This window comes from Pongo abelii, chromosome 14, assembly GCF_028885655.2.
Source record: "Pongo abelii isolate AG06213 chromosome 14, NHGRI_mPonAbe1-v2.0_pri, whole genome shotgun sequence".
Taxonomy (NCBI): domain Eukaryota; kingdom Metazoa; phylum Chordata; class Mammalia; order Primates; family Hominidae; genus Pongo; species Pongo abelii.
This window is the reverse complement of record NC_071999.2, coordinates 55896557-56040735: the sequence shown is the minus strand read 5'-3', so window position 1 is coordinate 56040735 and position 144179 is coordinate 55896557. Positions and strand designations below refer to the sequence as shown.

The window sequence follows — 144179 nt, the reverse complement described above, 5'->3', positions numbered from 1 at the left end:
GTATGATGACATCATCACCATTAAGCTCATCCAAGAGGCCTGCAACATTCTGGGTAAGTATGAAAGAACTTGTTTTGCTTTCTTAGAGCTGCTGTAACAAAACCCAGTTGATTCTCATTATTTGCAGTGGTTATAGTCTATAAAGCTGCTGCAATACTGAATTAGTGAATACTGAACCATTGTTCCTAGGGGAAATACAGGGAATACTTTTCAGTTTCCTGAAAGTCTCTAGGCAGAAGATTTTTGCCAACCAATCAATGCATAACTTTGTTTCATGTGTGCTTCTGTGAAAAAAATACATATTTAATATACACAGTTGATTCATTCACATTGAACTGCTGGCCAACCGTACTGTAACTCATGCCTGAAGGAGGCTAATCTAACACTGCCTGTTCTCTGGAAGGATGTGACAGTCTTCTTGTGCTTAGGGACACTAGATGGCACTTCAGCCTACACTTGGGCATCATTCTAAACAGCAAAATCACCAACAGAAAAGCAGAAAAATGTGAAAAAGATGACACTAAATAGACTGCAAGAAGGACACTAGGTTATAGTTCGAACTAAAATAAGAACATAGAGCACAGCCTTGTTCTACCTTGGCTAGAAGCATTCATGTTAGCCGGTGGAAATTCTTTGTCTGTGAATGACCTTGACATCTCTGTGAGTATTGATTTCAGGGCTACAGATAAATAAGTAGCCAAATTTGTGAATATGAAATCCTCAAATAATGAGGACCGACTGTATCACAACCTGGGTGGCTTAAAACTACAGAAATTCGTTCTCTGTGGTTCGGGGGACCAGAAGTCCAAAATCAGGTTGCTGGCAGGGCCGTGCTCTCTCTGAAGGCTCTCAGGAAAAATCCTTTCCCTCTTCTGACTTCAGGTGGCCCCAGGCTTTCTTTGGCTAGTGGCGGCATAACTCCAGTCTCTGCTTCTGTCTTCACGTGGCTGTCTTCTCCCTGTATTTGTGTCTCTTTGTCTAAATTTCCATCTTCTCATTAGGACATCAAGCATATTGGATTTAGGGTCCATCCTAAATGACATCATTTTGACTTGATTACCCAATTTCCAAACAATGTCACATTCAGAAGTTCCTGGTAGACATGAATTTTGGAGGGCACCTAACCCAGTACAGGGCTCAGGTATGACCCTTTCCATTTGAGTGGCCTTAGGCTTCTTACAGACAAAAATGATGAGCAGCACCGTCTGCACCGCTGCCATCATGTTTGGCTTCGATGTTGGCTTTACAGGTGTTGCAATACCTTTAGAATGGTCTGCTATGATTACCTCTGGGTGTCAGGAGGAACAACATTGAGAATCCACCTATGCCACCTACACTCGTGCTTACCTGGAAATGGACGTGGGGTGCTCTGCAGCATGCTGAGGACCCTTCCCCCATCTGCTCTCCATCGCATATTTTCCCATCTGCCTGGACATGAAAATGCCATTGACAGGATCATAGGAGGACCATGTGTGGATGGTCTCACTGACGATGTGCATGTCCTCCCAGGATGGTTTTTCCTGTGGATGTATTAGCACTGGATTTTTTTATCTTGTTAATCTGCTCACTCCCCACGCCCAGAGGGGAAAGGGTACAGGACAAAAACAAAAACAAAAAAACAAGAAAAAAAAAAGAAATTAGCTCTGCCTCTTTCTAGTTTAATGACCAAGGACAAATGACCTACATAGTTATAGTTTTCTCATTGGTTGAACAAGACCTACTCTTCAGAGTTATTTGGAGGATTAAATGAGAAAATGTATGTGAAAATATCATGTGTGGTATCTGGCATATAATAGGCTTTCAAAAAACATTCCCTTCCTCCCTCCTTCCCTCACTCCCTCCCTCCCTCCCTCCCTTCCTTTCTTCTTTCTTCCCTCCCTCCCCTTTGTGTTTCCTGGGCTGCTGTAACAAAGTACCAACAACCAGGTGGCTTCAAACAACAAACATCAATTCTCTCCCAGTTCTGGAGGCCAGAAGTGTAAAGCCAAGATGTTGGCTGGGTTCATTCCCCTGGAAGCTCTAGGGATAACTTGTCTCTTGCTTCTCTCCCAGCTTCTGGCAGTTGCTGGCACCCCTTAGCCTGTAGACACATCTCCCCAATCTCTGTCCCCATCACCACAGGCCTTCTTCCCTGTGTGTTCACGTGGTCTTCTCATATGGACAGCAGCCATTGGATTTAGGGCCCACCCTAATCCCTTATGTCTTCACCTTATTTTAACTAGCTACATCTGCTCTCTTTTCAAATAAGGTCACAGTCTGAGGTTCTGGGTGGGCATGAATTTGGGGGCACACTATTCAACCCAGTACACCCTCCCTTTCTTTATCCTTCCTTCTCACCAGCACTGAGTACACAATGAGCCAGGGCAGGCCTGAGGGGAGGGAGGGGCAGGCAGCCTCCACCGTCCCAGGCTCCAGGGATCTATGCAGGAAGCCGAAGCCCCCCTCTATACTTCCAGGATCTTTGATGAGGTCCCTCTTTCCCTTCCCATTGAACTTCCTTCACCCATTCCTCATAGGCGGTGCTGCCTTGGGTCACTGTGAGAGTGTGAGATGGCATTTAAGGATGATCTCAGGCAGACGCTGCATCAGGCCTCATGCTTGGCACCTGGCACCGAGTATAGCCCTGTTGGAAGTGTCAGGCTAGGCCCAGTCCCCGGGAGTGTGCAAGCTGACTCTTACGCAGCCTGCAGAGGCTCTGGCAGCAGGGGCCATGGTTTTGAGTTGGTTTCATGGTGCCTCTGAGGACCTAGCAAATTGGCTTGCCATTCTCAGGAACAATTTGTGAAATGATGTAGGTTTAAGCCAGTGGCAGGTATCACAGTCATCAGCCCAGCAGGCGTGCCTGAGAACACACCAGGGCAGCTAGCTAATGCTAAGCCCGCAGGGACAAGCAGCTTCTCCAGAGCGCAGCAGTGATGTGTAAAGTGCCCGTGTCATGTGAGGTACTGAGCTTATTTCCTTTTCCTTTGGATTTCAGAAAAATTATCTGATGATTAAAAAGATAGTGCCAGCTTTACTCGCAGGCAACTGGATCTGACAGATGAGAGGGCTTTTCCCATGGCTTTCACATGGCGATGTGACTGATATCTACATCTCTTCTTATGTTCCTGGTCACCTCCTGGATGCAGAAGACCTTCCAGGGATCCATATCCAGGAGAGGCCCAAAGTCTCTGCCAAGCTGGGAGGGGGAAGTCACTGAGGCTGAGGAAGCTGGATGTGTGTGGTGCTCAGAGTCCTCTCCAGTAACAGGTGGTCACCTGCTTCCCCTGCCCACTCTGGGCCACCTGCTGTCTCATCTCACCATGTTGCTCTCTTGGAGTCACAGAGCCAAGCAGGGGCCAGAGTTGCCAAAGAGGCCTGGCAGGTGATGGTGATCATAGCTAGGAGGAATCTGGTGTCCCAACTGGTTGTTAAAACAACTTCCAACCAGATGTATGCTAGCCGCTGGTCACTTCCCACCTGCATCTTTTGATAGAACCAAGGTTGTGTCTGAGGCTGGAAATAAGGCACAAGGAGTGAAACAGTCATTTGCTCCTTCAGCTCCTGGAATTCAGGTGCCAAGAGCAGCAACACCTCCCGGATGCTTCCTAAAGCCAGTTCCCAGCCTGCCACCACGGCAGTACTTAGAGGGACGATGCAGGCAGCTGGCAGACAGGGCTCATGTGGCTTCCCAAGAATCATGGCTGGGCCTCTCCCCGAATCCACCAACCAACTCCGCTCTCCAAAGAAGCTTACAGAGAGAGATTCTAGGCCAAAGCTGGCCCAGGAACTGAGAAGTGTCAGTGATACCTGCAAACCTCACCCCTATCCTGTCCAGCCTGTTTTGGGACGAATCCCAGGCCCTTTTGTCTCTCCAGCAGCTAACACCAGGGGAGGTTTTTGTGGGACTGGGTTTTCAAAAAGCACACAGCATCGAGCTTTTTGCGCTCGAGTCTGAGCATGGGATGTGTCCTCTTTACAGCACTGTGCTGCTCCCAGGGGCTGCAGGTCTGGAGACCTGGGTTCTCGACTCAGCTCTGCTCCCCAGCTATGGCCTTTTTGTTCAACAGGTGGCAGCACCACAGCTACCCCAGAGGGTCACCTCTCAGCCGTCGTGCTTGACACACCTGCCAAAGAGATTACCTGTTTTGTTTTCTCAAGCATCACTTTAATTTTTTTTAAAAGTATGTGATTACAATGTTAAATATGCTTTTGCAAACCAGACAGACAGATCCCCTCTTGATCCTAATATGTCCACCCCACATAGGCAAAGCCCAGGTGCTGCCCTTGTGGCTGACAGTTCTGTACATCTGTGATCCTAGTGAGGGATGGAGGTCCACAAGCAAGTCCAGTGGTTTGCAATTACCTCCTTTCTTCTGGCTAAGTAAGAGGAGCATCTAGTAACCTTCCTTCCACAGGAAGAATACAAATCATTAGATGGAAATTCTGTAATGAGAGATGACTACATTTGAGCTGAAAATCTGGAGTTTTGACAGAGCTTAGGAAATACAAGGGCAAAAAAGCTTGGAATGGGTAGTGAAATTAAGCCCACCTTTAGTCTTTTCTTGATTTTATTCCAAAGGGTCCCAGCAGCAGAAGGACGTAGTGGCTGTATCGTGTAGTCTTGATTTGGTCTGAGCCCTCTGCGAAAGAACATCTCGTTGTTATTCCAGAATGAGAATGGAGGGTGGATTCTTTTCTGTCACACCAGCTGTGTGACCTTGGGCTAGAATTTCATTGAGAGTTGATCTCCTGCAAAAGGAATAATACCTTACAGGGTTGTGGGAAGGAATGAATTAAATCAAATAACAAATGTAAGGCACTTAGCAACATGCATGGCACATACTGGGTGTTCGGTAAATGTCAGCCGAATGTTGAATCTGAAGGAAGGACGGGGGTATTTCTATGTTTTGTACCTCTAGATACTGTCCCTTATAAGAAGACAGGCTTTGCTGTTCACTTCAAATGGCTGTGGTAAAAAATTATGTTCTACATGTACACAGGGAGGGGAAAAACACACACTGGGGCCTGTTGTGGGGGTCGGGGGAAGGAGAGCATTAGGAAAATTAGCTAACGCATGCTGGGCTTAATACCTAGGTGATGGGTTGATCCGTGCAGCAAAGCACCATGACACACATTTATGTATGTAACAAACCTGCACATCCTGCACATGTACCTTGGAACTTAAAAATAATAAAATAAAATAAATTATGGGCCAGGTGCGGTGGCTTACGCCTGTAATCCCGGTACTTTGGGAGACTGAGGTGGGTGGATCACTTGAGGTCAGGAGTTCAAAACCAGCCTGGGCAACATGGTAAAACCCCATCTCTACTAAAAATGCAAAAAAGAAAAAAAAAATTAGCTGGGCATGGTGGCGTGCCCCTGTAATCCCAGCTACTTAGGAGGCTTAGGCAGGAGAATCACTTGAACCTGGGAGGCAGAGGCTGCAATGAGCCAAGATCGTGCCACTGCACTCCAGCCTGGGCAACAGAGCAAGACTCTGTCTCAAAAAAAAAAAAATTATGTTCTGAGCTCTCTGATTAGTGCTCAGCAAACCATATACAGCTTATGGGCCAGATCTGGGCCCTTGCCTGTTTGTGTAAATCAAGTTTTATTGGAACACAACCGTGCCGCTTTGTTTACACATCGTCCATGGCTGCTTTTGTGTTACAGTGGCAGGGCTGAGTAGCTGCGCAGAGACCATATGATCTGCAAAGCCGAAAACATTTACTATTTACTATCTTCCCTTTACAGGAAAAGTTGGTCATTTCATGCTCTCAAGGGTGGATGCAGATCTTTTTCAAGATTCTAAAAATATCTTTTAACCTAAGAACTGCTCTGGACTGAATTGTGCCCCCATGCCCCAAATTCATATTTGGAAATGGGACCTTTGGGAAATAATTAGGTTGAGATGAACTCATGAGGGTGGGGCCCTCTTGATAGGATTGGAGCTCTTATAGGAGAGATACCAGAGCACTGGCTCTCTCACTCCTTGTCACATGGGAACATGGTGAGAGGGTGACCCTCTACAAGCCAAGTAATCATGTTATCACCTTGATCTCAGACTTCTGACCTCCAGAACTCTGAGAAAATAAATATCTGGTGTTTAAGCCACCCCATCTATGGCATTTTGTCATGGTGGTCCTAGTGGACTAATACAAGAACTTGAATCAGCTTATATATCTCTAGAAAGAAATACTCTGTATATATCATATCAACCCAGTCCATTTTTGTGGCTGTCTGTGCTCATGTACATCAAATGGTGTGGCAGGACCTTCAGCAGTGAGATGCCATCACATACCTGCCCCACTGCCGTCACATTCCCAACCCAACCAACATGTGTAGAGGCAGCAGCCAGTCTATAGACCAATGTGTGGGCTGGCCCACATCACCTTTCCACCGAAAGCCAACGTACATCACTGTGGTTTCTCTCTGCCTAGCTTTGAATGTCAGAAATCTTTTCTTCTTGTCGTTTATTTCCATAACATCTATTGGCCTATATCTATCTGAAAGAGTAAATGAGTATGGTGAATGCATTTTTCAAACAAGAAGTTGGGATGCAAACTCGAGTGAACACATGTATGAGATGTGGAATCAGGACAGCCCCAGGAAGCCCATGGTGATTCTGTACGTCTACAACTCCCATGAGTCTGAGAAAGCAAGACCCAGCCAAAGGAAAGGCTACAGGAAGGACATTTTACTCTCTAACAAAATATACTGGTCAGTTGAAAATCTTCCCTTTGACAAAGGAAAAAGTGTGCTTAGTCACCACTAGCGAGGGCTTTGCTTTCCATGTGGGCTTCAGAATGTAATTTCCCTACCTTGAAGCAATTGCTGGGACTTTTCCAGACCGCTCTGCCTCTGCATAGCTCTGTGCTTTCCAATTAGCATAATTCAGGAGGGGACCAGATGGCAGGTTGAGCACTGCATAAGGAATTGTTCTGTATATGAATAAGTGCCTACTTAGTGTGTAAGTGGGTTATTAGTGATCTGAAGTGACAAAATTCAAAACAACACACAACAGCCATTTGGCACAGCTGTGTCCGTCTAGACTTTGCTTGCGAAGACACCCATAGTAAAATGTGTTTCAACAGTTAGCTATCAGCAAATGCCAGCAAGCCTCTCTGCACTCACATCTTTAAAAATAAGAACAACACAAAATTGACAACGTCTTGAAATCAGGCATTATAACGTTTGCTCTTCACTATTCTCCTCTGAGGATGGGACAACTAACCCAGGCTGTGCAACCAGCCACGAATGGAGACTTGAATTCAGGTCTGCTGATTCCAAGGTTGATGCTTAATCCCACAGACTGGAGGGGAAGGCGACAATGTCTAGAGCAAGGGCTTTGGAATCAGACAGACCTGGGTGAGCCCCCTGGCTACACTGGCTCCTGATAATGTAACCTGGGGTAAATGTTCCCCTGGTAATGCAGCAATGATACCTGTGACGTTTTGCTCACCTTATTTGATTTCTTCTGTAGGGCAACAACCCAGGGGGTTTCATCTGTCCTACAGAAGAAATCAAATAAGGTGAGCAAAATGCCTGACACCGAGTGGGTACACAACAAGGTACCCTGCCCTGTCCCTCACCCCTACTCACCACCAGATAGACCCCTGGCCCTCTGCTGTGGCCCTGGTAGGGCTGATTACTCTGTTCCAAGGTTTGATGGGAACCAGGAGCCTTCTTCTCTACCAGGCTTCAGCGGAATTGCTTCATCCCTGCAGAGCACCACCTTCCTGAGCTGCCTTAATCGACTTCCAGTTTATTTTTTCTCTATGCCTGTATAAACTTACGACTACTTCTGAAACCCAACCCTCCCAATTTAGAGTCTTCTTCCTCCTTGCAAACTACAGCATGGACACGGGCAGATGTTTCTTTCCTTTTCTTAAACTCCTCTTTCTCCTACTCCAAAATATTTCCCCATAAACTAACTCATGCCTGACATTAGTGATATCATTAGAGAAAAAGAGTATGTGAGATTATGGCTCTTTTCAGGTATCTGAAGAGTAATCCTTTGGATACCAGCGCTTTGGGGGAAAAATTACCCATTTTCAATGGAAAACTTTGTCAAATGTAGAGCATGTACTTCTCTTTCCTGTTGAAGAGCATATGTTTTTCTGGGTGACTCAGGAAGAGTGCCATGAGGAATAGCTCTTGTTGCCTGTGACTTGGGTGATGGGAGGTGGGCAGGGTTCTTGCAAGTATGGCCCTGAGTGGGCTGTTTGTCCAGGAGGCTCTGCTTTGGTGGCTATGGTGTCCCTGCCAGCCTCACTGGGGCTTCAACAGGTGCCCTCTGTCCCCCAGCCCTGGACAGCCCAACTCTATCTACTCTTTCCAGTACCTTGAGCTGAAACCCAGCAAGAAGCAAATGTTTCCCAGTGACAAAGAAGACCCATGCTTGTTAAGTCAGAAAGTTTGAGTTCATGCAACACTCCAATGTAAAAGCTTGTTAGAGGTCTCCACATCTGGGGAACCAAGCATAGAAGCTTTGTGACCATCATTTTCCTTCTGGAAAAAAAGTCTTGGCTGGGTGCTGTAATCCCAGCACTTTGGGAGGTCAAGGCGGGTGGATCACTTGAGCCCAGGAGTTTAAGACCAGCCTGGACAACATGGCGAAACCCCCATCTCTACAAAAAATACAAAAATTAACCAGGCGTGATGGCACACACCTGTAGTCCCAGCTACTTAGGAGGCTGAGGCAGGAGGATCACCTGAGCCTGGGGAGGTTGAAGCTGCCTGAGCCGTGATAGCACCACTGCACTCCAGCCTGGGCAACAGAGGGAGACCCTGTCTCAAAAACAAACAGACAAAACTAACCAAAAAAAAACTCAACTCTTTTTATTTATTTTAAAAAACATGTTTTAATACATACACAAAAGTAGAGAGAATTGTGTACAGACGCCCACATACCCTCCACCCAGCTTCACTAATTAACAATATTTTGCCAATCTTATTTCATCTATCTGATTCCTCCACTCTTTTTCTGGTTTTATTTTTTCTGGAGTATTTTAAAGCAATTACCAGGTTTCTCACAATTTCATCCATAAATATTTCAGTATGAGTCTCTAACAAGATAAAGACGTTAAAAATATACTGATAATGCCCTGATTATAACTAACCAAATTCATAACATTACAGAGGCCTGGGCTGCAGCTCTATTTTAGCTGGCCATGGATAAATGTGGTCTTTATGGTCTTATTATGTAAGATTCCCTGTGGTCTTTTCAGAGCAATCAACAGAATCTTTTTTACCTTGACATAATTTCAAACTTGCAAAAGGCTTACAAGAATAGTACAAAGAATTCCCATGTAGTCTTTATCCATATTCCCCAAATGTTGACATTTTACCATATAGTGTCTATCCTTCTCTTTATATCTAGATTTATACTTTTTTTCTTGAAATTGTTATTATATTGCAAATGTGATGCCTTTTTGTCCTTAAAAATTCTCTTAAATAACTACAGTACAACAATCAAACTCAGGAAATGAACATAGATATAGTGCTATTACCTAATCTACAGACCTTATTGAGAGTTTTCCAGTTGACCCAATGATGTCCTTTAGAACAAAAGAAAATCCTGGATAATGTCACTTATCATGTCTCTTCAGTATTCTTTGGCTTGGAACAGTTTCTGAGTCTCTTTATGTTTTATAAAATTGGTATCTTTGGAAAGTTCTGGTCAGACATTTTGCAAAATGTCCCTCAATTCAGGATTATCTGATATTCCTCATGATATAATTCAGGTTATGCTTTCTTGGCAGGAAGATCACAGACGTGATCTTTTTCCTTCCCAGTTTATCATATCAGGAGGCATATTCCATTGATCTGTCTTATTATTAGTGAGGCTAACTTTGATCACTTGGTTTACATAGAATTTGCCAGCTTTCTCCACTGTAAAGTTACCTTTTCCCTTTGTAATTAGTATCTTGTGAGGAGATACTTTCAGATTATGCAAATACCTTGTTGTTTCTCAAACTCCCTCTTTCATAGTTTTAGTATTTATTTGTGATTCTTGTCTGAATTGATACTTATGATGGAAGTCAAATGGTGATTTTCTAAGAATATTATTCCTTTTGTATTTATTCATTGAGTTTCTGTAAGGAAGAATTTCCCCCTCTCCCCCCGTATTTATTTACTTATATAAATGTAGATTTGCAATTCTTATTTTTTAAAAACAGGCTGTAATCGTATCCTTTTATTATTTATTTTGATGCTCAAATTCTGCAGGAGTTAGCCAGTGAGAGCCCCCCTAAACTGGCCCCTGTGTCCTTTTGACATGTCCCCATCATTCTTTGATCACTTCTTTACTTTCTTGCATAACAAGATGTTATAGGCTGATCTCATCCTTTCCCTGCCCCAGGCCTGGAATCTGCCATTTCTCCGAGGCCCTGATTCCTTTGACAGGAGAAGAGCATTTAAAAACTAAGGTCTAGACATTAGGTGACCCCACTGCTACTGGGATGTCACTGTTTTTAGACCCTTTTAGTGGACAGTGCTGGAAAATAGATGTCATATACACACACAACCACACACACATATATACACACACATACACACATCCATCTCTCTCTCTCTCTCTATATATATATACTATCTCTCTCTCTATATATTTACATATATATTTATATATATTTATATATATTTACATATATATTTATATATATTTACATATATATTTACATATATGTTTATATATATTTATATATTATTTATATATATGTTTCTATTTATATATATATTCATATATTTATATGTATATTTATATATATTTATATATATTCATATATTTATATGTATATTTATATATATTTATATATATTCATATGTATATTTATATATATTTATATATATTCATATGTATATTTATATATATTTATATATTCATATGTATATTTATATATTTATATATATTTATATGTATATTTATATATATTTATATATTTTATATGTATATTTATATATATTTATATATTTTATATGTATATTTATATATTTATATGTACATTTATATATATTTATATATATACATTTATGTACATTTTTATATATTTATATATTTATATAGTTATGCAGATATTTATATATATTTATATATTTATATATTTATGTAGATATTTATATATATTTATATATATTTATGTAGATATTTATATATATTTATACATATTTACATATATATTTATATATTTTTATATATTTATGTAGATATTTATATATATTTATATGTATATTTATATATGTATATATTTATATATATTTGTATATATTTATATATTTATATATTTTATATATATTTATATATTTATATTTATATATATTTACATATATTTATATATATTTGTATGTTTATATATTTATATATTTGTATGTTTATATATTTATATATGTTTATGTATATTTATATATATTTATATACATTTATATATTTATATACATATTTATATAGATTTATATATATTTATATACATTTATATACCTTTATATATTCATATATTTATATACATTTATATATATTTATATATTTATGTATATTTATATATTTGTATATATTTATATATTTAGATATATTTGTATATATTTATATATTTAGATATACTTATACATTTGTATATATTTGTATATTAAATATATTTATATATTTGTATATATTTATATATTTAGATATATTGATATATTTGTATATATTTATATATTTAGATATATTTATATATTTGTATATATTTATATATTTAGATATATTTATATATTTGTATATATTTTTATATTTAGATATATGTATATATATTTATATATATTTATATATTTATGTATTTGTATATTTGTATATATTTATATATTCATATATATTTATATATTATATATTTATATATTCATATATATATTTATATATTCATATATTTATATATATTTATATATTTATATATATTTTTATATTTATATATATTTATATATATTTATACATATTTATACATATTTATATATTTATATATTGATATATATTGATATATTGATATATTTATATATATTGCTATATGTTTATATATTGATATATTTATATATAGATATATGTTTATATATTTATATATTTATATATTGATATATATTTATATATTGATATATATTTTATATATATTTATATGTATTTATATATTTATATATTTATATATTTATATATATTTATATACATTTATATATATTATATACATTTATATACATTTATATATTTTATATATATTCATATATTTATATATATTCATATACATTTATGTATTTATATATATATTTATATATATTCATATATAGATAAATATATTTATATATTTATATATTTATATATTTATATATATTTATATATATTTTTATATATTTATAGATATTTATAGATATTTATAGATATTTATAGATATATTTATAGATATATTTATATATTTATATATATTTATATATTTATATATTTATATATATTTATAGATATATATATATTTATAGATATATTTATATATTTGCATATATTTATATATTTATAGATTCATATATTTATATATATTGATATATATTGATATATATTTTATATATTGATATATATTTATATATATTTGTATATATTGATATATATTGATATATATTTGTATATATTTATTTGTATTTATATATTTATATATATTTTTATATATTTATATTCATATATTTATATATTTATATGTATATATTTATATATATTTCTATATATATTTATATATTTATATATTTATAGATATATTTATATATATTTATATATTTTATATATATATTTATATATTTATATATATTTTTATATACATTTATATATATTTTATATATATTTTTATATATATATAAAACCTTGATAGATTTCATTGTCTTATTATGTTAGATTTCCTAATCCAGAGGCACAGGGTTAATTCTATTCCTCCCCTTTCCATAATTGTAACTTCATTCTCAGATAGTGAAAAACCTGGCTCCCACTATCCACAATATATTTACTTGTTCAGAACATAGTTTCAGAATTGTTAACCCACACTGCTGTGAAAAGGAAGCCTACTAACTACAGTAAAATATTTGTTTAAAGTTATTTTTGTTTTTGGCCTGAGGACACAGTAGTGTAAATACTATGTTCAAATATTACTGGGTTAATTTTTTTCCTGGGTAATTATGTTATTCAAAACTGTTCTGTTGAAATGCTGTTCTGTGAATTTGTTTCTGTTTGTATTCCATCTTAGGGGTTTTCTCTATCCTTGTTGATCTTATATTTTATTTATTTTAAGCATATGAAACATTAACATGACTCCCCAAACCAGAACTGTTCAAAAAGTTATGCTCAGAAAAATGTCATTTTCCCCAATCCCACAATTTTTCTAATCTTTCCACCCCATTCCCTACCAATGTCCTGTAGGTAACCAATCTCAATAGATCCAGGTTTATCCTTCTGGTGTTTAATTTTGCGCAAGGAGGCAGATAGATGATTATTTCCTTGTTTTTCCTTCTTTCTTACATGAAAGAATACTAAGCATAGCATAAATTCTCCCCTGTACTATCAAAAAACATTTTAAGACATCTAAGTTAGTTTAGTTCTTTCTTGCAGTTTCTAACCATTTCCTGTATATCTTGGATCCCCTGTGACTTACCGGGTTTTTGGAATCTTAAATACACTGAGGTGAAACTGTATAAAAGACTAAGACAGGTGTTGATTTTTTTTTTAAAGTGGCCTTTATTCTCCGCTGGACATGCATTTTCAACTAAGAATTCTAGAAGCTCCAAACCCATTACAGGTGGAAAACACCACACTCAAACTCAAGATCCTTGTTTGGGAAACAGTTCGTCTCTCAGCCAGATGTCCTTTCCTTTTAACAGAGCTGGGCATCCACAAACAAAATAACCAGAGCCTGGAACAAACAGCTTCATGGATTTTTGTAAGTTTAAAGATTTAAAAGTCAAACATGCAGTCTTTTACCCAAAGCTGCCACTCTCACTTGCATATAACTTTGCTTGGCTTACACGAAGCCCAGTCCTCCTGGCAGAGGTTCTCAGGAGAAGGGGGGCCACTGGGACCCCTGCTTTTCCTGGCAGGTAACAGGATGCACCTGCTCAGAGCTCCAGCCTCCAGGATGCACAGCACAGCTGTTTTTTCTTAGTCTGAATAAGCTAGATTTAGAGGTAACAGAGGGATGGAAGCAGGAGAGCAGAAGGACAATTTCCCATCTGTCTGTTTACCTTTTAGCATTCCCCCTCCCAGAGACTCAAGCACTGGAAAGGAACTTGGTAGAATTTGTCTCAGATCCCCTAGGGGTTAGCAGGTGGCCCCTGAATACTGGTATAGACAAGCCTGCCTGCAGCCAGCCAGGATGCACCCACAAGCAAAGAATCCAACGGAGGCAATTAACATAGGCCATTACCACTGGCTTCTCTACCATCCCAAGCTTCGTCTAGATTCAGATCGGACTAATCAATTTTTGGAAAATATGTATAACTCATCTTGGAAAATATGTACAACTCATCTCTGACAAAACTAGACCAATTCAGTGGGGACTCTATCCTGCTCAGATTACAGAACAATTATCTGCCCCATGGTCTGGCTGTGGACTATGAGCTGTAGGGAAACTGCTCTTCAGACCATCCCAGGAAGCAAGCAGGGGCTGGAGAGTGCCCAGACCTCCTTGGTCTGTCCTCTGTAGGATTTAGCCCTGGATAGCTCACGAGACCTGGAATGTCCCTTGCTGTGAATTCCAAATCCAGCCAGAGCATCACAGAGTTTTTCAAGGATGGAACCACAGATACTGGTGATGGTGAGCTCTTCAGGCCTCCCATAAACCTGGGCATTACAGACATTTGCCCCAGCCCCCAGGACTTACATGTGTCACAGCCCCATTGTAAATAAGAGGGCGTTTCTCACAGGAGCTCCAGACCAGCAGCATGGATGGATGCCCTGTCTCCTGTGTCAATGAAGCCAACGCATAAGCAGCCCTTGCCTTGGGGAGACTCCTTGCTTCTCTCATTGCTGCTTCAGAGGCTGGGGGATGTGGTACAAAAAGTGCTAAACTTAGAGTTGGAGCCTCTTCAACAAATCTGGCCTCTGCAACTCTATGTGACTGGAGTCAGTTCACAAAGATGACTCAGCCCCAACAGGCTCAGCTGTAAAAAGGACATGATAATAAGGTTAGCTACCTTATAAGAGCTGGGCAAACATTGAGTAACAGAACCATAATTAATGTATGTTGTCAGAACTATAAAATATTCTTTTAAAATGTTTGCTGTCTCTCCCATAAAGCGGACACTTGCTCACTGTCTATTCCAACGGTGCAGACTGGGGAGTGGGGAGGTGGGCAGCAGCCCCAACTAAGGCTGCAAATCTACCTCCAGGTGTTCATCGGACACCTACGCTGTGTTTAGCACAGAAAACGTGTAGGACCAGGTTGCTTCTCTCCAGAATTACTATGAATTAGGAAGAAAAAAAATGCAACACTTAGGAAGAGAGAATTCAGAGAAATCTTCATGGAGAATGGAACATGGATGCTGGGCCTCACGGGGAGGCCAAGATCTGATGAGGTCAGGAGAGAAAGAGAAAGACACTGCAAGTATTTGGTATCATCTTTTTGGTAAATCAGGATCCTGTAGCCTTGAAGGCATAGTTTTTTCATTGTGTATTAGTTATTTCTCAGAGGCATCCTTGTATTCTTGTTAGAGACTGACTGTTACATTTAAAGATGTGGGAGGTATTGGGAGTGATCATGGAGGGTCGTGCCCTCCCCACCCAGAGTGAAGCTTGTTCTGGGTACTGGCTTCAGCAGCGAAGCGGGTACAGCATCTCTGCATCCCCTTCCCGACTTTGAGGAAATATTTGTCATGGAGACTTATGTTTCACAAGCACCTACCCAGTGCCAGGCTGCACGGGGCTCCTCACAAAAGCCCCATGACATCAATGTGGTTATTGGCATTTTACCGAGGAGGCAAGTGACGGCTTAGAGAGTAGCTCGATACTGTCACACAGCCAGGATGTGAACCCTTTGGAAATAAATGAAGACCACACAAAGGACAACACACACCTCCAGGGGATTTTATTTAGGGGGTGTGCTTTGGTTTCTACAGGTGTCTCCATGGAAGCCATCCTGAAACTCTTTGGAGAATACTTCTTTCAATTCTGTAAGATGTCTGGCTATGACAGGATGCTACGGACACTGGGAGGAAATCTCATGGAGTTTATTGAAAACCTAGAAGCCCTCCACAGTTACCTGGCACTCTCTTATCAGGTAAGGCCACTTGAGTCTGGTCTTGGCTGCCCAAGAGGAAGCAAATGCTGTGGCAGTCTTGGGCCAGCTCCCCGCCTCCCCCAAGAGAGGCACGGTTGCAGGAGAACCCTCCCATCTGCAGAATCCTTGGTACCTGGTGTTGGTGGGCTCAGGAGTTCTTTTTGGAAGAGAATGAAAAAGAAACACCTGCTGGCCACTTTTATAAACTGGCTCACAAAAACCGAAGGGATGGCCTTTTCAGATAGGGTGTGGTGTTGATTTGGAATTAAATCCTGGAGACTCATTACAATTGGAACAAAGGCTGGAAAACAGTCAGGTTTCAGTGCATTTGCAAAAGCTCTCCTAAGGTTTCCTGGCCAGGATGGAGCTGATAAATTGCATATGCAGCCAGATTCATGTTATTCATGTATCAGAAGGGAAGACTTGATAGGGCTAAGAGCCAGAATCGGAAACCATCCAACTCTGATTAACCCATGGGTGACTGACTGAGGTGTTAGGAAACTAATTTCCCTACTGGGATGTATCCTTCTGGAGTTCCTTTGTTGGGTTTCTTGTTTGTAGAGATCACTGGAAATTCAAATGCCTAGATTCTCTTTTATTTTTTAGACAAGAAAAGGTGAAAGAGCATTTATATATATCATAATAATAGTTTATTATTTTATAGAACATAGTTTAATTTTAGGGCCTTTTATACTTCACCGAGATCTTCCTTCACCATTTCTATATTGGTGTTCGTATCCACCCTTTCAGGGTTGTCATGGGGACAAAATGGGATTGTGGATGTTAAAAAGCCTCAGCAACCCTTACACTCCCCCCCATAGACGATAAATGGGAAAAGCATTATTTTCTCCATTTTTCATATAAGGAATCAGAGGCTTGGAAGCCTTAATTGACTTCAATTATGAGTCATGAATAGCTGGGCATGAATAGCTGGGCCTGTCCTGTTGTTATCATGTGAACTACTCAAGGGTAGAGGGAGTGGAAACAGCCCTGCTTATGGGGTCAGATGGGCCCATGAGACTGTCCCACCGGCTCTACCACTTAACAGCTGTGCGATCCTGGGCAAGTTAGTTCCTGTCTCTGAATTCAATTTATTTTATTTAATAATATTTGTTGGATGACTAATATTTATTGAGTGATACTATGTATCAAGTACTTTTTAAGGTATTAGACACAAACAGAGACAAAAAGGAATAAATAGGGAAAAAATAACCTACCTCATAGCAATATGTGGATTACAAGAGATAAGATGTAAAAGTCTCTAGCATTGTAATCAGCCCAGAAAAATCAGCTTTCCATAAATAAATAACTCTATTCCTTCCCCTTTCTTTCTTCTCTGTTCAATATGGCCAGTTTAAGAATTACGATAATTTGCATGACAACTTCCTTTCAATTTCTTAGCTAAAGCACAACAATTAGGATATAAAGAAATACAGTTAGGCCCTTTTAATATTTTTTGTAATATGTATATTTTTTATTCTATGATCTTTTTTCTTTGCTTTTTTATAATTTCAATTTTTAAAAAAAGATTCAGAGGGTACATATGCAGGGTTTTTACATGGGTCTATTGCATGATGCTGAGGTTTGGGGTATGATTGACGCTGACACCCAGGTAGTGAGCATAGTACCCAACAGTTTTTCAACCCTCGACCCCCATCCCTTCCTCCCTCCTGTAGTAGTTCCCGGTGTCTGTTGTTGCCATCTTTATGTCTATGTGTATTCAATGTCTAGCTCTCACTTATAAGTGATGCTAGAGAAGCAATAGAATAGAACTTCTCTGGTGGTGTTTGAGGACATTTTGCATATAATGAGATAAATAAAATATTTAAATATTATAATATACAAGTTGGAAGAAAATACATGCAATGATACCTAACAGCAATATAGTGCTTTATTCTGGGCAAAGTATTATAGATTGTCTCTTTAGGCAAAAATAACAAAGTAAGATAATATTCACTTTTTTTGTGTCTACCTAGTAATTTGGCAGTGCCTTTAAGGCATATATTTCTGGTTATAACCGAGTCTTTAATCTTGTTGTGCTTTAGCTAACCTTTATTGAGGCTAATTATGAGGCAGGTGTTGGGCTAAGTAATGTGTCAACATTGACTTACCTTCTTGATGCCATAAGAGTAGGCAGTCTTATTTTTCCTGTTATACAGATGAGAAAACTGAGGTCCAGAAAGGTCAAGTAACTGTCCCCAAATCACCCAGGCATGGTGGCTGAGCTGGACCCAAACCCACACCTGTCTCCAAAGATCCTGCCCTGTGCTGTTCTCATTATTCTTTGGAATAATGAGGACTTTGTCAAAGATCACATGGCTTTAGGTGTACAGCCTTATTTCTGGGCTTTCTATTCTGTTCTGTAATGATACCTAACAGCTATATAGTGCTTTATTCTGGGCAAAGTATTATAGATTGTCTCTTTAGGCAAAAATATTTTTTTATTCTGTTATTCTTTGCCCTAATTCTCCACTTTTAAAAAGCCATATTTGAAGTAAGAAATAAAAGTATAACTATATTATTTAGAGACTTAGTGACATTGACCAGAAGAACTAAAAGCACAAACTTTTGGAAGTGTCTCTGGGCAGGGGGTAAGGAGGGAGGAGCATGAAGCAGGATCACGTGGACTTTCTTTCAGACCTCTGTATTCTGTTACTTTATTTTCACTATGTAGGATTTGGATATAATTTTTAAATTAACTGTTAATTTCCTATTTTATTTATGCCTTTTAAATGTGCTGCCTCAACTACTCTTTACATTTTGTCAAGATGTAAACCCACATACATACAAATAAATATATGTACTTTCTCTAGGCACATACTTTTGGAATTAGAAAAAAAATAGTATTTGAGGGCTGGGTGTGGTGGCTCATGCCTGTAATCTTAGCACTTTTGGAAGCCGAGGTGGACAAGATCATTTATGCCCAGGAGTTTGAGACCAGCCTGGGCAACACAGCAAAGCCACATTTCCACAAACAATACAAAAAAAAAAAAAAAAAGTAGCTGGGCATGGAGGTGGCGTGACTGTAATCCCAGCTACTCAGAAGCCTGAGGTGGGAAGATCGTTTGAGCCTAGGAGGCAGAGGCTGCAGTGAGCCGTGACCGTGCCATTGCATTCCAGCCTGGGCAACAGAGCATGACCCTATCTCAAAAAAAAAAAAAAAAAAAAAAAAGATAAAAAAGTATTTGGGGAAAAAAAAGAAACCCATTTTAACTAACAACATTTCACCATGGAAGACGACAAAGATCTTGGAAGGAACCCATCTCCTTTGCCTATTCCCTCACTTGGACCAAAAGCTGTGTGTCCAGGGTGCTGAGTTGCCCTCTAACTAGCTAGAGACTCCCCTAGGCAAAGTCTCTATCCTTCTTTCCTAGTATACATCTCATTTACTGTAAAATGATACGTACTTAAATGTCAACATTTCTGGAGAAAGGGGAGGATCTCTTCTGATGTATCCTTGAAGGTTCTACTTTTTTTTTTTTTTTTTTTTTGAGATCGCTCTGTCTGTCGCCCAGTCTGGAGTGCAGTGGCGCCATCTCGGCTCATGGCAACATCCGCCTCCTGGGTTCAAGCGATTCTCCTGCCTCAGCCTCCCGAGTAGCTGGGACTACAGGCATGTGCCTCTATGCCCGGCTAATTTTTTCGTATTTTTAGTAGAGACAGGGTTTCACCGTGTTAGCCAGGATGGTCTCTATCTTTTGACCTTGTGATCCGCCCTCCTCAGCCTCCCAGAGTGCTGGGATTACAGGCACGAGCCACCGCGCCCGGTGGAAGGTTCTACTTTCTAAATGTTCAAATTGACATCACAGATGACATTATCCTTTCAGAACAAGACATTGATTAATTCTACTTGCAAATTCTCTGATTCCCTGGTGTGTTGGAAAGTGAAGATGCCCATGGTCACTTGGTCACAGGCCAAGCGCAGCAGAAACTCACTAAGGCTTCCTGTTACCAGCAGACAGCTGCTTTTGGAATATGGGTAGAAACAGCATGGCACGGTGCAAAGGCTCATTTGGGAATCAAATGTTGTTCTACCGTTAACCTAGGTTTACCTTCCCTGAGCCTCAGTTTCTTCTTCTTAAAATGGAACTAGTACTTGCCATATAGAGTTGTTTAAAGTATAGTAGGTATAGTATAAAATTCCTGACATACAGCAGCAGAAACAGTGGGAGTTTTTATGTGATTGGAGAGAGGGTTGGGATATAGTTCTGTATGATAAATACTATTGTTTCACAAAGCCTCAAAAGCATAATTTACACAATTTGTGTCCACTGGGAAAAATGTGTGTCTTTTAATTAGGAGATGAATGCACCATCGTTTCGTGTGGAGAGAGGAGCAGATGGGAAAATGTTTCTCCATTACTACTCGGGTAGAGGTGGTCTGTGCCACATTGTACAGGTATGGAAATGGCTTAGCTGGCCGCAGAGCTGTGGGGCTTCTGAAGTGAGGAAGGTTTCCCCATGGATTCTCCAGGATGGCTAATAACTGGCTACGGGTAAGAAGTTAAAACTCTCTTAGAATGTGTGACTTCATATCATCTTGACCACTGCTCCCGATGTCCTTGAGCTTTTAAAATAAGTTTCCAAAGTTCCACAAAAACAAGTAATTTGTATTTTTCTTTCAACATTTTAAATTATACAGGTTTTTACATAGTTGTGATAATTCTGCCTATATTATTTTGTATCAGCTCTGTATTTGCATTTAGCATTGTAGAAAAAGCATGTTTCCACATAATCTTTAAAACCACATATTAAATGGCCGAATGATATTCCATATTGTAATTATCTTAACTAATCTCCTATTATTAAATTTTCCATTGATACTAATCTTTTGCTTTTGTAAACAATGCTATCATGAACATCTTCATACGTGCTTTCCATATATATATATATTTTTTTTTCTTTTTTTTTTGAGATGGAGTCTCGCTCTGTTGCCCAGGCTGCAGTTCATTGGCGCGATCTTGGCTCACTGCAAGCTCCGCCTCCCGGGTTCACACCATTCTTCTGCCTCAGCCTCCCAAGTAGCTGGGACTACAGGTGCCCGCCACCACACCTGGCTAATTTTTTGTATTTTTAGTAGTGACAGGGTTTCACTGTGTTAGCCAGGATGGTCTCGATCTCCTGACCTTGTGATCTGCCCGCCTCAGCCTCCCAAAGTGCTGGGATTACAGGCATGAACCACCACGCCCAGTGCTTTCCCTATATTTTGTATATAACCCTGGGATAGATTCCCAGGGGAACACTTTTTTGAACTTGATCCTTAATGCTTTTACAACTGAATTTTGCTTACATTATCTCTAGGTTTATTTGTTTGTTTAATGAGTTAAATGCCTACCTGAAATAACAAACAAATGAATAGATGCCAAACTAGAAATTAAAGTGGCATGGATATATTTGGTATCCAAACATGTATAACTTCAGTCTCTGCATATTTTTATTTAATTGGCTATCACTGATGTCTGATTTGAAGCAGGGCCTGGGCTTGGTGAACTTCAGAATATTCATCAGAAGTTTTACAATTTGATTATTTTATGATTTTTGCTGATAAAGTTGCCTTTGGCCATCCCTCGACAATAGGTGTCCTTCTGCTGCAGGTATCATTGAGGCTGTGGCCAAAGACTTCTTTGACATTAATGTAACCATGGACATTCTTGACATGAATGAAGAAGTGGAGAGGACAGGGAAGAAGGAGCATGTTGTGTTTCTGATTGTACAGAAGGCTCGCAGGAAGATGAGAAAGACAAAGCCAAAAAGGTTACAAGACAGTCAGGGCATCGAGAGAGACCAAGAGGTACTGGGTTTGCTGTGCCTTTAGAAAGAACAGTTGTACTTAAGTAGAGCTACCAGTCTTGGAAAAATCTATACAAACAACAGAATCAACTGGACCTTTTGTTTTTTTGTTTTTGTTTTTTACAGTTTCCTTTAAGTTCTGGGTTACATGTTTTGAACGTGCAGGTGTGTTACATGGGTATACATGTGCCATGGTGGTTTGCTGCACCTATCAACCCATCATCTAGGTTTTAAGCCCTGCATGCATTAGGTATTTGTCCTAATGCTCTCCCTCTCCTTGCCCCCTGACAGGCCCCGGCATGTGATTCTCCTCTCCCTGTGTCCATGTGTTCTCACTGTTCAACTCCCACTTACGAGTGTCTACAGCTATACCACCCTGAACGTGACTGATCTCGGAAGTTAAGCAGGGTTGGTCCTGGTTAGTGCTTGGATGGGAGACCAACTGGATCTTCTAATAGTGGAATTAAGGCAGAGTTTCTCAATTTTGGCACTACTGACATTTTGAACCAGATAATTCTTTGGTGTTGATGGGGTATCTTTCACATTATAATGTGCTTAACAGCATCCCTGGTCTTTTCCTACTAGTAGAACCTCATCCCCTCATTTGTGGCAAAAAAAAAAAGAAAAAAGAAAGAAAGAAAGAAAAAGAAATGTCTCTTGGCATTGCCAAGTGTCTGCATAGTGGGGGTAATGGATAAAATCATTCCCAGTTGACAATTGCTGGGTTAAGTGGATATATACTGGGAAGCATTCTGGGATGTACCTGAGCCTGGACAATTTTTCACATATAACAATAACCATATGAAGGGTTTGAAATTTGAACTTGATGGCTTTTTTTTTTAATCCTCCTCAAATAAATTGATCTTTCCAGTCTTCAGTGCCCACTTCTGCAGCTGGAACCAGTCATAGGTCCTGAGTCAACTCAAGACTCTGTACTTGGCCACCTCAGTTGCAACTGATAGGGTTATCATTACCTGCTTAGGTTACCACGTATGTTAGGTGAAGAGCTCTCCATGCACATAGCTTGTGAAAATGCCCAGATTAGGATTAGTCTGTGATTCCTTAGAGTATTTTCAAAGTCCATCTCAGAGTCTGTTCATTGCAGAATCTTCAGCCACAGGAAGAAATGTTCGTGCATGATTTTCTTGCCAGATATCATCCTAGTTCCCTCTTGAGATTTTCTGAAAAGTTATTGCTTTCTTTGATAGAGAAACAGCATGAGGACTAATTTGATTAAAAAATACCGGGAATGCTAAAGTCTTGGTAGAATTGATCTTGTAAGCCCTTATGCTATTCCTCTGGCCATGGATACAGTTCCTTATTTAAAGGTGGACCCCATCACAGCAAATGGGGTTTGTGCTTCTCCAGTCATGTGACCAGGTGCCTGTCTCCCTGCCATCTGTAGGCCCTCCTGGCAGCTTTCCTCAGGATGAAGGAGAAATATTTGAATGTCTCTTCTTATCCTGTGAAAAAATTCCACTGGGATGTTGTGAGAAGCATAGTCATGTTTGGAAAAGGTAAATGAGTGATTCTCCCAAGCTCAGCTCTGAGATCAGAAAGATTGCTTGATTCTCAGGAGTAGCGGCCAGTGTACACTGACGGGGCCAAGCCCTCTGCGATTATGTTGGCACTAGTTTCTGCAAAGCTTGGATTTGGTGACCATAGTTTTTAACTTTAAAATGTCAGGCTCTAATTGTCCTTCCATTGCCTGTCGTTATTTGTGCCAGGTGACATGGAGACATCGTCTCCCCTGTCCTAAGAAAAAGTTTTTGGAGACACAATTGGAATCACTCCCAACAGGTGATGGATGGAGAGAAGGAAGATGAGCACTGATGTGCCATCAGGAACAATGAATTTTCCACAGCTCCTCTTCTGCAGTCCGGCCTTCTCCATTTGGACACATTTCTGGACTGGAGATCTGTGGATAACAACCCTAGTCGCCCAGCAAAGGACACTAGATCAAGAGCCAAGAAAGCAAGTTTCTGGCTCTGTGCCTAAGGAGCTGTGTGACCCTGGACAAGAGTCTCCATCTTCTCATTTGCAAAATGCAGGCATTAGGCTTCCTAAGGTACCCCTGTGGGCACTGAGCCCATCTAATGATTAGCACCTAACGCCTGAGTCTGAATAAGGGCACTGATCCACTGGGAGAAGGGAGTTAGGGTGCTCTGCGGCACGGCTCAATGGGCCAGGTGACACGCATCTGGGAGAAGGTCTGCGGGGCTCAAAGGGCTGCATTTTGCGTCCTTCAAGCCATGGCAAGTGAGTCAAACATGCAATTGACATCCTTTGTCTAGGAGATTTTCATATCAAAAAGGCTCCATTTCGAATCTCTACCCCCTGCCAAATAGGACTGTTGGTTAAATTTTCATGTGCCACCCAAAACTGTCAGTCTAAAAAGCTCCATGGCAAATGTCCCTGATGCTGGGCCCGGAGCACACGCTCTGCTCTGCTAGCTCATTGTCTGGCTGTCACCATTTCAATGCCGACTCTGTGTTCATGGCGAGACATACTCAATTGGCCCAGAAACTCTTCAGCGGCAGGCAGAAACTTGGCAGGGGGCAGGAGGGCTTCTCAACCTGGTAGCAAGTTTTCTGTTTGTTTTAATTTGGAAGAAGAATTGCTGTGGCCATCTGGAGATGCTGAGGGAGCCCATGCAAAAGAAGTGAGATTGCACTTTGCTTGTGAAACACTTAAGATACTATCCCTATCCCGAGCTCTGCTCTGTGCAAGGGTGGAGGCGGGAGCTGCTTCTCATCAGCACTTTCTTTTTCTATGTCCAGGGCATCTCATGAACACCTTTGAGCCAATTTATCCTGAGAGACTCTGGATTGAAGAGAAGACATTCTGCTATGCTTTTCCTTTCCACATTGTATTTGATGAATCAGTAAGAGACTCTTCCCTCTGTAGCTAAGAACTGGGGCTAAACCAGGGAAGTGAGCATGATTTACAGTCCTTCATGAACAGTGGAGATTTTCAAGTCCCTGAGAAATTCCCAGGGCTTGGGAGACTAGGCTTTACCCTGGCAGGACCATTGATTTCCTTTTCATATTGTGGTATCCTCCAGAATCCAGAATGCAGGATCTTCTTGATAGGGTAGAAAGGGAGGTTTGAACTAGTAAGTGTATGGGAAAGTTTACCATTAGAAAAAAGGGGAAAAGGAAGTGACGCTAAAATTCACTACATAAAGAGACAACAGAACACAGTCAGTAGCAACAATAGGGTGGAATTCTACCCATGAACACTTCCCATCCTTGTGACCACCATGTATGTCTCCATCCCACCCAGCTTCACATTCTGCATCTTGAACGTGGGGAAGGGGTCATGCTAAGTCAAGCCACTGCTCTGTGAGAGTTGTGAGCATAACTATTTAAGTTTGATTGTTAATCCATTTCCATGGATAAAATATATGTCAACTGAATTGATTAGGAACTCATTTAAAGGACACCTATTTTACTTCTTCCTTCTGTGTCTTCACTGGAGATAGCAGTGAAAGGTATCCTCCCACCCCCTTGATGGATTTCTTCACCCAGGCCTGGATGATATATCCAATGCTATAGAATTTGCTAGTTTCTTCATTAGTAAATGATAGAGAGTGAGAGAGTTGTCTCAGAGAGCGAGGGAAGAACTATTAGCCCAATAGAGAGCTGTAACCTCATTTCTCTTTAGTCAGAAATAAGCCTCTCAGCACTCTTGTACTATTCTTTTCTCTTTCAGACATTAGCACAGATTTGATTGTTTCAAAAAAATTTATTACTTCCATGATGTTGATTCCATTACTGACCCCCTTTCCCGATAGTGAGCCACAGAACACGGCTAGAATGTTATTTCCAAGGGGAAGTTTATGGGGAGGGGGGTTGCTTTCTATTCCTTGGTCTTATATCTGTCCTCTGTGGATAGCTACGGGTGAAGCAAGCCGGAGTGAACAGTCAGAAGTACGTACCAGGACTCCAAACCCAGAAGATTCAACTGGATGAGTATTTCTCCATCATTCATCCTCAAGTTACCTTCAACATTTTCAGCATCCGCAAATTTATCAACAGTCAATTTGTCCTGAAGACACGAAGAGAAATGATACCTGTAGCATGGCAAAGTCAGACCACACTCAAACTTCGAGGTAATCACTCACTCCTTTCCTGTTGCTCCCCGCCTGTTTGAGAGATTGATCAGAAAGGGAAGAGGTAAAGTTTTCCAATTTCCTAAAAAGTGGGGTAGGGGCGACGTTGAGAACACGTTTTCTTTTTTCTGACGTTTCCACTTGACTTGATCTGTAAAGAATATATTTTATTTCCTCAACCATCTCTGGTTTAGACATAAACAATATATGTAATATAGTTACATACATAATTATTAAAGTACATACAATATGTAATTTAAAAATTCTGATATGTTACTAAAATTTTCAGAATGCATGAGGTACTATTGGTATTAAATTAATGTCTGTATTTTATGTAGCAACATGATCATCTAACTCACTATTAGTAGGGCCCACATTTTGTTTTTAATTGTAGTAAAATTTACATAAGAAAATTTACCATTTTAATAATTTTTAAATGTACAGTTCATTGGTATTAAGCACATTCACACATTGTACGTTGTACCTTCACTATCATCCATTTCCAGAACTTTTTTATATTGTGCAAAACTGAAACTCTGCCTATTAAACAATAACTTGTTTGTCCTTCCTCAATTCCCTGGTAACCAGCATTCTACCTTCTGTTCCTATGAATTTGACAAATCTAGATACCTCATATAAATGGAATAATACAGTACCTGTCCTTTTGTGACTGGCCTATTTCGATTAGCATAATGTCTTTAAAGTTCATCCATATTGTAGCATGTGTCAGAATTTCCTGCCTTTTTAAGGCTGAATAATATTCCATTGTATGAATATACAACATTTTCTTTATCCATTTACCCATCAATGGACACTTGGATTTCTTCCACCACTTTGCTATTGCGAATAATACTACTACAAATGTGGGTGTGCAAATGTCTCTTTGAGTCCCTGCCATCATTTATTTGGAATATATATCCAGAAGTGGCATTGCTGGATTATATGGTAATTCTATTTTTAATTTATTAAAATTAGGAACTTCCATACTGATTTTCATAGTGGCTGCTCTATGTTACATTCCCATCATGGACATCAATGGACAAGTGTTCCAATTTCTCCACATCCTCATGAACACTTATTATCTGCTTTTTAAAAAATAGTAGCCATCTTAATGGGTGTGAAGTGGGATCTCATTGTGGTTTTGATTTGTATTTCTCTAATGATTAATGATATTGAGCATCTTTTCATGTGCTTAACGGCCATTTCTATTTATTCTTCAGAAAAATGTCTATTCAAGTCTTCTGTCCATTTTTAATTGGGTTGTTTGCTTTTGCAGTTGAGTTGTAGGAATTTCTTGTACATTCTGAATATTAACCTCTTATCAGATATATAATCTGCAAATATATTCTGTGTGTTACCTTTTCACTGTTGGTTGTGTCCTCTGATGCACAAAAGATTTTAATTTTGATGAAATCCAATTTATCTATTTTCTCTTTTGTTGCCAGTGATTTTGGTGCCATATCCAAGAAATTGTTGCCAAATCTGATGTTGTGAAACTTTTCTTCTATGTTTTCTTTTAAGAGTTTATGTTTTAGCTCTTACATTTAGGTCTTTGATTCATTTTGAGCAAATTTTTGTATATGCCATGAAAGGGCACACATTCTGAGCTGTCTTTCGATTAGAGGGATGTTTAGTTATTCCAGGGATAAGCACAGGCAGAACTCGGGGGATGTCCGAGGGGAGAATGACATGTTCTGGGAATCCGAGTGAGGTGTAGAGTGGAGTGATAGGAGAGGAGGCTGGCAAGATGAGGACTTGAACTCTATCGTGCAGCTGGAAACATGTTGAAGTGTCTGCCATGATCAGATTTGATGTTTAGAATGATCACTCTGGAGGTGTGTGAAGGATGGGTCAGAGTGTAGAGAAAATGGATCCTGGGAGGCCAGACAGAGGCTACTTCTGGAGTACAGGAAAGAAACTCTAAGGTGCTAAACTCCGGCAGTGGCACTGGGGTGGCAATTGGAGGATAGACTCACAAGATAATTAAGGCAGGACTTGGTGACTGGATGTAGGGGGTGGAAGAGAATCGTTAGGATAATTATTAGCTTCCTTGATTGGGTAACTGGGTGATGAAGGTGCAATTAACTGAAAAAAAGACATAATGTAATGTCCTTGAGGCAGGGATTTTTGTCAGTTTGAGTCTCTGCTATATCCTCAATGCTTAAAACGGTGTGCCTAGCTCATCGTAGGGACTAACTACATATGTAATGAAGGAACTAAAAGAAAGAGAAGATTTGTGGAGGGGATTGAAGATGAGTTCAGTGCAGATAGCCATGAACAGATACCTAATAGGGAGAACAGAAGAAAAAAAAAAACACAGTTCATGGAGGTATTAATTGTCACAATCATCCTAGAGTGTATTTTGGCAATATGTATCAAAAGCCTTAAAAATGAGCATATTCTTTGTCTAAGTAACCCGTGTCTAAGAATATATCTTTTAACAAACTAACTAGCCATGATTATACACAAAGACTGCCTCAAGCTTATTCATCACAATATTGTTTATACAATGATAAGCTAGATATAATATAATCAATACTAGCTTATTATTTAATAAAATACAGTATGAGCAAGGTCGCCAGCAAAAATTAAGATGCATATCTATATTTAATACTATGAAAGAATATGTTATATATGTTAAGTGAAAAATTCAGATTATGAAAAGAAGATGCCATATAATCCCTCTTTTTTGTAAAACAAAGATATACTACAAAATATTAATAGTAATTATCCATGTGGTATGATTATGGGTGATTTTTACTATTTTCTTTCACTTTTTTGGTTTTCTGCAATGAATGTGTACTGCTTTTACAATAACATAACAAACATATCTATTTTCAAAGAAATACACATATTGAGTTCAGGAAGCAAGGTTTCTCTGGAAATTCAGATTCAGTCAGCATGGTGTAGGATGCAGTTGTGTGATGCTAAATGAGAATACCAAGACAGAACCCTCAGGAAAACTAACGTTTAAGGAATGAGATTAAAATAATGTAAATAAAAATTCAAAGAATTAGGGGACATCTCAGAGAGAAAGCAGTGTCAGAGAAGTCCTAGGAAGTGAGATTTCAGGAAGAAGGGACCGGTTAACATCATCAAACAGCAGAAAGGCTGAGTAAAGAAAAGGCCAAGAAACTTGTGTTGGCATCAGTAGCATGGAGGCCATTGATAGATGGGAGCCACTTCAATGTAGGCAATGGACAGAGCTGCTAGGGAAAGAGGGGAGATGAGTAAAGTCTCATAGACCTTGGGTAAAAGAGAAAGAGTGTGACTGTGCAGTGGCTAGAAGCACACAGTGTGGGAGATGATTGGTTGTCCAGTGAGCTCTTCTCAGCCCCTACTGGTGACATACTCTACTGTTGCATTTCTCTCCATGATGGCAAGTCCAGATGATCTGGATGGAGTCCATGCGGTGCATGGTGTACCTGTGCTCTCCAAAGTTCCGCAGCCTGCAAGAGCTGGAAGAACTCAATATGCATCTTTCTGACATCGCCCCCCACGACACCACCAGGGATCTCATCCTCCTGAACCAGCAGCGGCTGGCTGAGATAGAGCTGTCCAACCAGCTGGAAAGGAAGAAGGAGGAGCTACGGGTCCTCTCCAAGCACTTGGCCATTGAAAAGAAGAAAACAGAGACCTTACTTTGTGCCATGCTGCCCAAACATGTGGCCAACCAGCTGAGGGAGGGCAAAAAGGTGGCTGCAGGTGAGGCACCCTCTCCTGCACAGGGTCCTCTGAGCAGAGTGTGGTATGTCTTAGAAGTCAGGGCCACAAGCTTTGAAGCCAGACAGAAGTGGTTTTGAATTCTGGCTCTGTCACTTGTAGGTGACATGATCTTGGGGTTATTACTCCACCTGCACATTCTCAGCTTTGTTCTCTCTACATTGATAATAATAATAATAAAAATAATACAGGAGTGAAATATGAATTATATAAAAATGGTTGTCAACTACACACATATTAAATTCTCTAAGAATTTAAGGCTGTGTCCTGAGACTGGCCTCGTTACTCAGTGACAGTGAGTAGGGTTCTTAACTATAACTAGAAATAATACACTCGCACACTGGTTAAATCATAAGAGTCCTCTGAGGACCATTCTGGGACAGTATACTATTTATGGAGGCAGGGATGCCGTGTTTACCCTGAACTCACTTTCCATTTGTCATGGGATTCTGTTCATTCACCAGACACGCCTGGTGAACTTACTCTGTGCCAGGGTGCTGTTCCAGATCTGGGGACACAGAGGAGTTTACAGCCTTGTGAGTTTGATATGCAGTATAAATTAATGGGGGTGGAAATGACCAAAGGAAAAGAAACTAATTTGCACTAAGGAGCAATTATTGTGCCAGGATCCGTGTTAGACATTTTACATGTGCTGTTTCTTTAAATTTTCTCAACATTTCTATGAGGGAGGTGTTATCCATACCATATTGCTGAGCAAATTGACATTCAGCACAGCTGGTAAATGAAACAGCTGGAAACTAACTGCTTTAAGGCCATCTAACTCCAAAATCCATACTCTTTCCATCACATAAGGTGCTATGGCAATATGGGGACAGGGAAATTAATAATAAATAGATGTCAGGAGATAAAGAGATAGGGGGTGGGTTGGAGTTGTAGAGGCACCTCTCAAAAGTGTGTGACACTTGAGTTGGGCCTTGAGGCTGAATTTCAGCAAGCAAAGAGGAAAAAGGCATTTCCGGAGAATGGGCTAGTAAGAGCAAAGTTAAGGCAATGTGCAAATAAATACCATGGGGCATGTTCCCAGAGCATGGGGTATGTGGAAAAGTGGGGTCTGGTGACGCTGAGTGGGTAGGGTGGGGTTCAGGTGATGCAGTGATGAATCTGGACTATTAAGGAAAAGTCTTTTATTTTGTAGGCAGTGAGAATTCATTGAAGTTTCTTCTCTTATTATGGAAGTGACATGATGAGTTTCATAAATCCGATTTTGGCTGCAATGTAGTGAATGCGTGAGGCGGGGCTGAAAGCCCATAAGGGCGCAGCTCATTGATGGTAGAGGCCTGAACTAGGGCAGCCTGAGGAAGAATCAGCAGGATTTCCTCACTGACCAGATGGGGAAGGTAAGACAGAGGAGGCAGGCATGGATCTGAGGCTTCTTGCATGGAAAAATGGGATGCTTTATCCTAAGACAGGGCCAGAAAGAAGAGCAGGGTTGGGGGAGAATGATAAGGTCCATTTTAGAACCATTGTGCTGGAGATGTCTGTGGGATACTCCACATAGCATGATCAGTGGTAGGAATCTTAGTGAGAGCTCATAGGAACATTGTGGTGTGGAGCTATACATCTGGGAGTTATTGCAATGTGGGCAGGGTTAATCATGGGCTCTGTGAATGGTGGATAAGATCACCTAGAGGACAGGAAGTGAGAACAGAGTGGAGTATTACTCTTTAGGGAATATCTAGTACTTAAGAAGGTTGAGAAGCCAAGGAAAGATATAAAACAAGGAGATCAGAAAGGTAGGAGGAATATGAAGAGAGGATGATAGGCCAGAAGCCAAGGAGAAGGGAAAGTTCCACAAAGGGGAAATTACCATCAGAGGCTTAACTAACAAAGAAGGCACCCGGCTGCGTTCAAGGAGTCATCGATTCACTCACTCAGTATTTATTGAGCATTTACTATGTGCCAGGCCCTGCTTTAGGTGCGTGGGATATGGCAGAGATCTAAACTGACAGTCTCCCATCTCATGGAGCTTTGTATTTTAATGGGGAGGTAGACAATAACCAAATAAACCATTCCATACAGAATATCAGGCCGGGCGCGGTGGCTCACACCTGTAATCCCAGCACTTTGGGAGGCTGGGCAGGCGGATTGCCTCAGCTCAGGAGTTCGAGACCAGCCTGGACAACACGGTGAAACCCTGTCTCTACTGAAAATAACAAAAAATTAGCCGGGCATGGCAGCATGTGCCTGTTGTCTCAGCTACTCGGGAGGCTGAGGCAGGAGAAATGCTTGAACCCAAGAGGCAGAGGTTGCAATGAGCTGAGATCGTGCCACTGCACTGCACTCTAGCCTGGGTGACAGAGTGAGACTCTGTCTCAAAAAAAAAAAATATATATATATATGTGTGTATATATATACACACATATATATACACACACACATATATATACACACACATATATATATACACATGTATATATATATACACACGTATATATATATATACACATGTATATATATATACACACGTATATATATATATATACACACACATATATATATATATATATATACACACGTATATATATATAATGTCACATGTGTATGGAGTGGATGGAAGGCAATCAAGCTAAGAGGATAGCCAGTCTAGGGGCTATTTTATACAGGGTGGTCAGGAGACTTCTCACTGAGTTGGTTACATTTGAAATGTGAGTAACAGGCCCCGTAGATATTTGAGAAAAGTGTCAGGCAGAGGAAACGCCTCTTTTTTTAGGTGTAGAAGCCCAAAGGCAGGAGGCATTTGGCATGCTGGAGAAACCCCATGAGGCCAGTGTGGCCAGAGTGGAGGGAGCCAGAGGGACATGGGGACAGAGAGGTGGCAGGGACAGAGGTAGGGGGGTCCCCTCTGTAGGCCATGGTCAGGACTTTGGGTTGCATTCTAAGTGTGATGGAAGTCATGACAGATTTGAGATTGAAGAGTGGGAGATCTGACTTAAACAGGGCATCTGGCTGCTATGTGGAAGTCAGCATGAATGCGGGCAAAGGTGGAATCAGGGGCGTGATTTAGGAGCAAGTGTTCAGGACAAAGTAGCTTTCCTGCCATACAAAGACAGGGACCCACCACTTCACAGTGACCAGTCTCTGTCAGCCCTGTCCCCAGGTCTCCTGTAGCTCAGGCTCTGCTTGGCCCACTTGCTAGGGGTCCTTTCTGTCCTCCCACAGCACTGGTCGCATCTTACTAGAAGCATTTGTTCACTTTTATGTCTCCTTCAATAGACTGGGGGCTCCTTGGGGGCGAGGGCCTGGTCTGCTTGCCCCCTGTGATATGATTCTCCTGGTATGACTAGCTTGCAGCGGGCACTCACTAAACGTGTGCTGGGTGATGCTGAATGGGGAATGGCATCCAGCTCCTTTTCCCACAAGGCACAGGCAGGTTTGATTCTCACAGGGCCTCTTAATCCAGAATTCATGGACTTATTAGTCGAGCTCCTTGTTTCTCACTAATACCTGGTTTCTGTTGTAGGAGAATGTAAAAGCTGCACGATTCTTTTCAGTGATGTAGTGACATTTACTAACATCTGTACTGCCTGTGAACCTATACAAATAGTGAACATGCTGAACTCCATGTACTCCAAGTTTGACAGATTAACCAGTGTGCACGCGGTCTATAGTAAGTGTCTGTAAAGTGTGGGGTGTTTCACGGTGTGCTCATGCAGGGCAAGTGCTTGATTCTAAGTCTCCCTATGCCTCTGTCTGCACTGGTCTGGGGTTTGGTGTGGATGAGTGTGGGGTCAGAATAAAAGCTGAAAAGGAATTGGAAGTATTTTAGGAATTCTAGTTTTTAGGAATTCTTTTTACAATGCTCAATGCTAAGATGGCACTCTGGTGCCCTTGAGGGGCACTTAGATGTCAGATGTTTTCGTAGAGCGTAGTTCTCCTACTCCTAAATTCAGCAGAAAATTGAATCCAAACAATGTGTTATCTCGTATATAGCATCATATGACTACCCCAGGAGCTTCCTCTTTTCTGGGATTTGTTTCCACCAAAAGCAGAAAGGCCTTTTGGCTCTCTCATGGTTGTTTCCTGAGTCCTTTTCCTTCTCACCTCCTCTCTCATGCTCCTCATACCCTTAGCAAAGAATCAATCACCAGCTTTAGTATAGTCCCTTTGTCTATATATGGAAAATGAAAAAAAGTCTAGTGACATGTTTAGTGCATGAAGGAATCCATCTGAATACCTATTTTTTTTCCCTGACAGGTAGAAACAATAGGAGATGCTTATATGGTGGTAGGAGGTGTACCAGTGCCTTTTGGAAGCCATGCTCAAAGAGTGGCTAATTTTGCCTTGGGGATGAGAATTTCTGCAAAGGAAGTGATAGATCCTGTTACTGGAGAACACATCCAGGTAGAGAGCAATTGAGTACTTGGCTTAATGCCAAACATCTCACACACAAAAGTAGAATTCTGCTTATGTGCTTAGGTGATTACTGGGTAAGTTGCCGTCATTAAAATGGGTAATGTATCCTAGCCCTTTTCTTCTCTTGCGTATGTCCCTAATAGAGATATTCCTAAGGCTACTGTAGTCTCAACTTTTCTCAAATTTCAGAGGAGGCTGCGGTGCTCAAGGTTTTCCTACGATTGACTGCAAGCTTCCTTTGTCGGTAATTTAGGACCATGCTGAGCAGTTCTTCCTATTTACCTAGCAGGGCTCAATCCATCTTAAAAACCAGCTCATTTATAATTCCTGCTTTTTTGTTCAAGCATTTCAACAAGTGGTTCAGGTTTAGTGAGCAGCCAACTTTTCCTGCTTAGGAAATTGTGTCTCCAACATGCCATCTGACAGGTTCAGAACTCAGGCTGAGGTGTGAAGCTGCCTGCAGTCAGCAGGACAGGCACCGTGATGCTGTAAGATATTCAGAATGGCTTTCCTTCCACCACGTGGCCACTAGCGAGACATCTGCCCGCCTTTCTCACAGAAAAGTACATTTCCAAGTCTGGAAGTTTGTTCGCACTCTAAAAGTTGAGCAGTTTTGGAGATGAAAAATGAATGTCCTCCTCTGCTGGCTCAGCAGATCCTAATGCTCCTGGGATGGCTGACAGCGGCGTCTCTCTGCCTTTGATTTCTAGATGTTTCCCCTGCTAATATCAGTCATAAATTCAAAATAAACTAAATAGTCCATTCAAAATAAACAAAGCCAATTATAAGATGGAATATGATTTTTCCACATTATAACCTTTTTACAGGAGATTCTGAAAACTTGCTGCACTCACTCTGACCATGGTGAGTTAGAAGCTGAGAAACAGTGCAGATCATGACTACAGCATCCACTGCAGTCTTCTAAGTAAAAGCTGGCCTTAGACAGTCACAAGAACAAGACAGCTGCCATAATGACTCATTGTATACACAGTGTGCATCAGTGGAATAAAAATCCAATGTAATAAATAAAAAATCAGGATGAGAGGTAATGAGGGAAGAGATATAAGAAGGTTAGATAAGAGATAAATGTTTCAGTTAAAGGACGCTTGTGTAAGTCACTGGTGAAAAAATAAAAATGGAAAGCGTAGTGTGCATGTGTGTGTGTGTGTGTGCATGTGTGTGTGCGTGTGTGTGTGCATGTGTGTATGAAAGGGGCATAGCGCCAGAGATGAAAATAATGCTACACCAATAAGAATGAAATTAGACAATGAATTCTGGGAAACTCTCAAGGTGGATTTACCAAGAAAAAAATAGGAAAGGATGTTAGCAATTCCAAGGTAAGACTATGGACATAATTAGGAGCATCATTAAATGTCCACCAGAAACAGCATATCATATGGGTTTATTCAAGGATGTAGGGGAAAGAACTGGAAACACTTTCTCTCTTAACAGAATTGTGCAATTATTTTGCACTGAGATATTCTTTTATTCATATAGCTTTAATATACGTTTACTGAGATCCATCCATGTATGAGATAGTATTACTAGGTGCTTTGAAGGGTTCAGAGAATCCTCTTTTCCTAGAGAAAGTTATAATTTTATTTCAAGGAGAAGAAAATCTAGCAAGTAAAAACAACAAGCAATCTGATTAGGATGTAGAAAGCTGTAAGAGACTGTTGTTCCCATGCTAGCAGTTTTTTTTCTTCCCCACCAGAAAGCAAAAGAATCAAAATAAACTAAATTCCAGGAAGTGACAAACCCTTTCAAAGAGAATACACCCATAATTGCATTCAATCCTGGCAGGGCAGCAGAAGAAGTAATCCACCAGAGGTGAGGGTAGGGATAAGCCTGTCTAAATTTTAGTGGATTTTTAATGGTCACAGTGCTGAAACAACAGGTTAGAATGACAAAGAGTCCCAGCCACAGAATCTGTACCCATCTACCAACTCTTCCTCATAGGCCAAGTGCAGGGGATTAGTCAGCCAAAAACTAGGACAGGAGAGGAGAGCTGAGAGAACTCCCAAGTCCCTGAGGTGTTTGGGGCCTTTCCCAAATGCAAAGCAGTGGCCCATTAAAGGCTAATGTTAGAGTAAGAGAGTTAGTGAGAGAAATTCAACTGAAGTACTCTTCGTCTTCACCAAGTACACTATGATGACCTTTTGAAGTATGAGGGCAAGGAGGAATGGCAGAGAAAATTTTCCCAAGGTGCAGAGAGCCAGGGTGGGACTGAGGAGCAAAGAGACTTCTGAAAATCTCACTGTTGGGATGTAATGCAGAAGGAGATCTCCTAGAACTCCAAAAGCTGTGGATTGGCTGTACAGCATTCAAGGTCCTCAGAGCCTTGCTGGTGCTCAGATTCTAAGCTCTCCTGTACTGAAAGTTCTGATTCAGCCTTCATAATATTTGAAACCAGTGGTACATGGAATCTACCAATATTTCTGGAAAAGCCCTGACCCAACTCAAATAAGGATTAGATTTACTTACTGCCCATTTCAGCAGCCTAATTCTGTAGGGATGTAACATTTTCTGGGGGATAAATATTATCTACTTCAGTCTCTACTGTATTTTCAAGCACAATATAGGTCATTCAATTAAATAATGAAAAATATGAGATGCGAGAAGAAACAAGAAAGTGGTAACATAGTGGATAGCCAATAGAGAAAATAGTCAATAGAAGCAGGTCCAGAAATAGCCTAGATGTTGGAATTATCAGATAGAATCTTTAAAATAAGTCTGATAAATATTTTAAAGGGTCTATAAGAAAAGGGGCAAAACAAGTGTGAAGATATGGGAAATACATACATGCTGTCTATATTTACATCTATATCTATACCTAACAGAAAACTATAATATCAGAAATCAGAAATAAAGAATTAATTTTATGGGCTTAACAAAGACTAGACACAATAGAGAAGAAAATCAGGGAATTTGAAGACAGAGAAATAGAAATCATCCAAACTGAAATGCAAAGAAGAAAACAGGATAAAAAAGGGGCACAAGACACTCTATATCTATAGGACAATATCAAATGGACTCCCATATATGTAACTGAAATGCTAGAATGAGAACAGAGTGAGAATGGGTAAGAAGAAATATTTGAAGAGATAATAGTTGAGAATTTTTCAACATGAAGGATATCAATGCACACATCCAGAGCTCAGCAAACCCAAGCAGAATAAATACAAAGACAACCACTTCTAGTTAAAGCATACCAAAAACCCTACCCAGTGAACTAAGGCAAGAAAAAGAAATATAAGACATTAAGTTTAGAAATGAATGAAGAAATAAAATTATCATTATTCACAGAACAAATAATGGTGCACCTAGAAACTCTTATACAAACTACAGGAAACTACAAGATCTAATAAATGAGTTTAGCAAGGTCATAGCATAAATACAGGAAAATTAATTAAATTTTTATATGTTAAGGACAAAAAATTGAAAATGAAATAAAAAGAAAATAAAATTAAATTTCTAGGAATAAACCTAACAAAAGATATACATGACCTCTATGCTTAAAACAATAAGATATTGCTTAGGGAAATTAAAGAAGACCTAATTAAATGGAGAGATATACCGTGTTCATTGGAAAACTCAACATATTTAAGCTGTCCATTTTCTCCAAATTGATGTATAGATTCAGTAGAATACCAATCAAAATCCCTGCAGGCTTCTTAGAAAATATTCACAAGCTGATTTTAAAATTTATATGGAAATGTAAAGAATCTAGACTAACCTGAACACTCTTAGAAAATAACAAAATTTGAGGATGTACACAACTAATTTTAAGACTTATTCTAAAGCAACAGTAAAAAAAAATACAGAGTGAGATTGGGAAAAGAATAGACAAAGAGACCACTGGAGCAGCACAGAGTGTCCAGACATAGACTCCACGTTTAGTCCATTGATTTTTGACGAAGGCACCAAACAGTTGAGTGGGGAAGGCAACCTCTTTTAAAAAAATGATTCTGTTATCATTGAATATCATATGGAAAGAAAAAACGTACCTCAGTTCTACTGTACCCCATATACAAAAAAATCATTTGATATATATCACAAATCTAAACATAAAATCTAGAATCATAAAGCTTCTTGATGGAAATAAAGAATAGCATCATGACTTTGGGGCAAACAATGATTTTTTTTTTTTTTTAGATAGGACACAAAAAGCACTGACCATGAAGGGAAAAAAATGATAAACTTCATCGTTACAGGCTGAATTGTGTCCTGTCCAAAATTCTTATTTTGAAACTCTAGTACTCAGTACCTCAGAACATGACTGTCTTTGGAGCTAGAGCCTTTACTGAGTAAAATGAGGCCTTAAGAGTGAGCCCTCATCCAATGTGCCTGATGTCCTTATAAGAAGATGAAATTTGGACATAAAGAGACACTAAGAATGCATGTGCACAGAGGAAGGACCATGTGAGGACACAGCAAAAAGGTGGACATCTACAAGCCAAGCAGAGAGGCCTCAGGAGAAACCAACCCTGCCCACAGCTTGATCTTGGCCTTCCAGGCTCCAGAATTGTGAGAAATAATTTCCATTGTTTAAGCTACACAGCCTGTGGTATTTTGCTATGGCAGCCCACGCAAATGAATACATTCATCAAAATTAAAACATTCTGCTTATTAAAGAAAATAAATACACAAACCCACAGACTGATAAAAATATTTGTAATACATACATATTGCATATCCAAATATGTGTACAACTCATACACATTAACAATAAAAGACAAACAGCTCAATTTTTAAAACAGGCAAAAAATTGAACAGACTTTTTACAAAAGAAAATATATGAATGGCCAATGTGTGTGTGACAATGTGCTTAACATCATTAGTCACCAATTTAACGCAAATTAAAACCCCAGTGAGATATCATTTCACACCCATGAGAAGACCAAATGATGGTGAAAATGGGAGCAACTGAAAGTGTCACATTGCTGATAGAAATGTAAAACAGTAAAACAACTTTGGAGAATTGCTGGGTAGTTTTTTTTGCTTGTTTTGTTAAAAAATAAAATTAAATATGTATCTACCTTGGGACTCAGAAATTCCACTTCTAGGTATTTACTTAAGAGAAAGGAAAACATGTCTACAAAAATATCTGTACAGAAATGTTTATAGCAGCCTTAATTTTAATAGATTCAAACTGAAAAATAATCTAAATGTTCATGAAAAGGAGACTGGATAATGAATGTGGTGTATTCTTACAATAGAATACTATTCAGTGATAAAAATAATGAACCACTGATATGTAAGACAATATAGATGAATCTCAAAAACATTATGTTGAGTAAATGAAACCAGATATAAAAAAGTATATACTATAAGATTGTACATATGTGATGTTCTAGAACAGGCAAATCATTCTTTGGTAAAATAAATAAAAAAGGCCGGGCACAGTGGCTCATGCCTATTATCCCAGCACTTTGGGAGGCTGAGGCAGGTGGATCACCTGAGTTCCGGAGTTTGAGACCAGCTTGGCCAGCTGGCCAACATGGTGAAACCCTGTCTCTAATACAAATACAAAAATTAGTCAGGCATGGTGGGGGGCGGTGCGCCTGTAATCTCAGCTACTCTGGAGGCTGAGGCAGGAGAATCGCTTGAACCCAGGAGGCGGAGGTTGCAGTGAGCTGAGATCACACTGCACTCCAGCCTGGGCAACAAGAGTGAAACTCCATCTCAAAAATAAAAGAAGAAATGAGAATGTAGTTATCTCTGCTGAAGAAGATGGGGAGAGAGCTTAACTAGAAGGGGCACAAAATAATTTTTCAAGGTAATGGAACTAGTGTACATTTTATTTTGGGTGGTGGTTACAGGGATATAAGCACTTGTCAAAACTCATGGAGCTAAACAGTTTAATATCTTTTTTTTTATTTTATGTAAATTGTATCTCAACTTACAAATAAAATCAAGAGTATTAGATGGTCTCTTTTCAGTGACGCTGTCTCTGTACAGATCAGAGTGGGGATCCATACTGGACCAGTCTTAGCAGGTGTTGTAGGAGACAAGATGCCATGGTACTGCTTGTTTGGTGACACTGTGAACACAGCTTCTAGGATGGAAAGTCTTGGGCTTCCCAACAAAGTGCACCTCAGTCCCACAGCCTACAGGTAGCCTTCCATTTATTCATGCCTTCCTTTGTCCCTCCCTCTTTCTAGAGCTTACAGAGTGCCTAGCAGCCATGGGTTGGGGTAGTGCAGGAAACTCATGTTTTTTCTTCCATGTCTCAATGGCTTACAGAAGATATTGTGGCAGATAATAAATTTAGTTGCGCTTCTAACTGTAACATAGTTTTTACTCTCAAGGAGCATATAGTTTAGTTCAGGGAACAGCAAATTATAACCCCACAGACCAAATCTAGTCGCTGCTCATTTTTGTAAATAAAGTTTTATTGGAACACAGCCATGCACTTTCATTTACATATTGTTTATGGCTGATGTCATGCTACAAAGGCAGAGTTGAATCGCTGCAACAAAGACCATATGATACACAAAGTCTAAAATATTTACTATCTGGTGTTTATTTATATAAAAAGTGTGCTGACCTTTCGTCTAGCAGAAGAAAAAAGAAAAGTTGTGGTTGATTATTTTTAAAGTGAGATAAGTACAATGATAAATATGTGCAGAAAACAATACTTACAGTTTCTTGAGCACTTAAAATCGGCCACATTCTATTCTAAATTCTTTTATATGTTAATTCATTTACAGTTGCAACAGCTCTGTGAAGATACATTATTATTATTATTTACATGAAAGAAAAGGCAAAAAAAGGTTAATCATTTGCCTCAGGACCAGGTAGGCTAGGGAGGAGAATAGCCCAGATGCAGCCCACGGAGTCAGAGTTCAGTGTCCCCCTTTAACTGCTGCACTCTTGTCCTCAAGGTAGTCACCAGGGGTGCCATGAGGGCCCAGGGCAAGGGTGCTTGACCCAGTAGAAAAGGGCTTCATGGAGGAGATTCCTGAGCTGAATCTTGAACAAGGAGTTCCAGAGTAAAATTTAGCCAAAATTGGGGTATTGGGAGTAAAAAGTGGGTAGAGGCTCACATGTAGAATAGGTGCAGAGAATTATAAACACCCGAGCTCTTCTGTATTGGAAAATATGAGGCAGGAGCGATGAGAGCTGCACATGCCTTATTGAAGGGCAAGGGCCCTATGCCGTAGGTGAGGAAAAGCCCCCAAGGAATGTGAGGTTGAAGACAGTGACAGGGTCAGGGTCCTATTTGACACTGACCACTCTAGAGACCCTGAAAGGACATATTTGAGAACCAGAAAATGAGATAGATGAGACCTGTTAGGAGTTTGGTCTGAATCAGAACATTAGTGGTGGGAATATGGGGGAAAATAAAACCAGCTAAAGTAGTTAGAAATGGGGGAGGAGAAGGGAGGAGCCCAGGTCTCCATTCTGGGTGACTAGGGATTGAATGGTGGCCTCGCCATCTGCAATGGGACAAATGAGAAGTATCCCACATCATAGGGGCAGACAATGAGTTTAGGTTGGACACATTGGGTTCAAAGGAACTGTGGAACATTCAGCTAGAAGTGCCACAAAATGGATGGAGTTGAGTTATTGAAGATCCAGACTTGGAGTAAGCAACACATAGGTGGTCATTACAGTCATGAGAGTTGATGAGATCAACCCAGGGAAGGATGCAGTGTGCAAAGAACAGTGGGAAAAGACTGGAATCCTGTGCAGAACCAACATTTAAGTGGCACAGAAGGAAGAGGAGCCCAGGGAAGAGACAGGAGAAGAAATACTCAGAAAGGACCAGGAGAGTTGAGGGTGAGAAGCACTCTTGTGGATGACTTTAGGAAGGAGGAATTGAAAAAAATGTCAAATGTAGTAAAGGACTGAAAAATACTCACTAGAGGTTTTGGGGACATTCTCAAAAGTGATTGTAGTAGAATGGTGGGATAGACATTGGGCTGAAGAATAAAAAGAAGAGAAAATTTGTATGAGATTAAAGCAGGTGAGAGGCTGTTTTGTTTGCTTCTATTTAGGATGGAAGAGACATAAGCACACTGAAAAGCAGAAGGAGAAAGGCAAATGGAATGGGAGCCGAAGATAAGCATGGGGTGGCCAATGGAGCGAGGCCCAGAGGTGGTGGGAAGGGGGCATGGGTGAGGAGCCCCTGGACAAGAAAGATACCTCATCCTTGGAGACTGGGGGACAGGATGGTGTGGTCATGGGGTGAGAAGTCACAGGCTGTCACCTGTAATCAATGTAATTTTGTAGATGAATCAGGGCATAAAGTAGGAGGCACAGCCACCAGCATATGAGTGAGGGGAGCAGATGCCAAATGGAGGCACATGAGGAGTGTGGTGAAGGTCTGAACTCTCTACCAACCTGGCCAAGGACAAGGGAAGTCTCGATGGAGTGCTGAGGCAGGTGGTCATGAATTTGAATCCTCACTGGTCTGAGTGGTTCTTTGGCTTTTCTCCAACATCACTTGGTGGCCAGTAAATAAATAAACAGGGAAACATTTGTAATTACCCCGTAGCTCTGTCTCTTTTCATGGTCCCTACCCTATAGTCCTCCTCTTCAGTTCCTTGGCAGACAGAAATTATGGTGGAGAAAGCTTGTGTAGTTAGGATGAGCATAGTAGCAAGCATGGGGTATATGGTGCACTTGGGGAAGATGGAAAGAAGAGTGTTGATACCCAAGAGTCTTACGTGGCAGAACCATGAAAGGTGGTGTTCACATGGGCACTGACAGCATGGTGTGTAGAAACGTGACAGATGCCCATACGAAGGTTGAGCTGGAGGGAGGAAAATTGGTGGCAGGGTTGGGAGGGTTTTGGTGAGTCCCTGTGTTCTCTTTTGGCCTTTGGCGTCCTGTTCAGAATATCTCATCCTCGCTTTCCCTAAGGCCTCTGTCCTGCTTCAGCAGGTGGATGTCTGGGATCTTCCCTCCCCTGCTGTTGTGTGTCCTGTGTCCTGGACTTTTCCTCTTGAGTAGCCCTTTGCATTGTAGCCAACTCTTGAGTTACAGACCCACAATCTTTGATATCTGATGCATTGTTTTTCTCTGTGCAGAGCCTTGAAAAATCAAGGGTTTGAAATCATTGAGAGGGGTGAAATCGAAGTGAAAGGTAAAGGGAAAATGACCACATACTTTTTGATCCAGAACTTGAATGCCACAGAGGATGAGATCATGGGGAGATCTAAAACCCCACTTGATCACAAGGGTAAGCAAAAAAAAGAAGCTTTGTCATTAGTGTTGAGTAGTTTTTCCACTAACCACTTCAGATATATTTAGTATCTGCACGGTCAACACAGATAGCGTCCCTGCCCACCACCAAGCTCCAGGGCTCAGTTCAACCATCTTGCCCTGAACACTCTTCTCTTGCATCCTGGTTATTATGATGTTCTTTGAGCTGGGCTGATAGATCCAGCTGAAGAGTTCTACATACATTAGTCTTCAAGGTTCTTCTCTGGGCGTTTCCCATGCAGCTCTCTGGTAGCTGGGGAATGATTTGTGAGTGTTTCCTCTGCTCCACAGCCTCAGAGGCTCAGGCTCTAGCACAGGCTTCCCTTGCATGCTGGAAACTTTTGCCTTCCACATTTTGTTCTAGCTTCCAAAACTGGGATGAGGGACAAAATTTGTGACTCACCCAGCTCCAGGAATGACAAGAGGGTGGGAGTTTAGGGTAAAACAACCCAGTACTAAGCTGGACTAGAGATTACTGTTTGGCTTATGGTACCCCCAAAAAGAAGCTGGAATCCAATGGCGAGGTCTCCATCAGCTGCAAGGCTGATCAATCCCACTCATTCAGGGTCCCTTAGCTACAGCCTGGCTAAGACGGAAGTGCTGACCTGAAGGGGAAACCCGGTAGCAGGAGGCATGCCTTTCTGAACCTCCAAGAAGGGAATGAATTCCTTCTGACAGGAGCTAATCTTTAGCCACTCCAGCGGCCCACAAGGGGAATCTCAAAGTCCAGAGGTTCCTTATTTACACAGCTATTATATGCAGTATGTCTCTTTGGGACATGTGGATTATGATGACTATTTTTAAAAGTGGGGCTATCCCAAAGAAAAGACAGATTATTTGAAGAATTTTTAATATTGTTGTCATAATGCTTTCATTCTAATATCAGCTCACCATAGTATCCCTGTGAGCTATAGTTGGTTTAGACCACATTTTACTGTTGTAGACACTGAGATACAAAGATCTAAATAAAAAACAAGAAATAACTTTGGTAATAAGGACCAGGAGCAGTCCTCATTAGAGCTTTTAGCCCCAGAATTTCCAGGCTCTGGGCCCCTCATCCACTGCTATCTCCCACTCCCTCCCACCCACCATCATGCCAGCCCCACAGTACAGAGGGTTTCTAGAGAGAAGGCAAACAAACTTTCCCCCCTTTTTTCTTCTTTGTTGCCAAGAAATGGACAAAGTAAAGTGGGGAGAGGGAGAGGGGAGGGCAGGGCTGGAGGCTTTGGCATAGGACAGGGCAGATGGGTCTCAGCTGTGCCTGGCTGTAACCCCACTCTGCTCTCTCCCACTCGTCCACTGAGGGTTCCCACACTTCTTAGAGAAACAGTATTCTGGAGCAAGGTCTGAGTCAGCAGAATCAAACCCACTTTCAGTTCTGAGCTAGGGAAAAGCAACCCTGAGTAGAAAGTGAGGAAGGGTGCCTCAACTGGGAGCCCTCAGAATGGAGCCTGAGAAAGAGGAGGGAGGGTGGGTGTGAAAGGAGGGCAGGGGCTAGCAGCCCCCATCCCCCAAGACCCCAATCAGTGTCTCTATGCAAATTAAGAACAAGGACCCCTTTGTGGGCTATGGGGTCGACAACCCCCAGACATGGCTTATCATAGAGGAAAATGGCAATCCTCTGTGTGGGCTGAGGTCAGTCTTCACCCTGAACCCCTTGGCCAGGTGCCTCCCTGTAGAGAAAACTGCACAAACATGTATGTGGTCCCAGGAAGGAAGGATCCCAACACTTTTCTTTTCATGGTTCTGTGCGTTTCCCAGTTCCCTCTCCCTTTCCCCGGCAGCCTTGGATTTCCTGCTGTGAGCCTCAGCCACAAGGCTTTGGGGGAGGGTAAGTTTGTCTCTCCCTGCCTGCCTTCATCTGCCCTGAGTGCAGCACGGGGGCTCCAGCAGGAAGGCCAGGAACTCTCAGGGGAGACCTCATGCGGATACTGCTTCCTAAGGAACCCCATGAACTTCCGGGGGCCAGGGTGTTTTCTCCCAGTGACCACTGACATCTCCATGAGGCAAGATAGAGCTTCTCAAAGAAAGTGATGGGGTTCACTGATATTCTTTTCACATGGGTCTATTCCCTCAGATTATCTCCCATGGGACACACACTGTTTTTGTGGGGGTTACTTAGGGAGGAGCAGGAGCGAGGGCACTTCAGTGACTCTAATGTGCAGTCAGCGTTAAGAACTATGTCTAAGACCAAAGCAATGCAGAAGAAAGGGCCCTACAGGGTCTTTCTTGTGCTCCACTCCGCCCTAGCACAAAAAGACCCAGAAGGTGACAGAACAGGAAAGGATAGTGTCCAGGAGAGCTCTTTTTCAAATGAGCCTCCTCTCCTCCACTTTGTTCTCAAGACAGTGCATTTCCTCGTTCTAGGTAATGAGTACATGAAACACGTTAAATGTCCTTCAGCCTCCCTAGCACGACATCCAACAGCTGGAACTTCCATCCAGTCCTTCACATGATGGGCACCTGTGGGAAACCTGCCAGGGGCAGCCGATGTTCAGAGGCATCCAAAAAAAGTCTCCCACTTTGGCCTCCATGAAGCCCACTCATGCAACCGTCCTCACTTTTCCTTCCTCTCACGGTTTTTTGCAGAAGCAAGTGCTCAGGGAAATCAAGACAGGAGAACTGTTGCCATCATGAGCTATGCCGACAGTCAGCAGCTGATCCCCGACAGAGACGCAGCAGACGCAGACGGTGAGTACAACAGGCCTGGTCTAAATTACTTCCAGCCTTGCATTGCTCATAAAGACAATCAGACACTTCAGAGGTCACTTCATGGGCAGTAAGAAAGAGCCGGGAAGGGATAGCATAGGTGGAGTTTGGGGTCCTGGGGCAGGACACTACTGACTTGCTTGCTGTATCTTGAATAAACTGTTGCTTTGAGCACCCCCATCCCAGGTGTCCCAAGGGCTCTCATTCTGGCAGGGCCTTCTATACTCGCTTCCAAAAGAATCTCTAACACCAGAAAAACGTATTACTTTCTGTGCATCCACAAAACGATGTTTCTCTGGACAGCGTGGCCCTCAGTAGCTTGCCTTGTCTTGCTAAGGAGAGCTGAGACTTCCTCTTCCTGCACTATCTGGTGCTTTACAGAGACCTCAGGGCATTGACACTTCCGCAGAGTAGCCCAGTTACTCTCTTCTCCACTTTGTCCTGAGGGTCGTAGGGACAGGAGGGTTTGCTTAATTCAGGCTTATTCTGGACGGCCTTGGCAGTCATTCAGCTCCCTCGGAGCCAGAGCCATTCTCAGGACTGACAAGGCTTGCTTTTGAGTATGGAGTCACAAAGGAATAATGAAGAACCAGGGATGGGTGGACAACACGAACCCTTGTATCAGCAGCTCCCACATCCTTTTCTAGAACCCCCATGCTAGGTGATCCATGTGGAGTTAAATGTGGCACGGCCACAGTATATGTTTGTTAGAGGGGATCACATCTCATGAATTTTCTAAAAACCATCTGTGGTCACTGAGACAATTTCTTAAGACAAATTAAATCATCCATGTGATGAGTTAGAACAGCTTAATAATCCATATAAAAAGTCTAGCTCTCTTTATCTTTATTAGACAATATCTCTAAAGTTGAGTGTTGCTTGAACACTTGGCTGCCCTGATGCCCTGATGCCCTGATGCCCGAAGGCATCCCTCTAGCTTGACCCTAGAACCTGAGGTTGAGGGAATGAATAGCAGCCTCCTGTTCATTTCAGGTGAGAGGAGACAGAGCAAAACTTCTCTCACTCTGATCCTGGGGTCAGATGGACATTTGCATTCTGGGACATGAGAAGCTCAAAGCAAAGTTTTTGCCATTGCCTGGAGGCCTTCCCCTCCCGTCCCCACTCCTCTCCTTCCTGGAGTTGCATGTTTCTGGCAGTGCCCAAAACCCTGAGTAGTTGTCCAACCTATTACAGAATTATAATATAGAATTATAACACAGATCCATTTGATAGTGTTCCTTGGAAAACTGTTGCTGCTGCAGGAATGGACAAAGTGTCTAGTCACTGACCTGGGATCTGCTATGCTCACTGAACTAAACACATGAGATCCCTGCCTTTGGGCAGCTTGTGGTTTAGTAGAGGGAAACAGACAATTAACATGTAACTAAACAAATAAGATCATTCTGGTAGTGATGAATGTTAAGAAAAAAATAAAACTGAGTAGAGGGCCAGTGAAGTCTTCTGAGAGGGAGCAGCATTTCGGCTGAGACTTGGATGAAGGAAGAACCCCCATGTGGCTACCTCGGTAGGGGCTTCCGGGCAGCATTGTGCCCAAGGCAGAAACAGCCTTGGCAAGTTCACAGGAGACAAGAAGACCAGTGTGCCTGGAAAGGGCTGCAAGAGGAAGGGAGACATAGGGAAGAAATCAGACAGGTGCGTGGGGGCCTGGGACAGTCTTGGCCTTGAGACTGCTTATTGACGTGCAAAAAAGCATAAGCATGAAATAAGGGGTAGGTGAGGAGGTGCTGGGGCTCCCGGGGACCTTCAGAGGGAGAACAGCTCTGCCATTTGAATTCCTAAATGGCGGTTCCATAAATAGCTCAGAAGGGAGGGTCTAAAAACTCTTTATGCTCCAGGAAGATGAGTAAATTAATTTTTCAAACTTCTGCTATGTGGGAGATAGGGACGTCCTGCCACAGGGACCAGCAGGGCTGGATGTCTTGCTTAGAGGTGAGAGACAGAAATTTCACAGCACCTCTTCTAACTGTGGCTTTCCTGGACAAAAAGCAACACTGAACTAGAGAAGGAAAAATTGAGGCCACCTCAGTTTTGGGGGGAAACTTGAGGGGTGAACTGGCATTTTTTTGGCAACTACTTTGTGCCAGGCATTTTACCCACATTATCTTATTTACACAACAGTTATATAAGGTCCCACAACTAGTAAGTGGAAGAAATAGCATTTGATCTTCATTTCAGACTTGTTTGTCTTGGGCAGATCACATCCCTGTGAGTTCGTTTTGAGCATCAGACCAAGACAATTCCATAGTTTCTCTAAGTGGTGGCCACTGCACTTGAACTGCTTGGGTTGACAATGGCCCAGCCATTTGTCTCTCAGATCCTCCGGGCCCCATCTAACAGATCTCTGATTGTTTGGTGTGATTAGCAGGTGTATTAATGAGGAAGCACTCCCACACTGTGGGTGCATGACAGACTGGTGTGCACCAGGAGTGCCACTGGACCCAAAGCTACCCACACCCAGACATACTGAACCAGAAACTGCCCTTTCACAATGTGCCCCAGTAATTTGAGTTTGGGTTTACCACCGACATGGGCTTCTTCCTCATCTCCGACAGTTGGAAGCAGACATAGAATTTAGCAGTGGAGGACTCATGCCACCTGTTTATGGGACCTGCCTCTTCACTGTGGTTCGGGTCCCCGTTCTCATGGGTTTTCAGGTCCAGCTAGGTCTCCTGTAACATGCTTAGCTCTGAAGTCAGTGAAGGCTGCCAGAGGGTCACTGTGGGAGCCCCCACCCTCGCCACTACCCCTGGGCCATCCTGCCCGGCCCCTATGTGGGCATCGCGATGGGGAAGTGTCTCCATCAGTAGCCATGACCTGTCAGGACTCCTCAGAGACCAACATGCTTCCCAGGCTCCAGGCAGCTGGGCAGACATTCAAGACTTGCTTCATTCCTCATCTCTGCCACCAACCTCACCAGGTGGTCACCTGGCTGCCAAACATGATGGCTCTTCAGTTGCACACCATTCCATCTGACTTGGCTGTCTTGGGTGGGAAACAGGCACTCCTGGCTCCCTCTCCCCGGAGAGGACCATGGATCCTGACAAAGTATCTCAGAGTCTTGGTAGCCTGTGCAGCTGCAGCGCACCTAGATTTCTCTCTGCTGGCCAGCTGAGGCCTGGGGCTCACGCGTCTCTTGACCCTCTTTAAAAAGGGGGCCACATGGAGTCCCTGCAAGGCCCAGCCACCTTCTGCCAGGGCAGTAGGGAGCGCTCAGCGGGACCCAGGCCTGCAGGCTGCACGGAGGACCTCATTTGCACTTCAATAACGTGCTTTTCTTCCACTTAACTATGTATCTTGGTGTTAGATGTGTCAGTGGAGAGACTCCCCAGTGCAATTAAACGGGAGTATTGAGCCGGAGAGAAATCAGTGTGTGTTGACTCAGATATTTAAGCAACCACCTTTCAGTATTGACTCAGAAATTGGCCTTCCAGCTGTCCCTGCTGGCAGACTCTTCTGGCATCTCGTCAGGCCCCTGTTAATGTGTTTTGCAAATTTCAACTTGCTTCAACTTGTCTCCTAACTGATCCTCCTGATGATGATAATAATGGTTTCCAGGCTGACCTGCACACAGCACTTAGGCAAGTAGCCCAGGCCCCTCTCTGGAGGCCACCCCTTCCTTATAAATCACAGTCAGAGGGTGTCTGCTTGCTGGGTTCATGGCAGGTTAAGTCAGCTTGGGGGACTTCTCAAGCAACTCCTAATTGTTCCTCTGGAGAACTTGAGTGGTGAGGGTCTCTCTCCTGATGGGGTTAGACTTTAGTGGTCTGCTGCTGGAGGGGGGCGGGTTGCTGATTCCCTCCAAATTTCACTCACTCTTCCAAACAGGAAGAACTTTCCCACCATTTGCAGTCCCCCTGATGAGTAATTATTGGATGGGTTTGTGGATGGGTTTGTGGGCCCTTGCCCCTTGCTTTACAGAGTCGTGACTATACGAGCACCTTTCCCAGACGTGGCCAATTGGGGGGGGCCCAGCTGGTTTGGAGCCAGGCTTCTAAGGAAGGCTGGGTCCCTGTTCTCAGCTCCGAGGTCTTTCTGCAGCCTCTCTCAGTCCTTCCTAAGTGCGGCTGTCAAACTTTGCTGACCTTTCCCCCTTGGGGCTAATGAGTGTCACAGCTATTTTTAACCTTGGGTTTTCTAGAAGTTGAGCCGTTAACCTAGCTCCTACAGAAAGAGGATCCTGGGAGGTGTAAATGAACTCTTCACACACAAGGAGGTGACTAATGAAGGAACATAGGATTTTCAGTGTCAGGGCTAGCCTTGAAGTTTTGTGTTGACACCCCTGATAGCATCGACCAGATGTCAAATCAGAGCTGGTCAGCACAGGCGGCATGGGTGGGAGGGCAGCCAGATCATCTGTGGAACAACCTGTTGACAGTATAGACGGCTGAGCCTCACCTGAGAGGGATTTGGCAAGTCTGCAGTAGGGCTGTGACTGGTTCGTTAACCAACTTTATAGGGGATTCTGATGAGCCAACTGGCTTGGGGATCACCGTCATGATGGAAAGGGCAATAGACTGAAATCAGAATTCCAGGTCCTGGCAGTCAGTGACCTGTGTGTTACTTCAGGCAAGTCCTCTTCAAGCCATTTTTCTCATCCTGAAGGCAGGGGTAATGGAGGGCCTTCTTCACAGGGTTGCTTTGAGAAATAGATGAGATAGTATGCAGCATCTGAAAACAGCAGAGTGTCAGGTGTGTGGACTGCTGAGTCAGTTGGGCATTCATTCGCTTAACAAATATATGGGACTTAACACAAAACTGTAAGAGGTACTGCAGAGGTGTTTTTTTTTGTTTGTTTGTTTTTTTAAGTACGATCTGTTGCGTGCAAAGAGCTTCAGACGAATGGGACAGAGGAATCCACACGGGAAGTCAGGATCCCAGCCTTGTGCAGGGCGCTCCAGTGTGACAGTGTGCACAAGTGATGCTGAAACACACACTGGGATTTGGAAAACCTCTTAGACAAGGTGCACGCAACAGCAGAAATGAGAATAGGCAAGGATCTGCTCTCGTATCTGGAAAATGTGGGGACTTCTGGAAGCTGGGAATTTATTTCCTGCACGGCATGGCCTCTTTTGCCCATGGATGGAAAGAGGCAACCAGGCAGCGTGATCCTAGAACAGCCACCCCTTCCCTCATCCTGGAAATGCCACTGTACTCTTTGTATCACTAGGGTAGAAGTCTACACTCACTGGTAGAATTTCCCCTAAAATTTCATTTTTGGAATTTGTGTCTCTTTTCTCTGTTCACACGTCCCCTGCTCTTCCTCTAGGATGAGGGTGAACACTGGGAAAACTGAGATGGAAGCAAGTGGGAGGAGTACAGGGCTCTGCACAAGTGGAGACCACACAGAGCAAAGGCCAGTCCAGGGTTGGGAGAGAGGTGGGACGGTGGCACAGGCCCTGTGCTGTCAAGGACCAGGATGTGGTGAAGCTGTGGGTGGGGTGAAGCCATGCTGGTGCAGGGTCCTGGAGACGACTGAGTGCCTGGTTTCAGGCTCAGGCCAAACCCTCCACCCCAGTTGTGGAGAATCAGTGTTGAAACCAAGATATGGTCTTCCATATCTTATTCTGTTTAGAAGGTTAGAAACAGATGCAGAAATGCTATGAAGTGATTATCTTAATGGCAAATGTAAGAATCCTTCTTGTAACCCCATATCATATCGTGTATGACTCATAGAGCCTGCCTGTGATAACAGGTGATGATCCACATCCCACCTCTATTCCCCAAGGCAACAGCATTTCCTCACATTCCATGCTGCTATCACTGCAGCCACTACCACCCCCAACTCCCCAGCCTCCAAGTTTGTGTTTGACAATCTCACGTGATAGGTGTTTTCCAAATGGGAAGATTTCTTCTGCAACCATTCTTTTCATTTAATCTGTTCTTGATCTATATTGAGATAGATTTCTGTGCTGATTTTAATACTGAGCTATGTGATTTTTCCAATTAAAGACTATATTTGTTTATTTGTATTATAGAAGAAATATTTAATTTTTAATAAGTACGGATAAACCAAAAGAAGAAAACCAAAGCACCTATAATTACATCATTCAGAGAGACTACTATTAAAATATGGGTCATATCTTCCCTGACTTGTATATGGGAGGCTGTGTGTATGTGTATACAGACATGCTTTTTCTTACAAAAATGGAATTGTCATGTATATACTGTTTTGTAATCTGGCAGGTCATGAATTTCTTTCCTTTGAACACTTAAACACTTAATAATACTGAGGAGGAAAATTTAAAAAAGATATAATGTGCTTCACATGGTACCCTTATTTCCCATGTGACTTGTGCTATTACATACCCCCAAACCACTTTTACATTGTACCAAATGAAAATCCCAATTATCTTATACTACCCACATCTACAACACACTTTGGTACCCTTGATGTTCCATGAGTCCTGAAGTTTCCTCTAAATTTTCCAAGAAAGACTAAACTTGTTCAAGTTAGCTTTGGTGTTTAGAGTATCCCAGGTGTCTAGATGTCAGCAACACATGGAAGATGTACCTTGTAATTTCTATTAATTGGAAAATGTAATTAACCAGAAGGCTACATTTCCCAACTGTGCACAACAATGGGCATTAACTGTAACAAAATGATGGTACCCATGGGCAGTCCTTGGGGGTTGTGAGCAATGGTCTTGTGGGAGCGAAAGATGATGGATGAGAATTCATCTCAAGTAAACAAAATTCTTCCAGCATCTGGATTGTGGAACTGAATTGGAGTAGAATGTCAAACATATATGTGTGAAAATTCCAAGACAGCCTTGCAGTTCTGCGCTGACCAAGTCTTGTTTGAATTGTCAGAGGCATCAACCCAAATTGATGGAGTCAGGTTTGGCTTGTCCAACTTTCACTGTGCTGTGTCAGTTCATTTTCTCGCACAATCCTAGCTGATTGTCCTTTCTGTCTGTTGTCTGTTCACTCTTTAGGGAGAGAAAAGGGAAAGAAGAAAATGAATTTAAAGGAAATAGGAGTAGAAATGGAGGAGATGGAAGATCCAGTTAAGACACAAGTGAGAAAAATGAAAAATGGTCAGGCTAGAAGAGAGAAAAATGTGCTATGAGTCAGGAGAAATGAATCAATGCTGAAAAGCTACATTTCTGAGAAGAGAAATTGCAAGAGGAAAAAAAATTAAAGAGTTTTGAATAAAGAGGAGATAAAGAGATCTGTAAAATATTATTTCCTAGTGTTGAGCTTACTTCCAAAATACCTTGTGAGAGGTTAGGCCAGAAAATAGATTATTCCTCTTGGTTACAAAGAAATCATGGTGCTCTCAGGAAGCAAGAGCAGATCATGAACACAGCCTGACAGCTGCTGGGTACAGGGAATGGTTTCCTTTACCGTATTTCCGCTCATTTTAGCAATTCCAGCCCTTTCCAGCTCAGTTTTCATTTTCACTAGAGTGACCTCCACTTTTCATACAGTTACAAAGATACAAAACAAATAAGTTCTGGGATCACAACACTTTTGTGGATATTTTTTTCTCTCAAAGATTCTTATAACATTTCTTTGAGTTGAGGGGGAGACAGATGTGTTGTGTGGTGTTGTTTTACATCTAGAGAAACTGGGGCACAGAAGAGTATTGGGGGAGAGTTCAGCTGCCTTTTGTAGTACTGTTGGATGGTGATGGATGTGGAGGCACATGACCAGGTCTTCTCAACAGAAAAAAATTACACTTCCATCTGTAATCAACTCATTTTTTCTCTATTTGCCATGATGACAAAACAAAATGGAACCCAAATTTCACAAATACACTATTCTTATCATTTAATCTGCATGTTTCCATTTTTGAAAAATTTAGTTCTAATTATAATAGTTTTTACATCTCAAAAAATACAATACTGCAATAAACTCCATAATTCAAAATGAAAGAGATGAGGGTATTGGGAATAATAAAATTAGTAGAGAATCAGCAAAAAGCAAAAACAAAACACCCTGTATCTGAATAAGTAACAATTTCCAAAGAGCATAAAATACTGCTGAATATAATTCAGTCGTGTGTGTGTGTGTGTGTGTGTATGTGTGTGTCAGAGAGAGACAGAGAATATGTAATAGCAATCAAATGAACCTATAGCTAATGATATCTGTACTTAGCTAACTCTGGTTGTGCCATACCCTCTAAAATGTCACAGTTGAGAGTCTCATGAACCTTGATTCCTTTTCAGATTGGTCCCAATATATGCATGAGCTAAACGCTTCTTGTAAATCATTGCTGGAAGTTGCCTCAGTGACATGGCCCTACATGTCCCAGGAACCCCCTTTTCTCTGCTCCAGGGCCCTCTCTCCAATTTTCACCTCATTCTGGGCCTGAGACTGAGATGAGACTGGGGAGAGGTCTGGTAGCCCCAAATTTTCCACATGCATGTCATCACTGACATTCCTCAATGAGCAGTGCATTAGTGAATGGAGCCTGTTTTAGTCTCATCGTTTGTGCTCTTAGGATCTTAAAAAAAAACCGATCGCTAATCCAGGTTCAGGATGAAGTCTGAGGTGCTAACAGCCTCTAATAGTGAAAAAAAAGTCATCCATTATTTTGGGAAGAGAAGGCTGAAGACAGGAGCCCGTCTTGATTTCCTGCTTTCTATAACACTAGATGTACATGAGCCTCAGACCTAATACATGCGCTTTTCCGAACTTGAATGTCTCTGGGACAATGATTTATATTTTTAAAAAAGGAAATGGGAATGATATATGACTTTTAAAATCTCAGACGCTGCCCTTCCAAATGAAACTGCAGGGAACATGGGAGGAGATAGATTCAGTGTCCTCCACCCGGCCTCTATCCCATTGCTTCTCTGATCCCACTCTCTCTCTTGCCTTGGCTCACAGTCCCAGAGGCAGTTTTTCTCCAGGGCCTTCTCCCAGGGCTCCCTCCCATGCTTAGAAATACTAATTGGCATCTTTGAGTTTGTGCTCTGTGGGGTGTTGTGTGAATCACTAGGTATAAATCAACTAGTTTAATGATCATAACAACCCTGGAAGGTAGGTGTTATTTCTCCATTTTTCATATGAGAAAACTGAGGCCCAGAGAGCTTCAGTAACTCATCCAGGGTTACAGGTCAAGTAGTGGCAATGCTGGCTCTGACCTTTAGCCTCTGTGTCTGCTGCTCAGAACTCACAGACAGTCACAGGCCAGAAGACAAGGAGACCTGGTGCTATTGTGTGAGTTATGCGGAAGCAAAGATGTGGGTGTGACCAAAAAGATGGCACAGGGCAGTTCAAAGAAATCATATAGCCACAAGGCAGTGGTCTGTCCGGGCTGTTTGGCCTTGGCTGTGAAGACTTCTTCCTATCCAGGATCACGCTGAATAGAAAAGGAGGCCCATAGTGTCCACATGTGTTCCCCAGGGTCTGGCACAGACAGACAGTCTGAGGCTCGATCCCTTGCTCACCCCTCTGTGTTCTTTCAGCTCCTGATGAAATCATCCCTGTGGGGAGTGCAGGGCCAGATGGGGACTCCATGGAGACAGCCGACCGGCGACAGCCTTCAGTTCCGACAAAGACACATCACCTTGCAAATGACACTGTGCCGTCTGGTTTCTGTGTTTTGTTGTAACAGGTTAAATGAACCCCTGGGCTTAATTTTCCCCCTACTTAATTCTGTGGCAGCAAAGAAAAGTGACTTCTTTTCATTTCTCAGCTCAAAACTTCTTAAGCCGTGTCTCTTCCTCATCATCCCTTTGAGAATAAAAGTCTAGAAATGAAACACAATCCTGACAAGTTTGGAAAATGTGCTTTTATATTCTTAGTTCAAAGCCAACCCTAAACTTTGAGATTTTGGGTCAAATTTGTTCTCAGAGACATAAGTTCGGCCTTGAGGCCTATTTCTGTCTTCTTCTAACAGGAATGAATGGCTTCAAGCTCTCATCACTATGGTTCCACTGAACCTTTGCCTGAACAAGAGCCCCAGTGGCTGACACCCTGACTCTGGAGGCTCACCTTGTTTTAAAGGGTGGTGGGAAGGAGAAAGGGAGGAGGAGGGGAAGGGGGGCGGGAAGAGGAGGAGGAGGAGGAAGAGGAAAGAGACCCAGGCTCTGCAGTTTATAAATCACCCCAGAACACAGCCGGGCTGTGAAAGCCACTCAGCCAGAAGTTGTGAAAGCAAATAATTTTCATTCCCAGCCCTGGGAATTACGTGAAGCAACACAACAAAAGCTGCATTCCCCAGAGATTTTCTGAAAGTAAAATGAAAGGGAAAACATGAAAATCACTGGAAAGGCAGAGTTCGGAAAGCTAAGGAAAGAAGGCAGAGCACAGCCAAGACACCTTTGGCCGGTTCCTCTCCTGCTTCCAGCTGTAGGTGCAGAATACCTTCTGCAAAGAAGAGTGTTGGAAATGTTCTCAGAGGCCACCCCAACTAGGAGAAGCGAGGCATGAGATGGGGCTATGCATCTGCATTTCATGATGATAAGAAAATAAGTTTTTTTTTTTTTTTGACCTAGACATTAAAGAAAATCTTTAGGGCACACAGGAGCTTGTGATCCATCTAAGCTAGTACCTTACTTGTCCCAAGAGGCATTAACTGTCTCAGCAATTCCCAGGAGGGCACAGGCAGGAACTGGCTCTGTCTTCAGCCAATCCCAGGGCCTGGAGACAAAGGGAAAGTGAAAAGAGTTGAATTTCTTGCTCCAATCTTTCTAGACAGCAATTGTGTTTGGTGTCTAGAAATGGACAGGTGTGACCTGCAGTCCAGCAGGAAACAGCAAGCTCAGATTTAGACAAAGTGCAGAGTCAAGAGATGGGGGTTCTTGCCCAAGCTTTACCACCTGATACACCAGCCATAAAATGGGGTTAGTGACAGCTGCCCTACCTACCTCATAGTTTTATGTGTGCATGTGTGTATGTGAGAATTCAGCGAAATATAAGAGCACAAAGATAATGACAGTGCTCACAGTAGTAATAACCACAGATGCTCCTCAACTTATGATGAGGGTTCTGCCCAGATAAACCCATTGTAAGCTGAAAATACAAAAATGCATCAGGTTTATATCTTGACAAAATGTTTATATCCTGATAAACCCATGGTAAAGTTGAAACTGTAAATCAAACTATCTTAACTCAGATGCTCCTTGACACACGACAGGATTACTTCCCAACAAACCCACTGTAGAGCTGAAAAACTGTTAAATCAAACCATCAGGGGACCATCTGTACTAACATTTATGGAGCCTCAAACATGTGCCGGGCACTGGCCCTGCATGCATGTATGTTACACATTACTTCTGCTCCTGACAGCAACCCTATAAGACCACTATTCCAGTCCTCACTTGACAGACAAGGAAATGGGAACTCAGGGAGACTTAGTAGCCCAAGATGGCACCACTGGTGAGCAGCCAAAATAGGAAGCCTAAAGCTCAGTTATTATACCATCAAAAGAGGTGGGAAAGCCTGGTGGTATGGACCCGGGACTAGCTGTGCAACTTTGGCAAAGTTGCTTAACATCTCTGGGACTTGGCATCCTATTTGTAAAATAAGGACAATCAGAGAACCTGCTGCATAGGGTTGTTATGAAGAGTACATGAAATGTACACAAAACACTTAGAGGGAGGGCTGACACTTTGGTAAGTGCTTCTTAAATGCTAGCATTTTAAAATTTTCTTAAATGCTCCTATTGAGTGACTGATCTCCCTGCTTAAGTGGAGACAAGGAACGATGATGGAGCTCACGCTCTTGTTACTTTAGTGATACGGTTTCCTTTGAAATCCTTAGCTCAGCTGTGAGTGAGAATCCCATACAGAACGAGGAACCCTATTATGTGGTAGCATTGCCTGGGAGATAAAGAGCAAAACAGTTGGTGGGGTGGTGGCTTTCTGTTTCATTTTTAGAAAGAAGAAAAGCCAGAGCCTGTGGTTTTAGTCCCCAGCTGGCAGCTTGCTTTGCTTCCTTGGCCCTGATAGAATATGCCAGCTTAATGTTCAGTTGTACCGACAACTGCCAGGAATTGTGAAGCAGGTGCCCTCATCCTGGGCTGAAAATGAAGAGAATTTTGCTTAATATTTATTAGGAGTAAAATAATAGTTTCCAGCTTTAAATGAATGACTACATCTCCCTGCATTTGGTGTCACCCTGGAAACTATTCTTTTGAGTAAACACTGCTGGAGACAAGCTTCAGGTGCCCAGGCAACCTAGCCAGGCTGATGAAGTGCTCCGTGAGCCCCCAGCACTCACTCCCACGGGCACCTTCATTCTCTCTTGGTCTGCTTCTTGGGGTTGGAGGCCTCAGGAGCCCTGGTACCACGCTGGGTGTGTGAACACTCACTAAGAGGGCAGATTTGCTTGAAGGAGGCCTGCACCTCTGCACACATCTGCAAGTGCTAGACTCTAACACCAGCATCTGGTGGTCTGTCTGATGTCCACCAGCCCCCACGTGTGGCTGTCACTCCAGACAACAGACTTGTTTACGAGCAGCAAATGCTTTGCTCAGCAGGCAGGCAGAATGACCCCAGACCAAGCTCCTCTCAGCCTCAGAATATTCAATGATAGGAGCCCTCCCACACCTACAACCTGTCAGTTTCATTTGACTGCCCCCTTACTCCAGCTGCCTCCACCTCAGGCACCTGTTCAGGAGCATGGCAGACCAGGATTCCAGCAGATGGCTGGTCCTGCAGGCTGAGGACTGACAGACTCATTGGCCTGTGGCCCACAGAGACAGGCAGACATTGTCATTAGGAAGAACTGAAAACATTGTTCACTGCCCCTTTCCAGTGGGGCACAGAACTTTATCCCATAGCCTCTACAGCAGCCCGCACCCCTCCTCCCAGCCTCTACACACCAAGCCTTCCAGGCAACACTGGACCATGGAGGTGAAGTTCATGGATGTGTGTGGAGGAGATAACAATGTGTCACGTGTTCCCTCTGTCTCCCTGTCTTCTCGTTCGTGGACATCTGGAGACAGTTCTTGAATGCTCAGGGCTGGCCAGGGCCTGGAGTCTCACTCTTCCTCTGGGCTATGAGGACCTGCTTGTTCTTTACAAGCTTGTTCTCCCCCGCCCTTTCCTTTTCACCCTTTCTCTCTTTTCCAACTTCCCTTCAGCTCGAGTTGTGTGTGAGAGAAAGAAGGCGGCTCACGTGCCCGGCTGAGGAATGAGATCATTTCTCTCCCCGTGTAGCGGGCTTGCTGTCTGCTGGTCGGGGTTACTGGGAGAAAGCAGGACAGCTCGCTCTCCACAGAGAGCCATCTGGCTCCAACAGACTCACGCGGATGCTAATCTATTGGTTTATTTTTCTTTTATTCTTTCATTCTTTCTTTTTGTTTGCTCCCAAGGAACACTTCATCTGCAGCTGTAAATTCAGACCTGGCCCCGTGAAGGCGAGCGTTCATTCGTGCACTTATTTATTCCTGCATTATGCCCCCTCACCCCCTCTCCTCTGGTAGGTGTCAGGAAGCCATTGTTATCATTGGTGGGTCTATGTCATTTTAATGTCAGGGCTGTACTTTCAAATGGAAATCAGGCAATTATGCTCCACATGGAGAAATCTGACAGATGCAGAGGTTTTACACCACTGGCCGTGTGGCAGGGACAAAGGCGACCAGGGCTCCCAGGGGACGGTTAAATAAATAGAATATGTTTCAAGAGTGCAGAAAAATTCAAGAATAATTAACTGCCTGATGAGAGTTCATAGATCCTGTGGCTGTTTATCTTCAGAATGTGATAATGATATGTCAACGAACCACTTAACTCATCCTTGTAAAGGCGGCGTTAGAAAACTGATTACAATGTGCATTTACACAGAGGCAGACTGCTCTGTGCATCTGTTTTCCGGTTTCTAAATGCAAAGCTTTGCAGTATTTTAACTTGCTCTGTTTCCCCCTTGCAGGGGTTCTGGTTGGAGAAAGGAGATGGAGGCATGTTCGAAGTCTGATGTCTACCTGATGAAGCACTGTCATGTCTACATTCACTGTTAGCTAATCACAGTGGTATCTGCAGATACCAATGGTGTGTAATATCAGTGTTATCTAATATCAGTGGTATCCACCTGGGAACTCAAGCTGAAAAACATGGTGACAATATCATTGTGGCTATTGTTGGTTGATGCTTGTTTTGCATCAAGCACCCAGCTAAGTATTCTCCATATGTGGCCCCTTACAGTCCTGTGAGTGTGACGTACATAGTATTATTATCCTTGTTTCACAGAGGGGAAACTGAGGCATGGGTCTAAGTGGAAGAAGTGGCCTTCAGACCTAGCTCTGCCTAACTCTGACCTTAGCTCTCAGCCACTGGGCCCCAGTCCTCTCCAATGTTCCAACAGGAAGAAAGGTAACTACTCACTCACACCCCGTATAAAGCACTCTCATCATGTCAGACACATATAGTTGGAGTGAACTAAACAGGAGAGGTCTAATAAAAGTTAAAACTTGATTTTTTTCCCTGACATATCCAGCTGTTTAAACAGACAGTTCATTTGGAGCCTGAAAAAGAGTCATTATTCAATGTGTCCAAAGCTGGGTTTACATCAGTTTATTTTATAAAAAAGTAAAGTGCCTCCAACTACTGGTCATTGCTCTCTTCTGTTGTGGAGGAGTCAGGGAGCAGGCAAGGGTGTGTTTGGACTTCAGCGCCCCCTGCATTTCCTCACTAAGCAGCTGCCTTGAAATACACGTAAGCTGATGCCAATTAGAACACAGAAAAAAGGGAGGACGTTTTATCCCTCAGGAAAAGTATGTTTTAAACTAAACAAATGATAAAATAAATACAACAGGTTTATGTACGAATCTCCAATGCTTTCTCTGATGAATGAGTGCCATCCTGAAAGTCCATGAGGCCCCTCTGTAGTGAGCAAACATGAATCAAAGCCAGAGGTATCAGGAGACAAAACGTCTACTAATTTGCTAGGGACTAATAAACATCAGTCACACCCACAACACCCTCCATTATAACTTGTTTTACCTTGTCCAAGGGTAAAGACACATGTAAGGAGACTCACAACCTTTTAGAGCATTAGCTTTGTCTTAGGTGAGGAAAAAAAAATAAACTTATGCTTATGGAAGAATTAGTTTTCTTTTTTCATCTCTATTGAACACATTGGTTTGAAAGCATTAGCATAATAAACTTGCGTTACAAAAACAAAAAGTACTATTAAAGTATCCTTTCCAATAAACACCTTAATTAAAAGGATTCAAATACTAGGGAAAAGCACGAAAGAGACAAAGTCATGGCTCACTCAAGAACGGATCACTCGAGAGCTCAAGAACACAACAGGAACATCATGCCATGGGAGGGCTGATGCAAGGTCTGGGATAGTCAGAATGAACAACTCTTGTTCCACAGACACCAAACACTAAAGAACGAAGGGAATCAAAACAGAGAGAAGAAAATGGGAAAACCAATTCAAGGCCAGCATTAAAAAATCTGAAGAGGATGGGTGCGGTGGCTCACGCCTGTAATCCCAGCACTTTGGGAGGCCGAGGCTGGCAGATCACCTGAAGTTGGGAGTTTGAGACCAGCCTGATCAACATGGAGAAACCCTGTCTCTACTGAAAATACAAAAAATTAGCCGGGCGTGGTGGCGCATGCCTGTAATCCCAGCTACTCGGGAGTCTGAGGCAGGAGAATTGCTTGAACCCGGGAGGTGGAGGTTGCGGTGAGCCGAGATCGCATCATTGCACTCCAGCCTGTGTGACAAGAGCAAAACTCTGTCTCAAAAAAAAAAAAAAAAAAAAAAAAAAAAATCTGAAGTACAAAAATCGAGGTCAACGGTCTTCAAAATACATGTCATAGCTGATGTCATTCAATTGGTTAATGTCCATAATCAATTATTTTCACATAATAGCTTTCCACAAATAAATTTGGTTAACATCTTCATGACAAGTTTTTTACATATCAAAAAGTATTTTAAATTAAGCATTAAACGAAAAGTAAGATTCATTTACAGAGGAATCTTGAATACTTCCCCAGATTCAACAAGTGCTATTTTGAAGTTCAAGATGCACAATTGCAGAGATGATTTATTAATTAAACAGAACCTGAGGTGTCTACTAATTTACCTGTGATTAATGAACATCAGAAACAGACACACAATCATTAGTCAGTTTAACTTCCCAAGTAGAGAAAATCATTTAGAAAGCCATTCAAAAGCTTTTGGCCATCAACTTATTTTAGGAAATAAAATTTTAATAATTTTCTCTGATTAAAATAATCTTGTGATTATGACTTTTTAAAAAATGTTTGTGATTGGCAAAATCAAAATTGATCTTGACCCAGCTCTTCCAAAAAGAAAAAAATGTATATGTATGTGCATGTGTGTGTGTTTATGTGTGTGTGTATTTTAATATTAGCCCACCTCTCAGGTGACATATGCACTGTGACAATACAGGTGACTGTGTATGCCTATCACCATAATACCTCAGCATCTTAAGAAAAGTAAAGCAAGTGGCTGGCCAGAGAGGGTACAGGTAAATCAGTAGGGTTGCAACAGTATGGGAAGGCTTTCCATTAATAATAAATACAAATCAAACTTCTTCACACCTGATCATGGACAACGTGAACTTTGAAAAACCATGTCATTTATTAGAAGGAGACTAAAACAGCACAATGGACAGACCACATGAAAAACACGTGGAACTTTTCAGATGACACCTTCATACCCCTAAGAAAAATCGTTTCAGAGTGAGCCCCAGTTCCTAAGGAAAAAAGAGTCACAGAACTCAGATGGACCGGGTTGGATAAATGGTAGAAAGCTGCTGATTTAGATTAAAATATTAAGAGTGGTCATATTTAGGAACAAGAATTATGGGTGACTTTATTTTTCTTCTTCATTCTTTTCTGAGTTTTCCAAAGAATAGTGTGATGGCTTTTCAGCCTGATTCTGCAGCTCCTTGGCTCGTGCAAACCATTTCTCGCCTTTGGACCCTGGAGGTCCTTTCTGTGGGAGGGAAACTATCATAGTGCCTACTTCAAAAAGTTGTTACAGTGATGAGTGACATGGCACTGGCAAAGCATATAGTGCTTTGCACATGTAACTCTGCAATAAATGTTAACTAAGAGAAAAATTCCCTCTACAGATGAAGTCTGTAAGCGTTCTTATAGAATAAGTAGATGTCCTAAATCTTATTGATGAAGTCAATATGCCTTCGTAATGCCACATTGCCTGGTCACCTGGTCTAAGTGAGAAGCCCCTCTAATTCCTTCTCTGTGCTTTGTTGTCTTTCAGGATTAAAGTTTCCTGATATATGTATGGAATATTTCTTAGATTTATTTCTGGTTATTTTAGCTTTTTTGTTGTTCTTGAAAGTGTAAAAGGGTCTTTTCTTCCACGACATCTATCCAGCAGTTGCTTAAATGTATAAAAGCTTTTGATATTTATATATTGATTTTACATTAAGCTACCTTACTGAATTATAATTTTTATAATCTTTTTCAGATGATTCTCTTGGGTTATTCAAATTTAAAATCTGCAGATAATGATAATTTTACTTCTTTTCAATTTGTATATGTCTATTTTCTCTCTCTTATCTGTTTAGAACATTCTTATCATATTCCTGACTTTAATGGTAACGCTACTGATATTTCTCCACTAAACATAATGTTGACTTTTATTTTGTATATATTAGGGAAGTACACATCTATTCCTATTTCACTGAATTATTTTGAGATCGAAAATGGAAGTTGAATTTTACCAGGTATCTTTTTTTTTAATATAGGAAGGGGTTTAATTGACTTACAGTTCCACAGGGCTAGGGAGGCCTCAGGAAACTTACAATCATGACGGAAGGGGAAGCAAACACGTCCTTCTTCACATGGTGACAAGAAGAAGTGCCACCAAGTATCTTTTAAGTATCTAAGGAGATTAATAATACCTCATTTCTTCCTTAGATAACTAATATGGTAAGACTTCTTAATATTGAACCATCTTTATATTATGAATAAACCCCACTTTGTCACATTGTATTATTCTTTTAATGAATTGTTTGAGTCTATTTGGTAATATTTTATTTAATATTTTTGCATTAATATTTACAAGTAAGCTTGTTTTTTTGAACTCTACAATCACCAGGTTTTAAAAAATCAGTATTTTGCTCACCTTTTTGTCCTGTTTAATAAATCTTTCCTGTACCCAAATCAATTTCATTTTGCCTGGTTTTCTTATTTTTAACCTCTAAGCTCTTGTGCTATTATTATTGTCTATCTTCCTTCAAACACATCTTTGTTTCTTTGATGGTTTACTTTTTCCCCCATGCCTACCCTGTAGTGCGCCAGCTCAAACAACATCACTTGTCTTTTTGTCACTTCCATGATTCTTCCCTCTCTACTTTGTGCCCAAACTTCATAGTTGTAATTGTTTTAAGTATTTTATGTTTGTAGTAAAATACTTTTTACTATTTTTATCTGCTCTTTGGCAACACTTTATCTGCCATTTACTTTTTCTGGTCTTTTTTTTTCTTGTTTTATGTTTTGTATCTTTGAAATAACTTGGGTTCGTTCTTTTTGGTTTCTCATCTTTGAGGCACAAGAGTTTTCGTTGGGCCAAATATTTACAGGGCCTCATCCCAGCCTAGTAGGAATTTTCTTTATAAACTAGGGTTTTGCATGCAAGTTTTAGTTCTTTTTCTCCCTGATCAATAAAGACAGGTAGCTATGGGGATTTTTAAAAAGCAACGTCTCTCTTCTTTCCCTCTGCCACCGAGATAGATAGTTCCTGCAAATGTGATGTGGATGTGTGATTTTTTTTTTTTTTTTAACTCCATCACCTCTTCATTTCACAACTAAATTGGGTCTTGGAGAGTTCTTGCTGTTCTGGTGTGTATACTGGTTCTTTCTATCATAAACATGTGACTTAGACTTTATTCCTCACCTCTGCCCTCTCTGTTTACAAATGTATTTTTGCTGACTCAGTCTCATTTCCACAGCCATGAACTCTTCCTTCCTCTTTCTCCTGGAAGCTCCCCTGCTTTTTGCAGCCCTTCCATCTATTTGTTGTTCATAGTTTAAAATACCTCCTAGTTTTGCTGAAAATTGATTTTTTGGTTTCCATTTCTTATTTTCCTTTTGCTTTGGATGATTTCAAAGAAGAGATTGGGGGTGGGAGGTGGGGACAGAGGATGAACTTCCCACCTCCATCTTCAAATCAGAAACATTAGTATTTCAAAACTTTAGTGTGAGTAATCTAAAGGGTAAAAGGCAGCTATTTCTGAAAATCTTTTAAAGAAAAACAATGTGGGATTCACTTTACAGAGCACATAGACATTGAAGCCTCAAGGTGGATTTAAAGCATTCAGGGTATTTTCTTAGCTTATCACTTGGGAAAGTCATCTAATCTTTCTAGGCCCCATTTTTCCAATGAAGGGGTTTGACAAGAAGATTCCTAGAGCCTGAAGACAGAGCAGACTAGCCTTGAAGCCCAGTGTTCTCTCCTAGAGAAATATACAGAGGCATGCAAGCCTGTCCTGCCTGAGATTCATGGGCTGGTTACACTCCAGCCACCGCTGCCTCTGTCGCCCTGCCTTCTACTCTAGCTCCATGGCAAATATTTAAAAACCAGACCTTTTCATATGCATCATACTGATTTAGTCTCTAATCATGAATCCAACCAAAATATCTGGATCCTCTCTGCCATCAGTCCATGGTGACCAGATCTGGGCTGTGTTAGGGGTCATTGCATTCAACCTGTACTCTGGAAATTACACTCCAAACAAGAGGGTATTCATTTACTAAAGCTTTAACAAAATTATTCAGGCAAACTATCCATTTAAAAAGTAGACTGAGTAGGTATCTTTGAAGACCCAAGGAATCTTTACCCAAGATTAATAAGAAAAAACAAACCGAAAAAAAAATTGGTGATGTTGTTCACATTAAAAAAAAAAAATGCTGCATGTTGACCATCTGTCATGGTTTACTAATTAAATCACTGCATCTAATCTTGTATTAATATTTTTTAAAAGTTAAAAATGAGTTTCCTGAAAATGCTCAGAATTTCTGTGGAATTGCTTAGAAATTCTTTTTACTTTTTGAACTTCCTTGGCCTTATAAAACTGTCAGCAGAGCAAAGTAAGGGCCAGTTTTCTGCAGCCATAACTCCCCCCTCTCTTTTACAAGTCTTTATTCTTCGGAAATATAAAGGGTTGTGTTGAAAAGCATTAACTGGGAAAATGAATGAGCAGCAAAATTATCAGTTTCCATATAGTGATCAGTTGCCTCTGGTCTGCTTGTTAACAATGGAAAGCCTTTGAAGGCTGATGCCTTTCTTTGCACCTGGGTAAATGAAGTCACCTGACTTTGCCCTTACCTTGCCTGGGCCTGTCCAACCCTAGGGCCCCCAGATAGCTGCTGGCCCTCTAGGCTGTGTCCCCACTGGCCTGTTAGCCAGCCCTTACAGTTCTAAGAACAACTTCTCTTGGCATTTCCACTGCCAGCTTTAGACTCTAGCACCAGGCAGAGAAAAAGTGAAATTATATCCCAAAGAGATTCTTCAAACCCAAAGAGCTAAGACTATTTCCTTGCTGAATTCTCACTGCTTCTGATTCTGAAGACAGGGAAGGTGGGACTATGACGTGTTGTCAATTCCTTTCCTTCCCTTGGGACTTGCCTTGGGCTGCACCTGCCTGAATCCCATTCATTCCAGCTCAGTTCCACCTTCTCCATAAGAGCCTCCCATCTACACCTGGCAACCCTGTAGCTCCCTTTTTATGGCTCTTTATTCTGTTTGAGAACCTACATTTCCATGCTTTCAAAGCCAAACTCCTCTGTCTGACTTCAAGACATGAATAGCCTTACCTCACACTGCTTCTAGACACAGATTCCATTCCCTGAGCAATCTCCCTGGGTGTTACAAAGGAAAGATAAATCACAGCTCTGCCAACTAACAGCTCTTGCATCTCATGGTCTGCTGTCTTGCCTAGAGAAGGGTTAAAAAACGGCAAATGGATAGATTTACATTTAGTGGAGGAAGGAGCTTCCCAATATAGGAAATAACATACACCTCCTCATCACCGATGATGAACTGTTAACAAATATTCAAAATAAAGTTAATTCACATCATCTTATATATAAAGTGACATATGTATTTCTTAGTGGGCAACTGGTGGTGTAGACTACTGGTCATTATTAAAAACCATCTCCTGAACTCTGTTCTGCATCCCAGCCACGTCCTTAGGAGTGACCCAATCCGCCATAGTCCTGATTTGTATAGTTTCAAGTTTCACTTGCTTGTCTTAGTTGCTCCAATCTTCTCATGTGGTTGAGGCAAAAGGTCTTATTTCTTCCTCTTATCAGTGGGCCTGCTAATTGGCTGTGAGTTCGAAAACCAGAAACCAGAAATTTTAAGAAGCATTTACAAAATAAGAATTCACTTTGGTGGAAGGATGGACCTTGTGAAATCTGATTGTCAAAGGGGATGTGTAGGGGAGGAAGGAAAGGAGAGTGTGGTGTCAGAAGAGCCTGCACATTAAAATCCCAGTGCCTGGACCATACCTCAGACTGATTATTTGCAGCATCTGTAGGAGTGGGGCCCAGCATCAGTATTTCTTAAAGCTTCCCAGGTAATTCCAATGTGCAGCCAACGTTGAGAAGCTCTTGCTCCCCTGATGCTGAGGCGTCACTCTCCGTGACAGGCTGGCCAACAATCTAAACACACAGTAAAGAGGGCAGAGATGGTGAAGCCAGCAGAACAACATCAGGGCCTGAGAGGAGCTGCTGGCTCATCTCTGCCCTGCTGACACTTCAGATACAGAAAATTCATCTTCATGAGAAAACAATTCTAATGGGCTTTGACCAGGCAAAATTGCCTGAATCATTTTTTATTTTGCCTTTTCCAGAAAGATGTGCCTTCTCTATTTGGGTCATTAGGATATAGTTGATAAATCATAAAATTCCTTAGTTCTTTTGAGAATTTCCACAGGATAGACTTAGTCCTAGTCCTCTGAGGTCATTTTCATTTTCATTAAAAAAATTACGTATTAAGCAATTCATTAAATGTCAAATACTGAGCAAAATTCTGCGGATACCATGGTGAGTTGAGAGTCCCCAAGACACCCCCACGTTTGAGTATTTGCAATGAAGACTCACAGGAGTTGGCATATAGCCATTTTCACAGCTAGGACTTATGACAGTGGTGTGGTGAGGATACACAGCCAAGCCAGGAAAAATGACACGGGTAGAGTCTGCAGAAATCCACGTACAGGATTCCTTATGCTCTCTCCCTCCCATGTGGGGTCACATGGGGTGCACCTCAGCGATGGAAATGCAGCTCCACACTTGCAACAATTCTGCCTAGGGAAGTCCATTACCGATTCCATGACTAATGTTGGGGCTGGCCACGTGGCTTCCTCTGCTTGGCATGTACCAAACTCCCAGACCCCCGGAAAGAAAGTTGCATGTTCAACATAGAGCACATGCTTCTACCCACAGTTTAGGCATGGCCAGCCCCTCTGATCCTATCAGCATTTCATACCAGTGTAAGGAACCATTTACCACTCAAGCTCCCAGATGCCAGCCAAAGGCCAACCTTGCAAGCAGGCCGTTCTAAGCATAGCAGTCTCAGGCTTGCCGTGTTAACGCTTTGCACGAATGGTTAGTTAAATGGTCTCTGCCTTCACGAAGCTCTGTGTAATCCAAGAGATAAACATTAACATGATTATTAGGCCTACAAATATAAAATTGTCTCTGTGATAGTTCCACGAAGGGGAGGTCAAGGGCACCGTGACAGCTGTCATGGGAAGATCTGACCTGCTCTGGGGGTCAGGGGAGCCTTCCTAAGGCTTCCCTGTGGCTGACCATGGTAGATCAGATCTGAGGGAAGATCAGGACTTAGGTAACCAGAGGAAGCTGGCAGAGCATTTCAGGTGAGGAGACAGCACAGCTAAAGGCCACATAGCCAGAGTAACCATGGCACGACTAAGGGTCTGCAGAGGAAGTGTGGCTGCAGAGGGAAGGGCTTCAGCTCTGGCACGCAAGGCCTTGCAGGTCATGATGTGGGGCTTCATCCAAAGAGCAATGAAAACTTTAGAGTGGAACTGGGTATGTGCAAGGTCATGGGAGAGGCAGGGATGATAGTGAACTTTGTGTTTGAAAGGCATGGAGAGTGCACAGAAGGGTTCTAGAGTTGGATGCTGGTCCTTCAGGTAGGGAGGACACAGTTGTGCTCTGGGAGATGATAGTGGTTTGAACCAGCAGGAAGGTGATAGGAATGGAGCAAAGCATCTGGCTTGGTGAAATTTTTACAGGATAAACTGAAAGACTATGCATGGGGTGTCAAGGTTACAATAGCGACGGGGGAGTCAAGGATGACTCTAAGATTTGCAGCTTGTATCAACAGGTAAAGCTAGGAAAAACTCTGTCCGCCATGTTTGGTTTTAAACACTTTCTTTCTCTTATTTCCTTTTCTTTTTTCTTTATCTCCTTCCTTCCTTTCCTCTTTTCCTTTCTTCCCCTTCTTTCCTTCCTTCCTTCCTTCTTTCCTTCCTTCCTTCCTTTCCTTCCTTCCTTCCCTCCCTTTCCTTTCCTTCCTTCCCTCCCTTTCCTTTCCTTCCTTCCCTCCCTCCTTCCTTCCCTTCCTTCCTCCCTACATCCCTCCCTCCTCTTTCTTTTTCCTTCCCTTTATTCCTTCTTCTTTTTCAATCAAGGAGAAGATCATGAGTTGAGATAGTCCTTAAGATACTCAAGTGTGACTGTGATGTCAAAGGACCACTAGACATTCAAGCATGGAGCTCAGATGGGAAGTCTGGATGGTCTACATTTGTGGAGTAGTTGAGTCTAGAGACTTTGAAATAATAATGAAAAGGTAGTATTCAGCCCGGATAACTTTCTAGAAAAAATATTTAATACCTTCATTGATAACATTTAATCAAATAGAACTGGGTTTTCCAAAGGCTGGTGATATTAAGTTCTTAACAGCTGTATCGTGATGGATCGAAATGATATAAGCATGAACAAGTGAACAAACAAATGTAAAACAACACAAAACCCAAACAATAAACACACACCCAAGGGTTCCTAGATGGATAGGATTCCAGAACAGGATTCATCTGGAAGGCTTTCCTGCCTTAATTTTTAGGTTAAAGCTCGGGTGATAAGCAGCTAGAGGGCGTCAGTACCACTAGACTGGCAATCTGACTAGACTGTTCTACGGTCTGTGCTGTGCTATTTTATTTATGTTAAATATTGTGGATAACACTCTTGCTATAAAGTGACTAAAGAAGGTGCAAGGAAAAGTCCCAAAGGAGTTTTATGAAACAGCAGTTTATTGAGATGCTATATGGGAAAAATTGAGTGGTAAAATATATCTGGGAATATTGAAAACTGAATGCATCTCTAGTTTTACAAGGCACATGAAGATATATGCTCCAAAATCGGTCAGGGGAGAAGTCTGTTAAATTCGGTATAACCTACTTATTTTGCCACAAAATGCTGTTCTTTCTCCTAGGTAACAAGTATCAATATCTAACCTCTTTTAGCAACAATGATACAAAGAAAAATGTATCTCAATTTTCTAAAACGGCCTCAACAATATCACATTTTTATAGTTCCGTTCATTATATTATCAAATCACATAAAAACTGAGGGAGAAATGAAATATTAAGTTAGGATCATACAATTTTACATATTTCTAGAAGTGGCCTAAGTAACTTTAAAACCATTAAAAGTACAGTAGCAATTAATTTATCCTTATAAAGTTCTTTTGAAAAGCCAATTACAAGCATTCAGAAACTGAGTCTCTAAAGTTATTTCTGTGAAGTTGAGCAATTTGGTTACAATCTGCTAGGGCAAAAAAACAGCAAAAACTGCATGTCACCAAGTGTGAAACATTCACTGGCTTCTGTGTTGTGCTCATTCAGTAGTATGTTTTCCTCTCTCCCCTTAGTTTTGTAGACAGAAACAGTAATTATCAGTCCTGGTTGTGATATACTCCAGAGCATTTGCAATTATTTCTAGGGCTCTTAGGAAATCTTCAAAGCAAAATTAATTAATTTCAGCATGTGTGTACATGCCCCAAACACACAATTCCAAGCAAATCATATCTTTGACTGGGCTGGGAAGTCAAGGAATCAGTAGAGACCTGAAACTCTAAAGGTGTGGTGATAGAAGGGCAATTATTTGATTACTGGTAGGATTTGCTATGATCTACTTGAATGCTAAGCAAAAAATGGTGAAACATATATAGTATGGTTCTTCCTCCAAGAAACTTACTAAATGAGACACAAAAATTTTAAAAGAGATTATAATCTGGAGAGGAAAATTATGAGGGACTAATGGTATAAAAAAACCAACTGAGTAGTTTTATTTTTGTATTAGCATAATAGTAACATGTTTATCTAGAAAATTTCTAAAAAAGGGAGACAAGGAGACAAGGAAAAAAAGAAAGAAGGAGAGAAAAGAAGGAAAGAAGGAAGACGAGAAAGACAGAGAAAAAGAGATATTACTTATACTTGCGGTACAAATTTGTCTGTTGTTGTTGTTTTTTTTTTTTTGTTTGTTTTGTTTTTTTGAGGCAGAGTCTCGCTGTGTTACCCAGGCTGGAGTGCAGTGGTGTGATCAATAGCTCATCGCGGCCTCGACCTCCCAGACTCAAACCCATTCTCCCGCCTCAACTTCCCGAGTACCTGAGACTATAAGCACATGCCACCATGACCAGCTAATTTTTCTTTTAATTTTTATTTTCTCTAGAGATGGGGGTCTCATTATGTTGCCCAGGCTGGTCTCAAACTCCTAGACACACGTGATCCTCTCATCTTGGCCTCCCAAAGTGCTGGGATTACAGGCAAGAGCCACCACACACAGCCCAGTAAAAAAGTTTAAAAAATAATTTCAGCCTTCTTATTTAGTTTTTTTTCCAATTATTTACTATTTAAACAGAACCACAGTGAATATTCTTGTAGCTAAATCTTTGCACACATTCATGATTACTTCCTAAGGCTGTATTCCTAACAATGGATATTGCTGAAACAATATCCATTGAAAGAAAATGCAACACATTCAGGCTTTTCATATTTATTTCCAAGTTAGCCTCCAAAAGTTGTACCATTTTCTATTCTTACCAGCAAGGCCCACTTCCCACCTCCTCTCTAGCTCTGAGCATGGCTGTTTTCTAAAAGTCCTTGACAACTTGATAGGGAAGGAGTATGTCACCTTGTGTGTCAGTGACTCACGCGCTGAGTGGGGGATACATGCGGCATGCTCAGTGCTATCTTGGTGTTCTTAGCACCGCGGGCGTGTCTCTATTTGAGACATGGCCCATATGGTCTCTGCCCTCAAGAGAACAGCCTTATGCTTGGTGGCAGTGGGCATGAAGAGGAAAGGGCTAGCCGGGCACGGTGGCTCACGCCTGTAATCCCAGCACTTTGGGAGACTGAGGCGGGTAGAACACTTGAGGTCAGGAGTTCGAGACCAGCCTGGCTAACATGGTGAAACCCTGTCTCTACTAAAAATAATTTTTAAAAAAATCAGCCAGGCGTGGTGGTGCGTGCCTGTAATCCCAGTTACTTGGGAGGCTGAGGCAGAAGAATCGCTTGAACCTGGAGGCAGAGGCTGCAGTGAGCCAAGATTGCACCACTGCACTCCAATCTGGGCAACAGAGCAAGACTCTGTCTCAAAAAAAAAAAAAAAAAAAAAAAAGAAAGAAAGAAAAGGGCTTATTCAAGTGCTGGAGTTTTCTATTTCTTGATTTGTCTTAATTTTAATTTTCCCATGAGGTATTTCTGAAGAAGAGCTCAATAGGATTGGATTCTTAGATGAAACGATGAAATGGATTGCATGAACAGTGACTGTAGGGCTGCGCGGGCTGCAAGGAAAAAGATAGAAACTGGAAGTGGGAAACTGGATAACTAAGACACGGACTTGATTCAGGGTCAAGGATGCAGTCACCCAGGGGAGCCTCAGTAGTGCTGGCAGTGGGAGGTGGGAATCACTTCTGCCTTCTCTTTTTGTGAGAATATATCATGAATTACTTGTGAAAAGAAAAAAAACAACCCAACGAAATCTTGTAATGTTAGGTGTTTGAATTTAAAGTGTTGGAACAGAAACTTGGGGCACAGGTAAGAAAGCAGGGTTTCTAGTGACAAACTTGGACATTATCAGTATCTAGTGGCTTTGGTTTTTGCAGAGGGAAGATTCACTTTTCCACTACAGAAGGGCAGGAATTTTTAAAGTCCTTTGAGGTTAACAAAAATTTCTACATTTGAAGGGAGGTGTGGAAAAATGGTAGACTACTTCCCAGAACTAGGGTCTAGTTATTAATACTCTTTGTAGTCAGAGATTTGGAAACAAAATTATTTCCTGAAGAAGCAGATTGGGGTCCTGTGTGAATGCGGGAAGATCAGCTGAGCAGCACCCACACATTCCTCTTGCATGTCAAGTGGACAAGCCAGCTCAAATCCACAGACATTTTTGCACAAAACCTCCCACTGCCTGCTAAAACATATTCACTACGCACCAGACTCCCCACCAAATCACTTTTTGGCATCTACTTCCAACCTTCCCTCATCTCCTATGTCCTTACTCCAAAAAATAAAATAATACACATACTGGACAAATCTTTTAAAAAGGAAGAAATGTTTAATAACTCCTGGAGAGATAAAAGGCCAATGTTTAGGTATATTTATGAATTAGAAGCTTCCAAATTGATATGGAGTAAAGAAGTGTCAGATTTTTAAAGTAAGGGTTGAAACTTGGTTTGCCAAAGCTTTCAGGGTGAAATCAAGACAATCAAATACTTTAAGTCACCACATCCATACCTAAAACATGCTGGCCTGACCCAAGCTTAAGGTCCTCAGACTGAACAAGCTGCACCGCTGGGATGCTTTCAAGCTCCCGGACGGAACCGCCTAGCTGAGTGCTCCAGGCAGGAATGCCGCTGCCCACATAGACTAGTGGTAGTAATCAAAGAAATAAAGCATGTACAGGCAGCGCTTTAAAATACACCTTTTGGCACTTAGCAATTTTCCAAAAAGTGCAGAAGAAAAAGCCCGAGTCCTCTGGGAGTGTCTGAAGTTGCAGGGAAAATCGCCAAGCCTTGCGTGGAGCCACCACCGTCACTTGCCCCTTTTCTGTCTTTGTGCTGCCATCTAGAGAGGAAAGGAAAACATGTGTTGTGTCCTGGTGAGGAGAAAGTCACCTGAAATCCCAAGTACCATCTGCAGCTCCTAGAACAGAACGCAGGGCTGGTGGGTTTAGTCCTGAGGGCAGCTGAGCATTTTCACTTCTAAGAGATGACCTCAGATGCAGGAAGGGGTTCCCATCGTGCCCGGCATCCAAGATCTCATTCTAGGGTTCACAGCAGGCTCCTCAAGGGCACACCAAGAAGTATGTTTTTCTTTGAATGTTCAAAGGGAGTGAAATATAATGTTGGGGTGGCCCAAACTTATGGGATGGGCACCGTCTTATAGGAAAAAAAATAAAATACAAGAAATACATGAAAATAACGTTCTGAGATGAGTAATTCTTAAACCATTTTTCTTTTTTTTTTTTTGTAAAGAGGCAGTTCCTTTTATAAAAAGCAGAAGCCTTATGTAGACTCCAATGTATAAAAAATAGATAAGCAAATACTTGTTGCTGATAGAAGTAGTAGCACCTAATGTCCCTGTGAAGAATGTACTGAACAAGTTTAATTACTACAAGTTGATTTTTTATTGACTGCAAAGTTAAAAATAACTTATTTTGGAGCTATATGTTACAAAAAAAACATCTACATGGAAATCAAACTTCTATGCCAGAATGTGGATGAGAAGGACGCAAGGCCTTCTCTGACCACCCACTCCCCAAAACTCAGTGCCCTGCCTGGTCAGCTTTTTCCATAGGCCCTGGCACTATCTGAGATATCATCTGTCTACTCGCTCTAGAATGGAAATTCTTGAAGGTAGGTATTTTTGCCTGCCATGTTGATATCCGCATTTCCTCTATCTAGAACATGTCTAGCACACAGCAGGTGCTCAGCACATGCTCTTAAAGGAACAAATAAATCTAAGTTGATTCCTTAGCTTCTTTTGCTTGTTTATGCAAGAACTAACAACATGTCTAACTTTAATTTTACAAGTATTCTGATTCAAACGTGTAAAGTAACAGTTATTTTAAAGTGCATGAAGAAGCTCTGATTTCTCTGTAAATTTCATTTGGTGCTGTCCTCCATGTCAAATAGTCTTGATTAGCCTGAGACCATCAAAATAACATTTATTAATGAAAGTACAGTAAATGCTAAAACACTAACAGCTGAATTAAAGATTTGACATGCAAATGTACCAGCTAAGTAGAAGCTTTACTTAAATTCTGGCTTGCCACCGTTGAGGATAAATTGACCTGCAGAATTCATTATGAATAAAGCAAGAAGATGCAGCAGAATAAATGTGATTTTTTCCTTTCTTAAAATAAAATTTGCAATTAAAACAGATTATTTAAGGCTAAATGGTCATACAATGGTATGAATAGGAACCTTGGGTAAACAAAAGGAACGAGGCCTAGGCTTGGCATCTGGGCTTGGCCACCTACTGTCTGTATGACCTCGCACAGACCATCAATAAAATAAGGATACCACCTCTTTCTGGTCTACCTTGGAGGGTTGTTGTAAAGATTAATTTATTTTATTTTACTTTTTTAAGAGACAGGGTCTTGCTCTATCACCCAAGCTGAAGTGGAGTGTTATAATCATAGCCCACTGTAACCTTGAATTCCTGGCCTCAAGCAATTCTCCCTCCTCAGCCTCCCAAGTAGCTAGAATTTCAGGTGTGTGCCACCACACCTGGCTAATTTTATTTTATTTTTTTGTAGAAACAGTCTTGCTATGTTGTCCAGGCTGGACTTAAACTTCTGGCCTCAGCTTCCCAAAGTACTGGGATTACAGAAGAGAGTGACTGTGCCCAGCTAAGGTCAATTTAAATACTGATAAGTGATTGCTGTGAGAACTGTAAAAATACTATGAAACATAGGGAGGAACCCTTTTGGTCAGTCTAATGGCTCTGAGGAATATATAAACCTCAGGACTGTGTAATCTCCAAGTGTATACCAAGGTGTAAAAATCAAATCATATCTTCTGATTATTCAGATGAGGACAAAGCTCATAGACATTTTCTAAGCACACTTGGAAAACACCCTCCCACTTGCTTCTCTAGACCTGGAGCTCTTTCTTTTCCAAGATTTCTGACTATGACATAGCTAACTCCCAAGATTGCCAAATTTTGGATTAGTCCCAGAGAAAGGGGTGTTTGGGAGAAAATATGTAATACAAGGCAGCTAGTCAAGTTACATCAGCTTTAAGAACAGAGAAAGTCAACTCCTACACTACATGAAAAGGTTGTCTTTCATATCTGGTGAAGAGGTGATGTTCTAGGATGTAACAGAGTCAAAGTTAGAGCCACTAGGGAAAGGGAATTTGATGTGGTGGAGTCTGGATGTGAGAGGTCCTGAATTCAAGTTCTGGCTCAGTTATTCATTAGCTGTGTGATGTTGGGCAAATGAGCTGACCTTCCCTTGTTCAACTGCAAAACAAGAGAAATAATACCCTTTGTGCCATATGGCTCCTGGAAAGATTAAACACATAAATTCATGTCAAAGTTGCTTTAAAAATCACAATGCACTTTGCCAGTCTTTGTTATTACTTTCCAACAATTGTGTTCTTTGTATTTCTTTCTATGGCAAAGTGAAATAATCTTTGAAAAATGAAGAAAAGAAATATACATATACACATATCATGGGCACCCCAAAACCCAGTATGAGCATTTTGTTGTATTTTCTTCCAGACTTTCTTCCAGCAAAACACATGAGCTAGTTCATCTAAAGAATTTAGGGGAGCGCCTAGTGCACGGTAAGCACTGCATGAAAGATAACTCTAAAAGCACTTTCCTCCCAGGTGTAAAGGAGACACGGCTCCCTAAGCACCAGCGGCTGGAGAGAAAGACATAAAAAATCTTGATGATGTAGTCCCATTTCATGCTGAGAAGTGACTGGGGGCCAGCGATGCCAGTGACTTCCTCCATGCTCACAGAATTAAGGCGGAACTGAGACTACAACCAAGAACAATCCTGCCATGTTGTATTAATTAGTCTGTTTAGTATTGAAACACGGTTGATGTGAAGTCCTTTTTCCACTTTATTTATATTTTTAAAGATTAAGATATCTGTTCACTGTTGTCAGAAGTTTGCATACAATATAAACAACACTGTACATTTAGTAAGTAAACAGGTACACTTTAGGTTCTCACTTAGAGCTTGCTTTTGTGTCTTGCTAAGGCCCCAAATAAGAGAAATATGATTTTGGGAATGGACAGCAGCACAACATGAAACAGATTCGAACAAACAAAAGACAATTCCACTTGACATCCAATTTAAGCCTTACAGAGGAGAGTCTCTTTGGCAGTGCAGAACCGAGAAGCACAAACCTTGAAAGACGACAGGGTCTGAGAGTACAAGGAAAATTTAAATTGAAGATAAACTAGAAACAAAAAAGAATGTTGGTAACCTGTGATCAGTTTCAGAAAAAAAAAAATATGGCTTGATGAAAAAGATGGAGGCTCTTGTCTACGTACCCAAGTGGTTTTGCAGTTTGTGGAAATGTTGTGAAGCTTTCCCAAACTTGGCACATTAATCAAAAAGAAAAATGATGTAACTAAGAGAAGCAAAGGGCCAAAGGATTCAAGTAGGCTAGTGTATCCTAATGTTTAGTACAAGAGTCTAAAAAGGCTCTAGTCTGAAATTCCTTAAAGAATTCTAAAGGACAGGCTACGTAGATGTAAGTCTCTATCTGTGCCATATGTGGGTATGCATTTATGTTTGTGTGTACTCATGTGTATATATGTGTGTTTGTGTGTGTTATGTGTGTATATGAACATTTTATGTATAAATATAAACCCACATGGATTTATTCCTAATATTATTCCCCAAAATAGCACCTGGTACGTGTAACACCTTTTGTTTTTCACTTTTCAATTATTATTCAACTCAGTTATGTTGTACATTGCCAGTGAGATCTTCAACTTGGCATCAAAGGTAAAGTGAAACAGGCAAGAAAACAAAATTGCCAGTTTCCCAAATTCCCAAATAATTTGTAGCTAAATCACAACATGAGCTCCTATTCAAGCCTCTGTGAATACAAGGAGTTTATAAAGACCACATATATTCTCAAACTGCAATAATTTAGGTTGTGGGCTTAATACAAATAATCTCTACATGCTACGTAAAATGACTCCAGTAAGTGCAGTTCAATCAACTGACAGAAGAAAATTCACAGCCCTTTTTCCAGAGAGATTAAAGACTGTATCTATTTCATTTATTACCAGCAACATTAACACACAAATTTAAGGCCCATACAAGTTTATGAGTGAGTTTATGAATAAGTCCTTGGACTTCAAACACTAATGCATCACAGAAAACTCATTCTCAGAATGACTCTTGAATTTCAAGGTTTAGCCACAAGGTTGTCAAGGACTCCAACACTGTACTGCTGAACACCTGTCTGGGGTGTCCAGGATAGATTGATGGATTGGTTGGTTGGTTAATTCTCTCATGCAACAAACATCTTTTGAAGGTCTACTGTATGCAACCCCAAGTTAGGTGCTGTGTATGTACAGTCATGTGCTGCTTAATGATGGGATACGTTATGGGAAAGGTGTTGTTAAGCAATTTCGTTGTTGTGTGAACATCACAGAGTGTACTTATACAACTTATACAGACCTATGGTGTAGTCTGCTACACACCTAGGCTATACAGTACAGTCTATTGCTCCTGGGCTACAAATCTGTATAGCATGTTAGTGTACTGAATACTGTAGGCAACTGTAAAACAACAGTAATTACTTGTATATCTAAACTTATTTAAACACATAAAAGGTAATGCAATGTGCTACAACCTTACGTTATGATGGCTACAAATCATTAGGTGATAGGAATTTTTCAGCTCTGTTATAATCTCATGGGACCACCATCGCATATGCAGTCTGTCATCAACCAAAACATTGCTGTGCCGGGCATGACTATATGTGAAGCAGTCAGGCAAAGTCCTATGCAGAGAGTAAGGCAGGAAAATGGTATGGAGAGTACTGAGCAGGAGCTGGGTGGGGGTAGGGGAGGAAGGTCAAGGATTGGGTCTCTGGAAAAGTGATTAAGATAAGTGATAATAACAAGATGGAGCCAGTCCTGTGAAGATTTAGAAAAAGGCACATAGAGAAAAACCAGTCATACAAAGGCACCAGTGTGGAAACAGCTCAGCATATTCAAGGACCCAAAAGAAACCCAGAAAACAGCTTAGGCACTTTAAAGGTAGATAAAGATCTCGACTTTGCTGGAAAAAACAATCAAGTCTCAATTAGTGATAATATTGCTGAGATTATTCAACCTGTCTGACTATCATGTACTCATCCTTTACCAGTTGCATACTGTGTGCTCGGCACCGTGCAAGACACAAGCTTGAATGGTACAGAGTTCCTGTTGTTAAGAAGCTAACTTTCAACAGGGATAATAATGCAAGTGTTTAAGCAGCTCCTCCTCTCATCTTTTGCCCTTTGGGTGGGTGTCACTATTCTGGCTCGTATGGCATTGTATGATTATAATTTTTGTAGGGATTAAATGAGTTATTATATATAAAGTGCTTAGATCAATGCCAAGCACATAAATGCTATACAGTGTTTGTCAGTATTATTAGTTAGTAGTATAGTGAAATGATCGTAAGAGAAATAGGATATTAACATAGTTTCAAAGTACCTCAAAAATTGAGGGGCATTTATAAAATAACTGGCTAGTACTCTCAAAAGTGTCAAGGTCATTGAAAGACAAAGGAATACTGAGGGACTCTTTTTTTTTTTTTTTTTTTGAGATGGAGTTTCCTCTTACTGCCTAGGCTGGAGTGCAGTGGCGCGATCTCGGCTCACTGCAACCTCCGCCTCCTGGGTTCAAGTGATTCTCCTGCCTCAGCCTCCCGAGTAGCTGGGATTACAGGCATGCGCCACCATGCCTGGCTAATTTTCTGTATTTTTAGTAGAGATGGGGTTTCTCCATGTTGGTCAGGCTGATCTCAAACTCCTGACCTCAGGTGATCTGCCCGCCCTGCCCTCCCAAAGTGCTGGGATTACAGGCATGAGCCAACGCACCTGGCCGGGACTCTTACAAATTAGAAAACACTGAAGAGATGTGGCAGCTAAATGCAATGTAGCATCACAGACTGAATTCTGAAATTAAAAAAGTATTAGTGGAAAGATAGGTGAAAGTACAATAAGGTAAATTTTCTGGTTTTGATCCTTGTAGTATGGTTATGTATGCTAATACTGAGGGAAGTCTCATACTATATGCTAATACTGGGTGAACGTCATATCTAAACTTTACTATTTTTGTGACTTTTCTAGAAAAGTATAAAATTATTTCAAAATAAAGTAAAAGAGAGAGGAGAAAAATAGACCTAGAAGATAGAAAATAACAAAGATAATAGAACTAGCAAATGAGGACATTTAAGTAGCTATTTTAACTATATTGAAGTATTTAAAGAAAACTGCAAGCATAATAAGAAGAGATACGGGAAGACATAAAGAAGAACCAAATGGAACATCTAGAACTAAAATTTACAATATTTAAGGCTGGGCGTGGTGGCTCAGGCCTGTAATCCCAGCACTTTGGGAAGCTGAGGTGGGCGGATCACCTGAGGTCAGGAGTTCAAGACCAGCCTGACCAACATGGAGAAACCCCATCTCTACTAAAAATACAAAATTAGCCAGGTTTGATGGCGCATGACTGTAATCCCAGCTACTCAGGAGACTGAGGCAGGTGAATCACTTGAACCGGGAGGCGGAAGTTGCAGCGAGCTGAGATCGTGCCATTGCACTCCAGCCTGGGCAACAAGAGTGAAACTCCATCTCAAAAAAAAAAAAAAAAACAAAAAAAAATTACAATATTTAAAGTAAAAATTAAATAACTAAGGTTAACAGAAGATGAAATGCTATAAATCAAAGTAAACTTGAAGATACACCTAGAAACTGTCTAAAAATGGAACATAAACAAACAAACAAACAACAAAACAGAAACTCAGTGATAGGACCTGGAGGACAATACCAAGTGTTCCAGCATACATGAAATTGGAGGCCCAGAAGCTGAGGGGATAGGGAGAAAAGGGAGGAAATAATGGAAAAAAGTATTTAAAGAAATATTGGCCAGAAATTTTCCATATTTGATGAAAATTAAAAACTCAAAAGTTCAAGGAGCTTAATAAACTCCCAAATGAGATAAACAAAAAGAAAACCACATCAACACATCATAGTCAACTTGCTGAAAACTAGTAATAAAGAAGAAAATCTTAAAAGAAGCCATGAGGAGGAGACACATTATGTAAAGGAGAAGAAATATAAGAAATATCATAGATGTCTCATCAGAGATTATGCAAGCCAGAAGACAATGATTCTTTGAAAGGATCAATGAAATTGACAAACCTTTAGCTATACTAATAGAGAAAGCAAAAAGAAGACACAGATGACCAACATCAGGTATGAAAAAGGGAACATCACTACAGATTCACAGACATTAAAAGGATAATAAAAATGTGATGAACAACTTATGCCAATAAATTTGACAACCTAGATCAAATGGATACATTTCTTGAAAGATATAAATTACCAAAACTGGCACAAGAAAAAAAAAAGAAAATTAGAATAGCTCTTCATCTATTATAGAAATGGAATTAGTAATTTAAAAGTTTCCCCCAAAGAAAATTCCAGGTCCAAATGGCTTCACTGGTGAATTGTGTCCAACATATAAGGAAGCAACAACACCAACCTCACACAAACTCTTTCAGAAAATAAGTGATGAAAGAATACTTCCCAACTAATTTTATAAGCCCAGTTTTACTATGACATCAAAATCAGACAAAATCATTACAAGTAAAGAAAACCACAGACCAACATCCCTCATGAACAGAGATACAAAAAAGTACTTAACAAAATATTAGGAAAAAAAATCCCATACTACATATAAAAAGAATAATATACTGTGACCAAGTAGGGATTATCTCAAGAATGCAAAGTTAGTTTAACGTTCAAAAATCAATCATTATAATTCATATATTAAAAGACATTTCTCTATTAAAAAGAAAACTACTTGATCATCTCAGTAGATACAAATTATTTGACAATATCCACATATGATAAATACCTATATATTCAATACCCATATATGATAAAAACTCTCAGTGAACTAGGAATAGAAGGAAACTTTCTCAGCCTGATAAAGGGAATTCTACAAAAAACCACATACACAGATAAATACTGATAGATACATGGATAGATTTAGAAATGTTGATATGAGTACATAGTGTATATATGTGCGTGTACATGTTGTACACACACACTCATTTCCTAGCTTTGGCTCCTAAGCAATGACATACCAATAGCAATGAGCATACCTACTGCCTAGATCTTGGTTTCTAAATACCATTCTTCACTGAAAGGAACCAGGGTTCTTTGAAAAAAAGGTGGATTCAGGGCTTGCACAGGACAAGAGGCTGAAACTCCAGTCGCAGAAGCAGGAATGTATTAAAGAATGATAGAAACATACCCAAAAGATACACAAGTCAGCTTGAAGGGTCTCCCACTAGCTCTTCTGAAACAACATGAGCATTAAAATTAATACTAATAATGCAATATAGCCCACTGGATAAAATAAAAATCTATAAATCCATACTGTTAAGAATTCATAAGTGAGGGAAGAAGCAAGGAAAAGGGAAAGGTCTTCCTTACAGAAGAATGCCAACTGATAAATATAGAAGAAATGAAAGTTAGAAAATCATCAGATCCTAAAAGTAGTGGGCAAACATCTGATAAGAAATAGGATACTTACAAAGTCCCAGAATACTTATCCACAAATTACTTATTAATTACAAAAATAATCAACAATAATTCACAATGAAAAACTTGTAGGCAGCACCTTAATCAAGTGATCAAAGTCAACAACACTGAGATTGGGATAGACTGTGATTCCTGCCATGGTGTACTGAGAAAGACATATTACTCCCGGAGGTGCCCTAAGAGTATGACTTGAATTTAATCAAAAAGAAACATTAGAATGAGAAATATTCCAGCAAATATTTACCCTGTACTCCTCAAAAATGTCAAGTAAGACAAAGAACAGATGAGAAATTCTTGCAGATTAAAGAAAACTATAACAACAACAAAAAGGCTCCAGTGCCAGATAGTTTTACCTCTAAGATTCTTAAACATTTTCCAGCAATAGAATATAATAATGCAAAATGAATCCTTCCAGAACATTGGAAAAAATGGAAAGCTAGCCTAATTCTAACGCTAAAGCCTAACAGCAGCATTGCTTATGAATATGTCTGCAAAATTCCTTAATAAAAGTGTAGGAAGTCTAATTGAAAACTATATTTGACAAAGGTTAAGAAAGATAGGATGTATCCATTATGCTACTGATCCTTTATCTACTGCCGGGGTGAGTTTATTAGACATTTGGGTACAGTTTGATAGTAGTAAAAACTTTATAGACACCTCAATAGATGCCAAAAAGCTTTCTGATAACAACCGACACCAATTATTAATTTAAACCTTAAGGAAACTAAGTATAAAAGGATGGATATTCTTTATCATATTAGCAACAGCTAGTGTCAGATTAATGGTAAAGCACATCAATAAAATCACCAATTAGACAAAGACGGCTATTATTACTCTTTAATACTGTTCTGGATATTCTAGCCCATGTAATATAATGTAAAATATATAATAAAAGAGGTGTAACTATTAGAAAAGAATTGCATGCAATTTTTAAAAACTAAATTACATACTATATTATGTACTAAAACCCAAAATAAATAAAATGGAAAATTTTTCCATTAATAGTTTAGTAAACTGGTTATTTAAAAGATAAATATATAAAAATATGAAACTTTACCACAAAATGACCAGTTGGTAGACCTAGCTGGAAAAAAACAGATTTCATTAATAGCAATGAAAACATCTACACATACTCGTACAAAGATATGTCTAGAACCTATTGAAGATGAAGAACTGAACGTTAGTGAAAGGTATTCTTAAGACTTGAGTAAATAAAAAGAAATACTATATTCCCAAATAAGAATATTTAAGTTTGTAAAGATGTTTGTTTTCCCAAAGTAAGTTATGCATCTAACAAAATCTCAGTAAAAATCCCATTGGAACTTACTCTTAGAATTTGACAAAATAATCCTACAGATTAAATGAAAAACTAAACTGGTGAGAAAATAATTAAATTACAGCTTTACCTCACAGCATATTTAAACATAATTATACATTCTCTAGATGATTTAAGTAATTATATATAAAACAAAAATAGGCCAGGCATGGTGGCTCACACCTGTAATCCCAGCACTTTGGGAGGCCAAGGCGGGTGGATCACCTGAGGTTGGGAGTTCAAGACTAGCCTGACCAACATGGAGAAACCCCGTCTCTACTAAAAATACAAAATTAGCTGGGCGTGGTGGCACGTGCCTGTAATCCCAGCTACTTGGGAGGCTGAGGCAGGAGAATCGCTTGAACCCTGAAGGCGGAGGTTGTGATGGGCTGAGATCGCGCCATTGTACTCCAGCCTGGGCAACAAGAGCGAAACTCCATCTAAAAAAAAACAAAACAAAAAAGAACGAAAAACTAACTATCAAAAAATCAGAAGAAAATAAAAGTGTCTGGTTAAATTTCCTGTAAAATGAAATATCTTTCTAAGTACAATATCTGTGTAAAGGAAAAGTTTATGTATATATGTCTACATAAAAACTAAAAACACCTGCATGCAAAAATCATAAGCAAAATTAAAGGCAAAGTATAAACCAAGAAAGGAAATTTACAACAAACACAGTAGACATAATTAATGTCCTTAAGTTATAGAATACTTTTAGTCAATAAGAAAAATATTGATACTCTAATAATTTAGCAAAGAATATAAAAGACAATTCTCTATAAGATGACAATTGATTAGTAAGTATGAAAAAATGTTCAAAATCATTACTAATCAGAGAAATATGAATTAAAACCACAATAAAATGTTTTTACACTTATTTCCAAAGGTAACAACCAATGCTAACAAGGTGGCATTAAGCTTTCACACCCACTGTTTGTTAGAGTGCAAGACCGTTATAATAAGCCTAGAGTGCAAAAGCTTATAAGCTTTCCATGAAATATATTCCCATAAATATATATTTGAAAATCCAATAAGCCCACAACCAAAAATCCATTATAAGGAAACAATAAAACGTGTGGACAAATATTTACTTATAATCTGATTCTTCAAATAGTGAACACTTGTGAACAATCCAAATGTCCAAACAGGATCATGGTTATTAAATAATCAAATATCCAAATAATCAAAAATTATACTGTCATTAAAAAACATATTTATGAAGAACAGTTAGTAGTCTGGGAAAATAGTAATAAAATAATGTTTATAAAAAGGTAACTAATGTGATTTTTCACAGAATTAGAAAATAACTATTCTACAATTCATATGGAACCAAAAAAGAGCTTGGACAGCCAAAGCAATCCTAAGCAAAAAGAACAAAGCCAGAGGCATCACATTACCCAACTGCAAACTATACTACAAGGCTACAGTAATCAAGACAATATAGTACTGATACAAAAACAGACACATAGGCCAAAGAAAGAGAATAGAGAACCCAGAAATAAAGCCACACACCTATAGCTATCTGATCTTCAACAAAGTCAACAAAAATAAGCAATGGGGAAAGGACTCCCTGTTCAATAAATGATGCTGGGATAACTGACCAGCCATATGCAGAGGAATAAAACTGGACTCCTACCTATCACCATATACAAAAATTAACTAAAGATGGATTAAAGAATTAACTGTAAGACCTCAAGCTATAAAAATCCTAGAAGAAAACCTAGGAAATACCCTTCTCAACATCAGCCTTGGCAAACAATTTATGACTAAGTGCTCAAAAGCAATTGCAACAAAAATAAGAATTGACAAGTGGGGGCCTTATTAAACTAAAGGGCTTCTGCACAGCAAAATAAAGTATCAACAGAGTAAACAGACAACAAAATCAGAGTGAGAGAAACTATGCATCTGACAAAAGACTAACATCCAGAATCTATAAGGAACTTACACAAATCAATAAGATACAAATAACCCCATTAAAAAGTAGGCAAAAGACATAAACAGACACTTCTCAAAAGAAGACATACAAGTGATCACAAACATATTAAAAAACACCCATCATTACTAATTATCAGAGCAAAGCAAATGAAAACCACAATGAGATACCATCTCCTACCAGTCAGAGCAGGTATTAGTTAAAAGTAAACAAATAACAGATGATGTTGGCAGGGCTGCAGAGAAAAGGGAACACTTTTGGTGAGAATGTAAATTAGTTCAGCCACTATGGAAAGCAGTTTGGAGAGTTCTCAAAGAACTAAAAACAGAACTACCATTCGATCCAGAAATCCCACTATTGGCCACTATTGGCTATGTACTCAAAGGAAAATAAATTATTCTACCAAAAAGATACATGCACCTGTATGTTCATCATAGCACTCCTTACAATAGCAAAGATATGGGATCAACCCAGGAGCCCATCAACAGTGGAATGGATAAAGAAAATATGGCACATATACACCATGGAATACTACACAGCCATAAAAGAGAATGAAATCATGTCCTTTGCAGCAAAATGGATGCAGCTGGAGGCCATTATCCTGAGCGAATTAATGCAAAAAAACTAGAAAACCAAATACCACATGTTCTCACTTATAAGTAAAAGCTAAACATTCGGTACAAATGGACTTAAAGATGGCAATAATAGACACTGGGGACTTCAAGGGGAGGGAGAGTGGGAGAGCAAGGCTTGAAAAATTACCCATTGGGTACTATGCTCACTACCTGGGTGACAAGTTCAATTACATCCCAAACCTCAGCATCACACAGTATCCCTCTGTAACAAACCTGCATATGTACCCCTGAGTCTAAAATAAAAGTTGAAAAAAAAAAAAGGTTATAAAGTCACTGTAATTCCTTTCTAAAAATTATTATAAGAAAATACATTATCTCTGGGTAATGAAGAAATGGGAGATTGAAATTCTTATTATTTTCTCTATTTTCTAAAAAGTGAGCCAAGATCGCGCCACTGCACTCCAGCCTGGGCGACAGTGAGACTCCGTGTCAAAAAAAAAAAAAAAAAAAAATTTTTACCAAAAACTAAAGCCTTTTTAAAAGTAATAATCTACCTCACAGTTTTGTAATCCAGTTTCTCTCAGTATACTGAAGATATTATTACTATACCTACTGGATGCAAAGTTGCATTAAAAAACAGTCATACACTCTAACATTGTCACATGTCAGTTTACTGAGAAAATCATGATGCTATATGTTAATTCTCTTCAAGTGATTACTTTTCATTATGTCAGATGAGACTCCAAAAGGCCATAGCCATGAAGTTACACGCTTTCCCATATTTCATTCAGGAACACAAAAACCAAATGCAAAGAAATGTTTAAGAGAACATGAAATTGGCTTCTTCCTTCCCCCCACCAAAGGTAGTCATTAATGGTCAGGAAGGACAAACTGAAACATGTAAAAAGCAAATATTTTTGCTAGATTTTATTTTCAAAGTTTCAAACCTTTCCAATTTTTTTTTTATTTTTTACACCAAAAAAGGTATCAATACTTTTCATTCCACTCTTGTCAACTTTAGCCAAAGCCTTCTGAGCTGCAGTCATTTTGCTATTTTTCTGTTAATGAAAATAAGAGAGAAAAATTGTTATAAATGTAACATTTATTAATCATATATGCAAATCAAAGAAGACTGCATGTCTCAAGTTTCATTAAGGAAGGTAAGCGTCCCCCACTAACATGCTTCATACGGGAGTGAAAAAGTTCTGATTTCTATTCAGAATTCAGACCTAAGAGACAGAATATGTTAAAAGAGGCAGAAGACAAAACTGCCGCCTTCTAAGAAGCAGAATGTTCCAACCAATGGTTTACATTGGGGAGGGGGTAGATAATTCTGGAGGGTGCATAAAGTACAATAACACAAACAATGGAACTGACACAGGCCGCAATTGTCAGAGGTAGGAATTACAGCCTTGTATTACCACATGATGAATAATTCACACCAATTTACCATCTGATTTTATTCATTTGCTCCATGGGAAACCAAGGACAACCCTATGATATTCAAAAGATGACTTGGGTTGCAAAGCATCCCAGACCAGCAGGATAGCTGCCTTATTTTTCCTCCAACAAAGCAATACTTTCCAAAAAGCTGACTCCAAATAATTCTGCCCTGTACATTTCTATCTCTCTCTGGTCACTGAAGTTTTTTCTTCCATGTCTTATATAAAGCACTTGCAGAAGGTAAATAGCAGCTGATTTAACTTTGATGCAGATGCACCACAAATTGTTCAGAAGAAGCATAAATTATGGGAATCAAAAAACAAAAAATCACCTGTCTCCCTGGGAACTGTAAGACAAAGTCATTGACAAAGTATTTTTTAGAGGCACAGTATATGATTCCCACAATTCTGCTTTTCACATTCTGTCACTTATAATTTAGTAGGCTTATTTTTGACTCAATGGTGCAAAGCAACAGTCTGCTTCAGACTTATCTCGTGCATTTAAGACATTCTCCATGCTGTGCCCAAGTGGATACAATAAGTGGCACTCCCACAGAAGGGCGGGGCACAAAGATTTCTCTCAGAGAAACTGACAATGTCCCCGTTGACACAGCATCGAGATAACTAGCTATTTGGGCAGATCTTAAATCGAACTATCCCCAATATCATATGCCCAAATAAATTACATATTGATTCAAGAGTAACAGTTCTAAAAAACATTAAACTCAAAGGGCAGTTAGTATTTTTTAAAATCTAAGTGAAGTTAACTTATCTTGAGATGGGCAAGGCCTTTCTAAGCATAAAAACAATGGAAAAATCATAAAGGGAAACAATTTCTGTACTTAATCCTCAGAAAAATTTAACACTGTTAAAAAATCAAATGAAAAAGTTAAAACAAGTTTGTATCCTATATTTCATGAAAAGCGTTAATAGTCTTAATTTAGAATGAGCTCATACAAAGCAACAGAGAAACATTACTATCTCAACATAAAGACAGGCAAGGGACAGGAACCAACAATTCGCAAAAATGCAAATGGGCCATAAGCATTTGGAAAAACAACCTTTCTAGTTAAAGAAATGTAGCCTAATTTGACAGGCAACAATGTTCAAGAATAAAAGCAATACTCAATGTCGTCAAAAATGCAAGATAAATACTCATTGGCAATAATGTTTGGAAGCACAACTTTCTCCATTTTTGAAAAGCAATTTAGCTATATATATTTCAATTATGAAAGAGTTCATGTTCTCCAAGCTCTTACTCTTAGTTCAAAATTGTGTCTAATGAAATGACTGGAGATACAGACTGTAAATAAGAATGTCTATCACTTCAATAAAAACAAAAAAATAAAAAAATCAGAAGTAACCTATATGTCCAAATATAGGGAAATGATTAAATTACATTCCATATGGTGAAACAAACACCCATGACTGAATATCATAAAAACATGAATATTTTTTCAAAGAATGTTTAATGATATGTGAACATTTTCACATTTTAATGCTAAATAAAAAGCGCAGAACTGAGTATTATAATGCCAATGTTAAAGGCCACATATGTATTTATAATGCATGTATAAAGCTCAGTAAGGAATGTTACCAAAATGCCATTTGCCAGGGTGAATGCTGAATGGTGAAATTATTAATTTTTATCATCATCATAATTTCTGCTTCTGGGCAGCAGGGTTGACAAAAAATTACCTGTAGAGCTTCCTCCCTCCTTTCCCACCCTATCACTCTATGAATACATAGCAAAATTTAGGCACACTCTCGATAAGTAGTATATTGTTTTCCTCTGACTAATAATAAGTCTTAGTTGCTTAACATTTTCATTGTCATACACAATTCTTAATTATTAAGTCACAGAAATGCAAGTTAATAATTCTTCCTGGTCAAAACTGTAATCACAATCAAGCGTGCAACTGTTCCGCATGTATTCATGCACATCACGCACTGAGTATGAACGATACACCACTACACCTGAACCCACATACCTTTTCAGTCTTCAAATCTTTAGTATTAAACTTAGTGTAATCTTCTTTTGCTTCTACAGGCTCATCTGATAACTTTATTTTCTGCAACATTAGAGCAGCGAAGTGGTGTCAAATGTCACCTTGACACAACATCAATCCATTAAAAAAAACCCCAACATGTATAATTTAGACCTCTACAGAGGCGAATGGAACAGCAGACCCAGCAAAGGGCTTACTTTTTACAGGCTCCTTTACATTTTGCCAATCATCTAGGGAATCGAGCCACACATCACTTCTAAGAAGCAGCCTTGGTGATGGTGGATATGATTGGGTAAGTACATGGCTGAACCCCTTAGCTGGTCTAGCAAACACAGGCTTTGTAGGTGCCAGGTATGGTGGGCATGAGGGGATTGCTAATTACCAGATGAATCAAGGCACAGAAGTCAAAATGAGAATAGTCTCTTGAAGGGGGCCAGGTGTCCAGCCAGAATCCCTATTTCTTTTACCTCCTGGGCCGGTTTAATGTCCACTTATGAATGAAGGGACAATATTTATCTTACTTTATCCATGCAAGAACAACCTTGCACAAGCAAGCAGCCAGCAAGAGAGGGAAGCACAGAGAGGCTAAATGAATAGCTTAAGGTCACCAAGTAGAGGACTTCGGCCAAGATTTCAATTCTGATACAGTGTTCTTTCCATTAGGCCCAATGCAACTAAGTCAGACCTTTACTTACTATTTTCTCCTTTCACATGAACATTTTACACCAGTGAATGTGAGAATCTTGTCAAGGCCTTAATGATCACAATATAGAAGAAATCATGCCACACTTATTATGTAAAAGGTACAATAGCAGGGAAGACAAGTCTTGCTGCTGAACATGGAGAATTGACTGCATGGTGATCACAACCCAGATTTTTATAATTTTCAGGCTGTTTGTGGAGACACCAGGTTGACCAGACCCAACATGGATCTACCCTAGGAAACAGACTTCTTCCCAGCTTCATTCTTCATGCCCCTGCTTTGCTAAACAAAGAACTGGTAGAGTTGGTGCTAAAAGTTTCCACAGCCCGTGGTTTTTTATCCCATAACCCAAGAGGATAAAACACCATGTCTTAAAATTGTTTGCTGTAAAAAAACAGAGGCTCATCCTGGGAATATACCATACACTATAGGAAAACCTTCTCTTGGCCACACAGCAACCTCTAGCAAATGAATCATTAAAAGAAAAAGACTAATCCATCACAAATGAACCACCTATCAGCACCAAGTGAATGTATATTTGCAACTTTGTTAAGAATATATGTTTCAGCTTGGTGCAGTGACTCATGCCTGTACTCCCAGCACTTTAGGAGGCCAAGGTGGGCGGTCACTTGAGGCCAGGAGTTCGAGATCAGCCTGGCCAACATGGCAAAACCCCATCTCTAATAAAAATATAAAAATTAGCTGCACATGGTGGCATGTGCCTGTAGTCCCAGCTACTCGGGAGACTGAGGCACGAGAATTGCTTGAACCTGAGAAGCAGAGACTGCAGTAAGCTGAGATTGTGCCACTGCACTCCAGCCTAGATGACACAGCAAGACTCTGTCTCAAAAAGGAGAAAAAGAATACATATTTCTATTTAAATTAAGACAGCAAAGGGTGTTTAGGTGATGCACATTTTTTACTAGAAAGGTATCTTCAGCTAAGAGGGTGGAACTCACAGCTAATAACGCTGAAGGCCAAAATATTTTCAAAACACAAAAGGCTTGAAGTTATGAGGATGCTTGTGTTCCTTCTCTGTGGCAAAATGTTCCTAACATAGATGTCATTATAAACACTTAGACATTATTCCCTTTTTTTCTTCAGAGACAGGGTTTCACTCTGTTGCCCAGGCTGGAGTGCGGTGGCTGTTCATAGTTGCAATCATCATATACTACAGCCTTGAACTCCTGGGCTCAAGCGACCTTCTGCCTTAGCCTTCTGAGTAGCTAAGACTACAAGTGTGTGCCACTGCACTGATGAGGTTCACTTTTCACTGATAATTCAAATAAAAAGTGTTCATTACAAGAACTTAAGATGAAAGGTACTTTTGTATGGACCTGATTAATTGGAGAAATGACTTGTTCAGGTGTTTTAATAGCTCACAACAAAACAAGATACCAGTTACAAGTGTTTAAAAAAAGAAAATGATTGTGGTAGCCTCTACATATAACTAGTTTTTATGTTATTCCCAGTGCACTGTTGAATATATTAGAAAAAAAGATGATTGAAGAATTTACTAAAATTTTTGTTATTTAAAAGACCAAATCACTACGGATTTGGGAGATTGTTTCAGCAGAAAAGTGGCTCAGAAAGACAGTAACAAAGGCTATGACTAAATGGATACAGTTCTGGAAAGAGAACAAACTGCAGAGTACCACAGGGATTAATGTTAGGCCTTCTTACAAATGATTTGCAAGAAGGAACTCGGGAACATCTCCAAACCCACTGGTTGCATTCAACTCTGCTTGCTGACAGTGACAAATTGAAAAGACTGGAGCAAGTGAGGGTTGGAAGCTGAGTTTCAACAAAGGCAGACATATGATAGTAAAGGAAAATAATATAAAACATATTAAAGATGACAGGCTCCATGCTATCGATTACAACACAGATACAAAGATACCTAACAGCTACTGGAATATATTTCCTGGAAACAGTCAACTATATTACTGTAAAAATCAATCAAATCCTGGATACAGACAGGAAAGCTAGCAGAAGATATGTCCTACGCTTGTTTAAATGATGGTACATCATCTAGTATAGTTTGTCATGTGTACACTGGAACCCCAGAAAGACACAGACTAGAAGACCTTGAAAAGCAACTCAAATAATATAGAAAACAAGGCTGGGGTTTAGGAAGAGCAAGATGCCAAAATCAAAATCAGGGCTTGGCAAATGATGGCCCAGGAGCCAAATCCAGCTGGCTGCCTGCTTTTATAAATGAAGTTTTACTGGAACACAGCCATGCTCATTCGTTTATGTATTATCTGTGGCTGTTTTCACAATACAACAGCAGAGTTGAGTAGTTGCAATAGAGTCCATCTGCTTCATGGAGCCTAAAATATTTACTGTCTGGCTTTAGAAGAAAAGGCTTGCTGATCCCTGATCTAAATCATAAATGATGAAGTCACAAACAACTTAAATTCTGAAAATTAAAATAAGAAAACAGAAATCAGGAGCAGAGAAGAATAAAGTTATGAAACATATTACTCCAAAAGGTATCCAAGGCTAAAGCTTTCAAGAATAGGTTTAGATCAATTCATGAATGATCTCTAAGTTACTAAGGAAGATAGATAGTTGGGAGAAAAAAATCTGCTTAATTTTTGGATGAAGAAAAATAAGAAGCACTCAGAATCTACCCTCTTAGTTTCAGCAAGACAACTGTGCCTCTCTAGGTCCTCTAGAGCTACTGTCAGAGATTAACTACTGGAATGAAAGAAGCATGGGTCTGGCCTAGAGCAGTCCTTACATCTTACAGCAACAGACTTCTGCCCAGTGCTATTCTCCAAGAGAGTAAAACATGCATTTTTTTTTTTTTGACAACATGCTGAACAGAGCCCCAAACAAACACTGCTGTACTTTCAATTTTCTGTCCTTTTCTAAGGACAATGTTTTTGGAGCCACCACCACCTCTACACAGGGAATGACAAAAAAAAATTATGAGCATGTTAGCTACCTTGAAGGCCAAGAAACGAATGCAAGGGAGAAGGAAAGTTTGTAACATCCACAATATGTCCATTTTACATTCTCAAGGCATCCGTTACTTTGCTGGCAGAAGAAATGACCTCACTGACAAGCTGGTGCACATGTTTATTTCCCTGTCTTGGAGCAGCATTTAACTCATCTGAGATCTGGCCTGGGCTGAAGGAATGCTGCAATTTGCAGTCAGGTGTGGTTTATGATTGGCTTCTCCATTCTCTGGATCTAGGAGATAAACACACCAGCTGCAGAGGAGCTGTGGGTAGCAGCCTGAGAATGAATGAGGAAAAGATTTTCCACTAACAAAGATTACACATAAATTCATCAATCATTTCAAATTCAGAAAAAAAGTGATCATCTTTGCTCAAAGGATTCTTTGTATTATGGAAATCATTTTCTGTTCACCTTTGTGCCAGTGACAATTAGATTTGGCAAAATGAGTTTTAGTTATATATAGAGTATGCTTAGTGATTACTAAATTTAATTAAGTGATCTAACTAATGCAGGAAGATTTAATTTTAACTATATGTCTTTAATATTTTCACAGGGGTACCTTGCTAAAACCAACTCTTCTTGGGTTTTCATGGCACTTTATTTACCATTCAGGTAGAATCTACAAAAATAAAAAATAGTGATGGAGAGCCCAGTACAATCTTTATTCCACATGGCATCACTCCATGCAAAATGGATTTAGTATGCTTTAAAATATATTAGAACCAACTAACCTCATGTGGTAAGAGTGTAATATTTTTCTAAGTCCCCCAAAGATATCTTAGTCACAGCTTCTTACCTTTGATGGAGGATTTGGCAATGAGGCTGAAGGTTCTGGAAGCCTAAGGAAGTTAAAAATAAGAATCAAAGTCATGGTTTTTCATAGACAAACAAACAGAAAGACAGTGCCAACTTAAGACTTAGTAAGTCCTACTTTTCAACTTACAGCTTTACCTCCATATATCTTCCTGTTCAATTAACTCAGTGTAAAGAATGAAAGTTTTCTCAATAAATGAGTCTTTATTTTGATATGTAAGTTCTTGTTTTGGTGTTGTCTGAAGTAAAAAATAAAATTAGAACCCATCTGTTGGAACAGAGTTGCTTTTCTTTAGCCTCTATAAATTTGTGTTTGGGTGTTGGAGTATTTTTTCTTCATAATGAAGATGCTAACATATATTTAAAGGTGAAAATTATTTTAACTGTTGACAAAAAGCCACATAAATTTCAACTTTTCTTCTGTTAGAAAGCAGTTTAATTGGCATACCTTTCTTCCAAACTCTTCAACCAAAACTTAATAATGTTAGTGGAAAGAAAGGAATCTATACAAACAATGGAGTACAAAGACATGAGGTCTCTAACAAGACAAGCAGCATAGAAATCTGGGGATATATTAAGCAGAAGGATATGATTATCAATTTGAAGCAGGCTTTCAACACACTTTAACTATTACAGAAACCAGTTTCCAATCGTTGTTTTTTAAAGTAGGACCTCTGGAATTTGCTAAAACCAGCAAATATATCTATTAAAAAGTCATTTTATCTTCATGACTCAGAGGATAAAAAGGATTTATAAGGATCAGGAAAAGCTATTAAATCATCACACACGTAAAATCTTAACAACAAAATTAAGTAATGATTTTGCAAAAATCTAGAAAATAAAGACTTCTAACACTTCTTTTTCAACTTAAAGTCTAAATGTATAAGCTCTTTATAAAGAAAGGAACATACATGAAACCATTCTTAAAACCCTTCTTCTGCCCCTCAAAGACACAGATTGTGTTTCATATTACTTTGACTTCCAAGTCTTGGGTATAAAGTCCCTTTAGTGAACATCTAGTGATAATAGTGAAAATGATACAAATATTTTGTAAATTAAAAAAAGTCTATATTCCATCTACTCTTTCCATCCCTCCTTTCTTCCTCTTAAAACGATCACAAAGAACCAAATTAGTTAAGTATAATTGAGGATAAACTTTTAACATAGTTAATCCTCTAATATCAGACCAAGCCATAATTCCAATCATCCATTAAAAATCACCCCAAAGCACAAAGTATATGACATAGCTGAAGAATAATCTTGTATCATAAACAGTGATATGATAAGCCATAAGGAAACCCCACTACTGGGGAAACCAAGAAGCAAACGGTACTTCATTATGACTGAAGATAATCAATACTTACTTTAAGTATTTAGATAAGTCATCACTTAATTCTTTAGGGATGTAATCAGATATCAGACCATGGGCATAACGAATATAATCCTCTGAAAGAAACAGAAGGAGGAGTGAAAGCAAAAAAAAAATAGTAATTATGGTGGTTTTATAGTCAAATTGACCTGAGTTCAAATTCTGACCCTATCTGGATAAAGGGAACTCACTTAAGCTCTAGCCTCAGTTTTCTCATTTGTAATATGGGGACAGTAATATCTATCTGTCAGACTAGTGGGAAGATATGATGGATGAGATATGACATGGGATGATACCAAAGATATAAGATAAAACAAGTATAATACAGTAGATGCTCCCTAAATGACACTAAAAACAAAAACTCAGGGTTGCTTTCTTAGTTGAAACCACTGAATACAAATAAAGTTTAAAAATCAGCTATAACAATATGAAATAGTCATGTCTTTTTTAAAAGGGTAATCTTTTCTAAGCCTGCTTCAATAAAGAATAAATCTAATTATTCAACAGTAATGAGTGTACTCATTTAAGAGAAATAAAATACCATGTCTCTACTACTAGGTATTTGCATTATAAGAACCCTGAAATACAGATATATAGTTCTATACATACATGTTGTTCTATATATATAGTTCTACACACACACACGCACACACACACACACACACACTCCCAAACTAATAAAACACTTAAACAACTAACTCAGCAGAATTTATCATCATTAATTCTAAAGCATTTGGATTCTCAGTACTAAAATGCAGCTCTGGCAGCAATTAGAAATACAGTTATATAAGAAGACAATAAAATCTGTTTCAAAACTCTGTTCCTGAATTCAGTATTTTATGTAGAATACAAGCAGATAATCAAACTTAATCATAAGATGGGATAACCACGTGGGGATATAAGGCACCAAAAGCAGACCCCAGGTTTGCTGCTGGGATATTCATTCACTTCCTTTTTTCCATTCTCCTCTGTTCTCAAGTCAAAGTAACAATTTGCTTCAGTATTACATAGAAAATGATTGCCGTCTGGGGACCACCTGACGTCAAAAAGTCTTCAGTAAGAGATTTTCACTGTCAACGGAAAACTGAATGTTATCATTTGACCCTTAAAATTGCTCATGGATCTGGGATAGTCATTATCCAATGAGTCATGACTAGACAAAGAAAACTATTTTGAGAAAGTCAACTTATAGTTCATTTGCTGCTTCTGGTACCAAACCACCCTAAATATCTAAAAAATGAAATAATGTAAAATATGTCAAGCTTACTTTATGGTCAGGACACTAAATGGCAATATAGCCAAGCCCAGAACCTTAATATGTAGACTACTGGTAAAAGCACTAGACTTAGAACAGAAGATCTTGAGGATAAGTTACCTACCTCTCCATTTTAAAAATGAGATGATCTGTCTTAATAACCTCTAACATCCCTTCTTCTACTTTTAAAACAAAATCTATGGTTCCATCCATCCACCCATGGATGCATCTATCCACCCACCTATCTATCCATTAATCATCTATCTCAATCCCTCATCTTCTATTGTTAAAGCCAATTAAAGACACTGACAGCTGGTAACTCAGTATGGCAAAGGTGCTGTCCACCACTCCCAGAATGGCAGTAGGCAACTACCTATACATGCAAGGTAGATTCCTGCAAATCAGATTGCCTGAATTACTATCATTCACAAACAGGCCACTATTCCTAGTTTTTATTTATGTAATGACTAAAGCCATATGTATACCCTGAACAAGGGAACAATGAATTGGAGTTTAACGTCAGAATAATTTCTGTCTCACCATTTGAGATTGTTAACTGCATTATATAGCTGTTCTTATTCAACTATACATATAAAAATAAGAGGACTCTACTTGGAAAAGAAAATAATATACCTTTTTTAGATTATAAAAGAATAACCTAAAAGAAAAATTGCCAAGTAAATCAATTTTCATCTAAAATCAAAATATATTGATCCCTGTATCAGAAAACATGTATCTTGAGAAGAAAACGCAAACAGATGTAGCCACTGGAACAGTACAACTGTGCCACAGGAACAGTATCACAAAAAGGTTACGAGTGTGAGCTTGAGAGACAAGCTCCATAAGTAGCTCAGCTTTGGCATTTACTAGTTGTGAGACTTTGCACATGGCCCCAAGATGCTCATGAAATTTACTGGGAGGGTCGGATGAGATTATGTTTGTATAGTGGCAACTTAGCAAAGCGCCTGGCACACAATACACCCTCAATAAATGATAGCCAAGGTTGTTACTACTATCAGTGTAAAAGAAATATTTGCTGAATAAATAACTTAAGTATCAATGAATGACAGAAGTAACCTATGGTAGAAATATTCTTTGCTTCTGAAATAAGATGCACACCTGCCACAATGTGTATGAGGCATTGGTAGGAATATGAGGCTTCTGTGATATTAAAATTTTTAAATCCTAAGATAGGCATTTACACATAAGCAACTTACTCCAGACAAAAATCTTTTCCGATAAAATGCTTTACTTACCTTCCTTGTCAGTGGAAACTTGGTCACCAGAGAAAAATGCAGTTGACTGTACCCGGGAACTGACATTCACATTATTGGTTTTTAATGCTGCCACAGTTTGATTAACCTATGAAGCAACCAAGAGGGGAATAGCAGGGTATTTTCAACTTAACTTTAGAAATCTATGAATTCATAGGTGGCCTTCAGACCATTTAAGAGATCTGCAAAGAAGTATTTGAGAACCTAGAAGTATCTTCACCAGACACCAGAAGATGAGAAATGGTTGCCCATTTGAAGAAAGGCTGAGTGGCAGCAATATCTGGATGATCTCAATACATGGACTTCCATGACCTACACAATATGAGAAGGCAACATATTGTGATAACTGAGAGCTGACTCTGGAGTCAGGCTGCTGGGCCTGGCTCTGTAACCACGGCTAGTTACTTAACCTTTCTGTGGCTCTATCTGTGAAATGGGGAAAAAAATAGCATCCACCTCATAACACTACTGTGAAAATTAAATGAGGTAATATATGTAAATAAAGCCCTTAGAATAGAGCCTGGCACAAAATTTATATGTAATAACTTCCTAAATAGAATAATATAAATTTCCCACTTCCTAGGAAATATAATCAGTAAGTATAAACTCCTCTTCGCTATTCATGTCATTTTCCTTGGCTAAGAGCAAAAGTAAACATCAAGGATTCTGCTCCGCATTTATTCTCATTCTTTGCCTACATGGAATACTACTACTACTATATCACAAATGAAAAGTGAAATATGGCACTCTAAACCTTTCCACTACTTTGCACATTAGGAGCCTAATTATTCTACTGGACTCACTTCCAGCTTCCCAGGCTTCCAATGAGCCTGGTAACATGGTATGACAAATAAACACAATTTATTTATTATTTATTTTTGATTATTTATTTTTATTTATTATACTTTAAGTTCTGGGATACATGTGCAGAACATGCAGGTTTGTTATACAGGTATACATGTACCATGGTGGTTTGCTGCACCCATCAACCCATCATCTAGGTTTTAAGCCCCACATGTATTAGATATTTGTCCTAATGCTCTCCCTCCCCTTGCCCCTAACCCCCAAAACAGCCCCGGTGTGTGATGTTCCCCTGCCTGTGTTCACGTGTTCTCACTGTTCAACTCCCACTTATGAGAGAGAACATGCAGACAAACACGATTTTTCACACAAAAGATGGAAGAGAATCTTAGGAAACAGTACTACAACTACTGGTATCCACTGATCTTGCAAAAACTTTACCATTATTCTATCTGGTTTAGCGAGTTTCTTAATCAATGTGAAAGTACATATTATCCTTGGACAGTGGCTTTCAAAGTTTTTTTTTTTTTTAATCACAACCCATAGTAAGAAATATACAGCAACCCAATACTTAAACACATATAAATACATTTCATAGAGCCATACTTAATACCTGCCCTTCCTCTGCTATATTTTAACCCATCCCATCCCATCCCGTCCCGTCCCGTCCCATCCCCGTCCCATCGCGTCCCGTCCCGTCCCGTCCCATCCTGTCCCGTCCCGTCCCGTCCCGTCCCATCCCGTCCCATCCCATCCCAATCTGTTTCATTCCAAGAGAAATACTGGTTGTTACCTACTAAATTGATTTGAAATTCACTGCCCCAGTCCATCCATTAGGTCAAGATTCTTAGAATCACTAAGATACAGGGTTTGCCTGTAAGATGACCCCTCATCAGTGTCCAGACCCTGAGAGCGGGACATACTTCCTCTAAACTTGAACACCTTTGCCTGGCTGTGTCCCTGGGTCCCTTTGCCTGGCTGTGTGTGAGCATCACCCTTGGAGACACCTGCAGGACTGACAGCGGCCAACAAGTGCCAAGCCTGGTATCCTCTTATTTGGAAGACTCAAATCCACACCAACAAATTATTTCATTCCGTAGTAGGATCAGGGGGAAACGAGAATGCAGGTCACGAGAAAACATAAAGCTAACTTCAGAGATACACAAGTCAGGGAGGATTAAAAAGTCAAAGCCTTCTTCTCATACTTGGTATCTCTACACAATTTGTCTCTTTTCACTGAATATACAGGATGGTCTCTGGATTCAGACTTACTGCCTTCTCTGAAAATTTCTTAGAGAACTGAATTTTTTCTTTTACCACAAGGCACTAGAGAGGAACTATACCTTTTTTTCCAGCCACTTTAATGTCTTCTCTTTGCTGTACTTGTAATATTTCTTGTTGTCTATTTCTGGATTACCTTAAAAGAAAAAAAAAGACTCAGCACAACGAATTAAAAAAAAAAAAAAACTCATAAGGTTGTATCATATACAAGTTAACCATTTAAAAAATATTTTATAAGTTTAAATTCTTGAAAAACTTAATTTACAAACCTGAGAACATACTTGAAATGTTTTTTTAAATGTTAGTAGTAATTTGGCTACCTCAGGAGTCATCAACCACTAAATGAGTAAGAATTTAAGAAAACCTTCAAATTATACAAACAACTCTGTAGAAAAGGTAATTTTAAAACCTCAGCAAACTAATGTGAAAGGAAAATAAATCGTGGTGATAGGGACAGGAGGCAGGGAAATTCTGGGCAGAAGAGGGCCAGTCCCTAGCAATGGCCCCACCCTCAAGCCAGACTAAATTGTGTATTCAGTGGAAGGCTGATCAAAAGAATGCAACCTTTTGTCTCCTATCTATGTCTAACGTGGAAACCCCCACTTTGAGTTGTTGCTGCCTTACTGGACTAAACCAATGTACATCTTACACATATTGATTGATGTCTCATGTCTCCCTGAAATACATAAAAGCAAACTGTACCCCCAACCACCTTGGGGCACATGTCTCAGGACTTCCTGAGGCTGTGTCATGGGTGCATCCTTAACCTTGGTAAAATAAACTTTCTAAATTGACTAAGACCTGTCTCAGATATTTTGTGTTCACATTAGCATACTAAGCAGTCTTAACTGTTCTGAATAATTTTAAGCTCACCTCAATGTTTTCAATGAACCACTTTTTTTCTTAAAATAAAAATGAAAATCCCAATAAAGAAAATTAAAACTAAATGCAGGTATCTATGAAGTTCACTACATACATTCAGGAAAAAAATCTTGTTAACTACTCAGTAGTGGCCTGGTGGGATTGGGGGAGCATTAAAAAAAGATCTATCTTTTAACATATTACCAACATAATCATAGCTATTTCAGAAGATTTAGATTTATGGTAGGCTCAATCTGGCCCTTTATGGAGATAAAAGTTTCACCTCTTATAAATTACACTTACTCTCCTCACAATCCACCCAGCCTTATATACCATGCCATTAAACCATGATTTCCTCTGCAACCCTTTTCATTCATGGTATTTCTTCTTTCTGTGCAATTAGCAAGGGCAGCACTTCTACTCCAGCCTCCTCTGTCCATGCAGGATTTATCTTTATGACCACTAGTAACCCTTGGGCCTGATGTGAATTCACCACCTCTGAGTTATATAGAATGAGGCTCTTTCTCCCTCCCACCTTGTGATGGGAAATGGAAACTGCCCATTCAGGGTTCATTTTCTGCAGTCTGTTAAATTGTATGGGAGAGAGGTTGGGAGGTCCCTGGCCTTAGTTCCTGTGAATTTCCTCCCTGTTTCAGCCTATGGTTGTCAATGCTGCAGGCAAGATGAGGCAGGATGGATTGGGGGCTGGACATCTGCAGCCATCTCCTCAGGACATGTCACTACAGTAACAAAAAAGAGGGACAGCTGCAAAAGCATTGTCAGGAATGTCAGAATTCCAAGGTGCAATGTCTGCTGTCTTGGAGCCAGGACTACCTGGGCAAACAGCCTACTGTAAGCCAAAGCCAATGAGACTGGACTCAATTTCCCTGGAGACCATGTCCCAACCTATGTACAAACCACGGGAATTTTAAGAGCATACAGCACTCACTAAATAAATATATGATGTTGAATGGCTTTTAGAAGTTGTGTTCATTGCCTGAGGAAAAAAAAAAAAAAACTCCAAAAGAAGCTCACTGCTCAAGGTTCTCCTGAAAATCCTACCCTGATCTGGCATCTCACTTCTTTCTTGCCTCTACCTCCAAATTTTCTGAAAGAATGTCTACCATCTGCTGCTGTTCTCCTTCCTGTCTCCCACTCCCTGAGCCCCACCAGGAGGCTTCTCCTCTACCTCTGGGAATTATTCTCTAAGAAGGGGCAGAGAGCACAGATTGAGCCATGCTACCAGGGCTCATGCATACACCAGCACATGCTGTCTCCTTGGGAAGCTGCCTCGTGCTCAAAGCCTGTTTCCCCATGTGTAAAGAGAGGTTTTTTTCTCACTGGGCTATTCTGAGCATGAAATGTGATAATCCATACAAATCCTAGAGCACAACACCTGCCACTTAGCAAATACATAATATTAGCTAAGATATCGTGATGAAAAAGGTGATTTGTTAATAAAACATAAGAAACTAATGTTTATTCAGGTCTGTGCTAGACACATTTTATAAATTTTCTTATTGAATGGTCAGAATGAATCTCAGAATCAATTAATAAACCATGATTTGTCCCCATCTTCGAAGACTGGCTCTGAGTGACATGAAGTAAACTCTCCTAAGTCACTGAGGAAGTAGGCAAGAGCACCCAACTCCCAACCACGCTGACATCAAAGCTGTGGATCTGATGTTCACTTTACCAAGATCACTAGGTCTATGCTTTCCTCAGTACCTCCTAGCAACCTCTCCTCCATGGCATATATAAAATTGCTTTCTATTTTTTTATGTCTCTAATAACTTATCTGATTCTTTTCCCAGCTCTGCTTCACCGTCCTCCAAAGTCAACTGTACCCTTTCATCTGGTGTGATCTCCTCCTAGATTAACAAGACTAAACAAACTAACCGGGAAGCCCAAAGCCCTGAACTAAGCCTCCATGTGTCTAAAACCCAGTGGTTCATCTTCCTCCCACACCACTCTCCTGGATATCAAGGCCTAAACCTCAGAGCCAGTGCTCACACCGGCCTTGCCTCCCACATTCCATCTCTCCATCCCATGGGAGGTAGGAAGTGTGGAGAGAAAAGGAGCCAATATTATTTTGGGGGAAAGGGGGAAGTAAAAATAAATACTGTGTTAGAAATCAGGAGGCTTAGCTTCTAGTGCTGGATCAGTAAATATTGTTTTAAAAATGAATTTTATTTAGGTGTTCAGGCAATGTTCATGTTCACACAATGGACACACCCATTTTAAATGTATAATTCGAGGAGTTTGGAGAAATGTATGCAGTCATGTAAGCATCATCCCCCAAAGTTCCCTGAACACTTATGTAGTCAATTGTCCCATGGCTACCCAGATCACAGGTCACCACTCATCCATCATTATAGGGCAATTCTTGCTTTATTCTGGAACACCATAGAAATGAAATGATACAGTATATACTTTTTGTGTCCAACTTCTTTTGCTCCACATTATTTCTGTGAGATTTATCCATTTTGTTGCAGCTAGCAGTAGTTCCTCACATTGTACCAGGGAGTAGTAGAACTCCTGAGCTGAAAGAAATTGTCAAGTGGCTATATCATTTTAAGCCTTGGACAGCCAGGTAGGTAAGTTCCAACTGTCCCACAACTCACAATCTCCTTTTTTTCTTAATGGCATTTTTCAAAAACAAAAGATAATACTTTTGATAAAATACAATTCATAATTTTTTTACAGTTAGTGGGTTTTGTGTCCTAAGAAATCTTTGCCTCCCAAGGGAACACGGATTTTATCCTATGCTTTCTTCTAGAAGCTCAATAATTTTCATTTTTGAATTTAACATAGTGATCCATTTTGAGTTAATTTTTCTGTATGAGGTAAAGAATCAACGTTATTTTTCATATGTACACCAAATTCTTCCATCAACATTTGTTGCAAAGATTATCCTTTTTCCCACTGAATTATCTTCACACCTTTGGAAAAAAAAAAAAATCAATTGACCATGTAAGTGTGGGTTTATTTCTAGATACTCTGTTCTATTCAATTTATCTATACATTTATCCTTATACCAACACTACATTTATTTTATTTTTATTTATTTTTTAAATTTAGGGACAGGGTCTCACTCTGTTACCCAAGTTGGAGTGCAATTGTGTGATCACAGTTCACTGTAACCCCAACCTCCTGGGCTCAAGTGATCTTCCCTCCTCAGCCTCCCAAATAGTTGGAACGGCAGGCGCATACCACCACAGCTGGCTAATTTTTTTTTCTTTTTCTTTTTTTGAGACAGAGTCTCGCTCTATCACCCAGGCTGGAGGGCAGTGGCGCGATCTTGGCTCACTGCAAGCTCTGCCTACTGGGTTCACGCCATTCTCCTGCTTTAGCCTCCCGAGTAGCTGGGACTACAGGTGCCCACCACCACACCTGGCTAATTTTCTTTGTATTTTTAGTAGAGACGGGGTTTCACCATGTTAGCCAGGATGGTTTCGATCTCCTGACGTCATGATCCACCTGCGCTGGCCTCCCAAAGTGCTGGGATTACAGGTGTGAGCCACTGTGCCTGGCCCACAGCTGCCTAATTTTAAAACTTTCTGTAGAAATGGGGTTTTGCTATGTTGCTCAGGCTGTTCTCGAACTCCCAGCCTCAAGCAATCCTACTGCCTCGGCCTCCCAAACTGCTAGGATTACAGGCATGAGTCATTGTGCCTGGCCCCCACATTTTCTTGATTATAGTAAGTCTTTAATTCAGTTTGTGTAAGTTCTCCAAATTCTTCTTTTTCAAAATTGTTTTGACTATTATAGGTCCTTTACATCAAGGCTCCCCAATCCCCAAGCCATGGACTGGTACCAATCCATGGCCTGTGAGGAACTGCGCCACACAGCAGGAGTGAGTGTCAGGAAAGCGAGCATTACCAGCTGAGCTCTGCCTCCTGTCAGATCAGTGATGGCATTAGATTCTCATAGGAGTGCGAACCCTATTGTCAACTGCACATGCAAGGGATCTAGGTTGTGTGCTCCTTATGAGAATTGAATGCCTGATGATCTGAGGCGGAACAGTTTCACCCCAAAGACATCCCCCTCCCCGCCCCATCCATGGAAAAATTGTCTTCCTGAAAAACCAGTTCCTGCTGCCAAAATTAGGTTGGAGACTGCTGCTTCTGCTGCTTTACATAGTCATATAAATTCTAGAATCAGTTTATCAATACCTACCAAAAAAAGAAAAAAAAATGGAGCTGGCTAAGTATTACACTGAATCTACAGAACAATTTGGGAAAAATAGATACCTTAAAAATATTGAGTCTTCCAATCCACGAACATGGCCTATTTCTCCATTTATTTAATTTTCTTTAATTTCTCTCAGCAATATTTTGTAATGTTCAGCATATTGGCCTTGCACATATTGTGTTACATTTAGCACTAGAATGTTATTTTTAATGGTAGTATAAATAGTATGTTTTTATTCCATTATCCAATTGTTCAATGACAATATATAGAAACACAACTAATATTTGTATATTGAGCTTGTATCCTGAAACTTTGCTTATCAATTCTAGTAACTTCTTTTGTAGATTCTTTTGGATTTTTTCATACATGACAACATTGTCTATGAATAAAGACAGTTGTACTACTGACTTTCCAATCTGTATGCCTTTTTCTTGTCTTATTGCACATGCTAGGACATCCACCACATGGTGAATAGAAGTGGTAAGAGCAGGCATCCTTCTCTTGTATCCAGTCTTGGGGGAAGATTGTGTTCAGTCTTTTACAATGAAGATGATGTTAGCTGTTTAAGTTTGCCATAGATGCCCTTGGAAGTTCCCTTTTATTCTTCATTTGCTGATAATTTATATCATGACTGAATTTTATCAAATACCTTTTCTGTGTCTTTTGAGATAATCATACAATTTTGTAATGCATAAATATGGTAAATTACACTAATTGATTTTCTAATGCTCAACCAATTGTGAATTCTTGCAATAAACCCCACTTAGGTTTTATATATTTAATTTTTAGATATTTGATTTTCCAATATTTTCTTAAGGATTTTTTAGTCTATAATCATAAGGGATAACGGTCTATTTTTTTGGTAATAATTTTGATTTGGTACTGGGGCAATTCCAGTTGCATAAAAATAGTTGGGAAACATTCCTTCCTCATCTATTTTCTGAAAGAGTTTGAGCAAGTGTTATTTCTTTGACTATCATTTCTTCCGTATAGTAAAATTTATTAGTGAAGATAGCTTGGTCTGGAGGTTTTTTCCTATGAAGTTTTTAAATTATAAATTTATTTCTAAGTTAACACTTAGATGGCAAGATGATTACTATATCCCAGAAGGCTACACATGGACCCAGTGTATAAATTACTGCTTATTTTTGAAATTTACAAATTTTGAAAAACAAGGAGGTTTAAAATATTCATGAAGGCCACAGACTATCCATAATTATGAAAAATACCACAGCATGTTCATTTGTGTCCTAAATTTAATATTTGTGAGAGTCAGTGAGTTTGATAATACATGCATACGCTGGAAAGGTTTTTTTCCCTTATGTGCCTGGTGCCTATAAAACTGATTTCAAACATCTGGAAAGACTGGGTTTACAAAATAAAGATGGAATAAAAGAGAGTCCACAGTTAAGTAACATGTTCAGCAACTGGGTAATTGGCTCACAAACTTGAATTTCCCTGATGTATTTTGAACTGCCTCGGGCACATTTTCACTTCTACTTTCTCAATGTTTTCCATAACTGAGAAACTCATATATGATCGCTTTCTTCCCCTGCCTCCTAGGGAAAGAAACTTGGCAATTGTACTTGGGATATTTTAATCAGGTAAGTTTTCCTGGCTCTTCCTGTTAATCACCTCAGACAGTGCACTGCAGCTTGGGCTGGCAATATGAAACAAAGGGTTACATTCAAGATAAGGTTCGTGACCTGTCATTAGTCCTTTCCCATGCCATCTCTCCACTGAATGTGCACTTCTTTGGCAAGAAATCTGCTCTGAGCCCCACAACTAGCAAACAGAGACACATCATTTCCTTCACTAATAAAGTAGGCAGGGCTAAGGTCACTGCCATCATCATTCAGGGTACAAACAACCATGGCCAGGTTCATTCATCAGGGAGAAGGCAAAAGGGGAAGATTCTCACAGGCCTAGCAGCCTTTACCAGGTCTTTAATGCCACAGATGTTTAAGACAGCATCTGGAGTTTAATATCAAAACAGCTAGCTGGGGAATTTGAGTATTTCAAGCTTTACTCTATCTGCACAAGTGCCTATGGAGGGAATGGAAGTTAAAAAACATCGCTTTCTTCTTTACCTTTACTCCCCATCATGGATAGTAACTGACAACTCTTTAGTAGTCGTCTTTCTTATTTAGAAATCTAGAAATAAATTACAGAGAATGGAAGCAAACACTGATTTATAAATCGACAATAATCCACATTCAAATAAGTAGCCAGTACCCAACACAATCACTAGAATAAGGCCTGCGGGGTCATACAGTGCCTAGAAGCTCTAGGAAGCTCCCTGGAGGGATAAGAATGGACATTTCCTTAAGCTATGGAAGTTTTTTCTGTCTCCTTCCCTGTCTCTCTCTCTTTTTGCCACACAAAGGGAAATTATAAAGAGGAAATACATGAGATTAAAAAAGAAAAATCAAAGTGAGGCATGGTGGCTCACGCCTGTAATTCCAGCACTTTGGGAGGCTGAGGTGTGAGGATTGCTTGAGCCCAGAAGTTGGAGACCAGGCTGGGCAACATAGTAAGACCTTGTCTCTGCTAAAGATAAAAAAACTTAGTTGGGCATGGTGGTGCACACCTATAGTCCCAGTTACTCTGGAGGCTGAGATGAGAGGACACTTGAGCCCAGGAGTTCAAAGATGCAGTGAGCCATGATGGTGCCACTGCACTCCAGCCTGGGTGACAGAGTGAGACTCTGTCTCTAAAAAAAAATTAAAAGAAAAATAAATTTTAAAAGAGTCAAGTTTTTGGCTGGGTGCAGTGGCTCACACCTGTAATCCCAGCACTTTGGGAGGCTGAGGTGGGTGGATCACTTGAGGTCAGGAGTTCGAGACTAGCCTGGCCAACACAGTGAAAACCTGTCTCTACTAAAAACACAAAAATTAGCCGGCTGTGGTGGCGCCCGCCTGTAGTCCCAGCTACTTGGGAGGCTGAGGTGGGAGGATCACTGGAGCCCAGGAGGCAGAGGTTGTAGTAAGCCAAGATTGCGCCATTGCACTCCAGCCTGGGCAACAGAGTGAGACCCCATCTCAAAAAAAAAAAAGAGTCAAGTTTTTATTTTTACATGAAACACCACACACACACACACAAAACGCTTATAGAGTATTTTGGAAGTGTTACATACACAGCTATAAGAAGGAAGGCAAAAGAGTTGCTGTCAGACAGACATAGGTTCAAAGCCTGGTTCTACCACTTCAAGTTCTATAGTGTCAGTCAAGTTACTTAAACTCTTTAAGCCTTGGTTTCCTCATTTGTGAGAATGCAGATTATAATATATAATGAAAGAAAATTACTGCAAGGACTATATAATATATGTAAACCAATAACCACAGAAGTTTTGCCATCATAGAAGTGCAGGTACTGCACTTGTCTCGTTGGACTCTATGGCAGTGGTAAACTTCCGAATGCTGATCCCTATAGATCTTCATGGAAAAGATGCTATCTCAGTATACTGTCCCTGTACACAGATCTTCCATAAAGAAACATATTTCACATATTTATGTTTTGGGTCAAGGGGTAAAGCAAGTAATGTGAAAATGCTTGTATGTATTTTGATGAAAAGGTCTTTTTGAGGATGAGGCATTTGAGAATCTTATGTATTTTTCCCCCCATTTAAAAATCTTTTTGAGAATGGGCATAGTGACTCACACCTATAATCTCAGCACTTTAGGAGGCTGAGGCAGGAGGATCCCTTGAGCCCAGGAGCTCAAGACCAGCCTGGATAACATAGGGAGACCCCCTCATCTCTCCAAAAAAAATGAAAAAATTAGCCAGGTGTGGTGGCTTGTACCTGTGGTCTTAGCTACTCAGGAGGCTGAGGTAGGAGGATTGCTTGAGCCCCAGAGATTGAGGCTGCAGTGAGCCACGATTGTGCCACTGCATTCCAGCCTGGGCAACAGAGCAAGACCTTGTCTTAAAAAAATAAAAATAAAAACATAAAAATAAAAATCTTTTTGGTTCTGTTTTTAAAACTTCCATTATTTTGAGATTCAAAGGCTTCAGCTTATTAAGGGAAGAATTTGATAAAAAGAAACTGCCAAACCTCTAGAGATTGAATACATCTTTTACTGTGTGAAATTTATTCTAAAGTATTTTATGTTTTGCCCATCACTTAAAAATAAAGTAAAAAATTGAGGCCTAGGGTTTTTGAAATCTGGCAAATATAAAGGCTAATAATATAGCTACTTTGAAAATGGAAGTGCAGAACTTCCAAAAGTTAGGCAATATTGAGAAGCAAAGGAGACTAAGACAGAAGTTCAGATAATGATGCAATAAATGGTCAGGAGTTCGGTGTACAAGAGGGAAGGGATGAGACAGAGAGAGCCTCTTGCTCTCGGCCGCAGACTGTAAGGAAACAAATGCTGAGGCACTAACACTGTTTCTAAATCCGGATTTCTGGGTTTTAAGATGATTGTTCTTATACAGCTAATAGCAGAATTCTGGACAATGAGTTAACTGCACTTTCAGCTTGCATTAAGTTGACAAAAATTAACATGGCTTAATTAAATTATTCTTCATTACTTTATCTTTTAAAAGTGGTTATGGGCTAATTCATTTGTCACCCACAAAAACATTGCTGTCTTCTGCCAAACTCAGCATCAGGGAATGTCTTTAATGGAAGTGCTTTGATAAAACCTTGGCATCATACACTCCTCACTTCCAAACTGGAGCTCCAAGTGTGGCCAAGTATGAATTTACTGGACCCCTTAAACATAAAATGCAATCAATAAGGTTCTCCTCTTTCCCACTGTAAGCTTACACTTCTTGGAATCACCACTTTCTTGGTCCCAGAAGAACTGTCATAGTTGGCCAAACCATCTATGACCCCAAACAGCCACAACTTATCAGCTGGATGCTCTGGTTCCCACACTTTGTTTCCATATTAACCCTGAAACTACTTGGATGATTTTTTGAGACACTGAAGCCAAGTTTTTATACTATTTCTAACCTGTCAAAACACATTCACACACACTGCCTTACTTTCCCCTCTGAAAAATTAAATGAATGATAGTGAAAACGAATCTCTTCATTATCCTATCCTGCTCCTCCAGCCCATGTTCCCTGTGTCCAGGATCCCACCACTACACATCCTTTGGGTCAGGCACAAACCCAGAAGTCACTCTTGACTCCTCCTTCTCCTTGACCACCACCCAACCACCAGATGCAGTTGGGTCCATCTCTAAATCGCTACTTTCTTCCTGTTCTATCTCCTAAGATCAAGGCCACCACTATCTCCTGTCTGGATCACTGCAACAGCCTTGGTGGACCTGGCTTCTCCAATATACTCTCCACACTGCAGACTGCCATGCTTAAAACTTCACAGACACTCCACTACCATTAAGCAAAGTCCAAACACACACAGGGCCCTTTACCATCTGGACTCATGCCCAGCATTCCCGCCTCATTCCTTACCAACCTACATCCTTCCCCAGAATCCTATACTTTGAACTCCTTGGAACTTCCTGAACCTGACAAACTTTTCCATACATCTGAGCCTCTGTTACACTGCTTCTCTGACTATCCTTCAGGACTCCATAAAGAGGTCATTTCCCCCAGGAAAGCAACACGACATCTACCCACCTACACTCCCCACCCAACCCCGCCAGATTAGAAACCTGTCCTGTGCATCCCCAGCAAATTCAGAGTTCACTTCCATTACATTGTGTGGTCACTGCTCAGCTTGTCATTGACCCCCATCAGACTGGGCGCAAAGTGAAGAAAAGGACAACGTCTTATTCATAAGTAGCTAGAGCTTAGCACTAACGTGCAACATATGCTTTTTGGTAGGTGCTCGATAAATGCTTCCATCTATTAAGGTACAGGTTTTACGTAATTTTACAATGAGAAATCTGGGGCAGAAAGCAGCTGAGTGACTTGCCTGATGTCACAGAACTAGTTCAAAGAAGAAGCGAGACTGAAGCCACACCTTGTGATTCCTGCCCTGTGGACGTAGGCCCTAGACTGCCATGGTTGTAGTTCCAAAGACTAAACACTCCAAAGCAATAGAGGAACAGTGCTGGCAGTGTTAGCAAATCTGAATGATAGTTTTCCCTATGGTGGACACAGAATAAGCCTTACATTCAGTGGGTCTGTAAGCAGCCACGTTCTTAGGCAAGGTCCATCCTTTCTACCAGCCATAAGCCTTTAAGTTATACCATACCTTTTTCCTCTGTCACATGGTGAAGTAACTTCTCAAGTCCAGGAAGTTTCAGCAACAAGATGCAATTTGGAAACACGTTATCCACCACAACTTGATCAAGGGGCTGAAACTTCCCCTGAAAAAACACTTAGTTAGTTGGAAAGCAAGCATTTCATTCAACAAAAACATTCAGAAAAAAAGAGAAAAAGACACATTAACTCATGGCTGGGCCTTTAAACTTAGTGCAGAGCCACCTATTCCATCTAAGGAATCCCTACAATGGGACAGGCTCTAGGACGGACCCCAGTTCCCTTCAGGAAGCTCCTGTGAGCACTGGAGTCCCACACAGCACACCATCTACCTTGGGTGTACAGTCCCCAAATGAAATGGGGAACAACATCAATCTACAAAAGCACTGGAAGCCACAGAAGCTTGCAAAGATGGTAGACACTGCCTGGGGATGGTCCAACCCATTCAATTTGAAGAACCAGCTGTGGTCACAGAGCAAGAGTCCTGACTGTCACATTGGAACAAGCCCAGACCAGGCCCAGACATACATCTTCCTCCCCATCATCACTCTAGGGATGATGAAAGAAGCACCCGCCACAAAAAGAAAATACAAAAGTGAATCTACCCCTGTCAGAGCTGCCTCACAATGCTTCCAAATTTAGACCAGAATAAAAGAAAAGACAGCCAGAGGGAGAAGTCATGGGAAGCTGCAGACAGGCTAAATCAGGCTCAGCCAGAGAAGTTTATACGGCCTGGTTGCCAGTGGGCCAGAAGTGCAGACCATATGGATTCACAACATCATTCTTTGGAATTAGGTCTAGTTTTTCTTAACTGTACTAGTAGCAAGTGGAGGCGAAGTTTGTCTAAATTAAGGTATTAGCCCCCTGATTTGGGGACACCAGACTGTACCAGATATATGGCCTTGCCCATGCCCCACTTCTAGCTTGCTCTACCTCTCGTGTACTGACAACTCCTCCTGAAGACACAAAAACTGCATCTGATCAATTTCTGCAAATGCAGCTTTCTTGGGTTTTAAGGGTAAAATCTTCTCAATCATTTGAGAGCATGTGATAGCTTGCCACACTTTCTCTTAGGTTAACTAGTGCCATGAACTATCTCAATTTAAATGTTCTTTTTCCTTCAAATAGTAAGAATAATGCACAGATTTTTCCCAAGTCTTACTGTCTTTAGATTTCTACCTTAAATCTATAGTCTTCCATGATCGATCAATATGTTAAATGTTTGACTACTCTAAAACAATATTTATATGTAATGGACTACCATACAATCATGATATAAAATAATTTCACAATTAACTAGTGTTTCATTCTTATTTTTATTTACCATATATACATTGAAGGAAATGTAATAAGCAACCTGCCTTGACTATAAAGCTAGTAGCAGTGGGATACCTAGAAAAAAAGAGTGATTTTTACTGATGTTAAAATAAGTTTAAAAGAACAGGTCACATTTCAAAAGTGTGTATCAATAATTTTTAACTAAATAGGAAATGATCATGTCTAAAATGTAGAGAAGGAAATACTTAAACATCTCAAATGTTACTTTAAACAGCATTTTTGGCACTTGGGAAGACGTGTTTGGGAAGTACGACGGTTTAAAATGAAAGCCAAAGGCCACCCTAAACAGCATTTCTGCTTCATTCTGCACCTGTCAACGTGAGCTCGCCATAGCACCCTGGAGGTGCCCAGAGTGCCAAGATAGGGTTAATCCCCCAGAGTCATGGTCCTAATGGGAGATGGAGAATTGCTATCAAAAAGGGGAGGGGGAGCCTTAAGTGCAGATCAATATATTTGCTGAGGCTGGTTGGTGTCTTTCTGCTCATTAATTTATCCTAGAAAACACCACATAGGTGAGCCACTGAGGTTTACAAATTCCTCCCCGAATATTCCCCAGGGCCTTCCTGGTGGTGATTAGGACCATTTCTGTTCCTTAAAGACACGAGGCTTACCAGCCTCACAGCTTGTGTGCCCTCATTATACTGGCCATCACAGTAGCTTCCAGATAAAGGGATACATGATTAAACGAAGGGATAAAACTTCACTAATCCACAGTGAAGGGCGGAGGGCAGGGAAGGAGGAGGCTAAAAAAGGCTAAGCTGCATCAAGAGAAAACATGCATCGATACTTTATGACTTCCAGTATTTATAGCAACTTAATTTATCTATCAAATGGAGGTTTCAGGAATTTGGTATAAGGATTAAGTAAGAAATTTATAAGTGTTCAAACTTTATGCAAACATGAGAGTCCAAAAAAACCAGATTCTTCTAAGCAGTTTGAGTAACACTTATCACTTAAAGTTATTAATTAAAAGATTTTCCAACTATGGTTGATGGATCCCTGGGTCATGAAGTACCCAAGCTCAAAGCTATTTTCCTAATACTGCTAAGATGCTATCTGCATTTTCACTGTGTGGACATCTGCACTGATGATTCAAATGCAATGGTGGGTAAAACTGCTGGCTCTTTAGCACGAGTCTGATGGTGGCACCAGACTGTCCTAGTCATCATTTGGATCCTTACCGCCATTTATGTGCAGTTTAAAAAATGCCATTTTCACTTAAGAATATCCTTGAGCAAGCAGTAAAAACAATTAATTTTACTTAAATCTTGGCCCTTGAACACAAGTCCTGTAAATTATCTGTGATGAAAGTGAGGTATGGCTAAAGGTCTTTGGCTGCTTAACCAAAGATAAGCTGATTACCAGGAAGAGCATGTTCTCCTGGGGCTGGCTGAGTTGCAAGCAGAACCAGCTGCTTTTTCATGGATACCATTTTTATTTGAAAAACCCACTATGAATTACGGTGATTCAGACCCCGGTATTAGGCAGAATATGAATGAAGTGAGCTTGTCATTTCACGGGAAAGATTGACAATATTTGCAGCCAATAATAAAATTTGAGCTTTCAAGCAAAAATCAGAATTGTAGAAAATTTCTATCTGCCACTACGACAGCTTCTCAATACCTGAAGAGCTTTCTGATGAGATCAGTGGTAATATTAACAAAAGGGAGTGCGTGTGTGTGTGTGTGTGTGTAAAATGAGATGTGTCAACATTTGGAAGATATGCATAACTCAGCAAATCAATATTTTCCGAATGACCAAAGCATGATGTTACAAAATCATACACTATTAAAAAGATGCATTTTAAGTACAAGATAGACCAATGCCTTTTAATGTAACAGAGCATAGAAAGTTAACTGACAAAATTTCACATTCCACATTGCAACTAAACTTTAAAAAACTACTTGTTGATTTTTTAGGCAGTATTAAAGAAGAATATCCACAATAATCTAAAAAGGCTGTAACATTATGTCTTCCTTTTCTAACTACAAAGATGTATGGGGCCACATATTTTTCATATAATCCTACCAAAATAACATATGGAAACAGACTGAATGCAGAATCAGATATAAGAATCCAATTGTCTTCTAGTTAAGCCAAACACTAAAGAGATTTGCAAAAATGTAAAACAATGCCACACGCCTCATTAAATTTGGTTGTTTCAATAAAAATGTGTTATTTATGTTAACATGTAATGGCCTTATTAACTTTTAAATAAATAATTTTTAAATCTCTCAGTTTTAATTTCTAAGAGTGAGTATTGCTAGAACCCACAGAAACATAAGCTCTTTAGAACCCTTAATAATTTTAATTGTAAATGTATCCTGAGACTAAAATAGTACAGAACTTCCGGCTAAAATTACTACTATTAGTAAGCTGTGTCTTTATTTCTATTCCAAAGGTAAATTTTATCCATCTGGGATTCCTTAAGTCTCAACTAGCACATTGCCATTAATGAGCTTCTATTGGACCTGCTCCAGTTTACCTATTCCACAGTCTCTCACTGAAGAAGAGACCCTTTAAGACATGTGGTCAATTTTTAAATATCTGTTTTGTATTTCAAGTGTAAGGAATACTTAATGATAAAGGAGTGTTAGCTGTCAGGCTTTGTCAAGCAGTAAGGTGCATAGCACAGTGAGTCAGACAAGTCAGAGGTCACAAGCAAGCCAGGGTCAGACTAGATCAAAAGTAAGGTGCTGCTTCTCTGGCCTGTGCAGTAGTGCTCTGTCCTGCACTGGCCCATATGACTCATGTTTTCTCCAGTCACTATATTAGATATGAAGGTAGAGTCCACCTTTGGATCATTAAAAGAAGAGAGAGGAGATCAAACAAAAATAGTTGATTCTGTTTCCTCACTGTGGATGCCCCGAGCTGGAAACTCACCTCCTTATCAGCCTTTATGAGGTAGTGGAGAAGGAGAAATAGAGGATCCACAGGTGTGGCAAAATGGAGAAGACCTCCTGCAGATTACAAAAAGGACGAAGGGAATTAAACATCTTGGAAAGACAATGCGGCTATTTCACCTTAATCTCAAAGTGAAAAACAGTGTTGAAAAATATACGTGAAATTCCAAATTCAAATCTCTTCTTACACAGGCCTCAGAGTCTATGTGATTCTCTCAAAAGGCAGAATGTGCTCTATGAGATTTTACTCCAAAGAGCTTCAAATCCCTGTGTGGAGAGGAGAACCAAGATCCTGAAATTGATCTTTAACTTTCCATTTCTTCTTTAGAAATCATTTTTAACACAGCCTCCCAACGCCCTGAAAAAAGAGGGGTTAGGAGGAAGCACCGACAGAATGAGAATACGGCAATGTTAGGAAACCTGTATAGTCAGTCTATCTATAAAGCTGCAGTAAAATGTAATTTCCTGTGCTTTTGAGGACAAAGCCATGGGAAAGCAGTGCCATTCCCTCTATACACAGGCCCTTCTGTGGTCTGTGGGCAGGGGAATGTAGGATGCTTTGAATAGCCACTGACTGCCCCCACCCCAGAACATGAGGCAGAACAGTTCCGTTGGCCTACTCTTCCTTTAGTCAGCACTGGCCCCAAATTAAGGGAACACCACAAGAAACAGAACTTTGGTGCTGGGGGGGTGTATGTGTGTATGGGGGTGGGGGAGCAGGTGGGCAGGCTGGTATATGACAAAGCATTTTAAAGAAACTTTGTTATGCTCTAGCCTATGTTAGAAGCCATATCAGTACCCAATTTCAAGGAAATAACATGTTAAAAACACAAAGATCCTCAAAAGAGTTTCTAATCAACACAATATGTGCCCCATGTACAAATCTAACTTCTAACTCAGGATGTGTCACTGTTTTAGGAGACAAATCAGAGTTGCTAGTTTAAAACTTCCTACTGTCTAAGACACACAGGAGATGACTTAACCTTAGTGTTCAAATGATCTTTCCTTTCTCCTTGATTAAACCTGCTCTGATGCCAAGGAAGGCTAAACCAGTGACCAGACTCCAAACCTGGTGACAGACCCACAACCCCACGTGTGAAGAATGGAAAAGCTGGAGAATGTGTTTAGTTATTGGAAATGCTTACACTAGTCACCTACCTGATTGAACTGACTGATTTATAAACCAAGAATGGTGTTTCTCCTTGAAAACTTTTACTTCAAACAGCTGCTGTAGACACATATTGAACAAGTAAATGGCTCCTTCTCCTGTTAAGACAAATCTGTCTTTTATTTGTAAGTTTTCACACACACACACACACACACACACACACCCCCAAAAGACTATCCAGTATCTCTGACGAATGTTCCTAATATGAACATAAACATACACAGGTCTATTCTAAAAAACTGATTCCAAGGAAAGCTTACAGCTATTATACATAGATGGTAGTTTTCCAGCTCCATAATCCTCACTGGACTTAAACCAAAAAATACTAATACAAAGCCTGTCCTTAAATCCTCCATCAGATCAAGAGGGAATATCCATTCCTAAACTATCAAAACACAACAGTTCAGCCATATGACATGAGCTGGCACGTGGGTCCCTGCCTCTGGGCAGTGTGTGGCTCTCCCCACACAGGGTCTGACAGGGACCAAGCCACAGGCCAACCCTAAGTGAGAAAGACAGACATGCTTGAAGCCATAGGGAGTGAGTAAAGCTTTATTCAACTGAATGAATTTTTTTTCCTTTCCTTTCTTAACCAAAAAAAAAAAAAAAAAGGGAGGAGGCAGAAGGGTGAAGACTGTGCACATCTGCATGTTTTATCACTTCAACTAATGAAAAAAAAATTTTTTTTTTAACCATAGCACAATCTCTGTAGACAAGGATGCTGACTTTAACTCTATCTCCACCATATGCTGGGCACGTGCCCTTGGAGAAGTTACATAAACATTCCTGTGGCTGTTTCCACACCTGTAAAATGGGGACAATACTGAACCTCCTCATAGGGTTTTTATAAGAATTAAAAAAAAGAACACATGTAAATTTCCTAAACCAATACTTGGCACACAGTAAGAACTCAGCAAATGTTAGCCTTTACTTTCCCACTGCCAATGTAGCAAATAAAAACATTTGTTCCTCTGTTGTCTATGAGCATTTAGATAAAACAGAAATTTTAAAACAGGGCTGGCTTTCTTCTATACCTGTACTTTTCTTAAATGCTTTAGAACCTTTACTGCTACCTAAAACTTCTCTTGAAGAAATATTTCTCATCTCAACTTAGTCTGATATATAACTAAGAATTCTAAATATAGTTGACCAATTACAGTCAATTTCATTTTGAAGAAAAGAACACTGGAGAAAGTCAGGAATGTGTTTCTTCTCTTGTTGCTTCTATTTACATGTCTCTATAACAACAAGGCACTACTCATTGGCCCTCCCATACTTTTACTATTCAGTATTACTGTCACCAGGAGAAACCTCTAATATGGCAAGTATCAGGTGTCTACGCAAAACCTTATAAATTAATGGAAAAACAATTACACACAGAGATAAACACTATTGCCCATATTACTCAATATTTGGAATACATTTTAATATTTTTGCCTAAAAAATGTGAAGACAAAACTGAAAATGCACTGAATATAAAGTTAAAATAAAATTTTTTCAATAAAATATGAATCCCTTCAATATACAATGCTTATCATTAAAAAAAAAAAGTCCCCTGACAGAGAAAAAAAGTACTACTTTTTGGTCAGAAGAAAATAGGGAAGTATAGCTAAAACTGAAACTAATCAAAATCTTGGCATGTCAAGTAAAAGCCTTCTGTTTTTGTTTTTGTTTTTTTTTTAAATTCTGGTTGTTTATTTTACTTTATAAGATAAAATGAATATAAATGGAGGCTAATGTTGAATAACTACTCTAAGAAAAGTTGGCTTAAGGAAGCCAAAGAAAATTAATCTGTTTTTAAAGAGAACTCAAACATGCTACTTTTTTGTTTTGCCCGTATTTCTGATGGCTGAACAGTTTTGTGAATTAAAATTATGAGAAGAAATTTTTAAAATGTTTAAGTCAAATGAATTATCTGGGAAGACTAGTAACGTCATCAGCTTGTTTTCTTCTCCTCACGGTGCCATCTTAACTTTAAAAGCTATTTAGAAAGAGCAAGGACACAAAGACATAAAAGTGTATATACTCATTAGCCACACATTTAAGAACATTCAAGTTATGAGAAGAGAACTTACCTGAACACGGGTTAACCAGTTTTACAAACATTAGCCCATTTTTCATCTTCTTTGAAGCATCTTTTAAATATTCTGAAAATAAACCGTGAATATATAAAATTAAAACACACAGCTGCTTTGTTGCTCACCTTACTTTACCCTGTTTTCCTTTCTTCTACTTATATGACTTTTCGAAGATTTTTAACTCAATTTATCACTTTACAAATGTTGTGATCTCAAGCAAATTACCAATTTCTCTGCAAGTTGCAGTTGAATTTCAGGTAGTTTAAATGTATTTCTATGAGGAATGATGAGAATCAGGGGTCTAGAATAAGAAGGCCTGGGTGATAATCTTGGCTTAGCCACTTGGATAGCTTTGTCACCTTGGGCAAGGGTCTTAATCTCCTGTCTCAAATGCCATTTATAAACTGACAATAATAGTATACTTGTTTTTCAAAGTATCAAATTAGCCAATCTACTGAAAACATTAACGTAATCACGCAAATAGAAACATGAAATAAATGATAGCTATTATTATTAGTATTATCATTTGTAATTGTTACTATGATGAAGTAGAGCATTGTAAACATATTTACCTGAAACTTATATTTTTTACACAATTATCCTTTGCCTAATTTCCCAGTGGGATATTTGGCTTTTTTTTTTTTTACTACTTTGTGAGATATCTTTATATACTAAGGATATCAACTATGTTTTTAATCCTGCTCATAATGATTTTTGCCATATAAAAGATATAAAATCTTCATGTAATCATATTGATCTTTTTCATTATGGTTGCATCCTTTGTATCACACTTAGAAAGACTTTGTCTTAAGATTATGTGAATTGCCTATATTTTCATTTAATATTTAGAAATTATATTTTTAACCGATTTGGACTACATCTGGGTATAAGATATTAAGAGGAAATCCAATTTAAATATTCTTTTCGAGGAGTTAACCAGTTGTACCAAAACCATCAAGTTTTTATCACATAGATTAAAACATAAAGACCATGACAATTTTATTGGTAACACTCTCCATATATTTTGAGTGGCATATTCATAGAACTCTTAAAATGTCCCTATTACCAAAAAGAACAATGGGGTTCGGATTAGTAAGGGGGCATAGCAACAATTTACCAAAAGAGCAGAAGAGAAAGAATGAAAGAAGGGAGATTTTACTCTCTTTTATTTTTCTATGGCCCCCACTCCCTTTACTCTACTTCAGATCTTCATAAGCTTAAATAGAGCAGACATATTTTAGAAGTTGGCTTACCCATGAATAGTTAAAATATGACCATTTTTTCTTAAACTAATAGTGACATTAAGTATCTACAGAAAAAAAAATTGAGATTTCTACTTTCCACCAAGATGGAATAACAGGAATTCAATTAACCCTCTGAAACAACAACAACAACAAAAACCCACAAAACACCAGACAAAACATATGAAACAACTATTCTCAAGGCACTGCACACAGGCCATGCAGGACCGTAGTCCCTGAGAGATGGTAAACAAATGAAATGAGCCCTATGATTGCCCAGCTTAAAAGAGTTTCCAGGCCACAGTGCAGAAAGAGAGAACCCAGTAAAGCCTAGCTGACTCGCTGAGTTGAAGAGATGATGCTAAGAATTCCAGAGACACCAAGGTGGTTAGGGTTCACAGGTCAGCACACAGGAAAGGAGAGGGCTAAAAAGAAACAAGACCCCAGAGATCTGCAGAGGGTCCTACTTAAGTAGGATCAGTGCATGCATGTGATGAAACTACCCAAAAGCCAGGAGAAAACTCATCTAAACAGATTCGAGGAAACAGTACCTCATACTTCCTCAGGGTCTTGAATTGTGCCTATTCCCAGACAGACTGTAAAACCTCACAATTCATGGAGCTTTAGGCATAGTACTCAAAAGGGTCCTCAGTAGTAGGGAACAGTCAGCCCTAACTATTTGCTGGTCTGGTCCCACCAAACTAATTATAAAAGCAAGACCTAAAAGTATCCAATTCTTTCAAAGTAACTGTGTCCAAGAATGAAGTTCAAGGATATTTATGGAAATACAAAAATACTCATCACCCAAAAGGACAAAATTCGCAATGTCTGCCATCTAATCAAATACTATGAGGCATTCAAAGAAGCAGAAAAATATGGCCCATAATGAGTAAACAAAATCAATTACTGAAAGAGGGGTATTAATATACAAGATAATAGAATTGATAGACAAAGGCTTTAAAAACAACATTCCTCATGGACAAGTTAATTAGAGACATAGAAGATTACAAAAAAAAATACCTAAATTGAATTTCTAAAGATGAAAAATACACTGGATAAAATTAATAGCTGAAGAAAAGATTAATGAACTTGAAGACACAGTAATAGAAACTATCTAAAATGGGAACACAGAGAAAAAAACTTGAAGAAAAAAGAGTATTAGTAAACTAAGGGACAACTTCATGCATTTTAATGTATGTATAACTGGAGTTTCCAAAAGGAGAAGAGGGAACAAAAAAAAAATTTGAAGAAAGTAAGTCTGAAACGTTCCAAATTGGATGAAAACTACAAATCCAAGAAGCTCAATGAACCCAAAGCATAAGAAACAGGAATAAAACTATACATCACAATAATACTTTGAAATCAGTAATAAAAAGAAAATCTTGGCTGGGCATGGTGGTGCATGCCTGTACTCCAGCACTTTGGGAGGCCAAGGTGGACAGATTGCTTGAGCCCAGGAGTTCAAGACAAGCCTGGGCAATGGGGTGAAACCCTGTCTCTACAAAAAATACACGTGTGGTGGCATGTGCCCGTAGTCCCAGCTACTCGGGAGGCTAAGGTGGGAGGATCACTTAAGCCCAGGAGGTTAAAGCTTCAGTAAGCTGTGACTGCACCACTGTACTCCAGTCTGGGTGACAGACTGAGACTCCTTCTCTAAAAAAACACTGTTATTGTTCAATTGTCTATATCTCCCTTCAGTTCTGTCAGTTTTTGGTTCATGTAATTTGGGGCTCTGTCATTGGGTGCATGTATGTTTATAATTGTGATATCTTCCCAATAGACTGTTATGTGTCTAGTAATAATTTTTATCATAAAGTTGATTTCATGTGATATTAGTATTGCCACTCCAGCTCTCCTTCAGTTACTGTTTGTATTGTATATCTTTTCCCATTCATTTATTTTCAACCTATTTTTGTTTTTAAATTTAAAGTGTGTGTAAGTGTGTCTAGTAGATAGGATATAATTGGGTCAGGAGTTTTCCTCCCTCCATTCTGCCAATCTCTGCCTTTTAATAGAAGTGCTTAGTGCATTTAGATTTAATACAATTATGGATAAGGTAGGATAAGGTAGGATTTACACCTGCCATTTAGCTCTGTTTTCTGTATGTCATATTCCTTTGGATTCCCCTATTACTGTCTTATTTTGAGTTAAATAGATGTTTTCTAGGGTACCATTTTTGATACCTTGTTGTTTCTTTTATTTAAAGGAGTTATTTTCTTAGTGGTTATCCTGGGAATTACAATTAGTATCTTAACTCACAATGTAGTTCAGATTAATACTGAGTTTCAAGAGTATTTAGTAAGTTTTCTGCACATATTCCTTTTCCTCTCCTCCTTTGTGCTACTGTCATACAAATTACATCTTTACGTATTATAAGCCTGTTAACACAGTTCATAATTATTGCTTTATGTAGTTATCTATCACCCAAAAGAGTTACAAAAATATATTTGTGCTTTTATGTTTATTTCTGTGTTTATCTTTACTAGTGCTCTTTATTCTTCTTGTGGATTCAAGTTATCATCTAGCGCCTTATCCTTTCAATCTGAAGGACTCCCTTCATAATTTTTGTGAGACAGGTCTGCTAGTGACACATTTTTTCCCTTTATCTGAGAATGTCTTGGTTCCTTCCTAATTTTTGAAAGATAATTTTGACAGATATAGAATTCTTTGTTGAGCCTCTCTTTATTTCAGCACCTTAAATATGTCATCCCACTCACTTCCAGCCACCATGGCTTCTAATGAGAAGTCAGCTGTTAATTTTATTGAGGATCCCTTTTATTTGATGAGTCATTTTTCTTTTACTGCTTTCAAGATTGTCTTTTCACAGTTTGACTATGACACACACAGGTATGGATCTCCTTGAGTTTATCCTATTTAGAGTTTCCTGCACTCATTAGTTGTACAGACAAGTATTTTTTAAATCAAATTTGGGAAGTATTTGGCTATTATTTATTCAAATATTCCTCTTCCACCCTTCTCTTCTCATCTGAGATTCCCATAATGCATATAATAGTAGGCCTGATGGTGTCCTCCAGGTCTCTGGGACTAGGTTCAGGTTCAGTTTTCTTTATTCTTTTTCTATCTGTTCCTCACCCTGGATAATCTCAATTGGCCTGTCTTTGAGTTTTCTAATTCTTTCCTCTGCCAGCTCAAATCTGCTGCTGAGCTCACGAGTGAATTTTTCATTTGTTATTATACTTTTCAAATCCAGACTTTAGATCCTTTTACAATTTCTCTATTGATATTCTCTATTTGGTGAAACTTCATTGTCATACTTTCCTTTCATTCTTTAGACATGGTGCTCTTTAGTTCTTTGACTATGTTGATAGTAGCTGAATAAAATCTTTGCAGAATAAATCTAACATCTCAGCTCCCTCAGAGACAGTTTCTATTGACTACTTTCCCTATTGTGTATGGGTCATACTGTCTTGTTTGTGTATGTATGTCTCATGCTTTTTGTTAAAAAAAAAACTGAGCACTTCAGATAATAATAAATGTGGCAATTCTGGAAATCAGACTCTCCTCTCCCAACTCCCCAGGATTTGTTGTTGCTGTTTTTTTGTAGTTATTGCAGTTGTTGCTGTTTGTTTGTTTAGTGACTTTTCTGGACTAATTCTGTAAAGTCTGTTTATTTCTTGCAGTGTGCAGCCACTGATGTCTCTGTTTAGTTAGCTTAGTGGTTAGCTGATGCTGTGAACAAATAAGTGATCCAATCTTTGCTGAAGGGTCCAGTGTGTGTGTTGAGGCATACCTTCAACACTTGGGCACTTTAATCTTCTGCCTTAGCTTGTATTTATTGCCTTCTTCGGACCTCATGGTCAGTCAGAGGTGAGACACTGAGGCCCTCTCAGGTCCTTCTGAGCATGCACATAGCCCTGCATATGTGTGTAGCCTTCTAATCCTCTAGGAATATGTCAAGGGTTTTTTAAAAGCCCCTTATGGACATCTTGTTCCTCATATCTTACCCATAAGTTTTTGGCCAGGTTTTTACTTGCGCAACTGGTATTGACCCCTCAGAAGCTATGATGTTAAACGATTGTCACTGATTGTTTTTGACAAATACCCTGAAGATAGGGCTCTGTGGGAACAGAGCAAGCTCTGAGCTACAAGGTAGGTCAAATAACAACTATGCCCTGCAAATGAGACTTTTCCAAGGAGCTGTGAGAAAAGTCAAATAGGGACAATGCTCTGGGAATGGGACTTCTTGAGGATCTTCCATCCAGGCCTATCCTAGCCAATGGTTGAAGGCTGTTGGTTTTTACAAGTACCGTGTTTGCAAGGCTGCTGGTTTTCAAGGCTACTACAGAGCTGAGGAGAGGAAATGGGAGTAGTTCAAGTTACAATCCCACAAACCCTGCTGTTCCTAATAAGATTCAGAAGATTTTCTTGAATAAACACTTCTCAAACTATTGGAAGCCTTTGGCTAATTTCAGGGGTTCTGAAAAAGTTGCTTTTTGCTATCTTTGCTAGTGTTTTCATTGCTTTTATGGGAGGGTGGATTTACCCTCACTGAACTTTGAAGACTTGGTATGAGAAAAAGAGCTCATTTACTATAATATTTCTGATAAATTCCTTAGTCTATACCTGGTATTAGGCACACAAAATTACTTGTAACTATAAATTAACTCTATCAAAGTTAAAGAGTTTCCATTTACTCTGAGCAAATCCTGGGTCATTTCATGGACCAGCCTCTCACTCAACAGGTTTGGAGGCTCCACCCTTTTTCTAACTTCTGCTGTCTTTTACTTGCATTTAGCACAGGTGAAGAATAGCTAAATTAATTAGAGAAGAAAACCCTGCTTTTAGAGTAATGGGAAAGAATTAGAAAAGAGAGAGGGAGTGTGAGGAAGGGTCATGATCTATAAACCTACTTTTAACTTATGTCTATTTCTTCAATGATGTCAGCATAGAAAGAACATCGGACCTAGAGTCAGATGGGTCCATACTCCAATCTCAGCTCCTCTCCTCACTCAGCAGTGTGACTCTGTGCAAGATACTCAACCTCTCTGTAGTTTGTTGTTTCATCTATAAAATGGGTATAATAATAATTATTTTACATGTTTCTGTTAGATTGAAATGAAATGTATGTGAAAGTGCCTAGAACACATAATAAATAATCAATTAACAATCAGTATCCCTTCCCTCAACTACGTGGAAAATGTCGAGAACATGTAGGGAATAATAAGATCAAAATATAAAAGTCACAAAATCTAAGCACAGAGTTACATAACGGCTTAACAATTAGTCTTCCAAGAAAATATTAAATTAGAACCAGTGTATCTTGTTTAAAAGCCAGAACACAATGCATTTTATATGTAAAAATCAAGGTAATGTAAAGTACCCAGTAGTGTTTCTGGCACATGAGATATACTCAATAAACATAACATAAATGAATTGTTCAAGTTTAGAAAAAACTCAATAAAAAACTATAAAAGCAAGTTTTGATACTAAAAGAGCCAAATTTCACTTGTCTAGAAAATTGACTCATGTGAGACACCTTCTTCCAAAACTATGCTTCCAACTCTATTTTTTAAAAGAGTAGCTATACACTTTGTCTTTTTTATTCTTTTCTCTCATCTAAGAGATGACATAAGTCATGCTGGTTAAAAAAGTATTTTCACAAAAAAAGAAAAAACTCAGACAACTGAGAAGCAGCTATCAGTCTTGCTGGCCATTTTAGGTTTAATAACATGTTAAACTTCCCAATTATCTCAAGCTCTGCCCCTCTGGTTCCTTAAAACTAACTGATTCCAGAGTAGTTATCTCATGGTCTCTATATTCCCTGTAAAGATTCAATTGTATGTCCCACTCGTCACCATTAACTCTGGCAGCAAATTTTCCATCTGCTGGGCTTCCACAGGCTGGGCACGGTGGCTCACACTTGTAATCCCAGTACTGTGAAATCAGGCTGAGGTGGGCAGATCACTTGAGGCCAGGAGTTAGAGACCAGCCCAGCCAACATGGTGAAACCCTGCTCTACTAAAAATACAAAAATTAGCCGGGTATGGTGGCACATGCCTGTAATCCCAGCTACTTGGGAGGCTGAGGCATAAGAATCGCTTGATAAGAATCGCTTGAACCCAGGAGGCAGAAGTTAGAGTGAGCCGAGATCACGCCGCTGCACTCCAGCCTGGGCGACAGAGCGAGACTCTGTCAAAACAAAACAAAACAAAACAAAACACCCTCAAGAAACAAGGAATCTCTGATTGCTACTTTCCTGACATCTGTACTTTAAAGAAAACATACCAGTGACAAAGAGACAATTGTGTCTAATGAATGTAAAATCAAAAATAACAGCTAATATGTATTGGCCATTTACTGTCTACCAGGCACTGTTTAAGTCCTCTATATTGGTCACATAATAGGTGCTATGTTAATTTCCACTTTTTTGGATGAAAAACCTGCCTGAAGGTCAGAGTGCAAGTCAACTATAGAGCCAGGATTTAAACTCAGTCAACTATTATCCAGAGCCAACGTTTTAAACTATAATACTGTAAAGAAACTCTTAATCTGAAGTCCCATACCTCTTAACTTAAAAAGCACAAACAGCAGCTTGGAAACACAATGATCCTGACATGACTATTCTCCTATGATATAAAGATTTAAAACTTTCCCTCTCTTGTCCTGTCCTCCTCATCCTCAAAAACCAGCAGAGTCATCTAACCAGCTGCAATCCAGCTACTGCAATCCAGCCAGTAGACCACACAGCCAGGGGGCAGAAGGAAGAGAAAGGAGGGAGAGCTGTGTATATTCCATACAAAGCTGCATATACTTCTCCCCACCACCCCCAGATATCTGTGACATTATAATGCTGAAAAATTAGGTTACACAGCACGTATTAATGCACAGACTTAACCATTCCGTATTTTTTAAAGTTAGCCACAAAGTATTGTACAAGCCAAAATGGTACATGATTTTTCATCTACAGACTATATAGTACAGGTTGTTGTACAGTTGGTATGAAGTTATTTATCAGCAGGTTTTTCAAACTTGGCAGCTCTTTCTTATCCCTCTCTTGGTTAAGACAAGTTTTTTCACTGCATTTAAAGTTCAACGACACGAGACAAGTGATTTTTGCCAATTGTTCTTATGACTTGGAAGCAATGGACACTTGTTCCTGAGTCTCTCTGATTTTTGGCACATAGGAGATAAACTCTGAGAAACATACACCCACTGTTACATGGAGAAGAAAGTACAGACATCAAAGCACCATTTATTTTATTTTTAGATATCATATCAAGGCTATTCAGGTTTCTTAAGAAGATCCAATAGAAAAAAGAAAAAGAGAGATGAGATTATCACTCTCATGCTTATGCAATATGATGTCCTAAATAGGTTCCAGTTCATTTTCTTTAGACTTCAGCCATCAGAATATATTCAGACCCTCCCCCTCTCCCTGCCCCGGCACCCTCCTGCCTGTTTGCCAGACACTTCCTTGGAAACACTTTGGTAGGACACAAATACAATGCATGCAAGACAAATCAGCATAATTTTCAAGTAACTTGCAGCTTCCAGGAACACTAATTTCAGTAATAACTACACGCCTTCACTTCCCAAAACATTAGCACTGCTGTCAAAGAGATCTGGGTCATTTTCCTGGCTTTGAAGCTCTTGTTTCTTCAAAGACTACAAGACACAAACCAAGAAAGCAAGAGAGACATGCACCAGGAAAATTATGTGATTACTGAAGTAATAGGTTCCTCTAAGTGTAACTTTCTTTTGAAGCTTTGGAGAAAAAAATAAAAATTAGAGGCCGGGCGCAGTGGCTCACGCCTGTAATCCCAGCACTTTGGGAGGCTGAGGCGGGCGGATCACGACGTCAGAAGATCGACACCATCCTGGTTAACACAGTGAAACCCCGTCTCTACTAAAAATACAAAAAATTAGCTGGGCGTAGTGGTGGGTGCCTGTAGTTCCAGCTACTCAGGAGGCTGAGGCAGGAGAATGGCGTGAACCTGGGAGGCGGAGCTTGCAGTGAGCCCAGATCAAGCCACTGCGCTCCAGCCTGGGCGACAGAGCGCGACTCTGTCTCTAAATAAATAAATAAATAAATATAAAAATTAGAAACTAGCCTTCAGCAGGAACATAGAAGACAAAATCTCCATTCTTTCAGGGTTGTCCCTATCAACAACCATGTTTCTAGGAACAGCCTGTGCACTGGAGAAGAAGCTAATAAAAAAATTCAGGTTCACAGCCAACTCAGAGCCACAAAGACCAGCAAACATACTGAGATGGACCATGGGTGGAGCATGAACTATGTGGGAAGCAGGAAAAATTCTGGAGTGCTAGAAAAGACAGACCTGATTGGGGTGACTGAGAACAACCAGGTTTGGTTCCAGGGAAGGAGGTATGTCTGGTCCCCAGTCATCAAACTGAGAGCAGTTTGAGACCAGCCGTTCCTGGTCCTCTGGCCTCTCCCACAGTGGTGAGGTATCATTATTCAGTCAGCAGAGTGGCCTCTGGCACATGCAGGAGTCCTGGAAAAGGACTTGAGAGAGCTGACAGCCTCTGACACTGGATTTCTATTGTATGTTGACAGATTATTTGACTTCTGAGTCTTGGTTTCCTGATGTGCAAAATGGTGATAATAAAGCTTGCCTTAACTGCTTCCCAAGCTCATCAAGAGGGTCAAATACAATTATATGAAAGTGTTTTGCAAAGTTATAACAGCTAGAAGTTGCAGGCCTAGAAGCTGGGCTTCCTAAAAATTATACAAACTTTGACTAAATGAAGGCAAGTATAAGTTACAACTAGAACCCAATTCTCCACACAAATAAACCTCTGCTATACCTATATACAAGCCAGTCACACAGACTACCAGCAACTGAGAAACCCCTAATGTTGGCCATAGGCAAGACGGCTCACAAATGGCTGAGGTTTCTGGCCAGAGCTCAGAGTCCCACTGGTGAAATGATGTGGTAGCTAGTTCCTCTGCTGTCTATCCTGTACCCTTTCCTTCTTCCGGAAAAGCACTCTTTAGCCTCAAGTGCCCACTTTGTCCTCCTCCTCTCCCACCTTGTGCTTACAGCCTGCCCCTCCCTGGCCACAATAGGTGGTGGAGGGTGGGACTGCATGTGACCACAGCAGGACCAGTCAGAAGGCTGTTTTGAAACGTTTCAAACTGGAACTAAGAGGAGAAACCCCTCCCAGCAGACACCGGGGGATCTGTAGCTTGGGAATCACATGAAACCAGTTTTCCACTAAATGGAGGAAGTCAGTTTGAGAAGAGGAAGTTAACACTCACAGAGGCAGAAACCCTGGACTCCTGCTGCTGCAACACGCTAGGGCCAGATGTCCTATGCTCTCCACCACGCCACCACCCCTGCTCCTTCCTGGGAAGATGTGAACCTGCTAAGGAACTCCCAAAGAAGTTCATGTTTGGTTTTGTAACACACAACCCAGGTGCACTGACCCCACATTAAAAAATGGCAATTTCCATACTAAGGCAGACTCACAGGCTATTCAAACCAGTATCCGGTTTCAGGAAAGCACAGCAAGGGATGTTTGCAGGAGGGTATGGTTGTCCTCAAAAATGTAACCTGCTTTGAATGACTTTTGAAACATCCTAGTTTGCCATTGGGTCCAATACAGCTCTGCAAATGTATCTTTACCTCTTTTGCACCTATTTGTATTTTCAATCTTTATCCACTTTCAAAGATAACCCATTCCAAATATGTACTGTCTACTGTCTGAAGCAATAAGTAATACACCTCTTCAATGTTCAAAGCCTAAAATACAAATTCTCTTTGTCAACTTGGTTCATATCACTGTGTGAGTTTCTGTCCTTACCAAAATTAAGAGGAAAAAAACAGCCCCTACCTCTATTAAATCAACTGAACTGTCTTTCTCCAATTTTATGTAGAACAGCACCATATAAACTTTCATGTAACTCCAATCTCCCTGAGTGTTTTAGTGTTACATTAAATAAGTAGTAAGGGTAAACAATGAAATAAAGGCAAAAATAGAAAATTAAGAAAAAATTTAAGAACATTGGAATTCATTTTGTAATGTAAACAACATGAAAAAACTGGAAAGAAGTATCTCCAAAATTTTTATTTTGGGTGAGGATGATGGACAAATTATTTTATTAGTTTTTTTTTTCCCCGTATTACTAAAATTTCTATACTGGGTAAGTATTATCATTCTAATTATTTAAAGTTATCAAAAAAAAAAAAAAACCACTGTGAGAAAAACATGTAAATGTAGAGTTAACTGGTCAAAAGAAGGTTAAAAGGCAACAACAATAACAAAAAACCTTTGAAAACAATCAGGCAAAGGTAGCCGATCATGCAGGAGAGCCTTACCAAATGTTCAGACCTAGGCCCTCGGAGGAGTCAGCCAGCCTCCAGCTTAGTTGTTTCGGGGACAGATAATGAAACAGGGACCAGAACATGCAGCCCCAAATCCCTTACATCGCCTTGCCACGGGGTGGCCCATTCTGCTTTAGCAAACAGTCATCCTTAGACAAGGAAGTCATAAAGGTAGCTCTGAACAAAGGCCTGGAAATCCTACGTGACATGCCCCACTGTTTGGAGGTTGTGCTCTGAAGCTGAAGGCTGAGGTGCCCACACTGAGAAGCAAAATGGCCACTCAGGGAAAACACACTTGGACTCTCTCTAGCTCCTGGCATGTATTAGGTGTTCAATACATATTTATATAAAAATGGCACTTAAATGAATAATCATGATGAAATGTGTAGGTGGTCAAACAGGTACCACGAACCTGGGCAGTAACAAGAGGAGACGCCCATGGGAAGGCTTCCTGCTAGAGGTGATACTTGAGCTGGGTTTAAAGGATAAGTAGGAATTTGCCAAGTAGATAAAGTGAAGAGCAGGCAGGATTCCAGGCATTCACAAAGTCAAGATGGAGAAGCTGAGCTGGAGCAAATGGCTTAGCTTTGTGGAAAACACAGTTGAACAGAAACTTGAGGAAAGGGTAGAATTTGGATAGAAGTAGAAGGGGAGGAAAAAGCAGAATAAGCAAAGACATTGCAGGAAGAAATGGAATGTGAGACTTTTATTCGTTCAGTAAATATTTATTGAAATATCTACTCTGTCCCAGGCCCAGGGCTAAAAGCTTGAGGTGTAAGAAAGCTTATGAGTAACTCAAATCACAGATAACAACCCCACGAGACTGGTACTGTTCTCCCCACTGTGGAGATGACAAAAGTGAGGCTTTATAGTGAGGAGGTAAACCACCCAAGGACACAGAGCTAATAAATAGCATAAATCTAGCTTTTAAGTCTGTGTTATTATAGCCAGGCTTTGGAGCACACTGACTGAGTTGTTTGTTTTTTAACATCACAGTTAAAGCTCAGAGGATGTGGGAGAATCCATGCAGTCCTTATTCTGTTATTCATATAAAAAATCACGAACACTGCTTGCTTTCCTTTTATGAATTTTTTTCTGACCTGGAGGATAAATATGTGGGAGTCATGAGTTCTTACTTATAAATGTCCTAAGTATTTTGGAACAGTTACTAAAGGGACAAGATCAGACTCTGGAAACAGCCTGATTACACCAACTGGCAACTGAAGTCCATCCACTTCAGAACGTGCTCAGATAGATAGCAAGGGGAGCGGATCCAGTGGCCATCTGAGAAAGGTCAGTCGGGTCCCACCAAAAAACATTTTGCAAAAACAAAGCCAGACTGAGATTCATGTGGAAAATGTTAAACATGCTCTATGCTGGAAAACTCTGAGACTCCTACGTTGCTGACTGCCTGCAGTAGACTATTCGGTAAACGACACACCTTCCAAAAAGCTGAGCTTAATTATTCCGAGGTTGTCTAAAATCAGCACTTGAATTGGCCAGGTTCTCTATCATGTGCCAAGTGAAGTTCACCTCTTCTGAAAATAAGGAAGCTTTCGGCCCTCACGTGTATTTCTAAACACAAACATATACATACATACTGTTTTGACAAAGAACAAAAATCCTGCTTAACTTTTTCTTCTGAGATTAACCATGAGCCATTAGGTAAAGAAGGGAAAAGAGTGTTTTTTAGTGTCACTGAAAAGTGCATTAAATCTATAGTAGTTCTTCCTTTGCCATACACTTTAAACCTTTACTTTTCTTCCTCCCCCAAAACAAGAGGCATTTCTTTGGACTTATAAAAAGCTACAATTATGCCAGTTGGTGGACCAAAAAAAAAAAAAGTTTCAAGACTATAATCAGAAATAACATTAATATAAATGTTCTCCATCATTAAATAAGAAAATTAGTTTTTCCTTTTAAATTTAGTTTATTTTTTAAATCCTTTAATTAGAACATAGTTCTAATGCATGAATTTATACAGTCCTTCCACATCTATTTTTGCATTCCAATTGGAGAGACAGCTCTGGTATAATCATTTGTGATTATCATGATGCCTCACATAAAAAGCTGTTAATTGTATTTGAAATGTCGAAGGTAGACAAGGATTCTTATCTCCCAAAAAGCAACCCATCCTCTACCTCCATGAAACTGCTTTCTGTGGAGAAATAAATAATAAGTGCAATCTTTCCTAAAATACTTTTTAACATGCATATTCATGAAATAAAGGGGGATAACTTTATTGCAAAACTTGTCTCTAACTGAAAATTCGAGTTGAGGTCCAGTTTCACCTCAGGACTGTTTAATCAGGGGGCTGATTAAGGAATATTTTAATCAGCCTAAGTGAACCCAAATGAGTTTTGTTTTAATAGGCCTGAAATGATTTTTCTTCTTTTTTTTTTTTTCAATACACAATGTTAGGGTTTCCCAATTAATATTTCCTTGGAGATGAACCCAATTAATTGTTCAGCCCCCAACAGCAATAAATGCAGTCTTCTAAACGCAATGAATCAGGTGACCTCTCACACCTGGGTACATCCCAACTTAGTAGCATTAACAAGAAAAATGGACTTTAGAAAAATATTAAAAATATGACTCAAACATTTACTTTTAGGGCAGAAAAAGAGGGACGGAAACTTATACTACTTTCCAAAAAGTAAAGATGTTAATGGCCTCTTATAGAAATTAAAACTGGAAACAGGCTAGTATTCCCAGGCCATTTTACAGAAACATTTAAGACCATCCCAAACTAAAAGAAATGCTTGCCTTGCTGAAATGGGAAACGGTTCTGTCTTCACCAGCCTGTGAAAACCAACGTCCCAAGTCTGCATATCTCACAAGTATCTCTTCCAAGTTCCAGATTTGTTTATCTGAGATAGCCAGCTTCTCCAAACAAATTGAAAACTAGAGGCAAAGATACCTGTATCAAACATTTAAATATATCCTTCAAGATATAACACAGTGCTGTGGCAGGCAACTCGATGAACAGCATGAATTAAATGTTGGAAAAAAGTATCATTGCAAGGTTAGGCATCTTTACCCTTGTCTCATGGATAAATCCCTTTAAAGTTCTGTTGACCTGTGGGTTCATTTGCTCACTTTTCAGTACACAGAGTAAGTTCTTCAGATCCCAAGTGTTCTAAAACTGAATACAGGCCGCCTCCGCCAAATACTTTCGAAAAATGTTTAATAATCTTTGTTTTCTTTATTAAGGGCCCAGCTTTACTGGAGTATGGTGCACCCTCAGCCAAGGGCATATCGTTTCCAACTCCTGAATGTGTAACTAAGCAGGCTGATTTCTCATCTTCTGGAAGAGACGACAACTACATCTGGGAAGACGAGCCTCACACTCTGCACTTACATGCACTTCCTTGACCATATAAATTCTGGCCCACCACAAAGAGGGCCAAACATGAGGCTTGTCATTCTTATATCCCAATCTAGTTCCCAAAGTCTTTACTGCAGTGGTTTCTGGAGTGGGGGCAGAGGTTTCCGGACCAGCAGCATCAGCATCTCTTGGGAACTTGTTACCAATGCACATTCTCTGGCCCCAGCCCAGGACCTACTGAACCAGAATCTCTGGGGGCTGAGGCCCAGCTCCCCAGGTAAATGATGCCCTCAAGTTTGAGAACTAGTGTTGCACTGCAGTCGCTATCAAACCTTGTTGTACCCTCAGAGCCTGCAGGTGGCACTAAAGGCCAGAAGGAAGAATTGCAGGAGCTGGTAGCTCAAGTTTTTAACTGCTAAGAGTTCCTGCCCCCTGACCACACAGCTCTTCTAGCAGTTCCAACAGCTGCTCAGCCTCCCCCAATGCCTTAAAAGGTCACAGTAGATCTCAGCTCTGAACAGAAACTCAACTGAAACTCTTCCCACAACCCAGCAGTAGATATATTAAAACCTACAATTTTCAGGGATACAATCAATATTTAATTCTTTTGAGGGTTTTGTGTTTAATACAAGGACACAAACATACTTTTAAAATGACGATGTCAATACTGATTAAACAGAACAACAAAATAAGAAGCTCAAATTATAACCAGCTACTGTGTATATCTGAAATAACAATAATGCACTTGATTCTGAAAGAATGATTAGAGTTCCTACCCTGAAAATCTAATTGTCTTGATGTGACGCAGTGAGAAGAAAGGATGATTTTTCTAATGAAAAGCATGTATACGGGTAGCCCTTTGCGAGATTCTGTCAAAACCCTGAATTTTGCATTAGCTGTTTTACCACCCAAACGTTTTTACTGAGGATGTGCAGCAATGGGAACTCTCATACACTGCTTGTGGGAATATAAATCAGTATAACCACTTTGGAAAACCATTTAACATTGTCAACTACAGCTCTACACACAAGTACTAGAACCAGCCATTCCACTCCAGGGTATACACCCTAGAGATATGAGTGCCCATGTCTATCAAAAGCCACCTAAAGGAATGCTCTGAGAAGTGTAACTTGTAATAGTTGCAAACTGGAAACAACCCAAATGTCCATCCACAGTAGAGGGGATACATAGTATGGATACTCATACAATTAAACAGAAGCAGCAATGAAAAAACTAACCAACCAACCAACCAACCGACTGCTACAACATGAATGAATTTCACAAACCATGGATGAATCTTTCAGAGTGAAAGAAGCCAGACACAAAGGGGCACGCTCTTATCCAAACAGGCAAAACTAATCTCTGGTGACAGAGGTCAGCATAGAGGTTCCTGGGGCTATCTAGGAACAGGCATGAGGCGTTATTGGAAACAGTCTACATCTTGAACTGGGGGATGGTTACTAGGGTGGTGTATACGAAAAGTTCAGTGAGTTGCATACTTAAAATTCGTACACTTTACGTTTTATTTTTAGAGGCAAAAAATATTATTGACAGCCTGTCATGTAAACATTTTCAATAACCATCATAAAAGTCGAAATTCCTGGGAAAGAATATTGTTATCAGTATATTTACTGCAACAAACACTCTGCATTTGCTGAGCTAAACTCAAAACTTAATACAGGGAACAGGAGATGTTCCTTTTTTCCAATGTTATACATATATAAAAAGACCAAACCTTTCTGGCTTGCACTCCCTAGGCCAAATTCCTTTAACTGTGTCATTTAATCGGTCCTTCCTTGTGTGGCACTGGCTGTCCATTGTCCCAAGCCCTCGCATGTCCTGGATGGCCGGTCATCATCCACACGGGGGCTGAAAGGCCCGGCTCCAGCAATCCTGTGGTCATTATTCTGCTGAATCGCTTTGAACTACCCTTGGCCTAACAGCGATTCCCATCCCGCTTCCCTCCTGCCTCGCCACCGCAGGCCTGTCCCTTTGCTTTCTTGTTAAAACTGCGCACCGTCTGAGGCCAATTCGAGCCTACTGGATCCCTGGTTCCAACCCAGTAGGATCACAGAAGCAGGGCCATCTGCAGGTGGGGGACACCAAGGGCTGAAACCTCCGGGGCCCGCAGCGCACCGGTGACCCGGAACCCGCGTGGCTCCCCTCAGGCTGAGTCGGCTTCCACCCGCCCACCCGAGCCACCGGGGATCAGGGCCCGGGAAACACGCTCGTTCCTTTTCGGCGCTTCCGGGTTTGAAAACCGCGGCTTGCTATGACGTGTGACCAAGATGCGGGGCTAGCTCTCCCAGAGAGAATCCCATCCCGCGCCGGGCCGGGTAGTGGGAGCCACCTGGGTTGGGGGCCTCGCGCTCGGGGTTGGGGGCCGCGCGCCCGGGGTCGCGGGCCGCTCCGCCAGTTCTTGGGTCGCCCCCGCCGCCCGGGCGCGCGTGTTTACCTGGAACCAGGAACACGTGCTGCCGGGCGCCAACCCCGTCCCTGCAGTCCACGCCGGCGGCCATGCCGCCCGCTTCTTCCGGGGCGCCGCAGGCTCAGCGCCGCGGGCCTCAGTCTCCCAGCCCCGCCGAAAATGGCGGGAGAAGGGTCTGTTCCGGGTGGCGCGGCGCGCTGAGGGACCGGCAGCGCCCGGGAGGAGGCCCAGGGGCCGAGTTTCGTTTCGTTTCCAAGACCAGTCTGCTGCTCGTGTTACGTTTTTAAATTTAGCGCCAGGCGAGGGGCTCTGAATGCCGGCGCGGGGCCGCAGGCAACCGGAAGGGGCCGCGGCCTCTCCCTCGCAGCTCCGCTAGCGGTAGGTGCTCACCGCGCGCCGCAGGGCGCCGAGTGACGCGGCGCAGGGCGGGGTCGCCGGGGCCCCGCGGTCTGTCGCTGCACCCAGCGGCCCTCCATGGTCTAGCCAGCAGGCTAGGATTGGGTCTGCGGGGTGTGTGCCCGGACAACGGGTGACGCCCGCCACACCCCTGGGGCCGGGGGACTCACCTGGAGCTAGTCCGTGTTAAGGACAATAGCAGTCACATCGGAATCCGAATGCAACTCTTAGCCATGGTCCTCAATTATTTGTGAATATATATTGGTCATCAGTTGCATTCTATGTTGCTACTGATGTGAGAATATGTGTGCATTGTGAGCTATAAGGGATGTCCTCAATTTGGACTCCGTCCTCATCACTAAAAGAGGTGCACAGTTTTGGGCTCAGAATATGAATTTGTTCTTCTGGAGAACGCTGTATAATGAGAAAAATTTAGACATTTATTTAAAAAGTGATGTTTAAAAAGTTAGAGCCATGAAATTTGGGGACTTAAACTTTTAAAAATAACATTTTAATTGAAAAGTGCTGTTTGGTACATGGTTTTTAAGAAGAAAGTACAAATTCCTTTCATACTTTAGAGAAAAGCATGGGCCAGGCGCAGTGGCTCAGGCCTGTAATCCCAGCCCTTTGAGAGGCCGAGGCGGGCGGATCGCCTGAGGTCAGGAGCTGGAGACCAGCCTGACCAACAAGGTGAAACTCCGTCTCTACTGAAAATACAAAAATTAGCTGGGTGTGGTGGTGCACATCTGTAATCCCAGCTACTACGGAGGCTGAGGCACAAGAATCACTTGAACCCAGGAGATGGAGGTTGCAGTGAACCGAGATCCCACCACTGCACTCTGGCCTGGGCTACAGAGCTAGACTCTGTCAAAAAAAAAAAAAAAAAAAAAAAAAAAAAAAAATCCACGAAAACCTAATTTTTTTTTTTAAAGAAAAGCATGATGTCTCTCTTTTATCCCAGATCCCAGGGGTAACTGTTAACATTTCTTCTCTATTCTTGCAGAATTTTTCCATGCAAAAACAAGTTAATGTCTTATTTTTGCACAATTGAAAGAATAATATACATAACTCATGCACTTTGCTTTTCATGTTTAATCTTGAAGATAGTTAAATTTAGCAGCACTAAATTTATCTCGGCCCTCTGAAAAGGTTTTTAACTTCAAACCTGTTTCCCATGGGGTGAGACAAATACAGCTGCAGTTGATTGCAGGACACAGCTGGTGGAGAAGAGGCCTTTCTGGCTGAGGAAAGGCGCCTCTTGCCAGTTTTGGGGCAAGGAGCAGCAGATTTGTACTGCTCTGATCTTCCCTCTCCCCCAAAACGACTGTAGAAGATGCTGTGGTGTATAGCACAAATCCCCAGGCACACCATTGTCTTACTAACAGCTACAGGAGCACCCCATTATTCCTGTAGGATGGGATCCAAAACCCCCAGTGAAGGCCTAAAACCGCAAATAGTACCAGACCCTAATACACTGTTTTTTCCTTTGCACGTATATCTGTGATAAAGTTTAATTTGAAAATTAGGCCCAGTAAGAGATTAACAACAATAATAATAAAATAGAATAATTCTCACAGTATGCCAGCATCACTACTCTTGCAGCTACTAAGTGACTCATAAGGAGGGGACCTTCTGCAGTGTGGATCCGCTGGACAAAGGGAGAATTCAGGTCCTTTGCAGGACGAAGCTGAATGGTGCAAGATTTCTTCACACCACTCAGAACACTGCACGATTTAAAACCTACGAATTGTTTCTGGAATTTTTCGTGTAATATTTTTGGACCAAGGTCGACTGGGGGTAACTGACACCTTGGAAAGCGAAACTTCAAATAGGGGGAGCTACTGTGCATGAGAAATGTTACACATGATTCCCTTGCTCAGACATACATACCTGTTTCATTTTTCTCTGATCCTTTCTAGCCCTTGGCTGTATTAATGTATATTTTTGTGTTTTTTTGTCACAATTTAGACTATTTTGTCTGCTTTTCTCACTTAACATTGTCATAAGCATGTGCCCCTTCATATCGAGAAGTATCATTGTTAATGAAGGCATGATATTTAACACAGCTGGTGTACCAGGGTTAGTTATCCATTCCCTAGTGTGCAGTATTTAGGTTATTTCAAACTGTTATGCTACAATGTGTATTGTATATGGGCTATTTATACAGCAGTTTGACACAGTGATCGGTATGCATATACAAACAGATGCTTTGTATCTAAAGAAACAAATTTAGATGCAGGAAATTATTTTTAGCAGAATACCATGTAGGTAAATTTAAAAGGCACAAAGAACAACACGATGTATTTTATAAGGATACATGCATGTTTAAGGCCACGTCAAGCACATAAAGAAATGGGTGTCTTTACATACATGTGGCCAACAAACATGAAAAAACGTTCAACATCACTGATCATTAGAGAAATGCAAATCAAAACCACAACGATATACCATCTCATGGCAGTCAAAATGGTGGTTATTAAAAAGTCAAGAAACAACAGATGAGGCCGGGCGCGGTGGATCACGCCTGTAATCCCAGCACTTTGGGAGGCTGAGGTGGGCGGATCACCTGAGGTCAGGAGTTCAAGACCAGCCTGACCAACATGGAGAAACCCCGTCTCTACTAAAAATACGAAAAATATTAGCCAGGCGTGGTGGCGCATGCCTGTAATCCCAGCTACTCGGGAGGCTGAGGCAGGAGAATTGCTTGAACCTGGGAGGCAGAGGTTGCGGTGAGCTGAGATCACACCATTGCACTCCAGCCTGGGCAACAAGAGCAAAGCTCCGTCTCAAAAAAAAAAAAAAAAGAAAAGAAAAACAACAGATACTGGCAAGACTGGGGAGAAATAGGAACTCTTTTACACTGTTGGTGGGAACGTAAATTAGTTCAACCATTGTGGAAGACAGTGTGGTGATTCCTCAAAGATTTAGAGCTGGAAATAACATTTGACCCAGTGATCTCATTACTGGGTATATACCTAAAGGAATGTAAATCATTTTATTATAAAGATACATGCATGTGTATGTTCATTGCAGCACTATTCACAATAGCAAAGACATGGAATCAACCCAAATGCCCATCAATGATAGACTGGATAAAGACAATGTACATATACACCACAGAATACCATGCAGCCATAAAAAGGAATGAGATCATGTCCTTTGCAGAGACATGGATGAAGCTGGGGGCCATTGTCCTCAGCAAACGAATGCAGACACAGAAAACCAAACACCGCATGTTCTCACTTGTAAGTGGAGCTGAACAATGAGAACACATGGACACAGGGAGGGGAACATCACACACTGGGGCCTGTAAGGGGAGGGTGGTGGTGGAGGAGATCATTAGAGAAAAGAGCTAATGCATACTGAGTTTAATGCTTAGGTGATGGGGTGATAGGTGAAGCAAACTGCCATGGCACACGTTTACCTATGGAACAAACTTGCACATCCTGCACATATACCCTGGGACTGAAATAAAATATGGGTGTCTTTAATATGGAGAGGAATGGGAGAAAGCAATGGGTAAGGAATGAGGGGCAGGAGAAATTAAATGAGAGGCCCAGGCTCATATGGGTAACGGTTGCTATACTCTGTGAATGAGAAAACAATGAACTCTGCCCTTTCTGTAAATAATTTCCTTTATCATTAAAAAAAATTATGTAAGTACCTTTTTGAAAAGGGTACCATTACTGATAGGCTGACTCCAGATCCCTGTTATCTTCAAGGTAAAGTCTAAGGTGCTAAGCTTTCAACACATGGCCCTTGAGATCCGGTCCTGGCTGGACTCCCCAGCTATACTTCCCACCACCGATGTCGCTCTCCACCCAGTCCACAGTGTGGCCACAAGGAACTGCCTGTGGTTCTCTTCTCTGTCACATCTAGCACTTGGTATTGTGTCCTCAACGCTGAGACCATCCTGTTCTCCACAAGCATCATTCCTTCCCTTCTCCCTTACCCTTTACCACTGCCAGGACAACTCTCACTCATCCATCAGGTCTTACTAAGTGCCTTCTCTTCCTGCCTCCTAATACCCTTCCCAAGAATAAGTGAGATGCCTCCAATTTCACCAGCGAGAGGAAGCAGTCAGTTCCTTGAGGGAAGAATAGCATCTAGTAATTCACCACTATATTGTCAAAAAATAACAATGGCTTCACTGAGTACTAACTATGCTGAACACTGCACTAAGCAGTTAACTCGAATGACCTCTTTCAGCCCTCCAACAACATTAAGGGTAAGTAATATTGAGTCACCCACATTTTACAGAGGAAGAATGTAGAGTTGAGAGAGATCAAGTACCTGCCTATGATGATATGACTAGCAAGTGGCTGAACAGGAATTCCAACCCAGGACTTAGGACTCCAGAGATTGGGCTCTTCACCTTCCTTCCCTCCCTGGTGTCCCCATGCCTGGGACAAAATAATATGGAAACATAGCATGTGCTCAGCAAATATTTTTTGAGTAAATATTTATGCGGATAGCTAGGCTGTCGTGGCTTGTGGTATTCCCAATTTTATAAATCAAAACAAATTGATTACATCCAGTATATCATAAAATAGTCTGTGAATTACTTGCAGTACTAGTCTGTACTAGTTACACTAACAAGAGACAAGTGGTTGTTCTTCAAAGAATAAGAAGGGAGCAGCAACTTTAACACCTCTGAGTAGAAAATTTGAGACTCTTCTAAATGCTGGAAACAATAGATGTTTGGTTTTTAGTAAAAAGAGAAAAAAGAAAAAAAAAACTGGGTGGGGCAGGGGAGAAGAATTCAGTGCCAAATAACCTTTAGCAATGCTTAGTGGTAATTACAGCAGAGAGACATTGTATTAAAGGTAGTGGAAGAATATTTTCTCCTCTATATTAAAAATCTCTTAAGATTGCTTCTTTCAAAACAAAATTAAAATTAAAATCCAAGTTTATCATCATTTTTCTCAGGAGAAAAGGTTGTTCTTTTCTACCAAATTTTCCTGCCATCAAATGCTCATCAAGTGACAATAGAAAAAGCACCATAGTTCTCAAGCATCAGATTGGGAGAAGAGTCTGCTCTCAAGAGCATCAACTATGTAGAAAGGCGACCAGTGAGTATGAGTAGCACTGAATCATTATTTCTGGGAAGAATATTCCCTTTCTGTTCTCTCGTAACCAACCCAACCTAAAATTGAACTGTACTTGGCAGTGTGACAAAAAGGTACACATAAACTTGTGAGATCTGCCCATCATAGGATAAGAATGACTGAAGCTATTGAGGAAGGAAAAAGGGCAGCCCCTGACACCCAGAAGCTGGCCTGGCTCTCACAGGCAGACCCTGTGATTCTCCCATTAGACATGAACCATCTCACAGAAAACCAGCCTCTGACCAGGCTACTTTGAGACCATATGATTAAATAAGACCATTCATAATTTTGTCTAAGCACAGACAAAAGCAAGTCACTGTGCCACCCATGAAGTACCAAACATCCTATCTCTTGGCCAAAATGAGTGCTACTTCTTTACCAATGACAACTTTATTCTCACTATAGTTTCTCCTTCCTATAAGAGTAAGTGAGATCTCCCATTACAGAATTGCTCCACTTTCTAACAGCATCCAATCTAGAGGGAATCCCTGCTGCCTTAGACTCTGCCTCAAATCACTCAATCAAAGCCCAAATCCTATAAGGTCCTTTCTAATACCCTTTTACTGAAACACCAATGATTTCCGTGATGTGTGTTCTTCCTCACTGCAACAAGTAATGAACCAAACTTGTTCAACTACAGGTGACTTCCTGGCTTCCTTGGCTGAAGAGTATTGATGCTATGTTTACACATTTCCATATGTGTATGTGTGTGTATATAGTTATAAGTGTTACATATATTTATATAGAATCAAGGTAGCTAGAAATTCAGGTAATTCAAGATCCAAAGTATACTTTTCTGGCTGAAGTATCTGTAGAGATAGACTACCAGAATTAAATAAATCAGATAATCAGATAATTACACATTTTGCTGCCTGGCACCCTAGCAACCATCACACAATTCATATAATTTTAATAACTTGATGTCCTAGTTATTATCACCTAATTTGCTTTACATACGTTATTAATATTTTCTACAATGCAGTGTGTTTGAGATTTTTTTCAAGCTATGCATTTTTTAACATGATAATAAATGGGGAAACCAAAATTTTAAAAAATTGTTTTTTGAAGCAGGATATAAACTTTTATAGAAAATATGATCACAGGTAAAAAGAATAATAAGAATAAAAGGGTGGTTACTAAAGTCCAACCATAGTTGCACTTGAATCACTTCAACTGTGATATATTTTCTAAAATGTTTAGTATTTTTAATTTGATGGTGGAAATACTATTAATTTCTGGTTTCATTTTACCCTGTTTTTCCTCTTAGGTGCCTAAACAATGATATCCTGATTCTCTTTTGGTAAATCTTAATTACTTTTACCAACAGTCTCTACAATTAAGAGGCTTAAGGAGACACGTTACTAAAATCAAAGCTGTTCATATCTGCTGCTTTCTCACTATAAGTAAAATACTCTTCAAATAGTAATAAGATATTTTATTAATTCATTCTAACAAAACATCTGTAAAACAGGAAATGCAAGTACTAAATATGGTTTGTTTCTTGCCAAAGATTAACAGATTTTTCTGGTAATGTGAGCATTTCACCCAATGTTTTGCTTAAGAGCAAAAATAGGTAATATTGACTGAGTATTTAAAGAGAAAGTGTTGTAACTTCTACAGAATAATGTCAATTTCATGTTGACTTTTGCAATTATATTGATCATGCAAAAGCAACATTTCTGAAAACTTAGTCTTCTTCATTTGTTCACTAAATATCTCTAATTCTTTGATAATGTAATTCAATTAATAAACAGATTATCCTTTAAAAGTGCTTATAATTTTTCTATTTTTAGCGTAAACATGCAGCACATTCTAAAAAATACCTTTATCAAAACCTTTAGGCAGAATAAATGAGTCTTTTGTATTTCTTATTAAGATTATACTAGAGGTGAAGATTGTAACAAAGGAAGCATCTTTTGTTCTGGATTTGGGAAGAAACCAGATATTTAAAAAGGATTTAATATTGAGTTAAAATGTAA

General features: G+C 40.1%; 2 protein-coding genes across 5 annotated transcripts in view; one reads left to right on the top strand and one right to left on the bottom strand.

Annotated features, from left to right (window-relative positions):
• LOC100445008 (guanylate cyclase soluble subunit beta-2) overlaps positions 1–43686 on the top strand; it is a 43715-nt gene extending 29 nt beyond the window's left edge. Inside the window, exons 1-13 of the mRNA XM_054529345.2 lie at positions 1–53; positions 16084–16244; positions 20544–20640; positions 21835–22034; positions 23439–23550; positions 24814–24917; positions 25931–26147; positions 29532–29852; positions 33352–33498; positions 34084–34232; positions 40206–40360; positions 43283–43434; positions 43515–43686. The exon at positions 1–53 is cut by the window's left edge and continues 29 nt beyond it. Coding sequence (XP_054385320.2) covers positions 1–53; positions 16084–16244; positions 20544–20640; positions 21835–22034; positions 23439–23550; positions 24814–24917; positions 25931–26147; positions 29532–29852; positions 33352–33498; positions 34084–34232; positions 40206–40360; positions 43283–43434; positions 43515–43612 — 1966 coding nt within the window. The 3' untranslated portion in view covers positions 43613–43686. The remainder of the gene's footprint in view (positions 54–16083; positions 16245–20543; positions 20641–21834; positions 22035–23438; positions 23551–24813; positions 24918–25930; positions 26148–29531; positions 29853–33351; positions 33499–34083; positions 34233–40205; positions 40361–43282; positions 43435–43514) is intronic.
• Positions 43687–73658: 29972 nt separating this feature from the next.
• On the bottom strand, positions 73659–137955 carry RNASEH2B (ribonuclease H2 subunit B). Of its 4 annotated transcripts, XM_063714914.1 has the most exons (12): positions 136724–136848; positions 133707–133844; positions 119387–119458; positions 117302–117409; positions 116124–116200; positions 111895–112009; positions 100730–100803; positions 98568–98673; positions 96052–96133; positions 94671–94713; positions 90184–90264; positions 87663–87808 (listed from the first exon to the last, which is right to left on the bottom strand). In XM_063714914.1, the coding sequence occupies exons 3-12, from the start codon at positions 119430–119432 to the stop codon at positions 87692–87694; spliced, it is 849 nt and encodes a 282-aa protein (XP_063570984.1). In that variant the 5' UTR covers positions 119433–119458; positions 133707–133844; positions 136724–136848; the 3' UTR covers positions 87663–87691. The 4 variants fall into 4 exon arrangements, with proteins under 4 accessions (XP_024086815.1, XP_063570984.1, XP_002824331.2 ...); XM_002824285.4 differs by lacking the exon at positions 133707–133844 and having other exon boundaries at positions 136724–137955; XM_054529052.2 differs by lacking the exons at positions 133707–133844; positions 136724–136848 and adding an exon at positions 125502–125658.
• Positions 137956–144179: the final 6224 nt, after the last annotated feature.

What these genes read in the sequence shown, in the direction of transcription:
- RNASEH2B (XM_002824285.4), bottom strand. Translation starts at nt 136,787, where the DNA reads ATGGCCGCCGGCGTGGACTGCAGGGACGGGGTTGGCGCCCGGCAGCAC. An exon ending in AGTTTCCACTGACAAGGAAG is followed by an intron (nt 96,134 to 98,567) that starts GTAAGTAAAGCA and finishes TGTTTCTTTCAG; the next exon opens with AGGATTATATTCGTTATGCC. An exon ending in GACTTATCTAAATACTTAAA is followed by an intron (nt 94,714 to 96,051) that starts GTAAGTATTGAT and finishes TAACTTCCTTAG; the next exon opens with GCTTCCAGAACCTTCAGCCT.